Here is a 124,363-nt window from a genome sequence, read left to right as displayed (position 1 = left end):
GGCGAAGAAATGAGCAATCCGCCATGGTTAGACCTCCTAAGGTCGTGAAAAACAATGTGACTCATTCTTGATATTTTTGCTAGCAATTCTTGTTCAATTTGTCACAATAATCACTATGGTGTTGCAAGAAATTGTTTGATTGCTTGAAAAAATGTTGTCATGCTCAATTTGAATTTGTGCCCTGTTTTAGTACTACGTACTCTGTTTTTGCGAACATAGTATCATGCGGCTAGGAAAACCTTTAGATACTATAGAACCTTGATTTATGATGATTCTGCACAATGTAGCATGGCTAGACAACGAGGCTCAGGTTCACGGTCCCGAAACACTAGACGGGAGCATGAGCCCGTGGAGGACGACACCACACCGTTCACTTCGCTTGGTCAGTTCCCAGAGTGGGATGAGCAGACCTTGTTCTTTGCCCCTGTCCACCACATTTCTAAGAGGGTGATACGGGGAACCGAGCCTGGGAGGACACGACATCACGGCTCTGGCTGCGATGGCCTAGGCGATTTGTATAGGATGCATATCGCCAGAGATCGAGAGACGAGACTCCTATGGGAGTCTTGCGGATTGGTTGCCCTGTTTGAGACCTCCGAGGCTATGGTTGCCTCCAGCGGGGGTCACCACGTAGTACGTGCTCTGGTGGAGTTCTTTTGGGACACCACCAACACCTATTTTCCATGGGGTGAGATGATGGTCACTCCTACAGACTTCAGTCTCATCACAGGACTGGAGTTCTCTTTTGTGTCGCTGCCATTTGACGGCGGTATCGACGTCTTTTCTCCAGAGGTCGAGGAACTGCTGGGGCCGATTGCTGTTCGGGCCCGAGCTGAGGTCGAGACGACTCAGTTCAGTGCTAGAGGGATTCGCCGCTCGACGCTGGCAGCGGCTCTTGACGATGATGCGACCACCCGAGAGCAGCGGGTGCGCATTTTTGTGCTGATGTTGTTGTCAGGGACATTCTCCCCTGACAGGGGTAGTAGGGCGTTGCTTTAATTCCTCCTTTCTGTTCGCGATCTCCGGCGGATTGGGACTTATGACTGGGCCAGCTTGGCCTATACTGACTTCGTTCGCGCACTGAGGGACTCATGTCGCCACCGGTCTTTTAGGACGAATGTTGCTTTGTCTGCTTTCTGGAAAGTCGTAGAGGTAAACATTATTCCCTATAAAGTTTAGCCCTATATGTTTAGTTAGCATTTACTCATGCTTTAGCTTTTTTGTAGATCTGGTTTTATGAATACTTTCCTTCCATTGCGCCGGCGAGACCATCGCCGAGGGGGTATCCGGTGAGCGCCTCTTGGGGCGGCCACCATGTGGACCTGTCTACTGCACGTGTCCGGAGTCGGATCATCTCGGTACGATTTTTGGTGCTTATCTTGCTCTTCTGCGACGTTTTAGACATGTTCTTACCCGATTGGTATTTTTATAGGGACCTGAGGTAGTATACCGGCCATGGGGCGGTTGGACAGTCCTTGGATTAGCTGCACAGTACTCTGCTGAGCGTCGTTACTTTCTGGGGACCTACGGAGCGGTTGCGTACTTAGGAGAGAGAGTCGTCAGACAGCACTCTTCCGATGCCTTTGTCGTTCCTGCTCCTCCACCACGCCACATGTTCGACAAGAGAGAGTTGTCGAGCATGGCTGAGGAGCTTGGTTCTCTTTGGCGGTCCCATGTGATCCTTGGGCGGAGTTATGCTGAGGAGCTACTTCCTTTGTTGGCTCCAGCCCCCGTGCCGGCCGAGGATGTGAGGGTAAGATTCTTAACTTTTTGTTTTTCGCTGAGTAGCACCCAAATAATACCTTACTGATTTCTTTCTGTTTCATCAGGATGGTGCCACTGAGTTTGTGCCACCCCGTATGTCCATCCACTACCAGGGGATGTACGGGCCGATCGAGGAGATGATTTCTCCGGCTCCCGAGGGTGAGCGCTTCGTGGAGCGGTCGATTCCTCGTCACCAGACCAGAGTAAGTCTAGCTCTAATTCAGAATCTTGTATTAAGTTATCGTGCATTTTTACTGACTTAACTTTCCTTGACAGTTCTCACGCTAGGTGGTTTCGGTTATGGCACGATGCATAGATGCCTTCCGGAGTCAACTCGTCCGGATGAGGAACGTGGCTACCTGTCGTCGAGACGACGTTGTCCAAGAGGTAACTTTTCTTTACTTATTGTTTCTGCACTATGCTTCAGTTTTCACCTTTGTTTCTGATTTAATTCTTTTTGCAGGGTCAGCCGATTGCTTCTCACACCCGTACGAGGCCTGAGGGGCGGAGAGAGCCGGCGAGGTCTATCTTGAGACGTCGTCGCACTTCGTCAGGAGGTAGAGGTGGTCGTTCCGAGGCTGCTCGAGCCGACGTTGCTGAGGGTTCAGGGTCTTCTTCTGAGGATGCTCCTGCTGCACCGTTAGGAGAGGCTACCTCGGCTTTCAGAGGTGGTGAGATGTACGAGGTTGGCTCGTCATCGCAGCAGCCTCCGCGGTCTCAGCCTCAGGTTGACCTTGGCTGGAGCGGTCCTGTTTTGAGTTTCCCTCCTCCTACGGAGACTGGAGGTGGTGCTGAGGCCGGAGCTAGTGGAGAGGTGACTCCTCGGACGGCGCAGTTTTATGGCATGATGGGTCTACGTCCTCCGGCGCCGTAGTTCATTTCTGTATATGTATTTTATTTTGACTCTTTATAGAACTTAGCCTTTGACTCATTATTTAGACACTTTGTTCTGTAAATCTATTATTATGTTTAGTGTATGTTAGTGTGTGCAGATGTGATAACAATTTTGCGCAAAAATTCCGTCATTTTTATTATTGATGGAGGGTATTATCCGACTCTCTCCCCCAAAAAGAAAAATAAAAAGGAAAAATAAAACGGAGAGAAAGGCTTATTTTTTAATATAAAATCCAAAAAAGGAAATAAAAAAATAATTAAAAATAATTTCTAAATGTAATTAAATTAAGAAAAGGATAGAAAAATATTTAGAAGAAATTAAAACGGGGCCATAAAGTCATTAACCGACTCCAAATTAAAATCAGAACGCAAACTGAGCACGCGCGGCTGTCCTGCTGACTTGGCGCCAGCCTGTGGCGCGTGGCACCAGGCGCTATTGCTAGCGTGTGGCGCCAAAAGCTGTTGTGTGACGCCAATATCGGGGTTTTGACGCCAATCGACGCTGACTCTGTATTTTATCCATATTGAAATTTCTTGCGATTTGTGCATAAATAGCCCTCTGCTCAGCCGATTCTTCACATAATTCCAGCGAAAAAAATATTCTTCTCTTTAGAAAAAAAAATAATAATAATCATGTCTTTAGCCACTAAAACCTTCACCCAATATTCTCATGAATGATGTCGATCTCTCAATGCTAGAGAAAGAAAAGAATTGGATTTATTTCACTTAGGGGGAATATATGGCATTAAAGGGGTAGATCTAGACATAAACTTCATACATACCGCTTTAGAATATTGGAACATTGACACACATTGTTTTAGAATAGGGTATGATGAAATTAGCCCTTTGCCAGAGGAATTTGGTGCTATTTTAGGCTTCCCTGCAATAGACCTGGTAGTAATCCCTAGAGTAGATGTGTATTACTATAAGGATTTTGAGCGCTTCTTTAACTTGAAGGAAAGGGATTTATCAAAAATAGTAGATGGCAACGTGGTGAACTTAAAAGAATTCGCACGCTATTATTTTGATAAACCGCTTTCTGAATCTTTTCACATATATAGAAGAAGGGCGTTCTTATTCTGCATGCTTAATCAATATTGTCTTAGTAGTGGTAAAATTAATGAGGGTCAATCAATTATAACCACTGTGCTTGAACAAATTGAATCAGGGAGAAATCCAATGCCTTTAATAGTTGGAGAGACTATGATTAGTCTAGATGAGTTGAAAAGGGACCCAAAAGCACCTCTTCGCGGTTCTCCAATTTTATTACAGGTAGAAAAATAATATTTTTAATTACAGAAATCAAAAAATATATTTTTGTATTGTAATATTAATCTATTTGCATTGAAATTTTTTTTTTTTTTTCAGATGTGGCTAATGGAAAGGCTAGGATTAATTAGCCCTCCGGACGACATTGAAAGTTATACGCCCACTTGCTTTGTGAGAAGAAAGAAACACATCCCTAAAATTGGGCGCCATGGGTGGAAGAAAGTCTTTGAATCACGTGATTTCACTATCAAGTGGGTCATTCCATGGTGGAAAAGAAAAAGGATGGTTGGCGTTAACAAGCAACCTTTCTGCCGTCTTCCATGCTTGTCTCTCATGACATATTATAACCCCTGCAGAGTAAAGAGACAATATGGCTTGCTTCAAAATATTCCTTCCGGGGATATTCGTCCTCCCTATGAGTATCCCATATCTCAAGAAGTAGATAAATTTGACACTTACTGGAGCGCTAGACCTTTATGGGAAGTGATTACCCAAAAGGTTCCCCCTTCTTTACCTAATGATGTAAAGAAGTGGTTGATGAAGAAGTCTTCAAATGATCAGGGTAGAACCGATGTGAAGAATCGTCTAGGTGACAGGGTGACACCGGCCAAGGAACGCTTAGGTGCAAGAATTGAGTTCAAGACACCTATAATGCCTAAGAAGAAGAATACTACTAAAGACAAGGGGAAAAGGAAAGTTATAGACAAGAAGGCTTGGGCGGAAAAGAAGCATGGGGTGCTAGCTGAAGGAGAAACAATCTATTCTAAGATTGAATGTAGGTCCTCTAAAGGATGCCTACTAGCTAAAGTAATGGATGAAGAGGAGGAGGCAGAAAAGAATTGGAAAAGAGCAAAGAAGGAGAAGAAAGACTAGACTATTGCTTAGCTTTAGATTTATTAGATTCTTAATTTTTATTTAAAGTTAATTAATTTCAGCCTTATTTAAATTCCATTAACAATGTAATTTTATTTCATTAATGAAATTTCAGCCTTCAATTAAATTGTTACTTTAAATTTGTTTTATTAAAGCAATGAAAAACTGAAAAAAAATTAATTTTCGGAAACTTTTCGAGTACGGAAGTCGAAAAATTTTCCGAAAAACACCGAAATTCGCCCAGATTTTATGACTGAATTGGCGTCATTAATTGCAGATTGGCGCCAGATATTGAGGTCTGGCGCCAGGCGCCAATTCCACCGTCTGGCGCTAATGGCTTTTGGCTGGCGCTAGACTGTGTTCTGTGACGCCAGTTGCTTTTCCGACTTTTGTTGACTTTTTGTTGATTCTGGAACGCGGAGATGTCGAAAAATAAAGTGGCCGCACCCGTAATGGGTTGCCTACGTATCCTTTTTTAAGGAATCAGGCCGAACGTAGCTCTCTTGAGTGTCCTACTCAAGTAATTATGGGTAGTATTTTTTTAGTTGGTCAAGATTGGTCATGTTTGAGAATTCATTGCCATCCATGTCAGTTAATTTTGCTGCACCACCTGACAGGATTGTTTTGACAATGTAGGGGCAAGACCAATTAGGTCTAAACTTTCCCCTTGGATCTAAAACATTTTTCCTTAGCGCTTTTAATACCAAATCTCCTACTTTGATATTTCTTGTCTTGACCTTCTTATTAAAATATCTAGCCATACGAGTTTGATAGCACTGAGTGTGATGTAGGGCTTCTAGTCGTTTTTCATCGAGTAGGATCAATTCTTCATATCGCCCTAGTCCATTCGACTTCATCGAGTTTACTCTCTAGCGCAATACGTAGAGATGGTATTTCTAGTTCGACAGGTTGTACGGCATCCATTCCATATACCAAAGAAAATGGTGTATTTCCTGTTGACGTACGGATTGACGTGCGATAACCCCACAATGAAAAGTGAAGCTTGTCAGGCCAATCCTTATAATTTTCTGTCATTTTCTCGATGATAGTCTTTAAATTCTTATTAGCTGCCTCGACTGCTCTATTTGCTTGAGGTCTATAAGGGGACGAATGATGAAGTTGGATACCATATTTATGTAGCAATTCTTCATATTCGGCTTGAAAGTGAGTTCCATTGTCACTTATCATTTCATGTGGGACTCCATATCGACAAATGATATTTCTCTCGATAAAGAGTGCTACATGTTTTGCGGTGAGTTTAGCATATGATTGTGCTTCAACCCACTTCGTAAAGTAATCAATTGCTACTAGAATAAATTCATGGCCTCTTGTCCCTGGAGGAGCGATCTTGCCAATTATGTCAATTCCCCATGTAGAGAATGGCCATGGTGATGTGTAGGTGTAGAGCAAAGATGGAGGAATGTGCTGTAAATTAGCATAAATTTGACACTTAGGGCATCTATTTACATATTGATGGCAGTCCCTATTCATGGTAGTCCAATAATACCCCTCTCGCATTATTTTCTGGACTAACATTTTGCCATTTATATGAGTTCCACAGATTCCTTCGTGGACCATTCTCATTATTCTTTGTGCATCCACCTTCCCTACACATAGGAGAGCTCGACCTTTAGGTACCCTTTTATGTAGCTCGTTGTTTATGAGTACATATTGAGAAGCCAAAAGTCTCAAGGCTCTTTTAGCTCTTTTGTCAGCATGAGGAGGGTATTCTCCATTGGTGACATAGTTGAGAATGTTTGTATACCATGGTTCTTCTTCTTGTTCTTCATCTTCGTCTTGGACTGGGTCGTTATCTTCTATAGCCTGTATATATGTCGGTTTGTGCCTTTTTTCGATAGTTAAAGGCATTTGCTCGATATCCGTGGGAATCCTAACCATTGAGGCTAATCTTGCCAAGGCATCAGCAAATTGATTTTCTTCTCTAGGTAGATATGTGTATTCTACCTTCTCTAATTGATCGGTAAGAGTTTCCAGATAAGTTTGGTAAGGGGCTAGGCTTTCGCTCCTTACTTTCCATCTTTTAGATATTTGATTGATGATTAGAGAGGAATCTCCGAATATCCTTAACTTCTTTACTCCCAATGCCAGGGCTGTTTCAAGGCCTACCACACATGCTTCATATTCAGCAGCATTGTTGGTAACGTCGAAATCAAGCTTTATTGAGATTGGGACATGTTCTTCTTTAGGTGATACTAGTAGCACTCCGACACCACATCCCTTTTGGTTTGAGGCTCCGTTAAAATACAAGGTCCAAGTATCATCTTCGGTGACCATCAAATCTTCATCTGGAAATTCATTGTCCTGTATTGGTGTCGTGTCTTCTATTGGAAAATCTGCCAGAAAGTCTGACACCACGGATCCTTTAATAGCTTTTTGTGGCATAAACCGCACATCGAACTGGGCTAAGTTGACTATCCATCTTGAAATACATCCATTGAGCATTGATTTCTCGAACAAGTATTTGAGTGGATCTAATCGAGATACTACGAAAACGGTATGCACCAACATGTAATGTCTCAACTTAGTTGTGGCCCACACCAAAGCGAGGCACAATTTCTCGAGTGGTGTATAGCGTGTTTCGTATTCGAGCATATTCTTACTTAAGTAATAGATTGCATTCTCTTTGTTTTCTACCTCTTGTCCTAGCATGGCTCCCATTGTCTCTTTGGTAACCGTCAAATATAACCTAAGAGGTATTCCGGGAAGTGCTAGCGCTAATACGGGAGGATTCGCGAGATAGGCTTTGATCCGGTCAAAGGCTTTTTGACACTCGTCATCCCATATTACCGGTACATTCTTCTTGAGCTTTTTGAAGATTGGTTCGCATATCGTTGTTAGTTTTGATATGAACCTACTTATGTATTGCAACCGGCCAATGAATCCTCGAATCTGTTTCTCGGTCTTAGGCGGTGGCATTGACATGATTGCTTTAATCTTGGTTGGATCTATCTCTATTCCTCTAGAGCTTATGACGTATCCCAAGAGCTTGCCTGAGGTGACTCCAAAAGCACATTTTGAGGGATTTAACCTCATATTGTATTTTCTTAGCCTTTCGAAAAATTTCCTTAAGACTACTTGATGGCCTGGACGGTCCTTTGATTTCACAATCATGTCGTCGACATATACTTCGACTTCCTTGTGCATCATGTCATGGAGCAAGGCAGTTGTTGCACGTTGGTAAGTAGCACCTGCGTTTTTCAACCCAAATGGCATTACCGTGTAACAGTAAGTGCCCCATGGTGTGATAAAAGTTGTCTTCTCCATGTCTTCTTCCGCCATGAGAATCTTATTGTATCCTGCGTATCCGTCCATGAATGAGAGAAGCGCGTGATTTGCTGTGTTGTCTACCAGAATATCGATGTGTGGCAAAGGGAAGTCGTCCTTTGGACTTGCCTTATTTAGATCTCGATAGTCGACACACATCCTTACCCTTCCATCTTTCTTTGGAACTGGGACGACGTTGGCGACCCATTCGGGGTATTTGGATACCTTGATGAAACCTACAGTTATTTGTTTTTGAACTTCTTCTTTTATCTTAAGTGCTACGTCGGGTTTCATTCGACGTAACTTTTGTTTTACAGGTTTCATTCCTGGAATTAATGGTATAGTGTGTTGAGCTATTTCTCTGTTAATGACTGGCATATCTTCATATGACCAAGCAAATACATCGATAAATTCTTTAAGCAAGTTAATTAAATAAGTTCTTTCTTGTTTATTCAATGTTAGTCCAATTTTAACTTCTCTTTTATGATTTGAATCATTTGAGATGTCAACTGTTTCAGTCTCTTCAATTACTGGTGTTTTCTTTTCAAGTGTTTCCATTGCTTTAATAAATTCTTTATCTTTTTCATCGTTAGCTAAGCAATGTTCGTCATCTTGGGTTAGGGAAGAACACGAGAAGTAAGGAAAATGAGCGATATTATTATACTCTGAGATCATTACATCAAAGAGTGATATGTCCTCAGGGACTGGATCACTAACTATCCTAGGAGAAGAAATAGGAAGGGAAGGCGTTATAGCTAAAGACTTAGAAGATTCTAAAGGGAAAGGCTTTGACTCAGACTCTGACCCTGACTCTGATGATTCTTCAAACATCGGCTCTTGTCCTGTCGTGATTGATATCTTCCTTCCACTCGGAGTAGTCACCTTGATAGTCTTGCGCCACCCTTGCAATAATCCTTCAGCTGGAGTAATTAGCTTTGAGGGGTCGAAGTTTTCACTTTGTAGGACCGTTTAAATGAGTGAGGAGTTGTCTTCCTCATAAACTGGCTCATTCTTTTCTCTCCCAAACAGTAATCCCATGACGTTAAAGTCAAAGCATGGAGGTGCTTTCTCCTTATGGACGGGAGTTGGGATATCGTCAGTGAAATAGCAATCCAAGAAAATCTCGAATCCTGGTTTTCGTATGCCATTTACAACAAATGGTTCGGGAAATTCATGGCATGGATAGTCTTCTCCCTCCTTTATAAACTGACCATTAAGCGTAAGAGGGTACTCATCCATTGGAATTTCTTTCTTTGAATGCGAGCGTCCCTACGTGCTTTCAATTTGTCCTGGGCTCGCTTGAGATCTTTCCGAGTCGGTTTGAAACCAAGTCCGAAAGTATCTAGTTTAGGGAGGCCAGGTGATTCTATCGATTTTTCTATCCCCTTCTTCTTTCCTAAGGTCATCCCAGGGAAGTGTCCTTGTTTCTTTAGCATAGTGTTGATAATCATGTTGGAATGGGGGTCGTGGCAAAGAGATGTCCTTTCATCCTCTTGGATTAAGGAGACTTCTTCGTTAAATCCCCATAGGTCTTCATCATCTTCGTCGTGCTCCACGTTGATGATTGGATTCTCTATTGACTTGATCCTCATTGGCGAAGCATCAATAGTGATGGGGATTCCTCCAACTATAGCTTTCACTTGTTGGTGGAGAGATGAAGGGATGGCCTTTAGGTCATGGAGCCAAGGGCGTCCTAACAACAGATTGAATGAGGCTTTGATGTCTACCACTTGAAAAGTAGTAGCATGTTCTATTGCTCCTGCCGTCACATTTAGGGTTATTTTGCCAAGAGCTTGACGTCGAGTATTATCGTAAGCTCTTATTCCTTGTGTGGACGGAGTTAAATATTCATCCTTTATGACGAGCATCCTCGCAGTCCTAAGTGGACAGACATTAATAGCCGATCCATTGTCTACAAGAGTCATGGGAACATTCATTCTTTTGCAGACTACTGTGAGGTTTAACGCTTTGAAGTGCTTGTCACCTTCCGGGGGTAAATCTTTATCAGAGAAGGTGATTAGATTAATTGGACTAGGGAGATCACTCGTGAGGAAGTTAGCTAGTCCCTCAGGAGTGGTGTCAGAATCTATCCCGATTTTATCCAAGGCATTCATCACAGCCAACCTATGTTCTCGAGATGTTGCCAGAAGCTTCCATACATTCATCTCCACTTTTGTCTTCTTGAATTGTTTAACGATGTCATTGTCTTCGATGATAGGTATGGGAACTTGTTGTACGGTAGGCATGGGTTGTGTTGAAACAGGAGGTTGTATTCTCCCGGATCTTGTGAGGACGTCTATTGATGAATCTTCTTCAGCCGAAATGTCGTCCGTGGTGTATGATATGGAAGGTGAAGGTTCTAATATGTCTTTTAGATAGACATCTTCTTCATCACTGTCCCATACTCCATTAATATTTATATCCTCTTCTTGTTGAACTTGGACTAATTCTTTTCTATCAATCATTTTCTGCACCAAATCCTTGAATTTGAAGCAGTTTTCTATGGTGTGTCCTCTTGACTGATGGTATTGACAGTAATATCTATCTGTTCTTTTTAATGATTCAAATGATCTCGGTTCGAGAGGTTTGACCTTGCCACTCTCGAAGAGCATTTTAAACATTTGTGCATACGGGATCCCAATTGGAGTATAAACTTTATTGCTCTTCTTGGGTCTTTTGATGACTTGTAAGGGAAAGTATTTTGCCTCATAAGTCGTTTTTACTGGTGTGAATTCTCTCTTAGGTTCTTGATCATGTTCCTTGCGAAGTTCATTCAGAATTTTGAGAGTTTCATGTAACAGTTGCGATGTCTCCCTCAGATATAGTGTGAGTATTCGTATTTCTACCTCATTTGCTGGTTCTGGAAGATTATCTTCGACATCGAAAAAGGTCTCTTCTTCTTCTTCTTCTTCGACGTTGGTTACTTTGACAGGCTTAATGAGAGATGAGGGGTCAACTTCGCCTTCTTCATCGGAGATAGCCAATGTGTGAGCTAGAGGTGCATTGTCAATACTCGGTTTCTTACTGGCAGGAGGCAACGACAGCTTATTACTATCAATTAGGTCTTGTATAGCTTCCTTAAGCTTCCAACAGCTTTCAGTGGAATGGCCCCTACCTTGATGATATTTGCAATGTGCATTGGGGTTCCAATTAGGCGACCTCTTCTCGACTGGTGGATCTCCAAATGGTCCAATGGGAGTTATAAGACCTTTTGCATTTAGCCGATCAAACGCGGTGTCATAACTCATGCCAATAGGAGTGAAGTTTCTCCTAAACGGTTTCTTTTGTCCTTGGTTGTTCATGGCGAGGACTTCTCCCAGATTAAAGGCGCTAACATTATTTGAGTGGGCGGTTTTGGAAGAAGAAGGATTGTCGTTCTTCTTTCCTTTCCAGCCACTGTTGGAGTTATTGTTGGCAGCTTTGGATTTAGCTAAGTCATCTTCAATATTAATCCCAATATCATAAACAGCCTTAAAGGTATGGAGGTTATTTTGATATTTAAGATGTTTTGAATATTTTTCTTGGAGATTTTTAATGAACAATCTCACAGACTCTTTTTCACTTGGTACCTCAATCATTTTAGCTGAGGTTTCTCTCCACTTGTTAAAGAAAGATGTGAAGCCTTCATTCTCCTTCTCCTTGAGAATTTCAAGTTCTCTATGGTCAGTTTCGACTTGAACGTTGCATTTGTACATATCGACGAAAGCGTTTGCTATGGATTCCCAGGTAGAGGTCTTTTTTTTCAGAGAAAAGAACCATTGTTGGCAAACGGTCTCGAGAGATACCGAGAACAAAGAAGGAAAAACTTTCTTATCGATACCCTTGATACTCATTATTGTTTCAAATGCCCTTAGATGGAAGTAGGGGTTGTCGATTGCCCTAAACTTTGGGATGTCGTTGGCACTGAACTTCTGCGGAAGAAGATCTTTATCCACTGAGACCCCTTGGGATGTGAGTTCTTGAAACTTGTAGTCGCCGGACAACTTGCTTAGGCTTTCTTGCATGAGGTCCATTTGTTGTTGCTTCGCGGGATCCTCGATCTTAAGTGTGAGAAGCTTTAGTGTCTCAGTTACAGTAGCCAGTTGGTTCTTGAGATCATTAACTTCTTCCTGAGTTTCCATTATAACTCTTGCTTTCCTCTTGCGAGCTATAGGTTTGTCAAAAAGTTGGACTTGTACGAAGAGGTTATCTTTGATTAATCGTCCTTCCTTTCTTGACCACGCGTTGTAAATTAAGCCAGTTTGTGTTTTAATTACTTAACTCGAATCAGTTTGACTTTATGTCTTCTTTTTTTTTTAAAAAAAAAGTATGCATATTCTTAGGGAGCAATAATGTACATGTGTTTAGGGAACTTAAGTACTATTATTTATTGGAGGATTAATATCCGACTTACCCCCCTAAAAAAAATGACGAAAAAATAACGCGCGCACACAAGACTCCCTTAATCATGGTCAAGACATGTGTATTAGTGTGTGTATTGAGTGTAAGTGACATGCTTGGACTCTTGTGTAAGACCATGGGACTTAGTGCCTAAACTCGAATATTGATTCAATTAAGCATTATTGCCAGCAAAATTAACCGAATTAAATAGGAAACTGACTAATTAGACATTAGGTGATGACTCGACAAATAATCCGAACTGTCGGCCAATCGACAGGACTGGCGTCACAATATGGTGGTTGGCGCCAGACTTTTTAGTAAATGTCTAGCGCTACACACCATACAGTGGCGCTACAGCCCAGATTTTGGCACCAATACTAGAACCTCGGTCTGGGACTGTTTTCGATATTATTAGTCAACTGGGGTATGCCTAAAGTCGTACTAAGTCAATTCCGATTAAAAGAAGAAAAAACTTTATTGAATCGAATTAATTAATTAATTAATTAGGCAAAGTTCTTTAAGTCATTAATTATAATCTCAACACAAATCAACAAACGGTTAGGAGGAGCATAGAATATATATGCACAACAAATAATGCATAATTAGGCAAGTAAGCACAATATGATGCAATGAGTTCGCAACCTAACCATGGCTCTAGTTCTCTAAAGTTCGGGATATGGTTTAGTCAAACAGGGTCCATGGTTAATTGTTCAGATGCACCGCGTAGAAGCCTAACCGTGAAGGGTTAACGCGTGTGGATAGAACACCGCGAGTTTTTAGAAAAAACTCTCTTCCATGGTTTGGTGAATTCAACCTCTCAGATGTACCCTTTGTTGCCAGGAGCGTTCAATCGGGTAGATAGAGCATGAATTCCCAGAGGGTTATGTCCATATGTAGAACACATATGGGTTTCAGAAAAATGAGAAAAAATTCAATCAGGAAGTAGGATCGAGCAAACAATACGAAAAACCGGTCGAAATTAGAACGCATATTTCTGGCTCGGTATTGGGGGAAATTGGCGCCAGCAAACAGAGACTGGCGCCAACTTTTAACTGTAGCGCCTGGCGCCAATACTGGCGTCTGACGCTACGGCTAAAAGTTTGGCGCCAAGCTCTGGCCCCTGACGCTACTTCCCACATGCCTCAGCAGCTTTCTGTGCTCAATAAAATCATCCAGTTTCGCGTGGTGTTATTTCAGTCTTAGTTGTGAAAGACGTTTCTCAAATTTCCTACGTGTAAAATCCTATGTTTTTTGACTCATTACGGATGGTCTTTCCAATGAGAACCTTTTTATGCATATGACAATAATGTTAATCAAAATTACGCACATGAAATACTTAGAACTTTTCGAGTCTCATCCACTCATTCTAAATCATTGCCGAAACAAATTCAGGAATTAAAATAGAAATCCTCCCCAGTGGAGTCGCCAAAAAACTGTAGGGAATAATTTCAAGCCTTTAAAAATCCCACTAGCTTGAACCTCACTGTGATCATACACTAAAGTACGGTGGCGTCCAAAAGGGAAGAAGATAGAGCAAAAGAGTCGCCAACAAGTTTTTAAGGAACTTGTAAACCGTTCACGAGGTGAAGGTTACACCCCTTAACGATCCAAGAGATCGTCAACTCCATAAGGTCATGAACCAAATAAGGGTCCGGGGATGAAGATACAAATCCAACCTAAAAGAGATTGAACCTGCCCTAATAATAGGCCTCTACTTTATTCTGCTCGTATTCATGTGCGCTTTTTAATTAACATGCAATCAATAGGATTAACCCTAAACCTGTTTATCTATGTTGGTTGAATTTAATGCACAAATAAACTATTATTGGCGATCACTTGAATTATAATCACAATTAACCTAACAAGATTATTAATTATCTTATTAAGCGTGATTGCAAATACCAATTCCCTTTAACCTGTAATAAAGGTGATCAAGCAATAACAATATAAAATAATATGCATATCAAGCAACATAATAAATAATCAATAATTATAAATAATCGTGATAATCATAATCATAGATATTAGGAAGAACATAGGAAGCATCATACTTTATCATACTTAATATTAAAGATACCCTAGACATGATACTGGAATCATAAATAACAATCTAAGCATGATATCTACATCATAAATCAATTAAGCCATTAAAGTACTTACTTGGATGCTTCGTACCTCTTTCTAATTACAAAATACACACGTTAGTAACTTCAAGGAAAAATAATAATCAAAACAATTAAATTAAATAATTGAAATAGAGATTTGGGACCAAACCCTCAGAAATCAAAACATTTCACGTCTCGGGCGAAGGCAACTTCGAATATGGCTAGGTGTTTCAAGATCTTGTGAGTGCGGAATTTTGTATTAAAGAGCAAAGTTTAGAAAGAATGCTAGATTAATGATTCATAAAGTAATTGTTGACGATTGATGATTGTAGATGATGAATGAAAACGGAGTTTATTAAAACTTAAGAATAAAAAGAATTGGTGAATGATAGATGTAGATGATGATTGAAGAGAATTAATGAATGGTAATTGATAAAGTGATTGTTGATGAAAACTTAAGAATAAAGAGAATTGGTGACTCTTGATGATTGAAAACGGAGTTTTTGATACGATATTTATAGAGAAAAACATCCAAAAAAGATAATTTATCAAAACAGAGTCTGAAGATCGAAAAACTAACTTGGCGCCAGCCCTGGCTCATTGGCGCCAGGACCAGTGGCTAGCGCCAGGCGCCAATGGCTGGCGTCTGGCGCCAATCCTGATTCCAGGCGCCAAGGCCTGGGGTTGGACGCCAAACCGGATTTTAACGCGTTTTCGAAAATCTGATAATTTTACTGTACTGGAAGATAAAATAATATAATTTCAGTCGAAAATGCTATTTGATCTTGATTAAAACTCTGAAGAATCCTAATTGAATTAAGAATGATAAAACCTTCTAGAATGTTCTACAAGACCAAAACCATTCCTAATTACATTAGGAATGTTAAATCATATTAGGCCCTCCCCTAGATCATTGGGCCGTACTTAAAGCTCAAACCGGGCCCAGTTTAGTAAATTGGCCATAACTTCCTCAATATTCATCGGAATTGGGCTTATAATATATCGTTGGAAAGGTCTTTGCAAGCCCCATCCAACTACACCACTATTGGACCCATATCATGGACCAACCAAACTGGATTGGCTGTTTTCTTAGAAATAAAGTTTTCAAAAACAGAGAGAAGAGAAAAGAAAAGAAAAGAAATAAAACTTTCCGCAACACTAGACCTTTCCACACTTTCGTTTCATTCGATTATGATTCGACGTGAAAGGTACTCATCACCGGGTTTGGTTTTGAGGAGACACAAATGGGTGTCTACAACATCGATAATACTTTAATTTGATACATAGACATATAATCATCCATCGCTTTACTTTTTTATTTATTTATTGTTAATGTAAGTATATCTAGAAATCTAAATCCTACTAGACAATCAATGAAAATCACGGCTCATGTTAAGCTTAAAATGGTAGAGTATTACCTGTATCAAGAATGTAGAATTTTTTTTGTTTTGATTGTAAAAGTTGTACTCTTTTGTTCATATGTCTAATTATTAATGATTGTAAAAATTTTGATCGTCTTAATTTTTATTTTATTTTATTTTATTTGTTGAGGGCTTTGAGGCATTCAGTTTTATTAATAGTACAAGACCTCTAAAACATTTAAAATGACCCTGGTTTGAGATACAATTGTGTATATTCTCAATGAAATTGAAAATTTTCAACTTGAAAATAAGAGAATGAATAAATATGACTTAACTATATTCTAGCTAATCCAAATTAAAATGTAAGTGGAAAATGGAGGAGGAGGTCAAAGTCACAACTATTCGCTTATTTCGCTATTCTACATTTTCCACGTAGAGTGACTTATACGAAGTACTACTAGTTAACCAATACTTATGCTACAACGAACTAATCATCTTTGTTAATTCTTTATCTTGGTATTATACTGCTGATCTTTTTAATGTTTGCAGAGTATTGTAAATTTAATTGATTTATACGGAGTATAAGTATTCCGAACTATTCCAAAATGTTAAACTACTTAACTTCAGTAATTTTTTTTTTAATTAAGTTGTTTAAAATACTTGTATGAATGCATTATCATATATTCTTGTTTAGATTCTACGTATTAGTGATGCTGCTAAGTACATGGTTTAGCTCCTTCCATTTGTTGCTAGCTGATATCTTAGAGCTTAGCTTAGGACCTGTTCTGATTTACTAAATTGAGTTAAACTGATCGGAGTTGAACTGAACTGAAATGAATTGTTTATGAGAGAAGGAAATTAGAAACTGAACTGAACTGATTGAAGCTGAAATTAAGATGAAGAGAACAGCTCTTAGTCTTGCTTTTGAGTTTTGCCAAAATTGTTTGGTCTTTTATTAAGCGAGAAGGGAACAAAACATTGAAATAACCCATGAATTGGCTCATCGTCTTCAACCTTGAGAGGTTGGCCAACTTATGTGGACGAATGTAATCCCTAATCGTATTATTGTTGATGAACATACTTCGGCTGATTTAATTAATTGAGTAGCCTCTTTGTGGGTTTTTTTTTTAAAAAATAAATAATAAAAGTTAATGATTATAAGCCCAATAAATTGTTTTATTGTCAAGAAACTCAAAATAAAAGATTTTCTTTTAATGACAAACTGAAAACAGAGTACTTGACCTAGTTAGACGTAGGGACTGTTCACATTTACTTAATTTCAGCTCTAATCATTTCAGTTCAGCTCCAATCAGTTCAGTTCAGTTCAGCTCCTAATTTCCCTCTCTCATAAAATAATCATTTCAGCTCAGTTCAGTTCAGTTCAGTTCAGCTCCAATTAGTTCAATTCAGTTCAATTTAGCTTCAATCAGTTCAGTTCAGCTCAGTTCAGTAAATGTGAACAGACCCGTAATCCTGTAGAACTATAAGTAATCGAAACTTACCAATGTTGTTTGTATTTAATTATTTGTTTCTTTTTTTTAATTTGGCCATTAGTTTTTTTATTATCACATTATTATATTACTCCGTACGTACTTGTAGAGTTGTAATTTCATTCGTTCTTGTTTAATTATGTTACATACCTTACACGTACTATTTATTTTTTTGAAATAATACCTTACACTATTATTGTAGGAACAAAAATCAAAGAGGATATTATGTGTAATTAAAAGTAACTTAAAGGTATTCCGTAGGATATTGTGTTGAAAATCTAAAGTGTAACAAAAAACAAAGAGGAAGAGTATCTATTTATGCATAGAGTTTTATCTTATGAAATGAGAATTAGATTCTACCCAGAATTCTAGACATAGGGCAGTCTAAAGTCTAATTTATTGCTTTTCAATATTTCATACTGTATTACCTTTATCTAAAAACAAAAGAATCTCGAACTAATATTTTTGGGTTCTTCTTTTAGTCACTTTTATTTTATGTATAAGCACCAATTTATTTTTATATGCATCTTATTTTCATCGTGTTTGTATTGACGACTATAGTATATATTTTATGATGGCTAGTCCGAATTCCTTCACTTGAAATAAATTTACTCCGACCCATAATTGTCAATTCGTCATGGTATAAATATGGAGGTATTAAAGTGGAATTGGATTAAAGAGAAAAAAAATGGCATTGCATTTGACCATTTGTCATGCGTATTTACATAGTTGTGATTAAGTTTCATATAAATCTGGGAAAATAGTTATACTCATGGTACGTATAGAAGTATTAAGTACACCATTGTATAAAAGTTTGGCAAAAGAAATGTCTATTGTGCACTGCACTTGTAGCCAGTTTTGTAAATGACTGGCCCAAGCCCAATGTCATTACGTACATTCGTCATTCGTCCTTTCCTCAATAGCGGCCTGGCGGATTGCAAAAATGATACTTCGTAATTGACATTTAATTTTGCACATTTTGAATGATTGATGGATGTACTTGGAATTTTGGATAATATCAATTTCTTGCTTTCTGAAAATGTAAATGAAAGAAAATGTTAAACATGTGACATTATCTATATTACATTGGTATTATCCTAAATTTATTTTATAAATTATTTTAGCATTGTTAAAATTAATCATTGTTTTAAGCCGCAAAAATAATGATTTCGGTAGAAATGTAGAATTTGATCCTAAGTTTTGATATGTAATTTTCCAAAACTTCAACCAAGCAATATGACCACTTGACTTTTTTTTTTTGAACCAAACCTCTTGTCGAGGTTGCTATTGTGTCACATGACTCACATCAATTACTTCGTATATGTATGTTCTCATACGTTTATTTTCAGTTCAGTTCAGTTCACTTCCTAATTTCCTTCTCTTATAAAATATTCAGTTCAGTTTAGCTCTAATAAGTTCAGTTCAGTTCAATTTAGCTCAATCAATGAGAACAGACCCTAAATCACAATAACTTTCAATCTATTCTAGTACAAACATGCTTGATATACTCCATCCAAAAATTTGATTCACTTTCTATTTTGGAGTGGTTAAGAACGAGTAATTAACTTTGACACTATACCGCTCAGTGTATCTTACATTATTTACCCCTTTTTGTAACACTTAATTACATTTTTTTAAACTCTAATTCTCTTGCTTTGTTTTCCCTCATCATTCACTTTTCTACAAACTGCTCACAATGGCGACAAAGAGTGAGTAAATCAGTTTTTTTTTTTGAAACATACGAGTATATCATATCAAAACCAAAAAAATACAAAAGATAGAGATCTATAAATTTGTAACCAAAGTTGAAACTTGATACAAATTATTATTATCTTGCAATTCAAATTCAAGTCTTTTCAAACCCTTTAAATTATTCATTAAATTATAATTTCTTGTTAGCATTCCTTTATTTGCGCTTATAAAGACCTAATAATACAATTACACATTTACACGAAATTTCGAAACTGTACTCAACTCATTAGCGTAGAGTAACTAACCTAAACACGCGGATATTTACACATTTCTTGTTAGTGTTGTAACAATATAAAATGTACTCTGTATGACTTATCACTAATAATAAACGAATCAAATCTTGTATTTGTTGACAAAAAATTAAAGGGTTCCCAATCTTCCCATACAATCTCAAATGCGATATTTGTGACTAGTGTTATTAGTTTATTATGCAACTAGGACGTATTAATTTGGTATTTGCATTTGTTGGACTTATTAATTTGATTTGGTTTGGACTCAAATGGAGTTGAACTTTAGGATTGGATATTGGTTGTTTTTTGGGCTCAACAAAGCTTTACTTTTGGGCTTTAACAAGATTTGAAAAATAAAAAAATAAAATTGTAATTGAAGTCATACTATACTTTTTTTTTTTTTCCAAACCAAGTCTTACTACACTTATTACTGTATTACTTTTGAATTGTGAAATTCATAGGCAATTTTTTGAAGTGTAGAGAAAAGAAAAATAAAAAGGACTTGTGTGATATGAGAGAAATAGAGAGACTTTATTGATTAAAAAGAAAAATGATGGATCTAAATTGAAACTTTACTTTTGGGCTTTAACAAGATTTGAAAAAAAAAATAAAAAAAAAAAATTGTAATTGAAGTCATACTATACTTTTTTATTTTTTCCAAACCAATTCTTACTACACTTATTACTGTATTACTTTTGAATTGTGAAATTCATAGGCAATTTTTTGAAGTTTAGAGAAAAGAAAAATAAAAAGGACTTGTGTGATATGAGAGAAATAGAGAGACTTTATTGATTAAAAAGAAAAATGATACATCTAAATTGAAACTTTTAATTATAAAATTGATGTATAAAAAAAAACGGAGGAAGTAAAAAACATTAATTTTTGATTGGTTGCTTTGGTTGTTTGAGAAAGCTAAGCTAACATATATGCTAATTGACGCCTTGACGGATACAATACACTAATAAAATTAAATTATAAACGATATATACTAGGTCTGACGATATTTTTTTTAGAAGACTTGGTCTCAGTCATGGCCTTTCTCTTTTTTAACACAAAACAAAAGACTGATATTAACAGGCTAAAGCTTTAGATACGATTTAATTACATCAAGAACCCTATACTTTGTACACAATTATTACAAACCTTAGACTTATATCTCTTTTTTCATGCCCTTCCTATTTCACAATATATTGTTATCTCATGTAGCCTTTCATGTATTTTTTTTTTTTTTTTTTTTTTTTTTTTTTTTTTTGTGATTTGTTGTAGCTTTAAATTTGATTGTTGTTTGATTCTGTTGGTAGTGACTAGTGAGCAAAGAATTTGACATTTGTTATATAATTGAAAAAACTTGACTAACAATAATCCCATATGTGCTTTCCTAAAAAAAAATGACTCAAACAATTATGTTAAAAAAAAAAGAATCAATCAAGAAAAATAGTTGGAAAAACCCAATTTAATAGAAATTTTGGGTATTTAATTTCTGACTTAAAATAGCTTATAAATCAAAACCTTAAAGACAAAAAGACTTATATTATTGAATATTGTATAATTGTTGGTAATTAAAGAATATAAAGTACTACATACACGTCACATACACATATTGTTTCTTGAATTAATTTTATACTACTCTTTAAAGATGGTTGTGGGTCGTGTTGAGTTGTGTCTTGTGTCAAACACTCAACTCACATTTCTTGGGGCTGACTAGACCCATATCGCTAACTACTGTAACCAGATGTTTTGTTGATAAAAAGGGTTTTTAAGACTACTTTTAACATAATTAAGTCCACAACCATAGTGTTTACGTATGTTTGTGAAAGCCAACTTTCATTTTTCAGCTTCTATATACAGAATCAAACCAATTTTCAAAATCAAGAAAAAATTTGTACACCACATAATTTAAAAATTAAGTTTAAGTTGTAAAATCGTTCTTCAATTTTAATATTGATACCGAAAAACAAGTAAATTCGTGATAAAAAAAGATTTTTGAGATCCAAATCGAGTCTCACCAATAGTGAACATTATAAGCAAATATGATCATTGATGATGAGCATTTAGCAAAGACTTTTTGCACCATGACCCACTCATGAAACAAGAGGTAGCACACTAGCACATGCACCTTCAAGGACCTCAACTCCTCACGTTTGCATTATACATACGCGTTGTAATAGACTTTAATGAACCAGAAAATGCAGTCATTCAACCAGAGAAAAGTGTTCTATTCAACTTTATAAATAATGCTAACTAGATCAATTCATTAATAACTACTTTACGAGTAGAAACAATTAAGAAAATATGATAGTGGGGTCCTATTTCATGTGCTTGGTAGATATAGAATTAATATGGATCTTGAAAATAATCCTTTTTTTTTTTTTGCATTCAATGTTATTTAACCAAAAACCTCTAGTTGGTCCATGGATGGTAAGTATACTTGCTCTATCTTCTTAAATTGGAATTCTTTATATCATAAAGCAATAACGAATAATGCATAGGGTTCCAATTTTTATGGCAAATTAAAGTGCAAATTTTTTCTACATGTTTCATTTTAGCAAATTTAGCTATAACTTACAATTATTATTGTACGAATAAATGAATAAATTGTTGATCTAAATCTTAATCAGCCGAAAGTTGAAATTATAAATGAGTGTTGGACTTGATTTTTCCTTAAGTTATACTGTATATCTTACTAGAGTGATATAGTTTCTATTGAAGGTTATTTATTTATTTTATACTAGCTACATTGAATAGCTTTTATTTACATGTATGTGCATGTCTGTCGTGGTGGAGTGACTAAACTTTTTTGGTAGCTTAGGTTGAATTACATTTTTCCATAGTAGATTAAATATAAAGAATGGAGGGATATGTGAAGTATTTCGTGGTAAAGAATACTGAAATTTGTTACATTTCAACCAATCAAAAGCCTTAATTATATTTCGCCTATATACTTTCAAGATAAACCCCTTCTTAATTGTTGAAAGAAGATTAAGATTGCAACACTAACTTGATGCATGCAAACATTATTGTATAAAATTTCATTTGTTTTCAGCTTAAAAGAAAGTCAACTTATTAATAATCATTGACAATCTAACTCTTTGGGACCATTTTTTGACTTTTAACGCGTTATTTTATATGTTCAGCTTATAGAAATTCACCCCAATGTAAAACCTCATCATTCGTACTATTCCTAGAAGAAGTTCTTTGAGATCGAGAAGTAAGAGACTTATCCTCTTCAAAAATAGAAATGATAATAATAATGGTGTGAGCTGCCCATCCATTGCATGACTCATCTAGGGTTGGCAAATCCTCCTATCATTCTCATTAATAAATTAAAGCATACAATATTTTGCAATCCGAATTTAGGCAAACCTTATCACTCTTTTTGTGTTTACTTAATTGATGGAACGAACTACATGGAAGAATGTCATGGTGAAGGTTCTCACAGCTTGTTTGAAAAGAACTAATCAATTGAAATCCAAGAAAAAACAAACGAACTTTTAATACACCCGATTTAATAATTACGTATATAGTATGTATCATGATTTAGTATGGGTAGGAAAGTTGAGGAAGCAACTTAAAAATATACCAAAATACTTAGAATTTTCTTATTAAAGCTTCAACGACTACAGTTATTACAACATGCAATTTTTACCAAAACAAAACTTGCTTCATTCTCTTTTCTAGTGTACTTTTTGTTACACAAACTAATAACAAACACCTTGTCTCAAAGTCTCAAGCTATCATTGGTTTGTATAGCTAATTCAATTGCAATCAACAAAATAAAATGATGTACCTAGGGCTTGTTCTGACTGAACTGAACTGAACTTATGGAAGCTGAACTGAACTTATGGAATGGAAGTTGAACTGAACTGAACTAAATATTTATGAGAAAAGAAAATTAAGAACTGAACTGATTAGAGTTGAACTGAACTGAAAATAAGCTGAAGAGATTAGGCCCATAGTATTAATCAATAAGGATACTTAAGTTTCAAGAAAAATAAGTTAGTATAAATTCATATTTAATTATGTAGTATATTTCAAGTCACAAGCAATTGCTCACTCGGTATACTAGTTCAAAAAAGTTCTCAATTTATATTCTTTCATTTTTATTCCTTGATTTTTTAATTTTAATTTCTTGGAACAAGATTAACATTTTTTCTACAATACCATAAACCACACTAGCCCATTTTATAACTCATATTCAAGGGTTTAGTATATAAGCCACTTACTTCCTCCGTTCCTCCTTATTGTTTCCACGTGGGAGAATTCATCCACATATATATAACATTAATGTTGGAAATTTATTCCAACATAAAGTCACCTGATTAATTGAAAAACAAAAATCTAATTGTAGCCCTTAAATTAAGATACTAGTAGTTTTTTGTTTGGGGGATGCCATAATTTACTAATTAATAATTCACTAATAATTCACTATTAGTCATATATGAATTAAATATAATATAGATAATTTTATTAAAATATTAATATTCTTTTTAATCCATTGGTAGATGAAGTAATAAAATTTACAGAGAAGAGAAGTGAAGTTGAGCATTTCCTGATTAGCTGGATTGCACAAACACCTTTTAATAATTAAGGGACAATTAGGGTAATTAGCTTCAACATCACTGTTGTTTCCTCCTTCTCTGCAAGTAGTAATTTGATTAAGACATCCCAATTAATAACTTTTTAAAATCCATTTGTAGTCTTTCCTTTTTAACAAAACTAGCTTATGGTATTGCACGGATTTACCAAAATTTATAAATATTTTTATTTCAACAACTTTTTTATGATTTTTTTTATAATAAGTATGAAAAAATTCGATATTTTGCTAATTATATTAAAAATTATGCATATCTTTTTAAATAATATTATTTTGCTTAAATTTTCTATAAGTTGTTACAAAAATATTTTATTGAATTTGGGACGGAAAGATTGCGTTTAAGTAGGAAAGAAAATATTATAGTGTATTAAAATTGCCTAAGATAATATGACAAAAAAAGGAAAAAAAAAAAGAGGAGGGAAATTATTAAACCAAATTTTATCACGTGTCATTTTTAATCGCCTTTAGTATATAGTTATTGATATTAAAATTGCCTAAGATAATATGACAAAAAAAGGAAAAAAAAAAAAAAAAAAGTGGAGGGAAATTATTAAACCAAATTTTGCCACGTGTCATTTTTTATTCGCCTTTAGTATATAGTTATTGATTGATATTAAAATTGCCTAAGATAATATGACAAAAAAAGGGAAAAAAAAAGTGGAGGGAAATTATTAAACCAAATTTTGCCACGTGTCATTTTTTATTCACCGTTAGTATATAGATATTGATTGATATTAAAATTGCCTAAGATAATATGATAAAAAAAGGAAAAAAAAAATTGGAGGGAAATTATTAAACCAAATTTTTCCACGTGTCATTTTTTATTCGCCTTTAGTATATAGTTATTGATTGATATTAAAATTGCCTAAGATAGTATGACAAAAAAAGGGAAAAAAAGTGGAGGGAAATTATTAAACCAAATTTTGCCACGTGTCATTTTTTATTCGCCTTTAGTATATAGTTATTGATGATTTTTTATGATTTTTTTTATAATAAGTATGAAAAAATTCGATATTCTGCTAATTATATTAAAAATTATGCATATCTTTTTAAATAATATTATTTTGCTTAAATTTTCTATAAGTTGTTACAAAAATGTTTTATTGAATTTGGGACGGAAAGATTGCGTTTAAGTAGGAAAGAAATATTATAGTGTATTAAAATTGCCTAAGATAATATGACAAATAAAGGAAAAAAAAAGTGGAGGAAATTATTAAACCAAATTTTGCCACGTGTCATTTTTTATTCGCCTTTAGTATATAGTTATTGATAACGATCCGAGCATGTAATTTTTTTTTTTTTTGAAGTTTTTACATGTATTCATAATTTAATACTTCGTACATTAAAAAAAAGTACTTTTATAGAATACAAATACTATACAGATCGGAGTATTACTTATACTAATTGAATTCCCGTGCAAAGCACGGATTTTACTAAATTATCCCTACCTTATAAAAAATACGGAGTAGAAGATAACTCTTAGGAATAGTGTGCTACCAAGTATACCCTCAAAATTGTGTACAAAATGTGTATTTACTTTTTTACCCTCATTAATTAATATGTTTACTATCATTAATGTATTTAATGTTTTTTTTTTCATTAAACTTATATGATATATCATCAATTAATTCAGTTTTTTTTAAAAAAAAAAAAACAAAAAACATTTTTTTAATAAAAAATTCTAATGTTTTACACTTCATATGATATTATAATTATTTAAAAAGAAAAAAAATTGTATGTACAAAGAGACAGTTTATTATCAAGAGACTGTTTATTTTTACTCTTTTGTAGTTGCTCTTCTTATTTACTATCTTGTTGTCCTTTAATTACAACTATTGTTAAGGTTTATAAGCTTTTGAAATGTGCATATTAACAACGTTATAGAATTTGAATGAAATTTATATTAAATATACACTGATATTTTAGCAGATGTATGTTATCAAGAGCTATAAAGAACTTAAAAATCCTAAAATCAAGGGAAATCAATGGTAGAAAAAACATAGCTGGTATTAATTTTGAGAGTATTTAAGAGGAAAAATATACATTATTAATTTTTAATTTAGCTGAAACATTTAACATATTATTACTCCATAGTCCAAATGACCACAGCTCACAAAAAAAATCATTTAAAGAAAAACACGTTAGAAATATTACATATAGTATTATTGAAATATGCACATCAATTAAGAGTTCTAAACTAACACTTGGCGCTTAAAATATGAAGGGATGCAAATTAATTAAATATTACTTAATAGTAATTTTGAAATAACACTATCAAACTTTTTAGTGTTTTAAAAAATAATTGTCTTAAAAGATTTTGGTGGCTTTCTTATACTATTCTACAAATTCACCACATAGACACATGCCAAATAGTGTAAGTATTAAAATTACCAGGTCTACCCAAACTAACGGTATAAATACACGCCAATACAAATTTTCCGCAAGTTCTAGTCCCTCCGCGCGCATCGCGAGCGAAGGACACCCTAGTATAATGAAGTACAACATTAATTCCGGTGCAATAGATGCATGATAGTTTAATACGGAGTAATTATAATACAACAAAATTATAAAACGACATACAAAAATAAGGACTCGACACTAATTATTAGAAAGTATGAAGTATATTATTGGAAATAACCACATAAAATAGTTATAATAAACAATATAATATTTGCTTTCAAAAAAAATATATATAATTTTTTAGAAAGTTTAGATTAGATTTTATGTAAAACAAATCTCGTTATTTAGATACAATGATCATTCATTATAGTATGATTTTTTTTAAGTAAATACTTTTGGAGGGAAAATACTCCGTACAATGCTGTCAAGTGTCATTTTAGATTCGCCTTTAGTAATATGTAATAGATAGATTAATTCTAATCAACCTATCTTAGATAACCAAACAATTAGTCATATACTACTGTATGTATTAGCTTGAGGGTTTTGTTAAAGATACTCGTAATAATTAATTTGTTTTATGTCATTACTCATTACTTTGTCACAAACACTATTTTTGGTACTTTTTGTAAAGAGTGTAAAAATCTTTTTCTTAACTCAAGTACTGTAATTTTATTTCTTCCAATTTGAATTTATATATAACGAATTTACAGGCTCTTAATTTTCATCTAACTCTTTAATTTATTTACTTTTGGTACTTTTTGTAAGAGAATAATGTAAAACCCTATGCTTGGTAACTAACATCAACGTGGTTAGGTGTACGTAAAATTCCACTACTCAGGTCGTACATGCATGCATGCTAATTATCTTATAAGCAGGCCATTAATTACATACCCTGTCATCAACTAACAATTAATTACGTTTAAAAAACTATTTCAAGTTTTTCGATAATGGGATTATCGGAATCAAGACTAGGATCGAGATTTTATACATAAGAAAAAAATATATTGATTAATAAGAACGATCTCTACTGAATTAAATATCTTTTAAAGTTATGTATCTTCAAATATAACGATATACTAGTATTAATAAATTGTTACACGTATATACTTATTGAATATAAGCCTGTTGATAATTATATTGCATTGATCATTGATATTCACATATTCTAAAGTGACCATACAATTCAAGCCCAAAATATTCTACATCAATATTATAACATATAGTACGGTAACACCATTCATGATTCACCAATTATTAGTGTGGTGCACAGTGGCGTCACCAGGATTTTCGAAGTGTGGGTTCGAAACTTCCGAAATTTAAAATCATAATTCACAAAGGAATAAAAATACAATAATTAAATATTCAGTACATAAATAAGTTCAAACTATGGATTACAAATAGATTACACATAGAAAAATGAAAAAAAAAAAAAAAAAAGACTACAGAAGCATTCTTCGAGTCTTCATATTTTGGAAGCGTTCCAATACATCATCATCACTAACTCTTGAAAATAAATCTCTTTCAAGAAAAGTGACTAAATTATCATTCAATAGTTGATCACCCATACTATTTCGCAACTTATTTTTTACGTATGTCATTGAGGAAAACACTCGTTCCACGCTTGCAGTTGCAACCGGAAGGATCAATGCTAGTCTTATAAGCAAGTAAACTAAGTTGTAAGTAGTATGCTTATTTGTTTCAACAAGCATCATAGAAAGCTCATGAATACCCTTCAAGTCTCCAAACCTTGCATCTTGGCGCACATCATTAATATAAAATTGAAGCTCATGACGAAGTGCAGTCATCGTCATATCATTAGTTGGAAACTCTTTGGGATATAACTCAGCAAGTCTCAACAACTTTTGCATATCAAATGCCGCAAATGAATTGATCGGGTTTAAGCATGACACACAAATAAGTAACTCCATATTTTCTTCATCAAATCTACTATTGAGCTCTTGGAGTTGTAAATCAATGACACTTATAAACATTTCTACCCGAAATCGATGAATATTTGAAACTTTGGCAAAGAAGCGTCTTGACCTTCCACGAGGAACATACATATCATCCATAGTAGGAACTTCTACATCATGTTTAACACAAAAACAAACCACAAGATGTAAAAAGTCTTCCCACCATGGTCCCTCATTTGTTGTAATCCCTCCTTAGTCAATTTAACATATGTCATGGCATTAACAATATCTTGGTCCCCCTTTTGCAGATCTTGACACAATTTATCAGTAATCCCAAATATTTCGGACATCAAATGTATCATAAATACAAATTCAAATGATTCAAATGTAGACATGACAGTGATAGCCTTCACGCGATCATCCTTATAAATCTTATTTGATCCAATCTTCTCAAGAACTTTAACAATAGTAGCATACAATGCGGTAACATTTGAAACAGTTTTGTAATGTGATCCCCACTTAGTATCACCAGGCCTACCTAAGCCATGTTCTTGGTTTAAACCTTGCCCACTTTCAATTTCTCCTAGTTCTAATGCTTGTAGAATATGTTGAGATTGTATTTCTCTTATCATTTCCCTTCGCTTACAAGAAACACCAATAATATTCAACAAAATAGCAAGTTGATCAAACAACCAAATACAATCATCATTATCCTTAGCAACAGCAACAAGGGTTAATTGAAGTTGGTGAGCAAAACAATGAATATAATAGGCTTGTTCTGTTTCATTCATGATCAAAGTCTTGAGACCATTTATCTCCCCCCTCATATTACTAGCACCGTCATAACCTTGTCCACGAACTCTAGACAAACTCAATGAATATTCCATAAGCAAAGACTCAATTGCACTCTTTAGTGACAAAACAGTAGTATCCTTAACATGTACAATTCCAAGAAACCTCTCATTTATCTTCCCTTTATTATTGACATAACGCAAGCAAAGGGCCATTTGTTCCTTTTGAGATACATCACTTGATTCATCAGCCATTATTCCAAAATAGTCATCCCCAATATCATCAATAAGAAGTCTATTGGTTTCTTTGGCACAACAATTAATAAGTTCTTTTTGAATTGAAGGACTAGTCATTCGATTATTTCCCGGGGCATTACCTAGAACAACCTTTGCTACCTCACTATTATTTTCTGAAAACCATGTTAAGAGTGCAAGAAAATTACCCCTATTCCAAGATTCTTCACTTTCATTATGCCCACGACAAGCTAAACCTTGATTTAAAAGAAATCTAATACATTTCAATGAATAAGTCAAGCGAGATTTGTATTGTAGTTTAGCTTCCTTAGAATAAGTGCAAAGAGATTCAGCAACTGATGTCTTTGGGTTGATAAACATACTATATTTCTCATTAGCCTGATTATGGAAACTACCAATACCACCCACATGAACATCAAATCTACCAGTCTTATTCCATCCTCTAAATCCCCCTTTAATAAAGGAATCATTAACAGCCAAAGAATAATCAACTTTATCAGTGAACAAATAGCACACAAAACAAAAAGCCGCATCTTTCTCAACACTATATTCAAGCCACTCATATTTATCAAACCAAGTAACATTAAAACAGCGCATACCTCCAACTTTTCTTTGAGGAAAATTATGTGTGCGTGAATCACAACGTTTCTTTGTAATATAGCCTCTCCTTACGGCATCTCGATCATTAGGAGGATACTCCATAATTGGAATTCTTTTTCCAGGGTCATGTGGAAGAAGATCAACATCATAAATGCGAGTATCATCGGAGTCAACAGTAGTATTTGGAACACTTGGACCTGTGTTCTCAGGTGGTGGAATTGTTGCAGCAATAGGAACCTCATCATCATTAGGAGACACATGTTCTTCTATTGGAGGATCCCTTGAACTAGGTGAAGAACAAGTTGAAGACTTTTGTGACTTCCAGACACGTTTCCAAAATGACTCTAAACTCATGGTATAATAGGTATATACTGCTAGTCTGCTACACACACATGATAAATGCAGAATGAAATCAATGAATGAATGATAAATCTAGAAAGCTAATTAAAACTATCGTAATTAAAGATTACAGTCAATTACTCAATTAGTAAACGAAATCTAGACGGCAGAAAACGAAATAGCATATGAAATTATGAAAACTAGAAGGCAGAAAACGAAATACAGAAAATAGCATATGAAATTCAACAATGTAACAAAAAAAATCCCCAAATTGAGAACTTGAGAAGTAAATTAGATAATTATAACCAAACTTCAGCAATTTACAAAAAATTGGCAATTCGTAATGTATATTAGCAATTTAGCATATGAATTTCAAGTATTCAATGATTTAGCAAAAAAAAAATCCCCAAATTAAGAAGTAAATTACATTTGCAAAAAAAAAAAATCCCCAAATTCACTTACCTACATACACCGATACACGGCTGTGAGGCTGTCAGTGCTGTGACGGACGACGGTGGGTCTGCTGGCCTGCTGGGTGAGTGGCTGGTGCGCTGCCGCTGCCACCGTGTTCTGGCGTTTTGCTGACTGCTGCCGTGTTGCGCCGGGAAGAGAAGGAGGAAGAACGGGAAGAGAAGGACTGATGGAGGAAGAACGGGAAGAGATTAAGAGAAGGAGGAAGAAGTTAGGGTTTTGCAATTTGGGGGAATGAGGAAGAGGAAAGCTGGAAGCAGGGAAAGCTCAGGAAACAAAATTAAAAAAAAAAAAGTGTGAGTTATGGGTTTTGAACCCACAAACTCTTGTGTGATTGGAGGTAAAAATAACCACTGGGCTACAACTTTACTTGTTGTCATATAATACACAAATATTCTATTTAAACTTATTTTGATTTTTTTTTTTTTAAAAAAAAGTTTTAAATTTTTTTCAAAAAAACAGTGGGTTCAATGAACCCACTTGAACCCACCCTAGCTCCGCCACTGGTGGTGCATTATAATTTTTTATGATAAGACGTGGTCTAATAAATTAACATGTTGGTACATAATATGAATGGACGAAAAAGCAATTGCCTAAACTAAAAGGAGATAAATAGAATCTAGTTGTAGTGAATTTTCACAAATTTCATGCATCGTATGTAGTATACAACAAAAGGGATGTTAATTGGTTAGCAATCAAAATCAGTAACAATGCAACAGTACAAGTAGCTGTGATTTTCAATTCCGTGCTAAAAGTAGTAGCATAAAAAAAAGAAGTCGTTCCTTGAAAGTAATAAATGCACGATAATGAATAAAATCGGTGATAATATAATTTAGAAATAATGTAAAATTATCAAATAATATCAACCATACTACGTACAACAGTTGGTTGTTGATAGAATTTAATGCACTTGTAATGATATTAGCCAATTACAAACTCTATATAAAGTTCCTCAAAGTTTGTATGTTTTGCTCAACATAGACAAAACAAAATCCTCCTCCTTTATTATTTGTGATACAAGTTTCTTTTGATTTATCTATCTCCAATATGAAGGGAGGGACTAAGAGACTTTCTTTGTTGTTTTTAGTTTGCTTTCATGTTTTTGTATCAAGTGTGAGTGCAAGAAGTTTGGAGACAACGAAGAATGAGGACGAGAAGTTTCTTTTTAGCAAGGGAGGTGGATTTGGTGGAGGGTTTGGCGGAGGTGGCGGTGGAAGTGGAGGCGGTGGCGGTGGAGGAGGTGGTGGTGGTGGATTTGGAGGTGGCGGAGGATATGGTGGTGGAGGAGGATTTGGTGGAGGTGTCGGTGGTGGTGGTGGACTAGGTGGTGGCGGCGGCGGTGGATTAGGAGGTGGTGGTGGAGGAGGTTTAGGAGGTGGCCATGGAATCGGTGGCGGAGTTGGTGGTGGACATGGAGTTGGTGGAGGCATTGGAGGTGGCCATGGAATTGGTGGTGGAATCGGTAAAGGTGGCGGCATTGGTGGTGGAATCGGAAAGGGTGGGGGATTAGGTGGTGGAGTTGGTGGTGGCCATGGAGTTGGTGGAGGGATTGGTGGTGGATATGGAAAGGGTGGGGGACTAGGTGGTGGCCATGGAATTGGTGGTGGAGTTGGTGGTGGGTATGGAAAGGGCGGAGGACTAGGTGGTGGAGTTGGCGGTGGCCATGGAATAGGTGGCGGAGTTGGTGGTGGATATGGAAAGGGTGGAGGACTAGGTGGCGGAGTTGGTGGTGGCCATGGAATTGGTGGCGGAGTTGGTGGTGGATATGGAAAGGGTGGAGGATTAGGTGGTGGAATTGGTAAGGGTGGGGGCATTGGTGGTGGAATCGGTAAAGGAGGAGGTATTGGAGGTGGATATGGAAAGGGTGGTGGACTAGGTGGTGGAATTGGAAAGGGTGGGGGCATTGGTGGTGGAATTGGAAAAGGAGGAGGTATTGGTGGTGGATACGGAAAGGGTGGTGGATTAGGTGGAGGAATTGGGAAAGGTGGAGGGCTAGGCGGTGGAGGAGGTTTTGGTAAGGGAGGTGGAATTGGAGGTGGCATTGGAAAGGGTGGAGGAATCGGAGGTGGAGGTGGTTTTGGAAAGGGTGGTGGTTTAGGTGGTGGCATTGGAAAAGGTGGAGGACTTGGAGGCGGAGGTGGGTTTGGAAAGGGTGGCGGTATTGGTGGTGGAATTGGAAAAGGTGGAGGATTAGGGGGCGGAGTCGGAGGTGGATTTGGAAAGGGTGGTGGTATCGGAGGAGGATTCGGTAAAGGTGGTGGCATTGGAGGAGGGTTCGGCAAAGGTGGTGGCATTGGAGGAGGGTTCGGCAAAGGTGGTGGCATTGGAGGAGGATTCGGTAAAGGTGGTGGCATCGGAGGAGGATTCGGTAAAGGTGGTGGATTTGGAGGAGGAATAGGCTCTGGTGGCGGCTTTGGTGGTGGTGGTGGATTTGGAGGTGGTGGAGGTGGTGGCGGTGGGATTGGAGGACACTACTAAGGTAGAGACTTCATTTTCTAATCAAGCACATGCTACACGAGAGAGAATTTCATGCATGAGCGACCACATCCATGCATGGAGCTGAATTGGTATTGTTGCCAATTATTAAGAGCCTAAGTAAAAGATGTACTTGTATTTCTTTTTTATCATTTTCTATAAGCATGGTTTGTTGATTATTTGGTGTAACTCATTCTATAGTTTCTAGATAAACTTGCTTAATTTCTTTTTAATTATACTCCAGTAGCTACTACAATTGTACTGCTGCTCATAATGGATTCAATGTATTGTTGTATTGATTAAATAATCAGTGAACTAGTTGTCAATTTTATATTTAAGTTGTTGCACTTGTTGGCCCCAAATTTTTAAATGCTAAGTAATTAATGTGTTCTCTATCAATTATTCAAAGCTTTTCAAGTTTTAACATATTTAGATTAACTTTAATTTTACGTAATTGCTTACCAGCTAATCGCCTATTACTCATGTATGACTACATGAGAAGATACAAAATAACTTTAAAGCTTTATACTCCCTCCGTTACAAATTACTTGGCTACTCACAACAAAGGAATATTTTACGTCTCTAAAATAATACCCCTTTGTTGCGAGTAATAACGGAGGAAGTATAAAAATATTTTACGCTTATAATTAAGTTACTTGCATATTGATAGGGTAAAGTCGTATCCCCTAATCAAAAGTAATTCCTAAAACCACTAACTAATAATAGATAGGGAAGTAGGGTCGAATCCAAGGAAAACTGATCTTTCTATTCCTAATTAATTAAAGTAATCTAAATTATCAAGTAACCAATATGTAAATTTGGATATAAAACTAAACTACGGAGATTAAGGATAAGGAGAAAACAATGAATAAAAGGTTTAGGGCATAGGTTCACCAATAAATAATATTTCAGGTAAAACATAATAATCAATCATCAATGCATAAATTAATCAGATCATAAAGGGCTTTCGCTACGTATTACAATCACACAATTAATTTACCGGTATTAAATCTCATCTCTCGAATCTCGACTTAACCATTTATAAATTAACCTGCCTAATTGCCTATTGAAACTAGACCTAAACATCAATTCTCATCTCTCGAATCTCGAATCAATATTGTCAAACTCATGCATAAAAGATCTGCGCATATCTAGTCACAGAGCATTAAATCAATCAATAGGAAATTAATCTAGCATTGACAATTAACAACAATAAATTACCCCTTCATATTATTTATGGATCCTCACAAACCCTAGAAATAAAACTACTCACACATAATAAAAACTAAACTAATCAAAGCAGTAAAACAAGACATGATCAAAGGAATAAAATAAATAACTACGATTAAGAGAAGATAATTTTTTACCAAAGAAATTTGGAATTAAGAATAGAGTTAAGAACAAAGTATAAGAGAGAGAAACTAATCTAAGAACTAATTAAGTAGAGAGAGAAAATCTAAGAAAGAATTAAGAAAGAGTAAAAGAAGATGCTAAACTCGCTTAACGGAAAAGTATTTATACTTAAGCGAGAATCCTAAACTAAAACAAACTTAAACGACGAAAACTAACTCCTAATAATAACACGTGCCTGATCGGGCACGCCTTTTCTCCATCAGGTACATTTCTCGCGCCCAGTCGGGAGCGAGTTCACTAGTTCAGGCGCTAGCCTTGCTTCCCCCGCCCGGCCGGGCGCGCCTTCGGGCGCCACTCTTGGGCCACTATTTGGACTTCGATTGGGCTCCAATTCTTCGGGCCAACCTGGGTTTCCTCTTCGGGTCTTGAATACTCGGTCCAAATGCCCCGGTATCACATATACCAAGCCCTTAATCACCGGTTCGATGGCTCTAACCGGCCCTGAGCTATACAAACTGGTCGTGCTTCTTCAATGCTCGTAGTTGCTCCATAATATCTCGGGAAAATGCTCCAAAAGTGCAAATCCTTACAAAAGTCAACCAAACCTACGAAAATACTAGAAAACACCAATTAGCAATAAAAGTAGCTCGAAAGAGCCAAAAACACTACTAATTATGACCATGGGACGGGGGTAAAACACTATATAAAATAGACACATCACATATTCCCTTGTCTAATTTTTAATTTCCATGCATATTCATTTGTACTCGTAGGATGCCAAAAAAACCGTTTTAATATTTTCTTATGGTAAAATTAAGTTTGATCCTTTAAATATTCAAACTAATATTTTTTTTTACACGTAAACTAACATTATTTAACTGTATATCTCATCAAATCCACAATAATAATTCATTTCTCCCATTTTTTTTTGGAAAAACGGGTAAAAAGGCCGAGGACATACACACTCAATAACTACGAAGTGATATAATATAATAATCCCGTCTTATTGAGATACCAACATCATATCCATTTTAATATAGTTGATGTGAAATTTGTATCTCGTCTTCATGGATTATAACAATGTATAAATTAAAATTTAATGTACATAAAATACGGAGTATTTTTCTTTTAAAAACAAAGAAAACAACATTAATATTAAGTCAAACGAAAAATTAAATGATACATAGCAATTTAAGTCATTATTTTACAATTAATATGACATTGCTCATATCATAATTGCATATTTATGACTAATGATATTTCTTCTCAACCCTTAATAAAAGGAAGGAATACATTTTCACTATATTTCTCTTTTGAGTCTTGACTTTTGCATCAAATAGATAACATAATAGAGTATTACAAAATCTTTTCAATATAAAAAAGTTCATAAAAAATAGATTATTCTACTCCAATTTAAACAACTCGTTGGCTACCTCAAAGAGAAATTACGTTGTAATATATTGCTTCTGTTGTACCAATCCGTACTATTTAAAATTGTCCAATTAGGATTAGAAGGTGATGGAAAATTACAAAGCAGAAGAAACCGTGAAGATCCAAACAACTTGAAAAATGTAACATTTGTCGAGTTGTATTAGTTTGCTTGTGGTTAGAAGAGAGGGAGAAAGAGGATAAGGATTTCATGTGAAGTTGTATAAATAAACACATAACAAAACAAAAAAATATGAAGAAATGACAAAATCAGAGCAAAGAAGCATAGTATGTCAATATCCATGACTTCACATTGCAAAGAAAGATAAAAATATATAATTAATGCATGTTTGTACAATTCATGTACATATACTAATGATTTCACCAACTTCTTATTAACTTCTTTTGAGGTGAATTCTATTACTTATGACTTTTTGTGTGCAAAATTATTGCCTCATGTTTGTGCAATACTTATTACACTTCAACCACTACTCCATTTGTTTAAGTCCTTTTGTATACATGACAAGGTGAAATCAAGTTCTAACTGGTAAATACACGTTCTGAAAAAACAGTTTAAACAAAGCTCAAATATATTCTAAACTAATTATGGTATTTTATCTCCACTTTAAATAACTATGATATGATTTTATTTCGTTACAAGATTTGTCAATATGTTTACTGTCAGCTGACAACAAGCAAGAACTCAATTTATAGTTACTTTATTAATTATTAATCATATTATCGTAATTAATCTTAGACAAAGGAGAGGAACGACCTTCTAAATTATTATTTGATTAGTTATTCTATATACATTTCGTTAAGTCCGTATGTTTTATTTGCAAGGTTAAGAGTTTAATATATGACACTAACAAGTATTTGTTTTAGAAAATCACATTCCAGAGGCAATTTAAAACCATATTATAACAATCATTATGCAATTAAGGGTTTAAATTAGGGCTAATAGCACTCCTTACAAATCTATAATTTTCACGATAATTATATCATTTGCTACAAGTACAATTTATGTCTTTTTCTCAAATGCATCACAATTTTTTCAAGTGGCTCACAAGTCACAAACATAAAAAAAATGATGTTTGTACAAAAAAGACTACGCATAAGTGCCCAAGTTCCAAGCCAATTTCACATTGGATAATCATTTTCATAATTAAATTAAGAAGTATAAATAATTATGAAACTCGAAAAATTAAACAAATCATTGTCAATTAGCACGTAGTTGACCCATATATGACAATCCAAGAACTCATATTTGACTAAAGTGGACCCCCAAAAATACAGGACATTCTTCTTCTTCTTAAAATTATTGTAATAAAAAAATCTATGAAAAAAAAACTCTCACAATTGACAGTCTCATGCTTAGAAACCCAGAAAATAATTTAATTTTTATTGGTAATTTTAGAATATATTTTCATTATCCAACCTCTTATTTACTCTTATATATACCAAAGTTTGATTTGTTAGCTATTTTAGAGATTTCTTTTTGCTAAATTGTGATTTCATACCATATATTATACATGTATAATAAAGGTGTAATATGAAAAGAGGCAATTTGGTTGGTGGGTCTGTGGATTATAGGCCAATTCTAGCATTTAGGAGGCTTTATATACTGCAGAGGATTAAAATGTTTTCTGGGTCTAACAATTTTTTGCTTTTTCTCAATCAACAGCAGGTATACTTTTCTCTTTTCTTTTTTCTTTTTTATTCCTATGATTATGACTTTGATTCCTACTTTTATTCAGTTCACTGTTTGCTTTAATGTAGTGTTTTGTTGTTGTTTAGTACTGTATTCAGGGGCTTTTTCCTGCTAATTGATAACTTAATTATGTGCTTTTACTGTGATTAATGGGTGTTAATTGAGTTTTTGATGTTGAATTTTGGATTATAGGACTTTTTGTTGGTGATTGATGCTTAATTTTGCATTTCATTGTGATTAATGGGTGTTGATTGAGTTTTTCAGTTTGGTGGGTTTTTATGTTCTAATTTTATTTTTTATTTATTAATTTATTTATTTTTATTTATTAATTTATTTTTATTTAATAATTGGGGGAGAAACTGGGTTTCTGGAGTTTGGATTTTATTGATTTCTGATTAATTTGAAGCTTGTTTGAATGTGCTCAATTTTCAAGGTTTATGATATAAGATTAAGGTTTTTGGAATTAAAAATGTAATGTGAAGAATTTTTGTCCATTTCTTGGAAAATGTGGAAATTTGCAGTTTTGTAATTTTCTCCAGATTTTTAATTGTTTATGATGGTTGAAATCTTAACATCTTTGTATAAGTTTGCCTTTCTGTTATGAGGTTAGAAAAATCTCAATGTAGATGGCCAAAGTTTGCAGAAACTCTGTATGTTCTGTATATTTATAGGAGAGATATAGTATCAGCATCATTTAAGTTTTTCATCTGACGTTTTTTATTATGTGTATTCGGGGCGGTAAAGAAGTATTTGTGTGTAATATGAAAGCCAAACCTTCGAGGAAGAGTCGGAGAAACGGTGGTAAAGGCGGATTAAAGAAGATGATGAAGTGCATTTTCTTAGGGAAGCAAGTTAGGGAAGATGAAGCAGCTGAATCATCAGATTCTTCCTTAGCTACCAGGGATTATTCAGCCAGCGGTGGTTTTTCAGGTCAAGCTGGGGAGGTTGTCCCAAAGCCGAATATGAGCACCATTGAAGAAGCTGAACTATCTCTTCGTGCAAGTGGTTACTTGAACTATGAGGTAGCTTATCAATGCTCTTCTAAGTATCAAATCATTTATTCGTAATTATTTTGGGGTAATGATGAAATCTAAGAGGTTTTAATTGATAGATTATACCTAATTCAGCTTATGCATTGCTAACCTGTGTATGATACATCATCCGTTTTTGTTCTGTTAAGCTAATTATTAAGATATTCAAGTTTTCTAAAATTTGAAATGGTTTCTCCGATTGCTGATTTGCTAAAAACTCACTTTTTGAAGTTAGATTATGGTATGATTACTTAGTTATTATATCACTCTTCTTTTTTACTGGAGTCATTTGACCTGATGGTGTTGTAGCCTGTAGGGTTTCATCTAAACTTATTATGCATGCAACTGTGAATAAGAAGGTCAGAGTCTCTAATTTCTATATGAAACAAATCTTGCATATGTGGATAGTTCTAACAAGTAATGTAGCATTGTAGTTCTTAAAGATCAAGGAAGAAGGTAGAGACACTGTTTAGTTTTATCAATGAAGCTTTATAACCATGTAAAAGGTCAAATTGTCTCTTGCCGTAGAACTTTGTATATCACTTATTGTTTGATGAGTAATAATTAGGCTGGCTGTCCAAATATCTGTACTCAGCTATTATAACTACAAAAGACCGTTTTTTGGAATGCTAATTAAGTATGAAGCTTCTCAAGAATCTAAACCTGCATCTAAGCTAGAAGTGTTCATAAAGAGTAGAATAAATTGGTTGAAGAAGCAGGATGTTTCTTGAAATTAGTCCTAATTTTCTGTTTTTAATCCCTGGAATATCTTTTCTCCTGCATTACATGTTGAGGCTTACAAGTAAAAAATCTACCCACTGGTAACTTGACGCCTGCTCCTCTCCCTTGCCCCTCACTCTCGGAGTAATAGAAGTAAGAGATAACAGTAAATATTGTTAATTGTTTACAATGTGGCCATAGCCTATCTCTATAAAGGGAGTCCTTTTCTGCCCGTCCTTTCAAACTTTAGCTTACTTTAATGTAAAGGGTTTAGCTTACATTATTGTAAGTTATCTTCAAATTATAGAAAATCCCCTTGTTTCGTGGTTGGCTACTGAGCTTTCGCGTAAAATTCTCATGTCATACGAGTTCTTTCACATGTTAGAATGCAGGACTTTGCAATTTATGACAGAATTTGTGCTCTTGCCCAAAAGGCAGTGTTGAAACTACCTATGGTTAAAGTCTCAGGAACACTTTATCTAACATGCAGATGACTGTTTGGCATGCTTATATGTTGAAAATATTTAGTTTAGGTGTTTCATTTCTGGAGTATTATCTGTGATTGTGAGATTGGGTGGGAAGTTCTGTTTATGCTTGTAATATTGTTGCTACTTGAATGATATTTTTAACTTTGGTTTAAATAGAATTTAGATAAGTTATGCATAATGATACTAATGAAACGGCCTTGATAGATAGGGACTCTCGAGATAATTAGGGACTGATTCAGTTTAGTGCTATATAGTTAACTTTGGCTGCAGCAGTGATGAATCTAAAAGATTCTACATCAATCAGAGAATCTTAATTTGATGACAGTCTTGGAGATCTTTGAAAGGGTCAGTAGACGAGTTAAAAAATTATAAAATAATAAAATAAAGTAAGCCAGTTAAAGATTGTAAAGCCGCATGAACAAGATGCTTATGTGGCGATTGGAAACAAGAGATTACATTTTTGATACATTGCTTTTCCAATGTAAGCTTAGAGTGAGAAATGCCATAAAAGCCAATATTGAAAAAAGTGTAGTGGAAGTAGGAAGCTCTTGTTAATTGAAAAAGAAATTGTAAAGGCCACATAATCACCATTTATTCTTGGATATCCTAATCTTTCTGCTCCCCTACTCCTAAGCTCCTCGTGATGGCATATCTGGTTGCTTATAAGGTGCTTCTTAGTTCTTATGTACCCAACTGCAGCCAAATCCAGTTGCTAGAATATTTTTTTCACTTTTCTCCATTTCTTTTTGCAGAGGGAAAGCAGATTGATTGATAACCATATTGCTTCTTTTTTTAGAGCATAAGTCTTGGATAGTGAAAATCAAGAAACATTAAAATCAATGGTTTACTTTTTGAAGGACTAATTAATCTGAATTATTCTAATCATCGAGTCTTTATTGTTGATTAAATACTGTGAAGTAGGAACTATCAGCTGACCCACATCTGGGTGAAATTAGTGAATTGTTGCAACTTGTGACCATGGTTTTGTAGTTTTTCCATGAGAGAAGGTCTTATAAATGATGGATGGTGATACTTCATTTCTTATGCAATATGAACAATGGGGTGATTCTTAGTCGTATATAGTCGGACTTGGTAACATGGGGTGATTCTTAGCGAGTTAGTGGCATGGGTGGACTTGGGCTATCTTATTGCACACACCCATACTATGTTAAAGTTACCTGAACTGTTTTTCCTCTATGCCCCTCCTTGCCCAATGGCACAAAAGCAGCAGTCCTCCATCTGGAGGTATTACGACAATAACACTTTGTCTTCTGGTATAATCATATTTTTATGAAAAAACTTTCAAGGATTTGTGTATAACTATGTTTTATTAGGCTCTGTTGGTTTGTATAATTAAACAAGAAAGAAATCCCCCCGTTGTATCAACAGAAGAAATTTCCATATAGTGACCAACTTGAGACCTGGTTGGTGCTTATTGGTTGCAGAATTAGATCACTCTCCTTCCTTCCCACATTTTTTTTTCGAAATAGATCTATTCATTTCTATTAAACAAAGAAAGAGAGGATACTAAATCTTGGAAAGGAAGGAAAGAAAATCATCTTTATGCACACCGTCTCAAGACTTTGAGGAGCTGATTTACAGAATTGTTTTTAAAAAAAATCAGGAATTTTCTTTTATCTTTAAATACCTCATTGACATAATAATTTTCTACATTGGGCTTTTATTAGACTTGGAAAACAAAATTGCTGCAATGTCTCATGAGTGCTGCTACAATGTACAGGAAGCCAGAGCTTTGTTAGGAAGACTTGAGTACCAGAAGGGAAACATAGCAGCAGCACTTCGCGTTTTTGAAGGTATTGACATTGATGCAGTTATGCCTAATATCAAAGTTTCATTAGCCGGGAGATGTGATCTGCAAAGACGCGATTCACAGATTGATGTAGTGCTGCCCATGTCAATGCATGCTGTTAGTATCCTTATTGAAGCAATATTTCTCAAAGCAAAGTCATTGCAGGCCCTTGAAAGGTTTGAAGGTACTTATTAATTTATTTTCTTCTTATTTCTCATACTTTTATGATCTTGGACTTCAGATGCTAGTTTGTGGTGATCAACATGTTCATAACTCATTTGTAAGAAATCTGTCCTGGCACCCTGTTGGCCTTTTTCTTGCTTGGTTGTTGTAGGGAAGTCTCATGTCATGATGTTTTTGATTGATGGGTTGGGGATGGTACATTAGGTTCAAAGTGATCGTGGAAAGTTTGAATTTTTTTATGGTTGGGTATCTATTGGATTTTTTACCTTGTTGGCATCTAGATGTATCATTGCTGAGAAATGAGGGACTCAGGAGTTAGGACAGAAATGTTTAAGGGTTTAATTTAAGCAACTCAATGGTTTATTTGTATGTAAAAGCTTGAGGGTAAGGTGGAACCTTGGATACATCCTAAAATTTAGAGGTTGATTTAGATGCAATACGGACGTGAAACAAAAAGATTTATGTTCATATGATAGGCAGTACATTAGGAAAGAGGATTTGCTTGTTATGAGGTATAGTGTGTTATTTTCTCCTGAAATCCACTTATAACAGCTTATCTGAATACAATGTAGTTGTGAAATGAGCTTGGGTAGCCTTTATTGGAAGTTTGGAACTTGAGCAAACTTTTTTAAACTTGTCAGCCCTTTTTTAAAATTGTTTTTCCCTAAAATAAGTTTATTAGGGTGAACAGGTTTTTTGATGGATAATTACCTTAATTGCTCCACTGCTCTCATATAAGTATGCAGCCAATGCAGGTATGCTTCAGTAATGATTTGAATTGATCTGGATCAGGATTTAGGATGCTGGATATGACGAATAGTTCTTTGCACCTAAATTAGGATCTAAAGAATTTACATTGCATACATTTTGGGTTAAGTTGGTCCATATAAATACTCAATTGCCATATTATATGATTAAAGTATCCTAAACATCTCACTTAGAGCATGCACAACCATTAACCTAGAAAAATTGTTCATGGCTCTCTTTATACCCCTTTCTCAATCCTCCACATCATTCTTGTCGTGGCAAATTTTTTTTTCCCACATAAATTCACCTTATTTGTGACAAGATTTTTTGTCATCATTTTCCTTCCTACTCTTTCCCAATTGGACAATTACCCCCATTCCATTTTCACTCAAATTCTCAGCATATTTGTCCCAAATATACCGATATGTTTGAAGCCTAAAAAATTTATAACTATTGGTAAAAAGTTTCTTTATTTATTTGTTTTTGGACAAAAAAAAAAACCCTAAATTAATAGTGTAATGGGCTAATATCTAATGCTATGCGTCATGCTTGGGTTGGTTGATGACAAACCCACATACACATGACCCAAGGCATGAGTTATTTCACAGAAATCATATTTTTGACTCTGTCATGCCATTCAAAATATCTTCTCAGCCATAAAATTTTGTATATTTTTGAAATCTTATGTCATGAACTACTAAAAGTCCATGAATAACAATGCTCTTCAGAAACTAATGTTGTGAAGTTGAAAAACTTGAGTCTATCCATGGTCAAGTTGACCATAGTCCTAACAATGTAAAACTTGGAGCAAGAAATTAGACTTATCCTCCATCCCATCTTAAAGCTAACATCTACCTTTTACATGGAGATTAAGGAGGGTGAAAAAGTAGAGAAAAATAAGTAAAGTGGGTATGAGACCCAGCTTTAACATTGGAAAAAGAGTAGAGTAAAAGATATGTTAAAACCAGATGTTAAATTAATTTTGGGACGTTATCATATGGGAATTTCATCTTAAATCAAGATGAAGGGAGTATATGCCAATAGAACATAATTGGCTCGGGATTATCTTCAATGTATCCATTTTACAGACTTGCTGTGGCTCTTGTATTCTAACTACTTTGACTGCCTTTTACTCTGCCGATTTCCACCCCAACATGCGCATCAGAATCAGTGTGAAGCTCTTTCACGTTGCTTAGAGTTTGTTTCTCAGTATGATCATGTGGTTAAGATAACTTCACTAGGTCCTACATGCTTGATTCTAATAGATTTAAAGTAGCATTATGTGAGTGTGCTTGTTCTTTGAGTAGCATAGTATTATAAACCTGTGGGGCTTCCCCCGTGGCATAATTTAATAGTCAATTTCTCATGATTGTAGAATTAGTTTAAAGACTAATTTTGTAATCTGTATCTTTCTGCAGAAGCTGCTCAATCATGCCAGGTGATTGTGGAAACTATAGAGTCTGCAATACCAGAGGGTTTGAACGGACGGTTTTCCACCCACTGTAAAATGCAAGAGACCTTGGAAAGTACAGTAGAGTTGCAACCTGAGTTGTGGAAACTTGCTTTGTGCCCCAATAAAGCAATTTCATCATATCGTCATGCATTACTTTATAATTGGAATCTTGACATGGGAACTCAAGCAAGGCTTGAAAAAGAATTTGCAATTTTTCTATTGTATAGTGGTACTGATGCAAGCCCCCCAACACTTCGTTTTCAAGTGGAAGGGGCATATGTTCCTAGTGACAATATAGAAGAGGCAATTCTACTTCTTTTGCTCTTGCTGAAGAAATTTCTTCAGAGAAGGATTGACTGGGATCCATCAATCGTGGATCATCTTTCCTTTGCGCTATCTACATCTGGAGATTTAAGCATCCTAGCTCGTCAATTAGAAGAATTACCTGCTGGTGCCATTGACAGGAAAGAGAATTATAGCAGCCTTGCGCTATGTTATCATGGACTAGGAGAAGATAAGGTTAGCTTAAACCTACTGAGGAATCTTCTTAATGACCGCGAAATTCACAACTGCACGCATGAACTATTACTTGCTTCGAAAATCTGTGCTAAAGATTCAAATTTCGCTGAAGAAGGGATCAATTATTCTGGAAAAGCGATCAAGAAACTGGAAGGAGACTGTGAACAACTGTCCTGTAAAGCCACCTGCTTGTTAGGTATTTTGTCATCAGCACAATCCAAATCGGTTACTTCTGACTCTAAAAGAGCACGGATGCAATCTAAAGCTCTAGACCTGTTGGGAACTGCTGAAGCAATGACGAATGAAACAGACGCAAATGTCATATATCATCTTGCCTTAGAAAATGCTGAGCAGCGGAAGTTGGATATTGCACTCTCGTATGCAAAAAAATTGCTGAAACTGGAGGCTAGTTCAGGTACTGCAGGATGGGTTCTTCTGGGTCGTATACTCTCTGCTCAGAAGCGCTACATTGATGCAGAAACTATAATCAATGCTGCTTTGGAACAAACTGGGAAGTGGGAACATGCTGAATTATTGAGAACCAGAGCAAAACTCGAAATTGCCCAAGGCAAAACTAAGATTGCCATACAGACATATACTCATCTTCTTGCAGTTCTTCAAGTTCAGAAGAAAAGTAGCGGGCCTTTTGGCATCAAGAAAAAGATTATAGAGGTATATTTCTCTGTTGCTTATTTAACTCCATTTCCTAGTGACTGTTCTCCTTTCTATTCTGGATAACTTCAATAGTCCAAATTGATTTTCTGAATATTCATTGCAAACAATGTCAGATCCTTATTCTTGGTTCGTAATTTTTTTTGTAAGAAAATATTTATTTTTGTCAGTTGTAAATCATCAAATTTGATAATCACTCTGAAATAAGAAATTCATAAATCATGAGGATTGCGATTAAAGAGCTATAACTTGGCCACTATTGTGCTCTCTGCCTACATATTTTTTACAAGTATTCTAAACTGCAAAAGAATAATGATCAGCATAAGAACTTGACATTTTTGTACTGATTGTACCAAAAGAACTGCAAGTCAATGTACTTGATGTGTTCTTTGTTAAGCTTTGTTGTTTTGTTTTGACACCATATTATTTTTTGACAAGACACCATAATTGAATTTTAGCATATAAGATAAACCATTTATTTGAAAATCTTCATAGTGTCTGCTCTGGTAAGGTACGTAATGGGATGACTATACATTGAAATTATGATGACAGAGGAAGGAGGAAGATAAAATCTTGGAGATGGAGACATGGCATGACCTGGCCAACGTGTACACAAGCCTATCACAATGGCGAGATGCTGAGGTCTGCCTCTCAAAATCAGAGGCACTATGTCCTCATTCTGCTTCTAGATGTCATTCCAGAGGTAAATGATATATTCAAGTCCATCATTTCTCTTGCAGGCCCACATTGATAGTTTTGATAGAAAATGAGGAATTGATACCTACTTTTTGCAGCCATTTTTACCATTCCTTTGACGTAGCTCCTCCCCAGCCCCTCTCTTCTGTATGTTCATATTTGGTTGGACTGATTGGAGACAAGAACCTTGTCTTTTTCCATTGGATGCTTGGCAGATAATGAAAATATGACCTTCTACATGCGTACTTTAGATACCATTGCATAATCCATAATCCCTTGTTATCTGCTTGATAGACTGAGCAAGTGAGCAACTAGCATTGAGTGGCATGTGAGTAGTGTGTTCAAAAATCTTTAGCACAAGGAGCCATTAGCTGTAGATTTAGGTTTTTGTGTGTGAACTGTAAGGACCAATGTCTTACAAAGTCTAAGCATCTAATAAGTATTGCAGTTAGTTGTTGTGAGTTAGGATCCAGGCCCGAAAATTGCCCCCCTCATCTCATCCACAATTTCTTCACATGTATTGTGTAGCACTACCATTAAGCATAGCTAGAGAAGTTTATTCTCCTTCCCCCTCATATGCTAGTGCTGTCAATTGGTTGTCCATAACAGCTGGAATAGATGGGCTAGGTCCAAAGCCATTAGTAGTGATTGTGGCTGTCCAACATGTAGTTGTTCAAAAATTATTTCACTGTACTTACCTGTCATTTGACGAGCTTTGTGATTGATTTTGTCATCAGTACTGATGCTTGTGTGTATAATGTATTGTGCACAAGGTTTACTTTACCTAGCAAAGGGACTTGAAAAAGAAGCTCAGAAGTCATTTTGGGATGCGCTGGACCAGGATCCCAACCATGTTCCTAGCTTGATTTCCATGGCTCAAAGTCTCGTGCAATTCGGAGATCAAACCCTGCCAATTGCCATAACCTTTATTAGGCAAGCAATTCGTCTTGACAGGACTAATCATAAAGCCTGGCACATTCTCGGGCTGCTACATCGATCTGAACCTGAAGGTGCAGCAACAACTGAAGCTCTTGAATGTTTTGAGGCTGCTGCTCTTCTTCAAGAAACTGCTCCTGTTGAACCGTTCAGTTAGGTGTTCTGTTGTACAGGTCTTATTGTTATAGAAAATTTTCTGCAGGAAACTCACAGGCTCTCGGGCCAGGAAGGTTTTCTAACATAGGGATTCATAAACCACAGTTGAAAGTCAATCCATCATAAACCACAGTTTTGGATAGCAATTGCCCCAATTAGGTTGCAAACTTGCAAGTAATTTAGATATGCATCGTATTTTGATTCATATGCATAGCCTAGGATATCTATCGACTGGCTTTAGTGCAGTGGTCAAATATCATAAATCACTTATACCAATCATACCATTACTATTTGGTAATGAGATCTTGAATTTGAATAGAAATTTCAGAAAATTATAGGATTTTAATCTGATCCATAGTAGTGTTTAAGGTTGTCCGTAAAGCAGGTTCATCGCTTGAAAGGCTACAATATGCCTACAAATCATATTTGCTGGAGTCTTGACATAAAAGGCATGTTAATAAAGTCCCAATGCTTTGATGAAGTCCCAAGCAATTTCCTAAGGCAGACTTAGGTGTATATAGATCACTAGATGAGTTTCGTCAAAAAAAAAAAAAAAAAAAAAAAAAAGATCAATAGATGAGTAGATGACAATGAATCTCAATTTTTTTTTTTAAAAAAAAAGGTGACAATACACGCGTTATTAAAAAAAATGCTACAATTATGGAAACCTTTAGTACTATATTATTTTCTGCAACCAATTATGAATCCCACATATTCAATAGGGGTCATGAGAGGAATGCAACTTGATTTGGTATGGATTGAAGGTGCAGTAGTTCTTAACAGGATAACGAGAGGTGGAAGAATGAGTAAGATAGTTTTGGGTACCAAGTAGGCCGCTCAGGCCCCTTGGAAAATCCTGGGAACATTTACCAGGTTCAAAAATCTTCTCTCGAGCCAAAATATGAAGGCTATATACACGAGCCCTAGTATATAAAAACTCAAATTATGGCAAGGGATGCATCAAGGGTCATATAAAATTGTTTGGAATCGTATATGGTCACTAGTCAAGGGTCATATAAAATTGTTTGGAACTTTATATGGCCACTAGTCAATCACATAAAGGCATGCGGTAGTCTCGAGTTAAAAGGGAAGTGTGTACTTGTCGGTTGAATCAATATTGAAAGCCAAATTGGATGATTTTGTCCACTCAAATGACCTCTTAGGATCACGTGAGGTTTGCAAGAAGCACCCCTAATTCTTTTTTTTCGAGGCTTGAACAAGCCAAATATTGTCAAAATTTGAAGGCTATAAGTAAAGCTGTCAAAAGTTGACCCGATCCAAAATACCAACTCAAACCCGATTATTAACCGAATCATTTAAATCCGAAAAAATGGTGACCTAAACCCGATTTAACTAGACCTGAAATCAACCCTAGACCCGAGTTGACCCGAGTATGTGAGACCCAAACCCAAACATGAACTGACCTGGAGATGACCCGACTCGAATGTAACCCGTAAATTGTTGACCTAAACCGAACCCGACTTGAACCGAAATTGACCCAAACCCGTTTTAACCCGCCAAAACCCAAATTTAACCCGACTTGTTACTAAACTGACCTAAATTCAACCCGACCGTTCCTAACCCGACCTGAATTTAACCCAACTTATTACAAACCCGACCCGAAATCAACCCAACTTGTTATTGACCTGACCCAAATTCAACCCGACTTGTGATTGACCCGACCCGAATTTTACCATACCTATTACTTACCAAACCCAAAAATTCAACCCGACCCGAATGTAACCCGACCTACTGTTCACCCGACCCGAATGTAACCCAACATAAACCCGACCCCAACCCGATAAGAAGTATGGCCCGACATGACCCGACTCAACCCAAACCCGACCCGCATAGGTTATGGAATTAATCCGATTTGACCTGACCCGAGTTGACCCAACCCACTCTTACCGATCTAAACCCGACCCGTTTACCCGAATTGACAGCTTTATCCAAAACCTCCAAAATTTCTCAAAAAGCGTGGATATTAGCCATCAATTTTGGAATTTATTGACCTTTTTTTCGCCCGGAATTGCCGAAATGTTTACCATGGTCCCAAATTCCCTCCGGGAGTCCAATTGGGTGGGTGGAACCATCCAATTTGCCTTTAAACAACCAATTTGCCGGTTTACAACTTGCACTGATTTCATTAATTCAAGCCTATCAAGAACATTTATGACAATAAATAATGATCATATATGGTTCCAAACGATAATATATGACCCCGAGATGTATTCCATAGAACTTCAAAACTTTTTGACACAGTGCACGAACACTTCAAAAATTCTCAAAAAGTGTGGATATAGCCTTTATTTTTTTGAATTTTTTGACTTTTTTTTGCCCGGAAATAAAAATTGCCAAAATTTTTTACCATGGTCTCTAATACCCTCCGGGTGTCCGGTGGAACCATCCAATTTGCCTTTAAACGGCCAATTTACCGGTTTACAACTAGTACCGATTTCATTAACTCAAGCCTACCACGAACATTTACGACAACATATAATGATCATTTATGGTTTCAAACGACATTATATGACCTACAGATGTATCCCCTAAAATCTCATTTCTTTTCGACACTAGCCCCGAAACCTTCAAAATTTCTCAAAAAACATAGATATTAGCCTTTATTTTAGGAATTTTTTTTACTTTATCTCGCCCGAAAATAAAAATTGCCGAAATGTTTATAATGGTCCCTAATACCCTCTGGGAGACCAATTGGGTGGGTGGAACCATCCTATTTGTCTTTAAACGACTAATTTACCGGTTTACAACTTGCACCAATTTAATTAACTCAAACCTACTACTAACATTTATGACAACATATAAGGATCATATATAGTTCCAAACGGCATTATATGACCCCTAGATGTATCCCCTGAAATCTCAAAACTTTTCGACACTGGGCCCTGAAACCTTCAAAATTTCTCAAAAGCGTGAATATTACACTTCAATTATGGAATTTTTTGACTTTTTTAAGCCTGGAAATAAGAATTGCTAAAATGTTTACCATGATCCCTAATACCCTATGGGAGTCCAATTGGGTGGGTGGAACCATCCAATTTAACGGTCAATTGCACCGATTTCATTAATTCAAGCCTACCACGAACATTTATGACATTATGTAATGAACATATATGGTTCGAAAAGGAATTATATGACTCCGAGATGTATCCACTAAAATCTCAAGCCTTTTCGACACCGGGCCCAAAAACCTCCAAAATTTCTCAAAAGCGTGGATAAGCCTTTAATTTTTGAATTTTTTTTGACTTTTTTCGCCCGGAAATAAAAATTGCCGAAATATTTACCATAATCCCTAATACTATTCGAGATTCCAATTGGGTGGGTAGAACCATCCAATTTGCCTTTAAACGACCAATTTACCGGTTTACAACTTGAACGGATTTCATCAACTCAAACTTACTACGAACATTTATGACAACATGTAATGATCATATATGTTTCCAAACGGAATTATATGACCCCGGGATGTATCTCTTAAAATATTAATACTTTTCTACATTGGGCCCCGAAACCTCCAAAATTTCTCAAAAAACGTGGATATTAGCCTTCAATTTTGAAATTTTTTTATTTTTCTTTTCGCCCGAAAATAAAAATTGCCAAAATGTTTACCATGGTCCCTAATACCCTCCGGGAATCCAATTGGGTGGGTGAAACCATCCAATTTGCCTTTATACGACCAATTTACCGGTTTACAACTTGCACCCATTTCATTAATTCAAGCCTACCACGAACATTTATTGTAGGAGTTTATAGGTACTACGCAGCGAAAATAATATGAATCATATTCAAACAAGTACCAATCCCAAGAATCACATGCATAACACACAAGACACATAATCATACCTTTGACGCGTGAATTCCACGAATCTATTCGACAGGCAATCAGGGAGAGAATAGAGCCTCAAGCGTTGCTTGACAGGGTAAAGTCGTATCCCCTAATCAAAAGTAATTACCTAAGTCCTCTAACTAAAGTAGATAGGGAAGTAGGGTCGAACTCCACAGGGAAACAAGTCTTTCTACTCCTAATTAATTATTATAATCTAAATTATCTAAGTAACCAATATTTATAATTGAATAATAAACTAAAGGAAAAATTAGAAATAATAATCCCAACTTTGTCGGATTTTGTTTCAATAATCCCAACTTTGGATTATTCTGAAATAATCCGAACTTTGGGGGTTGTTAATTTTCTTCAATCCCAACAACCGGTGACCAGTTGAATGGTTTACTTTTTTTTTTAAGTGACACGTGTCATAAATTAGAAAACTCTTGCCATCGGCCACCACCAAGGAATCCGTCCAGCCTCCCAATGACACTGATCGGCCGCCCAAATGCGTCGGGTTTCCCCTGGAAAACAACTCCCACTGTCGCCAATCCATTCTCCTCCTTCTGCCGGATAATTGCCCCCAGCCACGAAACCCCTTTTGCATTTTCTCACTCCTCTCAATTGCCCCCAACCACAAATCCGACCACCTGTACGCCGACCGGTCGCGAATCTTCCCTAAAACCTCTCCCCTACTCCCCAAAACACCTAAACCACTCGTGAAACCTCCGTTTTCGTGGTGGGTGGCTGCGATTTTGGGGTTTTGTCACTTTCGTGGCTGCGACATTGGGGTTTCGTGGCTAACATTTTGGGGTTTCGGTGGCTGCGTGGAGGAACAGGAGGGGGTTTCGGGGAAGGAGAAACCGGCGACGCAAGAGGTGTGGGAAACGCGACGGTCCGGCGAGGGGAGGGGCGGTGGGCTTGGTTGTGATGGTGGACATTTGGGTTGATCGGTGGGGGAAGCTAGCTGATTTTTTTTTTAAAATTTGGACCAATCAGGACTTGACACGTGTCAAGTGACCTGATATAATAGGTCATTGACTTTTGTTGACCGGTTAGGGATTGAAGAAAATCAACAACTCCCAAAGTTCGGATTATTTCAGAATAATCCAAAGTTGGGATTATTGAAACGAAATTCGGCAAAGTTGGGATTATTATTTCTTATTTTTCCTAAACTAAACTACGGAAATCAAGAATAAGGAGAAAATAATATATAAAAGGATCTAGGGCATAGGTTCACCAATAAATAATATTCCATGGTAGAATATAATAATCATTCATCAATGCATATATTAATCAGATTATAAAGGGCTTTCGCTACGTATTATAATCACACAATTAATTTACCGGTATTAAATGTCATCTTTCGAATTTCGACCTAACCATTTATAAATTAACCTGTCTATTGAAACTAGACCTAAACATCAATTCTCATCTGTCGAATCTCGAATCAATATTGTCAAACTCATGCATAAAAGATCAGGCCTAATCTAGCCACAGAGCATTAAATCAATCAATAGGAAATTAATCTAGCATTAATAATTAACAATAATAAGTTACCCCTTCATATTATTTATGGATCCCTATAAACCCTAGAAAGAAAACTACTCACACATAATAGAAACTAAACTAATCAAAGTAATAAAGTAAGACATGATTAAAGGAATAAAATAAACAACTAAGATTAAGAGAAGAGAAATCGTTACCAAACAAATCTGGAATTAAGAGTAGATTAAGAACAAAGGTTTAAGAGAGAAAGAATCCAAGAAAACAATTAAGAGAGTAAAGAAAGAGTAAGAGAGAGGGCCTGAGGGAGATCCTAAAATCGTATTACGGAGGAGTATTTATACTCCGTACAAATCCTCAACTAAAACAAACTTAAACGACAAAATTAACTCCTAATATTTACACGCGCCCGATCGGGCGAGGCACCGCCCGATCGGGCGCGCGTTTTTGCTCTTCAGGTAAACTCACGCGCCCGGCCGGGCGAGCCTCCGGGCGCCAGCCTCTTTGGTCGGGCGGCTCTGTTAGGCCACTAATTGGACTACGATTGGGCTCCAATTCTTCGGGCCAATCTGGGTTTCCTCTTCCGGTCTTTAATACTCGGTCCAAATGCCCCGGTATCACCTATACCTAGCCCTTAATCACCGGTTCGATGGCTCTAACCGGCCCTAGGCTATAAAATCCAGTCGTACCTCTCCAATGCTCGTGATTGCTCCAAAATACCTCGGGAAAATACTCCAAAAGTGTAAATCCCTGCAAAAGTCAACCAAATCTACGAAAACACTAGAAAACACCAATTAGTAATAAAAGTGGCTCTAAAGAGCCAAAAACACTACTAATTATGACCAAGGGACGGGGGTAAGATACAATATAAAATAGACACATCATTGCTCCTCTACTTAGTCCACGAGATTCGAACGAGTCATCCACCAATACTAGATTGGTTGAATGATTTAGGAAAACCGCGATCACCACCTTTATGGACAACCGACCACCGCACGAACCAGCACCACCACGAGACACCACCGTGCGCCGAGGAGGAGGAGAGAGCCGTGTAAGAGAGGACTTTGAGAGGGGTTGGGTTTCGTGTTTGCTAATTAGGGTTTGATCACACTGATCAGTTAATTGCATAATTCTCTTGCAAACCTAGGCACCTAGTCTATTTATAATCTCATTATAATTAGACTAGGGCACGAAGCCCAAAACTCTCTTATAATCCCCATATGGCCGGCCACCTAGAGTGATGAGGCCCATGATGGGCCTCGTCCTCTAATGCTCGATCTAGCCCCTTTGTGTGACCTTATAAAATCCGTCCAATTGGGCTATTTTACTAGTCCAAAGTTCGTTAATACCTCTAGCTATGGCAAAACGACGACCCAAAAGTACAAACTTAATTATCTCCATAATTTGATCCAATTATATATCTAGTAATTGCACACGACGAAGACATAACTCCTTCATTTATGACAACAAATAATGATCATATAGGTTCCAAACGGCATTATATGACCCCGAGATGTATCCCTTAGAATTTTGAGACTTTTCGACACCAGGCCCCGAAACCTCAAAAATTTCTCAAAAAAGTGGATATTAGCCTTCAAATTTGGAATTTTTAAACTTTTTTCGCCCGAAAATAAAAATTTCCGAAATGTTTACCATTATCCCTAATACCTTCCGGGAGTCCAATTGGGTGTGTGGAACCATTTAATTTTCCTTTAAACGGCCAATTTAATTAGCGGTTTACAACTTGAACGGATTTCATTAACTCAAGCCTACTACGAACTTTATGACAACATGTAATGATCATATATGTTTCCAAACACCATTATATGACCCCGAGATGTATCTCCTAAAATATTAATACTTTTCTACACTATGCCCCGAAACCTCCAAAATTTCTCAAAAAGCGTGGATATTAGCCTTCAATTTTGAAATTTTTTGATTTTTTTTCGCCCGAAATAAAAATTGCCAAAATATTTACCATGGTCCCTAATACCCTCCAGGAATCCAATTGGGTGGGTGAAACCATCCAATTTGCCTTTATACGATCAATTTACCGGTTTACAACTTGCACCCATTTCATTATTTCAAGCCTACCACAAACATTTATGACAACAAATAATGATCATATAGGTTCAAAACGGCATTATATGACCCCGAGATGTATCCCATAGAATTTCGAGACTTTTCGGCACCGGGCCTCGAAACCTCTAAAATTTCTCAAAAAACGTGGATATTAGCCTTCAATTTTGGAATTTTTTGACTTTTTTTGCCCAGAAATAAAAATTGCCGAAATGTTTACCATTATCCCTAATACCCTCCAGGAGTCCAATTGGGTGTGTGGAACCATTTAATTTGCTTTTAAACGGCCAATTTATCGGTTTACATTTTGCACCAATTTACCGATTTACAACAGCCAATTTAATTAACCTGCACCGAACTCGACTTGAACAGAAATTGACCCAAACCCATTTTAAACTGTCAAAACCCAAATTTAACCCGACTTGTTACTAACCTGACCTGAATTCAACCCGACCCATTCCTAACCCGACCTGAATTTAACCCAACTTGTTACTAACCTAACCCGAAATGAACCCAACTTGTTATTAACCTGACCCAAATTTAACCCGACTTGTTATTGACCCGGCTCGAATTTTACCAAACCTATTACTAACATAACCCAAAAATTCAACTCAATCTGTTACTAACCCGACTTGAAATTAACACGACTTGTTATTGACCCGACCTAAATTCAACCCAAATTGTTCCTGACCCGATTTTAAATCACCTTAAATGCAATTTAGACCACCTTATTATTGTTGATCAAAGCATTTTGTCTTGGGAGACCAAGTCGGTCCAGGCTAGCAAAAGAAAGGAGCATCATCCTCAAATTTAAGAGTTAAATATAGTACTTCGTATATACTTGTTGTATAGTCAAAGGAGAAAATTATCTTCCTAAATTATAGATTATAGTTCCCTAGTATATTTCCATATATATTATATTCAAAGGAAATAATTAGCTTGATAAAAATGATGATTATCTATTTATAGTTAGTTGAACCCGAATATGATCTGACTTAGAAATGACCCGACCTGATTGTAACCTGCAAATTGTTGAATTGAACATAACCCGAATTGAATCCGTGAATGAACCGACTTGGAAATGACCCAATAAGATTATAACCCTCAAATTATTGACTTGAACCGAACCCGATTTGAACCCGAGAATGACCCGACCTGATTATAATCCGCAAACTATTGACTTGAACCGAACCCGACTCAAACCCGAGAATGACCCGACCTTATTCTAACCCGCAAATTATTGACTTGAACTAAACCCGACTCGAACCCAAGAATTACCCTAACCCGTGAAAATCCGAATTAAACCCGACCTATTGTTTACCCGACCCGAATGTAACCCGACTTATTATTAACCCGGCCTAAATCCGACCCAAACCCGATAAGAAGTATGACCCGACTCAAGCATGACCCAACCCAAACCCGACCCGCATAGGTTATGAAATTAATCAGAATTGATCCAACCCGAGTTGACCCGACACACTCTTACCCGACCCAAACCCTACCCGGTTACCCGAATTGACAGCTCTAGCTGTAATATATGCTTTTGGACTGATTTCATGAATAAGCTCGAAAAAGTTGTGTATTGTCAAAAATTAAAGGCTATAATCTACGCTTTTGGACCGATTTTGTGATTATTATTTTCCAAAATTGAAGTGAGTATGGGGGATGGTGTTTTGTGATGTCATAAAAATTGGTTTGGAACCATATTAAGGTTATTATTGAGTCTATGAAGTATAATGTCTCAAGAAAGAGTTTGGTCATTGAGAGTAGTGTCATAGCTTATCTTAGGGCCAAGGTAAAGCAACACAAAAGGCCAAGACAAGACAAAATAACAAAAGGCAAGAAATCTTAAAACATGATAACGAGGAGTGGGCCAATGCATAATAAGATGGTTCCAGACACATGCAGGCCTCCTGAGAGCCTTTTTGTCCCATTCTCAACCATACTTGAGCTCTATTTGTGCACTTGAGGATCCATACATACGAGTCTTCTAAACCATTGCTGTTCAGACATTTTTTAACCTCCTAGATCGCAGTAAATGGTTTTAAGTAACTCCCATTTAGACTTAAGGAGTCATAACAAAACACACACTCATCACTATGTCTTAACATGCGGCAGAGAAACAAGGATGAAGTTCTGCAACTGTACATCCCTGTTAACTTAAGTCAACCTTGCATATGTAGCATAGATCAGTCCCCCCATTAACCCATTCTTCACCAGAATTAGGGACAAGTAGGGAAAATTTGACTTAGTTTTCTGGTCTAACATAAATTAGTTCCCATGGAGAAGAACCGCCAATGCGCCATAACAGAACTTAGTTAGGAGTCCGTTTTACGAAAAGCACCTGGCTTTACATGGTTATATGATTACAATGGAAACATGTTTATGAGAAATGCAATATGTTATGCAGAACAATTTTCACAGACCAATAACTCATTATTGAGTTCTATCAAATATTAGCACTACATGAATAGTTTCCAAGATAAACAGATATTGTAACACCATGAACCTCCTTTTTTTTGGATTTTGCTTTTTCATTAATTTGCTCAATATGCCACAAATAATTTCAAAAACCTAGGGCAAAAGTTGTAATCAATATAAGACAACCATAAAACTTTGGATACAAAACAAGAAAATTAGCGTTCTCATTGCTTTACAAACATTTCTGTTCTATCATGCCTTGCTAAGGTCAATCCCTGCCTTCTTAGCAACAGCGTCCAATCCATTTTTCTCGATAGTCTTCAAAGCCTTGGTAGATAACCTAAGTTTGAGAAACCTTTTACCAGCTTCCCACCAGACTCTTTTGTATTGCAGGTTCACAAACTGCAATCTCTTTGTTTTGTGGTTGGAGTGAGAAACCCTGTTTGCCTTGTTTGATTTCTTCCCGGTGAATGGACATACTCGGCCTGACAAGCAATCAACTCATAAACTAAATAACCTCAATTTAGGTACAAAGAGTCACAAATATTAGATACTTCAAAATTCAACAGCCAATGTAAAGATAAAACGATATTGAAACCGGGAATGAATAAGCAATTGATCTTTGATCAACAATTGTTCAGCTTCATATACCATACAGTTTCATGGACTCATATACTACTACCTCTGCCACAGCCATTTACGGACAGTTTTGTTGCCGACAATGAATGATTGCAATAACAGTAATTATACTTTGTATATGTAACTTTGTTAAGATAAGTTCCATCTCAATGCCCATAGTAATGCATTTCATGAGTGAAAATCCATGAAGAGAAAGGGATACATTGGGGTGGACAAGTAATACTATAGACATTGGCATAACATTTAAATAACTTAGTTACAAAAATATATGCTCTGTACAATTTTATTATCATTTCCACCAGCTATTGCCTCGTACCTAGCTGGACATTGATGCTTTAGCTTTCCACAGTAACTGATTTCAGACATAGCTGAACAATAACATTTTGTAATTTATGACCAATTTTACAAGAGATAAGGAAAAACGAACAGAGTAGTTTCATAGGCTAGACAAATCAAGTTCTGAGAGAAAAAGTTCCCATTATTAAATTAGACATTAGTCTCCATTTCTCTCCAATATCAAAATTCTGCAATGTTAATGCCTCGGCAAAGATTACAATAACAAGTAGAGACTCGAGCAACAGAAGGGGGGCATAGGAAGATATAGAACAAAAGAATCTTTACTTCTATCAGGTCTTTATGGGGCGAATCTACAAAGGTTTAAAGTTAAAACTCACTCCTTCCTAGTTTTCTGGGGCAGCTAAATTTCAATTGACATCATCCATTACATATTCCTACTAGCAAAGATGTAACAGGTTCCATACTGTTCATCCAACAACACTGCTGAAACTCGAAAGATATCAAAATCTTTCCTCTTGTTCTCCAATACAACAATACTCAAACAGATAACGGCGATACAACAATACTGGAGCAAATATCTATACAACAATATGAAGTTATCCAAACATAATTTATGTGCAAAACGTTTATCACAATCTGATGGTAAAGCTAATGTTATGGTAGAGCAATAGCATCAGACCATGATCAAAAACATGTTCAACCCACAATAATTGGCGAAAACCAAGAACACCCCACCTTTACTTGAGCTACTTAAAGCCTTACCCAAAAATCTTCAACTTACAAAAATAATATCCTTAAACTCCATTCTTTACAGCAAAATTGAAGATAATGCTCTTAATTTCAGCTCTTTTTTGCAGCAAATTAACAAATGCTAAATATTCCACAGCTATAAAATCAAGCAGACACTATGATAAAGAAAATGCAACAGATTGACACACAAATTAACCAGAAACCCAAAAGAATCCTAAGAAAAAAAAAAAAAAGCAACAAAACTCAGAAAAATTGAAAACCCACAAAGCTAAAGCCATAATTAATTCAAAAAACAGAGAATTTATCACAAATTGAGAAAAGGGTTCTTACGAGCAACAGGTTGAAGCGAGGGTTTGAAAGGAGCAGAAATGGGTTTGTTAATGGTGGTGAGAAATGGAGATTGAGAAATTTGAATGCCATTCAATTGGGAAGTGAGAAACCCTAGCTCAGAAACAGTTGATTTGGGTTTCAATGAGCATGAGAATTGGGGTTTGCGGAAGTACACGTTGGTTGGGTTGCTTATCAACATTCCTGAAGCTGCTGCCATCTTTCTCTCTCCTGTAAAACTTTCAGTGTCTCGTTATCTGTTTTTAGAAGGTTGGAAATTGAGATAGGTGGATGATGTTCAAGTGTAAAACTGCTCTGTTTCGGTCGTTTCCATCTAGTTAAGGGAGGGTAGCACCGTAACTCCCCTCGTTTTTTAAATACTTGCAACAGTTGTGTCTTTCGGCCTCTAAACACTTTATAATGTACTTGTCTTAATGTCACTTGCACTAATTTATACTAACCCCATTGGAAAAGAAATTCACATTACATATAATATAGTCATTTTATAGATATTACTCGCTAGTCTTTTAGAAACTACACACAAACACAAGTGTTTCATGTATTTAGGGACAGAGATTGTAGATAAACACGTGGATTTACCAAATTGGTGTATAGAATTTCTGTTTTATAATTCTCTCATAGTATTTATATACGTAGTACATTAAGAGTGAGTTTGTTCGTTTCAAAAAAAAAAAAAAAAAAAAAAAAAAAAAAAAACACTTTAGTTTTGTACCCTAAAGAACATTGTAATATGTCTACCTCCTCTTCCGTCTTTTTTAACATAGATCACAATCCTCCTTGTTCTTCAAATTACCTCCATTTTCTCCTTTCCCTTCTAATGAACTACTTTCGCTTTCTTCAGATTGCATCTACACCCATATCCCCACCTTGCAATCGATGCAAAACTACCACGATTAGGTTGGGTAAATACTTCCTTTTAAAAGAGATGAAGAGAGTTCACAAGAGATATCAAGGAAGAAAAAAAATACTCCATTAAAGAAGAGAAAGCGAGAAAAACCTTTTGACTACACTTGCAAATTTCCCTTCAAAATTTGATCCATACAGGCCGTGAACAATACTTGTCCAGGAATTCAGTTTCAGCAAAGAACAAGCTCACCTGTTAGCCACTTTTACTTTTATCATAAAATTGCTCCTACAGAAACTGAGTAGCATTCACTCATTCGACAAATCAATATAAATTGGAGGGCGAAAACAGAGAAAGGGAAAGGAACAAAGGACTGCTAAAGAGGACAGTAAAATAGAAGTTACCAATACACTAAACTCATCATAACTAGTACTTGTATATTAGAGCGCCAGGAATCCATTGTTGGTATACAGGTTAATGGGTAAGCAGATTCTGTTAACAGCATTGGCAAAAAATATATGAGCACATTGCTGAAACATGAATGCTCATAACAATGGCCATACATCCTTGACGCCTTCTGTTGTAAAAGAAAATTTTCTTCATAAGTTCTTTCTGGAGGGTTGGAGAACTAATCAACTAAGATAAATACAGGGGATTTCAAAACGATCCCTGAATCATACTGCATGCTGAGACAGAACAGGTGTCAGAAACCTCACAGTTTCAAATACAGAATTCTCCTGCTGATGGCCAACTTAAGACTACAATTCTACCATTCCGTATATTGAACCATATTTTCACTTTGGAAACCTTTCTCGGTAGGCCTTCAGTGATACATATTCCACTGTCACGATACGGTTATCAAAGGCACGTCCATGCAAACAATGTGCTGCCACACATGAAGCTTCTGTCCTCTTAAACTCCACCAATACACAACCATCCTCAAACAAGTTATTACCCCTATCACAAGGATATTCATTTGTGAGACCTTCAGTAGCTCCTGGAATGGTAAGCAAAGGTACAGCTTCTAGCATGTCATTATTTTTGTCCAACTCTGGTACAGCTTCTAGTGTGTCATTAGTTTTGTCCAACTCTGGTACATCTTCAGCGCACAGAGTTTCACCATTCCCTGATTTCTCAATAACCATACTCCCATCTGAATTTAACTCGGCAGATACACCACTCTCCTGGATGGACTCCTGGCGGTTCCCCTTAGAATCATTGACACTTTCCATGTCATCAATAGTAGAAGCACCAACCACAACAGCTTCTAGTCGGTCAAAATCAGGTTTGTCATCAGCATTTTGAGGCAAGTCTTCATCGGCTTCTATTGATTCTTCAACAGTTCTTACTTCAGCAGCTCCTTCAAAAACTGGGTTAGTAGTTGCAGAGACTAGTTCATGCTTATCAACTAAAACACCATCCATTGCATGATTTTCATTGAATTTGGTTGGAGCTTCTTCATTACTACCATCCCTGTCATCATGGTCAGTAGAAACTTCTATTGGATCCTCAATCAAATGGTGATTTCTTTCTTCTGGAGGCTGAATAGTATTCACATTAATTGCAACCTCTTGTGCTTCTGAAATGGCAGTATTTGTGTAGCCACCTTTGACGACATTAATGGACACAACACAGCCAAACCTGTAAAGATGATACGATTAGATATGTAGAAGTATTGCACAACATAAGAAATTAAGGATCAACGTAGCATGGACTTTCATTCCAATCCAACTACCAAGATTCAATCCTTGGAGGCTTGGACAACAAAACATGATCACACAAAAGTAGGATACTTCAATAATACCAAAATCAGGCAGAACACAGGAAAGCGGTATCTTAATGCATGACTGTACTAGTGTGTATCCTCGAGGTCAAACAGCACAGACAAACAAGAATCAAATTAAATGAGTGTGAACTCAGATCAGTACCTGGAACATTCTAATCGTACATCCTCTACAATTTCTTCCAAGTCTGTTTCAGATAGCAAATCCATGATCTTATGATCAAGCTATGGAAATAATGAGAGAAAAAAATGATTGTCAGAAGATTGAACACTTACCAATCAAAAGGTTATCGAATAAATAGTCAAGTTGAAAGACAGAGCTCACCACATTGCTTAGCTTGAGGACCTGTGTTGGCATCTCAAGAAGGGGTTTCACATGCTCGGGTATTCCATAAAATGGGGACATTCCTGAGCTTTCCTGGAAAAACATCAACATATCTTCATCAACCAACAAGGCATATGCCCTAAAGAGTATATATATGAATGCAGATAAAAAATTAGCTCAATGTCAAGATAGTTTTAAGCAATCTAAAGTAGTATAGTGTACACATTATATACCACTGATTCTGTGTTAGGAACAGCTTGGGCTACAGTCAGAACTCTCCCGCCTAACCTCATGCCATTCAGGCCAGCACAAGCTTTCAACGTGACAGACTGGTCTGTATACTGCAATAAACAAAAAGTGAAAAGACCATAAGTGAATATATTCACATTCAACTAGAGAGGGCATTTGAGCATTAATGGTGTAGCTTTGTTGGTATCAATCACAGGAAACGGATATAGATGAACCTGACTTCTAATCAAAAGACACTCAGAAAAAGAAGTTTCGTACAAAGCCATTTTGCTCATGCTAAACCATTTACAACAAAATTGCAGATTCAAAAAGGAAAAAAAAAAAAAAAAAAAAAAAAAAAAAAAAAAAGGATACCCCTAACACAAGACCTGTGTCAAAGCAAAAGGTGACAGGGCAGAGTTTGCAACGAATTATATAATTGATTTCTTTAACGTAATTTCAGGCAAAGTGATGGGCAACACTGAACTCCAATTTCCCACCACAGAAATTCAAAAACCCATCGAAAAAAAAAGTTCCCCCTTCTCCATCCACTCTCCAAACATATAATGGACCCCAAAAATGCAAGGAAATTGAAAATTCAAGTTAGAGAATGCCAATTTTGGCAATCAACAAGTGTCAAAGAAAACATATAATCTAACTTCTTATAAGGTCATATACAAGGAATTTACATAGAAAAACAAAAGCAGACAGTCAATTACCAAAAAGTGAGCAGCAACTTTCAATAAAAACAAGGAATACCTCTAAGAAAGCACATGGTTTTTTGAGATCTGCATTGACTTCAAAACGGTATGCCTTTAATGTTCCAAAGGCACTAACAATCTCTGCAATCTGAGAAGAAATTATTAAGCTTATAAGTCCGGATCCAGGAGACAATTGGCTTCTGAAAACACGCATAAAGATACAGCACCAGACCAATGCTGGAGCTCATTACCATTTCAGAAGAAAAATCTTCAGCAATTCCACCAACAAAGATCTGCATTACCATAACCAAAGATAAGTATACTGAGTAAACAGATTGAAAATAAAAATCACAACCCAAAATTTATCCTACTGCAACAAAAAAATAAGTTTTTTTTTTTTTTTTACTCAGTGTTACGACTAACTATTTAATGACTAATAGAGAGGATTTCAATACAAAGAGCACACAGAAAAAGGAAAAGGGAAACTACAACAGATGTCAAAGAATAATCAAAGTATGCATCTATTAACTTTGATAGAGTTGGAGCATAAGATTCAGTAGTAATAGAAACATTTTACTAATGTCGGGCTATTCATATTACTAAAACGTTTATATCACTTAAAAGAAATAATGGCAAAAGAGTACTAATGCAACTTCTACTACACTATTATTAATATTTAAAACCTGAACAAACATCATATACACTAAAAGAGCAATTAAATATAGCATAAAAGAATCACAAGCAAACTCTGCAATGAAAATTCAGATGGATGATTGTGATCTCCCATATATATCACAAATTAGAAAAGGCATCTTAGTTTATAGTCAAAGTACAAATGAAAAACATGGATCACTTATACTGTCCAGCAAGAAAGGCATTTACAATATACCAAGCTGAAACCTTTGCCTGTGGAAGGACAATTAGCTTTTTAATTCCATATAAGCTTATGTCATCATCAAATTATGAGAATAAGGAAGCAGCATGTTAACAACCTAATGAAAAGATTTTTATTTATCGATATCTTCTCTAGAAAGAAGCATTTATCTTCATCTGCAACTGTCCTTCCCTTCACAATCATGCAAAAAGATGAAAGGATGTACTACCTCCGTTTCTAAATCAGCAAGTTATTGATTTTTATTTATCCACAAAGTAGCAGATAAACCAGCAACTTACCTCCAAATCTCCAATATCATTCAAATAAACAATTGTCAATTGTATATACTACCTCCGTTTCTAAAAGTTCGACTCACTTACTATTCCATGTGGTCAAAATAAAATAATTTTGACCATATTTTATGATTTATACAATCAAAATAAATTAACAAGTTTGATCTTATTAGATTCCTCTTATGATAAATTTTTCAAATACCAAATTCTTAAATTTTTTACTTATACATAGCCGAAGTTATTCATGGTCAAAAATGTTCATTGGAGACCATGCAAATGCAAAATGAGTCGGACTTTGAGGGAGTACATAAGAATACACATCTAATGACCAATTGTGAGTTTGACAAAAGAGAAGGCTCTATCAAGCTTCATACATTTCAAAGGAAATAAAAGCTTGAATTTTATTTTTTTTTTCAAGATTTGATTTTCAAACCTAACTTTAAGAGATATTTCCACAAGGCCAAATCATTCAAATTCCATCTCAGATGTGTTATCATCCAGGAGTAATCAAACACCATTATTAAAATGGCTTCTCAGAAATCAAAAAAAAAAAAAAAAATGCAAATTACTATCGGTCTTGCACCTCCAAAGCAACAAGCAGTGGCTAATAGAAACCCACTGATCCATAGAAGATAAGAAAAAACAAAGAATGAAAATAGATTACACTGCCTAAATGCCGTCACTTGCATACCTTGTGTGGAGAATCTTGCACAAAATCACTTATGGCCTGAATACCAACTTCACTGATTGAATTGCCTCTGATTGAATTGCCTCGGATTGAATCAACTCTTATCAAATCGGCTCCAGCTTTAGAAGTCTCTGAAGATCCACTCTGCATGAAAATAGCAACTGTCTGAAAACCTGCTTCATGAATGATAACCAAAATATACCTCAGAAATTGCAAAAGTAGTAGAACCACTTCATCTTAAAATACATAATTTCACCAAGAAGCCCCAAAATCTGTTCAGAAATATAACATGGTGCTGGAACCCTCTTTTTCTTCTATTGGATCTGTTACCCAGAATACAATGACAAGGTACGTTCAAAAACATTTTGAGCAAGACAAAGAAGAGTAACAGAACCAAAAGTTACATGGAAAAATAACAGCACTCCCCTCCCATCATGGACCTAACTGCAGACAAGACTTAAGAGCTGAAAGAGCATATTGCTGCTGTGTCATATGCTCATTTCACAGTTCAAGTAGATTGGCCAAATACGTATATACATCATTACTTCTCATTATATATATATATATATATATATATATATTATATATATATATATATATAATATATATATATATATATATATATATATATTAAGAGATGCCAACGTATTCCAGTATTCCACAAATATATAATGGATGAATCTAAGATTATCACCGAGCTAAAGAGTTCTTTTTTTATCGACTCATAATCACCATCTTGCCATGAACTAGTGATAGAAGGATAACTAACTGTAGATGGTGGGAATTGACTTCAACTAAGCTATCAATATTATTAAAGTGCTTGGAAGCAGGCTCCAATTCAGGCATGTTTTTCACTTTGTCTAAAACAGAACAGCATCAACTTAAGAAAATAATGGAAGTAATGTGACACACCATGGAAGAAGGGGCAGGATATAGGACCACAAAACAAGAGTTTTCTTGCTCAAAGTTGTGCAAAGGAGCTATTAGAAACCATAAAAGAAACATATGACACCAAGGCAATAAGTAACTTATACTTCGTATGAAATAAATCATAACAGGTCAGAGCAATTGGAACAATCAATTCACTGTCAAGTCACACAGCTAAAACATTCTTCACGGTAGCTAAAACATGAAATAAACCCACCAAACAAGAGCTTAAGATAAATATGCACCCCAAGCTAATACAAAAAGCCTTTTACCATCTTACCCCCCTTACCAGCACTTCATTTACTTTTTTTTTTCTTACACACCCACTTTTCTACTCCCTCTATCTATTTTTATCCACCTTTCTCTTATTGAATCAAATGATCTTTTTATATCAAAATATTTTCCTGAGCAAATTAGACTAAACATTTGAGAAACCAAATTTAAAACAAAGTTCTATATAGTCGGTGAAGGTCTAAACAACTTCTGAAAACCAGTCAAAAAAAGAAAGAGAGAGATAGAGGCTTTGAGGCCTAAGACTCTTTTTGTCAATATAAACACAAAGTTAATAGAGTGGATATAAACACAAAGTTTATAGAGTGGATATAAACACAAAGTTCTATATAAACTGTATGGATTTTAATTAATAAGTTCATCATTTTAGTAGTCAGAAAAAATAATTGGTAACCACTTCTACATAAATCAGCTTTCAATGCTGTGGTTTTTTTTTTAATCATCATTAAGTTTCGCAATTGGAGTTCTTAATAGGAACAGAAGACACTTGCAGGAATTGTTACTATCAGATGCAAGCTAAGCTTGCGTCAGCCATGAAATAGTAATTCTTGTGTCGGCCACGACCACCAAATGATATGACTCACAATATTGCAAGCCTTGAGCATCAAATAAGAATATTAATATTAGTATACGTAATAAAATGGAATAATATTTCTAAAAGTCCAGTAAGGGGCCCCACAATTTGCTGAACAAAGCTGCAAACATGTCAGACTTGTCAATTGTCACTACATCTGGAGTCTTCTTAATTATGAATCAGCTTCCTCACCATCCTTTAGATGAAATGGTGAATAACGACACACCCAAGATACAAACCCTATGTGAAAGATTCCAACAAGTAAGTCAGAACACAGGAACGTAAAATAAGCAATTCTTTGAAGTTACCACAAAGAAAGCATCAACCATTTATGAAAACATTAACAGCACAATCAGTAGAAACACCAATTTAAAAGCACAATACATTCTTAAAAAACATGTCGTAATTGTGTTCATATCTACATTCACAAAAACACTACAGAACATCAGGCACATCATGCAAATCCATAAATGGAGTTTATTTTCAAATTTTTGTGATACTCACAAGATTGTCAGCATGCCAACAAGTAAAGTTGGACAGTCAGATTAACGACCATCAATCCTTATTTTTAAATAAGCAGCTCTATCTATATTAACCATTAATATTTTTGGTTGTGGGAGAGGGCTGTTTTATCTCATACTTGACAACAAAAAGTAAAGACAGCATAAGACAACAAAAGAATCCAGAGGAAAAAAAAAAAAATCCCAAGAAACCTAGTCTTCCCATAGTACTTTTCACAGTTTTAGTCTTTACACTAGTTCCAGCAAGATTGAGAGTCAGAGGCGACTGACCCACCTAATCAAGAGTGAGCAACAGAGATTCTTAACAAGCAAAGAACTGAAAATCCACAAGTAGAAGCACAAACAAAAAAATATCCTTTTTAAAAATTGCATAGACTAAAACACTAAACTGAAGAGGATTAGAAAGAATAGGGATGAAATCCAAAAGAAGTTAGTCTCAAAGATTCTTCATTGCCATTCTGGCCATCCAAAACATGCCCTTTTTAAGAAATTTAATTAGGGTCACACTTAATTGATCCTTTTGAATTCCTTATTGGCCTTCTCTCCTTTTTAAAAGCATAGTTCCCAACTGTTCACCTCTCCTAGCTTGTCCATTTGCAGTCAGTTCACAAGCCAAAAGTTTATCCTTTGCCATAATCAGCTTCAATTCCAATACCTTCCATCTCATACCCCATACATCCCCTCAGGCCTCAGCATTTGCAAAAGCATTCAAAGCAATTAAGAGTGTACACTAGTACATAATGCTTCAATTAATACTCCCTCCGTCCCCGATTGATAGTCACTTATATCATTTTTGGGCACCCAAAATGTTAGTCACATTTGCCTTTTTCAAGTACCACTAATATTATTTTTTTACTAAAATTCTCTAACATTTGCAAAAATATTTGTGCAAATTTAACTTTCCAATGTAAATTTTACTTTTCCATGTAATTTAATTACTTTCTCTCTCTACTTTTTTGCATACCCAATGTAAATTTACTTTTTCAATGTACTTTCTTTAATTCTCCTTAATTCCCGTGATTTTTCTTCAAAAGTGACTATCAATCGGGGACGGAGTGAGTATAATGGAATATAATAATGTCACAAGAATCCATATATCAACAACATAACCGACTTGATTTCAGTATGTAGTTAGCATCTATATCTATGCCCCAAAATAAAGATCCAATAGCTCCCTATATGGTAACAGGAGTAACTTATTTTTCAATTAGAATTTCTCATGATTTATGCAATTGTGCTTTCCCAGACTTATACTTCTTCAAACCCATAAATATAGTAAGGTTTTTTAAATCAAGAAATCCAAGAAGGCATAGAGATTATGGATATGCAAGACATATATGATTGGTAAAATTACAATACTAGTATATGCAAGACAAAACACTTTGTTTCCATTTCATTTTCTTCTATAAATTAAAAATTCCGTTTCTATGTTTTACTAAAAACTTCCAGTATTAAAGTTTAAAATGATTTACCTCTAATTTATAATTTTGTCTGACAGACTTCGCATTGACATCTAACAATGATTGTACAAAAAAAGAATTAAGAGAGTTCATAATTTACGACGCAAAAGAGCCCAAAGTAACTTATTATACAGAGCCTTAATGCAACCACTTCTTTCATTAAAACATAACCTTGATACATAGTGGACGATAATGCCCGCCAACACAAACCTTGATAGATTAAAAACACACTAAAGGTAAGCCTTTCATAAGCAGAAATAAGATTACTCCCTTCCTTTAAGATTAATAAAAAATTATGTGCCTCATAAATATCTCTCAATTAGCCTTCTTGCTAATATGTCTCTTGCGAGATAGAATCATAGAAATCCATACTATTTCCCATAGATAACATTCATAACAATATGCCACTCTAGTCTTTACCCCATATCTGTGGCTCATCACTCTACTTCCATCATAATAGGCTCAACCCTATTTACCATCCCCAATTAGTGTTCATATCCTCCACCAAACAAACAAAAATCCAAATCTTAAATATCTTATAGAAAAGTCAAAATAGCCAGATAAAACCACTTTATCCTGGGCAGTGTGAGCACTAGTACATCCTGCCTCATCTTTGTTTCCATCCAATCACAAATTCACAATGGTATAGTTTCAGATTTCTTCTGTATCTCATCAGTCAACACTCTCAGAAAAACATGTACAAGCCCATTCTAACTAACAGAATAATGAAAATAGCTTCACCAATGATCAATCCCCCCATTTCTCACAAGCCCATTCTTTTAACTTGCAGTATGTCTTTAGTCTTGATAGGATATAAAAAAAAAAAAAAATTTGGAATTCAGATATTTATATAATTTATGATTAAGTCCAGAACTACTTTACTTTGCTCCTTTTCTTGGTTTGTTTAAAATACTCAAGATGCTTCCATTTCATATATTCCCACATACTTTACTTTTCACAATCACTATCATCCATAAAATTTTATGGACCTCGATATATTACCAATCCTGTTACCTGATCCCAAAAATCTTCTAAAGTCCTCTTTTTACCGATTTACAAGCCACTTCTCATGGTGAATAAATATAATGAAACAGTGAAAGCGGTGTATGTCAATACCATATCTACATGAGATTCTTGATATACGAAGCCAAAGATGCCAAAACCCCAATAAAGGCACTAAATAAAGAATGACATGAATCACTATTACAGCAATGTATTGAAAAATCCAAAATGCACTGAGGTGATGAGGGGCCTGCTGTGCCAAGGCACAACCTGGGTGTGCCTCATCAAATTAAAGGCACCTTGCGTGTGCCTTTTTAAAGTGAGGCTGTGAGGCGCAATTTAATAAAGTCAGAAATTTTTGGAGTACAATAAACATTTTGGGCTTCAAGGTTTGCTTCTTAAATGTGCCTAGCAAAAAAGTGGTGTACCCCATTTGTCTAGCACTGTGCTTTCTCATACAATGTGCAACAGGATAACTGTCGTGAGCAATAGTGAGATTTTGAAACTTAAAAGCTTAATGAGACCAAAAAGCGGGTTCCCTTGAATTTCTCTCGATATTGTGATAGTTTCTTGGTCAATATAAACTAAACATACAAAGAAAACGAAGTTATCTTTACAATGAAAACTACAGAATACAAATTCCCTAGTTCTGCTAAAATTTAATTTAAAAAAAAAAACCCCGTACCACACTGAAAGTACAGAAGAAATATGGACCAGGATGTAATAAATGAACAACCCTATCCGCAGAGTTCTTTCAATTAGGCCCCACTAAAGCATGATCTCTCTATCTAACAGAAAATGATGCCAGTTTAATCTTGCTCAAGTCTAGTATTCAGATAACACTAATCTTACAGGAAAGAAAGAAAGGCACTAAAGGGTCAGAGGACCAAGTGGGAAGTAGTAGTGACAAATTGACATGTGGTCAGAATGCTGCCTCAAACAAAAGAACAATAATATTAATAACCAATTAAAATTTACGTCATTACCAAGACTCACAAAAGGGGTAAACTTAATATGGACAGAAAAAGGACAGCAATTGTTGGCAGGCTACAAAGGAGATAATACTCAAACAACTAGTATAGAGAAGCAACAATAGAACACTCGCAGCAACATAATTCCATATAACAGATATATACCTCACAGCAACAAAGGCAACTACCAAACCTTATTCAGTTATTTCAGAAACTAAGAATCCTAAACCTTGCTGATTCTTAAATTGAAAATTTATCAAATCTAGAAATAGGGTCAAAATATTAAAAAACAAATTTATGACATTCAGAAGATAAAACTAAGATACAAGAGGTGCCGTATAATCAGCACTGCAGTAAGCAAGCATTTAAAACTTCACCATTTCAATCACAGCTTCGTATCTCACTATATTAGAAAGACAAGCAAACAATACGAATGGAATGCTGCAAGTTAGCATAATCTGGCCACATAGTAGAAGTTCATATCATCAACAATCAACAGAAAATATGTAAAAATGATCTAGGTTCAACGATAAACCTCAATACTAATTTGACTTCTGCTCTGAGGAGAGAAAAGGGTTGCATAAGAAGGCAATGAATAACAGTTAATAACATATGTAACTTGACACATTCAGTAGAAGGATCCATGACAGAAAAAGCGACAACTCATTTAACGGGAGGAGTAGAAAAGTAGCATTTTCAAACGAGAAATGCAAAAGTGAGATTGTAGTCAATTCTTACTGGCACTTCAACGAAATCTTTAGGACGTCTGATTTTGAGTATGCTCCCAGAGAGAGATCTGCCATCAAAAGACAGCGCTGCAGAGGCGTCTTCAGGAGTAAGGAATTCCACTAATGCTTGCCCCTTTTCCTTGTGAATCTGCAATAAATCAAGCAACACTATTAAGTGTGATTCTATCGCATAAATCCCATGTATTAAAGAGCAAGAAAGTGCTGCAGACAATATGAAATAAATATATAAGCCACCTACCATGCAGCTAATACATGGACTTGTGCCTCGGATATAATTGGAGCCAGAAGAGAGCAGAAAAGAATTGAAACATTCCATAATATCTTTCTCAGTGGCAGAGCCTGGTATATTATCAATGTAGAGCCTCCTCATAGGTCTGGTGGCTTGTGTTAGTTGAACCGAGTCTATTGAGGCCTGCTTAAATGCAGATAGACTGTTGGACAAAATTGAAGATATGGGCTTTCCCATGCCAGGAGCAACGGAAAAACCAGCTGATAACTCAATCATATTTGAAGGCTTGGTTTGAGAAATTAGGTGTGCCCCAGATGAAACAGTACTGAGATTTTTATCTGCCCCAGAAGGTGGAAGATCCCACCCAGCACTTTTTCTTTCAGGTGACTGAATAGGTGAAGGAGTCTTAACAGCAGCTTCGCTTTTTCTTTTCCTAGGTGAATAGCCCCCAAGCCCACTAGAAGAGCCACCATGTCGTCGATGATGGCTGCTGGAACCATCAATAGGAATCTTGCTCCGGTCAACATCAGAATGGCGTCTAGACCTGTCTCTTTCAGAACGTAACAAAAGCTCACCATGGTCATGCACAGGATCTAACACATTTTTCCGTGCCTTAGGTGAGGATGATCTGGACCTCCTAGCTTTGTCCTTTGTACGCTCTTGACTTCTAGACCGCCTTCTTTTGGATCTAGTTTCTTCATGCTGCGAGCGTGGGAGCTCCGTCTTCTCCTTTCTCTCTGAAATCTCAGAGATGCGCCTACTTCCACTGTCAAGTTTTTTGACAGGATCCCTCATTCTATGTTTTTCATCATCTCCACTTCTATCTCTCCTTTTGTTTTCTCTTTCATATGCTCCTCCATGTCTTTCAATGTTTCTATCCTGTGCAACAGAATCACTATTATGCTTAATTTCTAGATTAGACCTACCATCACCCCTAGAATGTTCCTCTATTTTGCTTTTTATGCGACCTTGCCTGTCATTTTTAGATTCAGCATCATTCCTCACATCATTTTCATGTCTATGCTTTGATCTACTCTCCACATCATGCCTCTCCTTGTTCTCACGTTTACTATGCATATGTTCCGTCCTTGAATTCTTTTCCACAATCTTTTTGGGGCTGGATTCCCATTGAGGATCTCTTAAATCACTTCTAATATGAGTACGTTCCATCCTAGAACTTTTTTCAACATTTTTTCTGGGGCTAGATTCCCGTCGAGAATCTCGTAAATCACTTCTACTGTGAGTATGTTCCGCCCTAGAACTCTTTTCAGCATTCTTTATGGGGCTGGCTCCCCGTTGAGACTCTCGCAAATCACTTTTAATATGAATATGTTCTGTCCTGAAACTCTTTTCCACACTCTTTCTAGGGCTAGATTCCCGTCGAGAATCTCGTAAATCACTTCTGCTATGAGTATGTTCTGTCCTACTCTTTTCCACATTCTTTATGGGGCTAGCTCCCCGTTGAGAATCTCGCAAATCACTTTTACTATGGATATGTTCTGTCCTGAAACTCTTTTCCACACTCTTTTTGGGGCTGGATTCACGTCGAGAATCCCGTAAATCACTTCTGCTATGAGTATGTTCTGCCCTAGAACTCTTTTCCCCATTCTTTATAGGGCTAGCTCCCTTTTGAGAATCTCGCAAATCACTTGTAAATATATGTTCTGTCCTGGACCTCTTTTCCACATTCTTTCTGGGGCTCAATTCCTGTCTTTTGCTATGAGTATGTTCTGTCCTAGAACTTTTTTCCACATTCTTTATGGGGCTAGCTCCCCTTTGAGAATCTAGCAAATCACTTGTACTATATATATGTTCTGTCCTGGACCTCTTTTCAACATTCTTTCTGGGGCTGAATTCCCGTTGAGAATCTTGTAAGTCACTTTTACTATGAGTATGTTCTGCCCTTGAACTCTTTTGCACCTTCTTTTGGGGGCTGACTTCACGTTGAGAATCACGCGAATTTTTCATGGCAGCACCATTTGTATCCCTGCTCCGACGATCAGGGTTCCTGACAGTTTCTTCATGTCTAGTAGTTTCTGCTTCATGTGCTTCCTCAACAGAACCTTCAACTTCCTTCTTACTTTTTCTTTTAAGCATTATTTCATCATAGCTTAAAGGTCTTGTACGAGCAGATGATTCCTCGCTCGTATCATCAACTATATGTTCACAAATGATTGCAGATTTTAACCTTCGCCGAGTAGAGCCACTCATCTTGCTCAAATCAACATCATACACAGTGAAGTTCTTTTACAACAACCGTCAACCTGAAGTATGTAAAAATCCTTATCATTAGATAAATTATAAGATGATAAAAAGTGACAGCCAATTGAATGCCAGAGAATCAAGTATGACACTGCTCATCTCTAAATAATCATACTATCAGCCAATTCAGCTCTAGTCAATCAAGCAAAACCCACCATTCTAGGAACACTAACAATAATAAAATTCAAAAGCCTACAAAGGAGGACAACATAAGATATTGGGTCAAATATAATGCCTTCAAACCTTTACAATGCCAGTATGCAACAACCTACATCGGTCTCATCAGAAGCTCTCTTTCTGATAGTCTGATATTCACCACACGCACCCATACAACACAATTCCTCATTGCAAAAAAAGCAAACTCCAAATAACCACCATTATTCAAACTTCAAACATATGCCAACTACCCTGGTTTATATACCTATAAAATGATGTGTTACTCTCCCTGTCCCATCTTTATTGCAACACTTCCCATTTTCACACGTCCCATGTAAATTGCAACACTTCCCAGTTTTACACGTCCCATGTAAATTTCAACACTTCGGAAAATGGCACGGACCAGTTTTTTCTTTTAATGCTTCTCTTTCTTCTTATAACTCTCTATGGCCTCTAACATGTAGGGAACTCTCCATTGAACAAAACGTTACGATTCGTATCAGACAAAGGGATAATTTGCTAGGAAAAATAATTCAGAAACTACCCTATCCTAATTCCTAAGTAAAATTGATGGGTAGTAATCATCATTCGCTCACCCAAAATCAGTAAAGTAAAATAAATAGATCGCATGCTCCAATTCATTTGCCAAATAACCTATATTGCAGCTAATTCAACAAAAGAACATGCCAAAAACTGAATTCAAAGTAATCGAAAAACCTATCAGTCAGCTATAATCATACAATCAACAGAAACCCATTCAAGAATTTGCATTTCAGCGTCAAAAATTGAAAACCCTAACCCATGAAATGAACCCACAACTTAAAAATCAACCCAACATTCTGCAATTGAAATGTAACATTAATCACACAAATAAATTCAACAAAATAATGCACAAATTAGAGGTTGGAGTTAAATGATTATAAAAAGCAAATTAGAATTTAGAAAAAAACTGAAGAACTGACCTTGCGGAAAGCTGGAAAGAGGTGCGAATTGGACGAACGCCGGCGAAGAGAGAGAAAAAGAGGGCGTGGGTTTGGGCAGTGTAGGAAATGGGGTGTTGTGTTTGCGGTGAGATGGATGTTGAAAGGTGGGGCTTTAAAAATGGGGCATCCTATTAACACCAACTTTGTGATCGGATCATCGGAGGTTTCGGGTTTTGTGTTAAGAATTTAAGAGGGCGGACAATACGGTAACTCGTGTGATATAGGGATTTTATTATTGTCTCGCGTATTCGAGTTAGAGGCAATCGTTTAATCGACATCTTTATTAATCATAACTCTAATTTTTACTTCGTACTAATCTTTGTTTTCGTGTTTCAAATTTATTTAAGGTTAAAAATACCTACCGTAATATTTAAACTTTTTATCTGAAGTTATTTAACCTTATCTGAACTTATTAGGCTTTATTAAAACTTTTTTGAAATCAACTTATTAGATCCGAACTAAGGTGAACTAAAAAAAGCCTTATTTGATTTAAAATATGAAAGTTGAAGTAAATCTTCAATCGAATTTTTGATGAATAATTATAACATTATTATTCTCGTTTCAGTTCAAAGTTAGTAAATTGTTCAAAAATATAAGTGCAGGCGGGTTTAAAAGGTACACAATACAACATCATAAAAGATTTTATGGCTTATCCATCAACGTTCGGTTAATTATTGGGTTCTCAACACCCAACTATCTCCTATTGGCTTGATTTTGGAATCATTGTGCAACTTAGCATTGTGCCAACAATATTAATAAATTTATACAACTACATAGGGTGAGCCCTTATATTAAATAACTTAATAGCCTATTTTCGATCTACCCTATTCAACATGGTGTGTTATGCATGCAATAGGTGGTTCATGCACCTGGGTGCATGGTACACCCGGATTGAGCGGAAATAACATGGCTTATAATTGTAACGAACATTATGAATTTATAAAAAACCACAACGTTAAAATTTAAAGAACACAACTTATCTCTATGTAAAAGTTTGTGAAAAAAGGTAGAAAATAATTAATAATTGATTTTTACCACGCATTTAATGTCAAATCATTTCAAAAATATTCAGTTTTCATAATTTCATTATGTATAATTATGTTCAACTATATATAATTCAAGGTTTCCTTTTGAAATTTCAAATTTTCTTTTTCCAAATTATTTTATTTTAATCATTTTCTTTTAAAAAATTGATCCTATTCTTTCACTATATGTTTTTTTTTTAATTACTCTGTATTATTTAGTTATAATATTCTTCTTAATAATAAAGGAACTTGTTGATTCCAATAGTAAAAGATGGTGAAAAGGAAAAACTTGATTGAAGATCTCAATACCATAGCCTCGTTGCGGAATAAAGTTAAATGCCTAGAAGTGAAATACGTCACCACTAGTACAAGTTTCCTAGTAATGCACCCTTCCAAAGTTTAACGCCAATCCTCTCTTAATACGTGTACTCAGAAGTCGAAGGATGGAACCTTTACAAGAACTATTCAAATCTCAAACAGGTTGGTTTGTGTTTAGTGTGTTTAAGGCTTCAATGTTTTTCGCATCATGCATATGGAGATTGGAGACTTAAGAGAGTTAATGTAGGAAACAAATAAAAAACTTATCCTCCAACTCGCTCACTTGTGGGTTATATCTTGGCCTGCCGCAAGCAATTATGCTTTAGAGCTATCGCTCGCTCACTTGCGAGCCATAGCTCAACCTTACAACAACAATGCTAGCACTCAATCTATCGCTTGTGAACTATAGCTCGATCTTGTCACAACAATGCGAGCATCCAGGTTATCAAGTAAGCTATGCTCACAAGAAAAGGTTCTGATTTGCATTACAACCAATACAAGTTATACAACTCCTACAATCATGGCCTCCATTGCTTGGTAATTTTGCTATATCTTCCAATAGAAATTAAGTGAAGTATTGGTTTTCATCACATTATTCACATATCAATTTCTCATCACATATTAAGAAAATGTGGTTGTTTAGGTCTCTTTAACAATCTTGTTAGTTTATTTTTTTTGTATTCATTTCGCTCTTTATTGTGCTTGTCCATCAATGCCAATCCACTGTACTAGTATGTCATAACTCATAAGTTAAGTTAATTTCGTTCTCCTTATCATGTAAGTAAAATTGTCCATGATACAAAATCTCTAAATCACATTATTTTTTTTTATTTTTTTAAGGATGTCCACCCGATTCACCGGATAGTTGAATCGGAATACATTAGACTTGATTTCTTATAATTTATCATAATTTTATGAAAGTATCAATACATTCATCCAAATTTTGAAATGCATATTTCTTAATCAAACTGGGTAAAAATAAATAAATTTTAAAACACCCATTTATAAATTAGCATTAATAATTCAACAATTAAAAAGAAAAAAAATGTATCAACTCTACTGACCAACAGATTCACAGAAAAAAAGAAAAAGAGGACAGTTATAGAGTGAACATGGTAATATTAGTCCATTTTAATCCAAAGCTATTCATCTTTAATTTTCCTGCTTTGCTGAGAATGGACTTTTTCATTTTCATTTTTGTAAAAATAAACAAAATTAGAAAGAAAAAAAGGGATCAGACTGACGTGCAAATAATACGAATCAACAAAGCTAATGCTTCAGATTAAATATGATAGTTTATCATCATTTCCCAAATATAATTTAAATAAAAAATGTATCATCTCCAATGATCGGAAACCTCGTTTGATAATTAGAAGATCAGAACAGGGAGGAGATGTAAAAATCTGAGATTAATGTAAGTCCATTAGCATTCAAAACTAGTCATCGCCAAAGGCCGACTAACTTTGCCAAGATGGACTAAATCTATCTTTTTAATCAAACCAAAAATTATTTTTGAAGAAATTGAAAAGATTAAGCTAAGATTTTAAAGAAGAAAAAATGGGTTTTGGATTTAGTTTAAGCAAGAGAGAGATGAGTGAGCTAAGAAGATGAAGATAGCTAAGACGACTGATTGAGAAAGGGTTTAAGGGGAGAAGTTATATAGCTGCGCTTTTTTTAGGGTTTCAGGGATCAATGAGAAACAAACATTTCCGTACTGTATTGGATTCGGGTCGACCCGATTTTATTTTATTATTATTTTTTTTAAAGCTTTTGGAGGTAAAGTTATCAACAAGAGTATGAGTAGCCCAATTTCATCCAAAACTTGCAAAACCATATTCAAATATGGTACCAAACATAGCTTCGTGTTTCCTTAAAAAAAAAAAAAAAAAAAAAATAGCTTCGTGTAGTGTTAAGATTTGCATATCACAATATTAAGGTTGTGGGATCAAATTTTACTAAAGGCACTTTGGGTGGAGATTCCCTTACCCTTTAGCTTGGGTCGGGAGAACCTATGAGAAGTTCTGACTTAATAGGGCCCTACTCTTTATTAAGAAAAATAAAAATAAAACTCAAATATTGCCATTTTTATTTTAATCATGGTCTAGTCCAACTCGACTTTTGATCATTTACCGTGTCTAGGGTTAGTCTCATAACCTATAATGGTGTACATTTTTAAGCAAAATGTAATTAAAATTTTTGAGTTTGATCCTGTTTAGTAATTAGCTGGTAACTGATTTATATAACTGGTTGTATTAGCCCGGTTAGACGGTTATATTAGTTGGTTTTACTAGCTAGCTATAAGCTGATTGTGTAAAAGTGTCCGGTAAATAACTGTTAATTGTTAGTTATTTTAGTGTATTTAAGAGCTAAAAAACTAATTGTTTAAAAAGCTAATTTTAAAAAGCTCTTATAATGAGCTTTTTCTAAAAGAGTTTTTTAAGCCTTAAAAGCTCTTGTAATAAGCTATACCAAACACCTAAATAGGCCAAGGGTCTGTTCATTGACTGAACTCAGCTGAGCTGAACTAAACTGAATATTTTATAAGAGAAGGAAATTAGAAGCTGAACTTAACTAAGCTGAGCTGAATTTCAACGTAAGAGAACAGACCCTAAATTAGCTTTTTAAATTGAGCAAAATAAGCTAAAAACTCTTTAAAAAAACTCTTTACCAAACAAGGCCTTTGTTTCAAAAGGGAGCATGACATGGGCAAAACCACTGCCACACTATTTTTATTTCAATTTTCAAGACCAGAAGGAACAAGTACGAACAAGAGTTCTTTTTATTGCATGAGTGTTTTCCCAATAGGCAATAGCATTATTGACACAATGATATTACACAAAATAACTTAAGTAGATACTACACAACAATGTTTTTGGTACAGCAATTAAGTACTCTCAGAACTTGCAACGTTCTTGATGAATATGACTTCATTTACATCAAATGACAGAGCAGAACAATTTTGTACAAGGATTCTTCATCATCCTCAATTCCTTGGTCTTGATAGCATGTGCTCAGACTTCTGGCAGCGAGAGAAATGCAAACATGTTAACTTCGAGTAGATATCAAACAACATTTAAACAAAACTAATTCAAGCAAACTGGAATAGAGATAGTATGTTTGGAGTAAGGTAATAATATGCGCTGTACAGTGGCGGAGCCAGGATTTTTCACCTAGGGGGACGGACTAAAGGTGGCGTACATTCTATAAATGGACAAACCTTTTAAACATACAAGAAATTGTAGGGACTATGCTTAATATTTATAAGTTTTACAACCTGTAAATCCAAATTTCTTAGTTATACAGTCCAAAAATTGAAAAAAAAAGCATATTTACAATAACAACTTCACCTTCAAATATTCATTTTTGTTTTGAAAGTAATATACAATCAAAATTATCAAATAATTCATAAAATGTGATTTCTAATTCACGATAATCCTAACAAATAAACAATTTCTTATTCAAATTTGGTCAATAGCGGATCCATAGGTTCAAAGTTTTTAAACCCGTGACAATTTAATTTATATTGAGATATATAATAAAACCAAACACCTTTACCCGAAATTCCTACTATAACCAATAATTTAGGGTTGTAATGTATGTATTTATATAAATAAAAAAAATAAAAAATTATGTAAATTACTATGGTAATTTAAAAGTTAGAACATGATACCATTAAGTAGTACTATGTATTACTTCTAATTGAATATGTGAAGTAAAGAAACATGCAAGAAAAGAGAAAAACTTTAAAATAAAAATAAGAAATTGTAGGGACTATGCTTAATATTTATAAGTTTTACAACCTGTAAATCCAAATTTCTTAGTTATACAGTCCAAAAATTGAAAAAAAAGCATATTTACAATAACAACTTCACCTTCAAATATTCATTTTTGTTTTGAAAGTAATATACAATCAAAATTATCAAATAATTCATAAAATGTGATTTCTAATTCACGATAATCCTAACAAATAAACAATTTCTTATTCAAATTTGGTCAATAGCGGATCCATAGGTTCAAAGTTTTTAAACCCGTGACAATTTAATTTATATTGAGATATATAATAAAACCAAACACCTTTACCCGAAATTCCTACTATAACCAATAATTTAGGGTTGTAATGTATGTATTTATATAAATAAAAAAAATAAAAAATTATGTAAATTACTATGGTAATTTAAAAGTTAGAACATGATACCATTAAGTAGTACTATGTATTACTTCTAATTGAATATGTGAAGTAAAGAAACATGCAAGAAAAGAGGAAAACTTTAAAATAAAAATAAGAAGAAAAAAATGTTGGTCAAAGGGATTGAACCCATGACCATGGAGACTACTAGTAAGCCCTGAAACCATTGAACCAAACCCTTTTTCTTATGGTTTTTGCTGCACATAATTAGTTTTAACTAATTTTTTTTTATTGAAGTGGGGGGACAGCTGTCCCCCCTTGTACCCCCCTCCCTCCGCCACTGGCTCTGTATCAGGGAATAGCGACAAAAAAAATAACGTAATACGACCTAATCCCAGCATGAAGGTCTAAGAAGAGGTATCACCACTATGAAGGAAGCATTTCCTTCATTAATTACATTATAACTCATTACCAGGTAAATATATGGGAGTTAATGGTGATGATCGCTGAAGAATATCGACAAATCCAAAGTGACGTTGCTAGTAAAGCACCATCTTAGACATCCTAAGATAGCGAGGTAGTGACATCCATATGAAAGATCCCACACCAAATTACAACCAAAAAATCCATTACCTTTTTCCCAACTAGCTAAATCTCTTATATGAATCTAATGACAATGGCCAAATTTGCAACTTTTTAACCATTTAAACCACTTTTTGTACATAATTAGTGCTTGGGTGTTCCCATCTAAAAATTTAGTATCAAGCTACAACAAGAAAGGTACTAGAATGTTCAAACTTACAATGGAACTTTTTTTTATCCAGAAAAAGAGTGAATATGATAAATCCAACTGACCTGCTCAGTGTATGGCAAATACTTCCCATCAAAAGTAACCACAACCCTGTCCTTTCCATCAACGCCTTTAACCTTATCGACCGAGCAATAGAAATCTATGGCTGACATGCTAAACAAGAGTCAAATGAACAACCAATACAAAATGTCAGTAAACAAAAAACAAGCATGGCATATAAGTAAATCAATGACAAGCCAACAACAAATGACCAACTTATATCCTGAGCCATATTAAGAGCAAGAGTAACACTTTGTACATTGCAGATATAACATAAGGTTTGATAGATTAGCATGCCTAGTGGATGGAGAATATATTAAGAGTTCAATTGATTGTATAATGATTAGTGAACATGAATTGCTGAATGAGCCTGTGTTAATCTAAAATAGAGACTAAAAAAAAGGTCTGCAAGATGGCCCAAAAGTAATAATGGTTATACCATTGGCTAGTTGCAAAACAATGTATATGATAATTAAAATTACAATAAGGGATGAATTATCTCGTATCCTAACCCTCTTATTTTGGAGGAGCTTAAATTAGTCAGCAATTGGGATTAAACATCTGATAGTTTTACAATCGCATAAGTCCAAAGGAAACAGAAAAAGTAGATAGTCAACTATACGCGAACATCTCAAATTTCCTCAATAAGATAAGCTGAACAGAGTGAATATAGCAATCAAGAGAAGAGAGATAGAGCACAAATTTAGTACATGAACTAAGAGCAAGAGTTAGATCCTTACATGCCATCACCAAACTCCTCGTTGATTATTTCTTTTATGCTCTCACCAAAATGCATGGTTGCTTCATGCAACCTGTAGACATGGCATTATTAGAAAGGAAAGAATTTACTGAAACTAATGCATTATTATAGTGGAAACAAACTAAAAGGAAGATTGAAACAAAGTTTTGCACCAATATTTTTATATTTTATCAAGAATTTGGATCATATTAGTCTTAAAATAAACAAGTAGGAATTTTTTTATATATTTGGAGGAAAAGGGGGTGGTAGAGAAAAAGTCCATAGGGTAATTGGGTAATGGCGTAATGCATTATTACAGCAAGACCCAGGCACCCAGCAAACAATTATCAAAGATAATCAAAGGAATTTCATCGTCCCATTCCAAACCACAGGCATATTAATGATATCAAGATCACCAGAGAAAGGAGATTCTAGCTAGTACATGCTTAGCATGGTTAAGCTCGCTTTTCTATGGCGGCAACATCCACAACGGCAACAGAAAATAATGAATATACCAACAAGTAACCAACTGAATAAAACAACACAAAAACATTCCATTCAATAAAACCAAAACACCACCAAAGCCATGCTTAATAGTAGCACAAACTATAACATTCAATGAAACTTCCAGCCAAACTTTTCATCAGCCAAACTCGGGTGCATAGTAATACTACAAATGTTCTTCAGGAGCTCAAACAAATAGAACTTTATAGAGCAATTCAAACTTCTTCAATCCATCATGAATACTTCAAATTTACCACATGACCACATTATATTGGAGCACATACTAAAATGTCATCCAAATAACTTTCCATCTCTCTCAAAAATTTCTTCATTGTACAAAAATTAAGCATATATACCTCCATATAACTACTACTTGGGCAAATCAATTGATTAATCCTTCAAAACCAATCAAAATTACCCCAAACAAAATAAACCCCAAATTGGATATCAGTAGTGGTACAACATACAATCAACACAATAACCCAGAAAAATTAATTAGAAAATCAAATAATTTAATGCAATTGGATTACATAGGGCTATTAATTAATCAATCCACAACATACATAATCACTTCACAATCAACAAATATAACCATAACCCAGATGATATTACTAATAACCCAGAAAAACCAAAACCAAAACCAATATTCAATATCAACAACATAATCACTTAATAATCAACAAATTAAACCATAACCCAGATGTACTAATAACCCAGAAAAACCATACCCAAATTTCAATAACCACCAACTTAATCAGTAATCCCTTAATAATCAACAAATTAAAACTAACCCAGATGATAAAACTAAAATCCCAGAAAAATCAAAACCAAATTTCAAAATCTCATGACAATAGGAGAGAGAAAAAGACCTATAAATGGCGGGTTCTTGGGTCAAATCAGGATCATAAGATCTGAAAGGAGGTCTCATCATAAGCTCAATATGATCATCAGTCAATTCGGGTAACGCAGCCCGGAGTTTAGGGGCAGTATCGGGCTTCAATTGGGCTTGGCGTCGAAGAAGCTGGGCTACATAAACGTTGGTAAGACCAGTTTCAGAAGCAATTTGGTTGAAGGATTTTCCAGATTTTTTCTTGGCTTCTTGAAGTTTCTCTACTACTGATAAGGTGTATGCTGAAGACGCCATTGTTGGGTTTAGTGAGGTTATTGGATGAGGTTGAGGTATGCCAATTTATGGGGAAGATGGATGGATGAATGAATGAATGAATGTATGAATGATGATAACGAGGATATATGTAGTGTGATTGTGTGTGTAATAAATTTTGCTACTCTTGCTTCTAAGATGTCAAGGAATAGTAATCAAAATTACTACGAAAGTTAAGTTTGACCGATGTTTGGTTTGTACACTTGTGTTGCGACCGTTTAAAAACGACATTCCGGTAACTTTAGACAGGAAAGGGTTGAATTCAAATTAACAAGATATATTCATTAGATAAAAGATCGAGCAATGTAAACTTAACTCACTTTGCCGTTTCATAAAAGAATGTACTTTATAGGTCATAACTCGTAATGAAACGATGATATAAATCACATTCAAGTAAATTATATGCTCATATATATACAACATATTTACCGCTAGTATGCTAATAACATTTATGGCATGTTCTGAGTAAGTAGGAAGCAAGAAGAGAAGAAGATGAGCAGCCATAATTGAGGAGCTTTGAGAGAAAAGATAGAAAAAAAAAAAACTGCATTTATTAATTGTATTATTGAGGAGCTACTTGTATTATGATAATAACAAACATCCCAAAATCGAGGAAACAAACATAAACTAACTAAACCAATTTGACTATACCATGAACTCCAAAACAATAAGTGGCAATGAATAGAAATGATGGTGTTCAAAGCCATGAACTATGTCATAAAATCTATGTCATGAAAGGCCATTCGAACCATAATTCATGTCAATTAGTTTAATTTTACAACAGTATTATTATATTTTATTTCTTCTGCTTATCTTTATTTCTTGTTCTTTTACTAAACGTGTCATAAGCTTATAAACCGTGAGTAGGTGCTTTAAATGAGGTGACTCCGTGGCATAATAATTGATAAATAAATGCACACATATTGAGAGTATCAAAACAAAAATCCTAACAATGATAATATAGTATATAACCTCTAAGTCTAACAAACCAAGGAGCTACATACGTTCAAAAACATTAATAGTAGATTAGTAGTATTAGGAATCCCATGATACTCGCTATCTCGTAAGCATCTTATAAAAAAAAAAAAAAAACTAAGTATCCCCACATTAATTAGCTGCTACGGTGCTACCTAGTTTGTTTTAATATGCTAATTACTAATTAGACAGCCAATAATTCAATTAATTGAAAGTCATCTATTATCAATGGCTATTGAAGAAGCAGGAATTGATGATTACACAAAAGATGGAACAGTTGATCTCAAAGGCAACCCTGTTCGTAGATCCAAGCGTGGTGGTTGGAGAGCTTGCTACTTTTTTGTCGGTATGTTTTTGTATTCAATTTCTCTCTTATCTTATTCTTATTGCGAATCATCCATTTATAAGGAGTAGTCAAGCTAGCTAGCAATGAGAAAAGAGTCTCTCAAAACGAGATGTCTATTACTCGGTTAGTTTCATATTGTTCTTCCTATTTGAAATCATTTTTGTGAAAACATAATTAGTCAAATTAGTAAGATTAATATGAAACGGAGAAAGTAGTTCTTTTGAAATTTTCTCTCTTTCTCATGGTGTTTGTTGGCATTGCATACTTGAAAATAAATTATATGGACTATACGCTAATAAATATGCAATTAAAAGCTTACAAGTGTGTTCTATTCACCTGATTTTTAATTATGTGAACCGAATTTATTAAGCCTGAAATAAGTGAAAATTTGGTCATTTGGTGTCACAGTTCATTAATTTATTAACGAGTTTATGACTAAAGCAACGATTACAGCTATATTGATTGATATCTTTACCTAAGGGATAGGAATGAAGGATAGAATGAACAAATTACTAAAATTAAAGATAATTACCAAAGCAAATGATTAATGATATACATACAATGTATACAACTAGCATATCAAGTGACATCCTTAGCTTTTACTACGTATCTTGTTGTGATTGATACTTTGATAGTCAAGTTGTAAGACCACAGGTTCAAATCTGCTAGGGAATTGTTTAATAGACTTCTGTTTATATGAAGATTTCTTTTGAAAAATTACTTACAATTGATAATTTATGGGTGATGATTATGCACTGTATACAGTGTACGAGGTGTTTGAGAGGATGGCATATTATGGAATATCATCAAATTTGGTGTTGTACATGACAAGAAAACTTCACCAAGGAACAGTGGAGTCAGCCAACCATGTAACTAATTGGGTAGGCACCATTTGGATGACTCCTATTATCGGTGCTTATATCGCTGATGCCTACCTTGGACGTTATCGAACTTTTCTCATTTCTTGTGCCATTTATCTTTCGGTAATATAACTCTCTAATCTCTAAAGTCTTAACCCACTTGATAACATCTTTATTATAACATAACCGTACAAATATAGTCAAAGTTCAATCAAATTATCAGATTAGACCAACTTTACATACCAAACATTCGAAAAATTCCCAATTAATTTATCTTATTTCAGTTGAAGAGATCATAAAATAATAATTTTTGTATCATCATTTTTTTTTATTAGGGAATGTCACTTCTAACACTAGCAGTTTCACTTCCTGGGCTGAAATCACCTCCTTGCAATGAAGCCCAATTATCCAATTGTAAGAAGGCCTCACCACTTCAACTAGCTGTTTTTTATGGAGCACTCTATATCTTAGCAGTTGGGACAGGTGGGACCAAGCCCAACATCTCAACAATTGGGGCAGACCAATTTGATGATTTTGAGCCCAAAGAGAAGGCACAAAAACTCTCATTCTTCAATTGGTGGGAGTTTAGTATTTTCTTTGGAACCTTGTTTGCTAACACAATCTTAGTCTATGTTCAAGACAATGTGGGCTGGACTCTAGGTTACGCGCTACCGACTATTGGGCTTGCCATATCCATTTTAATATTTTTATCTGGAAGTCCCTTTTATAGGCATAGATTGCCTAATGGAAGTCCCTTCACAAAGATGGCTAAGGTTATTATGGCTGCCATTAGGAACCGGAACGCGTCGTTCCCTAGTGACCTTAAGCAGTTGTACGAGCTCGACTTGGTTGAGTACACCAAGGGTGGGATGTATAGAGTGGAATCAACTTCATCATTAAGGTTAGTGATTATAAATAATGACTTGAAATTCAATCTCAATTTTAAGTAAGCATGTAATTATAAAGTTGTGTTCTTGTAGCATTAAGTTGTTATATACTATGACAATTATATTCAACGTACCATATTGTGTGATGGACTGTTATGTAGATAAAATATTGGCTATGATTGCAAATAACTAGACAATATGATGATAAAATCATCTAATTATAATACATGGCTGTTTGTAGGTTCCTAGACAAAGCCGCGATAGTCACAGGTTCAAAGGATCCTTGGAAGTTATGCACGGTTACACAAGTGGAAGAGACGAAGCAAATGATAAGAATGCTTCCAATCTTGATTACGACCTTCATCCCAAGCACGATGTTAGCACAAGGACAAACCCTTTTCGTCAAGCAAGGTACCACATTGGATAGGAGCATAGGCAAGTTCCACATCCCACCAGCATGCCTAACCGGGTTTACAACATTCTCAATGCTCGTTTGTGTCGTTCTATATGACAAAATCTTCGTAAAATTCATGAGAAAACTAACTAAAAATCCAAGAGGGATTACATTGCTTCAAAGAATGGGACTTGGCCTAGTAATTCACACAATCATTATGATAGTTTCATCATTAGTTGAGAGGAGAAGACTTAGTTTTGCTAGGGAACATGGTATGGTTGAAAGTGGTGCACAACTTCCTGTAACAATTTTCATTTTACTCCCTCAATTCGTTCTCTTAGGGGTTGCTGATGCAGTCCTAGAAGTGGCAAAACTCGAGTTCTTCTATGATCAAGCTCCTGAGGGAATGAAGAGTCTTGGAACATCTTATTCAACTACGACTATAGGTATTGGGAATTACATTAGTAGTTTCCTCCTATCAACAGTTGCGCACCTTACAGCCGAGCATGGACACCAAGGGTGGATTTTGAACAACCTTAACGCCTCTCATCTTGATTATTACTATGGGTTCTTTGTGATACTTAATGTGGTAAATTTCATCATTTTCTTGCTTATAGTTAGGTCTTATGTTTATAGGGCTGAAATTTTCGATTCATTGGACGTGCTTAGAGATGAATTGCATCAATGACGACTATTTTGCGACAATTATTGAACAGGATTATTTGGAAATGTATATTCCCCCACATATGAAATTGACATCATATAATTTGTTTTCTTACAAAAGTTTTTTTTTTTTTTTTTTTATATTTTTTAATATTTTTTTAATATTTTGTGACAAGATTTGATTTCATATCTTGAATACTACGGAGTACATTACTACCTGATAACACTTAAACAAACTAAGTTGTACCCAACTCCACTCTGTTGGTAAAAATACCTGTCGATTCCAATACAAAAAATAGAGAAGATGAAAGGGAAAATACTTGATTGAAGATCTCAAACTCACAGTCGCGCCGTGGAACAATAATCCACTGCCTTAGAAGCGAAATACGCCACCACCGGTACAGGTTTCTAGATGACGCACGCCCCCCAAGTTTAATGAAACTCTCCCCGTAATTCGTGCACCCGAACTCGAAGAGTGGAATTGCTCAAGAACTGTTCAGATCTCAAAGGTAGGTTTGTTGGGCTAGAAAAGTGAATGAATCTCATGAAAAGGCAAGACTCGTATTTATATGAGTCCCAGAAAAAGAAACACGCAAAGCAACCCGACCTAGGAAAAAAGGCGGGCCCGATCGGGCGAGCTGCGGCCCGATCGGGCGCGAGATTAAGTTTCTCCAGACCTGGTGTCGTGCCCGATCGGGCGCCCGGTCGGGCAATCTAGAAACCCCATCCCGGGCGAGCCATCGGGTGAAGCCGCCCGATCGGGCTCGTCAAAAACTCGAGTCCGCCGCCCGTTCGGGCGAGGGCCGCCCGATCGAGCGCGAGAGTTCTCCTATTTTCCTTGGACACCTCCGCCCGATCGGGCGCGAGCATCCGTTTGCATTACTTATTTCCAACAATCCCCCACTAATGCGAGCGGATCTTCAACATGAAATCTGAACAATAAATGAAAGTCTTAGTACTTAAATGCTAGTATCCAAAGGTTTGAACTAACACATTAGTGCACAAGGTTTTCAACACTTCCCTAGTGAGTATCCTAAGATTTGAACTCCTAGGAGCGAGGAAGGGACCTTGAATACACATACCTTGACTTTAGAGCTTAAGCAACTCCGCCAATCTTGGCCTACACCTTGGGCTCTCATGAGTACTTCAAGAAAACTACACCACAATTTTCCCTTTGAAGGAGGCCACCCCTCGTACTCACGTAGGTGTTCCGTCTGTGTATAAAATACACATTCCCAGCACATCTAAGGTCTTTCCTTGCAGGCTTAAACACATTCAAGCACCTTGCAAACCCAAGAGTTTCTGTGCAATAGAATAAGAACATTAAGAACGAAAAGTTCAACCCTATCAACTCGACGGTGCATCTATCAATCCACTGCTCAATGAGCTCTTAGGCTAGATGCATTAAGGGATACTCCCAACCTCAGTCATTCGGTACCACTATCATTCCCTACTCGAGCAGTAACTGGGCTAGTGATTCTAATTCGTTTAAGGATCACTATCGTTCCCTACTCTCAAGCAACTGGGCTAGTAGTATTAAGAGCAAGCAATGATCAACCTTCCACCTTCGCTGTCATTATCAATCCTACTCTAAGAGCCACTGGGCTAATGGTCTTAAATCTACTTAAGAACCATTATCAATCCCTGCTCAAAGAATAACTGGACAAATGACATTAAGAGCCACGCTTAACCTTACTGAATCCACCTGATCAACAAACCACTGAAAAAAGTTATAGATTCAATAAACATAAATGGTGTAAATCCAACAATGAGTCAACCAAAACAAGGCTCTAGACCCATTCAGAACAAAAGTTCAACAAATTAAAACACTTCGGTGTGTCCATGTAAGCTGTCTCAATTGACCACCCAATCTGGGTTATGGACATATTAAGAGCACTTAAAGCTCAACCTGCAAGCATCAAGCAACAAGTCTACCAAAGCATCTCATAACCATATAAATTAGAGGGTTATCAAGCCAGATCACTTCAGGACATAGACTCAATTTTTAAACTTCGTCACTAGAATAATTTAAAATACCCCACAGAATCTTAAATATATTCTCTTAGACAATCAAGCACTTACCTGTGCTTCATCCTAGTATAAGGACCTGCTTGATTCTTCTTTGCTTTCACGTACTCTAACATGAGTATCAGCTCCACAAGATCTGTCTAACTTTGTCACTACATCTGTACTTCCTGACAACATACATAGACACTTGTGAAAAATAATGTAGAGAACATGAGGATCAACTTACCCCCACAATGGACAAACTTCCAGAGATTAATTTTTGCAACAATCATCTTCTTGACCATGTCATCCAATCTAATGAACCTTTTCTTCATAATGGATAGTGTACAACAATTTGTTTTGCAGCTCACTCGAAACAGAGCACCACCCTTCATCATGTAAAACCCATACACTGAAGAGGTTCAACTAATCATCGTTGTTCATTCAATCATTGTCTCTTAGGATTTACTGGATAGGTACTTGAGAAACTTTCTCACTTTAACCTTCATCCCTGTACTATCTGAAGCTCAGAAAATAATTGAGTAATTCTCTCTTGACAAACAGAATAAACAATATAGCTCACAACAAAAACACTACACGTCAAGAAAAGTTTGTTCATCATTTAGATTGCAAAACATTAGCGCATTTGAATCAAACATCAAGGCCAAATCATGAAAAATAACTCTGGCTTAGACGTGATAAATATAATTTACCAAACCACTTTTTCTACATCACAATAATGAGATTATTGATGCGTACCTTTATTAGTTCATTTGCATACTGCCTAGAACCATTCTGCTTATCACATTATCTTGTACTTGTTTCTTGGCTTAGAGACACATATACATCTTTATCTCAATTAACAACATGCATGTGAAGTTAACAACTTATGATCATTCTAGCAAATGAACTCCATCAATGCGAACCATAGTAACATCACACATGCATCAAGAAGTTCAACTCACATGCCTAGAAAAACTTAACATAACAAGTTAGAGTACTCAAATCTAACCCCCACTCACCATACATATCACAAAGTATATAACATCATGAGCAAAAAATACCTCATCTTCTAAGTTGTCACCTGTGCATGCGTTTTGAAATACACACCCTTGATTTACAATCAATCATGCTAGGAATCTTAAGCAACCTTACTGCAAATCAGACAAGCTTAGAACAAACCAGGTGAGTCATAAGAGATGGTCAGCACCAAACTTAAAGAATAAATCCTAACAACATAGTATCTTACCTTTAGCCCATTTCCAATCAACCACCTTTCAACTCACCTTGAAAGATACTTACAACAGATGTAATTCTAATAGCAAGGCAAGATATACTCTTCTCAAACATATCAGACTCAAAGAGAGTGCACAACTCGCGTTAACATGCTTCTTTCCACAACTAGTCAATCAGGTTTATCCATATGGTTCAGGATTTTTCCATTCACCACTACATGAATATATACCACACAACAAACATCTACATACAACTTTCGATTAAGAAAGTAAAACGAAGATGATATAACACTAGTTTAACCTTAATCTAATACACCTTAGATGATAAACTCATCAACTTTACTGGCAAGATAAAGCTTAGGAAGCAAGAACAAATCCTATGAACGAGCAAAACTAACATGTCATGTCATAGGAAAACATATACTTGAGACAATTCAAGGATTTAACATATCAAGCTCGTACATGATAAACGTAGCAGATATTCAACATACATATCACCCACATTCCCACAAGCCCTCATGCTTTATGTGAAACATATCTAGAAGTCAATTCTTTATTATTGGAAACCCCCACATCACATATACCACATGAAAATAATCATGAATAAGGTAACAAATTAGGGAGTATAAACCAAATTCTTGGGTAAAATACTTACTAAACAAATAAACAACTGATACATATCTGCAACCCCCACAATAATAATATTCACAGAATATTAATAGTGTTTAAAGACATATAGAATGTTAATTCTCATCCTTACCTCATGTGGGGCACTTACACTTCAAACTTGCACGACCATTCTAGCTTTGTTAAGTCAAGCCTTTTTATTCTGCTAATAAGCACGGAAATCAACCCAGTCTCATCTAGACCATCAACAAGAAAAATAATTGCTACACCTCTAGCCAATTAAATACATTTCAAGTTCGTGAACAAAGCTGATTAAGATCACAAGAATTAAAAGAAACAATAACTCTAAATCCCTTTTTAATCTCAAAAACGAGACACTTACAAGCTTATCACATACTCCATGCTCAATAAAATATTGTCCATGATTAGGAAAAATAACAATAAAAACACTATCATAAGATAGAACATATGTCATCCCTAATCTACTAGGAAAAAACACATCAAAGTCCATGAACATAAATAAATTACCATTGGACGAAACATACATTAGCAGAAATAAATTACTTGCAAACAACAAGTCAAAAGCTATAGATAAACGTCACTTTCGGAGACCTTCCTCCTCAATACCACTCATCAACAAGAGTACAAACTAACTTACTAGTTAGTCGCAAAAATCTAACTCAAAACACCCCCACATTGCTAAACAATAGCTCATAATAATTAAATTATGCATATATAACAGGAGCACATAATAATAGACACAAATATTATGTAGAGTTAGAAATTACTTAAATAAATTGAGAAGGATAACTTATCTGATTACGAGCAATGGTCTGACCAACTATTGTTGCATATCTCGGCTCACTCGCTAGACAGATTTTATTGAGTTATAACTCGACAGTCGACACCGTTGCTGCCCATCGATCCTCGCATAACCGATTGCATTACTTGCAAATCCTGTTGGAGTCTTCACTAGAGAAGGAGCAACCTTTTGATAATCTACCACTTTAATTAATATTCCAAATTAAAGACTTCTGAATTGCACTGCTTCCACCGACATTCTTCAATTGAAATTTCAGGTTTTCTTTTCTCTAAATTCTTTAAATAACATGGTTCAATATGAAACCATATTTGACAAACAAAAAGGTTAGGAATTAACTTTCCTTAACCTTGCTGACATGATGTCCACTAGGAGCCACAAATTAACTAAAGAAGGCTGCAGTTAAGCAATGATCAAACACACTTTACCGAGTTCATCCTTCCAACAATGTACACAGATATTGCACGCTGACGGATAAAAAATTTCCCCAAAAATTAGGGTTTTTGAACTGCAAATAATACGGATGAATTTCATACGATGATCCGAACCAAATTTTAATTTCCATCCCGATCAAACGATTTATATAATTGAATAATCCAGGAATCAACAGTATAATAAATTAATTAATACTATTTCGCTTCTAAATTGTTGGTAAAAATACCTGTCGATTCCAATAACAAAAAATAGAGAAGATGAAAGGGAAAATACTTGATTGAAGATCTCAAACTCACAGTCGCGCCGTGGAACAATAATCCACTGCCTTAGAAGCGAAATACGCCACCACCGGTACATGTTTCTTGATGACGCACGCCCCCCAAGTTTAACGCAACTCTCCCCGTAATTCGTGCACCCGAACCCGAAGAGCGGAATTGCTCAAGAACTGTTCAGATCTCAAAGGTAGGTTTGTGTTTTCGGCTAGAAAAGTGAATGAATCTCATGAAAAGGCAAGACTCATATTTATATGAGTCCCGGAAAAAGAAACACGCAAAGCAAACCGACCTAGGAAAAAAGGCGGGCCCGATCGGGCGCGAGATTAAGTTTCTCCAGACCTGGTGTCGCGCCCGATCGGGCGAGCACCGTCCGATCGGGCGAACACTGCCCGGTCGGGCGATCTAGGAACCCCATCCCGGGCGAGCCATCGGGCGAAGCCGCCCGATCGGGCTCGTCAAAAACTCGAGTCCGCCGCCCGGTCGGGCGAGGACCGCCCGTTCGGGCGCGAGAGTTCTCCTATTTTCCCTGGCCATCTCCGCCCGATCGGGCGAACACCGCCCGATCGAGCGCGAGCATCCGTTTGCATTACTTATTTCCAACACACTCGAAATTGTGTCCTTGTGAACTAAATTGTTGACTAAAAGAAGAAAAGCATGCTTTAGGCAATTTGATTTAAGCGTAATTGATTCCCTATATCAGGCTATCGGCCAAATTAACGTGAAATATCTAATACACATTACACAGTAAACAGTAATATTTTGTCTTCGGAAGTTCGGAAAGCTTTAGAAATAAGGAAAATGTGAAAATAATCAAGTCTTTAATAGTTTCAAAAAAAAAAAAAAAAACACAATAGTCTTTTTTAACTATGTACTACTATAATACGGAGTATAAGTAATTAAATAGTATAAATACACATTATTGTACCAAGTCTAATATATTCTTTGATACAAAATACGGAGTAATATTTTATCGTACATAAATACAAATACTCGCTCTTCATTAGTTAAAAATAGGTTTAAGCATGATAAAGTATATGTTGCAATAGTTTTCAAAAAAAGTATATGTTGCAATAAATTTGAGATGGACAAAATGCTTATAGCTTGATACTAGCTCCCATATGTTATATGTAGTATTAAGAGTCTGTTCACATTTACTTAATTTCAGTTCAGTTCAGTTCAGCTCCAGTCAGTTCAGTTCATTTCAGCTCCTAATTTCCCTCTCTCATAAAATATTTATTTCGTTTCAGTTCAGTTCAGCTCCAATCAGTTCACTTCACTTTATTTCAACTCAGTTAAATAAATGTGAACAGACATTAAGTACGGAGTATTATTTTGTATAGATAGTCGTGTATGTAAAGTTTATGTTTTGCAAGTGTGTTAGCTATAAATAGGTGGGTCAGGGGTGTTAATTTCATGTACAGTGAGGATATACTCGTATTTAGGCAGACGTACGTAGTACATATAACCTCCTTCAACCATGGAATGAACGAGCTTCCTAGAAAAAAAAAAACGACTTTGAAATTACTTACAATATACATCTGATACACAAAAAACTTATATAATAAGCTCTAGCTATTAAGCTACTTAAGAGTGTCAATAATGGCGGCGGCGGCAGCGATGGCAGTGGAAGAAGGCGGTGGTGATGATTACACAAAGGATGGAACAGTTGATCTTAGAGGAAACCCTGTTCGTAGATCCAAACGTGGGGGTTGGAAAGCTTGTTATTTTGTTGTTGGTACGTTTTTTTATTTTTATTGTTTGTTTAGTTTTTTTTAACAATAAATAAATCTTGAAATGTGTAGGATTGTTTCTTGGTAAATACAGTACGAAGTAACCAAGTGTATAAATTTCTAGTGTTTATCTAATTCTCATGATTTTGTCTTCAACCTTGCATTGGGTTCATAGAAAACTTGGTGTATTTTAATTTTTTTTTTGGCTATTGATAGGAAATTGTAGTCGTCTTGACAAATCGTACTACCTTATTCAATATTAAAAAAAAATGCAAGTTAAATTGTACCACATATTATTTTTTGATTATTTCTGAAAAAATATTGAATCTATGTATATGATATGAGAAATGATTTGGTTCAAAAGTCACACTAATCAAGCAATTAGTGATATATATGTTTTTATGTTGTATATTCCGAGACTCTATTAGCTCAATTACTCAAATCATACGAAGAACTCCCTCCGTCCCATAATTGGCCCATAATTACAGGTAAATATACTATTTTAGATGTCCCAAAATGTTCCTCCTACTAAAAATAATACCTAATCATTACTTACCTTTTAGCTTTTCCATACAAATTACACACATACCTAAAAAATCATTAGTTACTTTTTTTTCTTTTTCATACAAAATACACACATACCCAAAAAATCATTACTTACTTTTTAACTTTTTCATACAATATTCTCTACTTTTTATTATCCCCATATAACATTCTTCACTTTTTATTTTTTTCATACAATATTCCTCTATTTTTTCCATCTTCCTTAAAAACCGTATTTTTTAGAGTTATTTTCCTGTAATTATGGGACGGAGGGAGTATATAATTTGAAACAATGGTTGCTAACATTGTCTAATGGGTTAAACTTACGGTTTAATTAATCAAACAAGACTATTTCTGCCTTTTTTTTTCAGCCAATAATATAATTTTGTAGAAGTACATATAAACGTGAAAATCAATATTATTGCATTTGAAAATTTCACATGAATAATCCAACATTTGCCACATTCTCACTAAATAATCCAACCTTTTGATTAACCCTGAATAATCCTAAGTTTATTACTTAATTTCTCATACTGAGCCTATTTGACCGGTTACCTGAACTTCAGGTAACTTTTTTTTTTTCCATAAATTTTCCCCTCCTTCCTTCTTCCCTCGTCCCTCTTCCTTAATTTACTAAAGTGAGGTGAACTGAACTGAGTTAAACTGAACAGAGCTAAAATGAATACTTATTATTTTATGAGAAAAGGAAATTAAGAGTTAAATTGAACTAAATTGAGCTGAATTGAATTAAATTGAGCTGAAATTAAACTGAAGTGAACAAGTCCTAAGTAGCTTTAAGTCCATTGATCAGGTTATTGCTACAAGTATTATTCAAGACTCAACTTGTATGTATGTATGTTAGTGTGTATCATGTATTCATGTGCATGTGGGACTTGACCTTAATGATGGTTGACCTCAACGAACTTAGAATGCATGTATGTATCTGTGTATGTAGGTCAGTCTCTGTTAATTTAGTCCCTACACAATACACTAGTGAATAATTTTGGCATAGTTGGTATTGGTGACAATATTACTTGTATAAAATTTTATATGATATACGTAGTACAATATATGTTGTATATGTATTATAAAAATCTTTAAAAAGATTACTAAAGTTGCTCTCGTTGATCAAAATATCACCCTACTAAATAGTCACCCTCTTAAGGTTGGCCTGATCAATTAATATATTCGGAATTCAAATGATAGGAAGATATTATTATATTCGGTGCATGATAATATCCTGAATATTATGATGCTAAAATATACCATATATATGGTCGAATATGTTCTTGTTGAATATATAAGAGAATCATAAGGTATTCTATATTAAAAATGAGTATATATTTACATAATTATTCTTGTCTGATTGAGTGATTGATGCCATTTAAGTTCTCTAACGCTTTGTTTGGATAGCAAAGAAGGAAGGAAAAGAAGGGGAGGGAAAATGGAGGAAGGAAAGGGAAAAGAAAGGGAGGGGGAGGTGAGCTCCATTTTCCCTCCAAATCTCTCCAATTTTGGAGAGATTATGGTTATTATAGAGAGAGGGAAAATGGATCCCTCTCTCTCCTTTCCCTTCCTTCCCCCAAACTTTTACCCAAACAAGAGATTTTGTCCACCTCCATTTCTCTTCTCTTCTTTTCCTTCCATTTCTTCCTATCCAAACAAAGTGTAAAACTTGTTGATCAAGTTGATATAATCTTCCACACCGTCCACCAACTTTTTTTTTTTTTTTTTTTTATTTTTTTTTTTTATTGGACCTTATGCTTTTATCTTCATGTGCATTTACCTAGCTGCAATAAGTCAATTTTTAAGTCGTCGGTCCACACTCCACTACCACAAATTCCACAATAAATTTGGAATGTAGTTAGAACTTAGAAGCACGCACTTATAACCGTTGACCAATTGACAAATTATATAGTGGTGGATGTCGTAATAGGAGCTATGTTGACTGATAAATACGTAAAAATAAGAAAAATGATATTACGGTTCTTAATTAGAATAATTTATTAGGAGCAGTGGCGGACCCAGGAATTTCCGACTGATGAGTCACAATCGATAACCAAATATGTAAAAAAAAAAAATTGACAACATGACAAGCTTAGCTCTCTAATAATTGACAAGATTAAAATCTGTACAAGCATTAGGGTGTATTCACAATTTGACAGACATAATTGACTATATCATTAGGGTGGGTCGACTATATCATAAGCAATCGTCCGAATCGCCAATCAAATCAGCACATATGCAAAACCCCATATAAATCTACCAAAATCAATGGTGTATTGACAATTTGACAGACATAATTAACATCAATAAACACCCTAAATAAACACTGATTACAATTCACATGGTCAAAAAGGTTCAAATTTCATCAAAAACCCAACAATATTAACAAAAGGTTCAAAGTTTACCAAACAAACAACAACAAAATCAACCAAAGAAAATAATATATTTTTTTTTTTTTTAAAAAAAAAAACTTAGAAATTTTTTTTGGGCCCTGGTGAGTCATTTGACTCACCATGCACAAGGGCAGGTCCGCCAATGATTAGGAGTTAAATGTGAAAATATTAAATAAAATTAAAGACAAAACTGTATAGATCAAATCATCAAAGCGTGATTTTGTCATGTACTCCTAGATCCATTATATTGTACACCTCTTATTTTGATATAGAATTCACAATTGAGATAAGATAGTAACGTAAGTAATAATGATTGAGTAGCTAGGTAGAAGAAATCGCTAACAATTGTTGACTTTTGACTTTGTTTAATGGTGATTGGGCAGCGTACGAGGTGTTTGAAAGAATGGCATACTATGGTATATCGTCAAATTTAGTGTTGTACATGACTAGAAAACTCCATCAAGGAACCGTGCAATCAGCCAACAATGTTACCAACTGGGTTGGTACCATTTGGATGACTCCCATTTTAGGTGCTTATGTCGCGGACACTCACCTTGGACGTTATTGGACTTTTCTTATTTCTTGTGCCATTTATCTCTCGGTACATTAATCTCACCATTTTTAACCACTAGATTTTAATGTTAATTTTTTTATAATTGTTACGTGACTAACAAATATAATATTAGTCGTTTTTATCCTATGTTTAGGGTATGTCGGTACTAACATTAGCGGTTTCACTTCCTGGACTAAAACCACCCCCTTGCAACGAAGCCCAAATGTCCGACTGTAAGAAGGCGTTGCCACTCCAACTAGGTGTGTTCTATGGTGCACTCTACACTCTAGCAATTGGGACTGGTGGTACAAAGCCCAACATCTCCACCATCGGGGCGGACCAATTTGATGATTTTGAGCCCAAGGAGAAAGCCCATAAAATTTCATTCTTCAATTGGTGGATGTTTAGCATTTTCTTTGGAACCTTGTTTGCTAACACAATTCTAGTCTACATCCAAGATAATGTGGGCTGGGCTTTGGGATATGGACTACCTACTATTGGGCTTGCAATATCAATCTCAATCTTTTTAGCTGGAACTCCATTTTATAGGCATAAATTGCCTACTGGTAGTCCTGTTACAAGGATGGCTAAGGTTATTGTGGCTGCCATAAGAAATCGAAAAGCGCCTTTTACTAAGCAATTGTATGAGCTTGACTTGGATGAGTATGCAAAGCATGGAAAGTTCAAAATCGAGTTAACTCCTTCCTTGAGGTTAGTGAACAATCTAATCCGCCTTTACTTAACTTGTTTTCATAGCAATGATACATAATCTTAGTTGACATAACGAATACATGTAACAATCTAAGTCCTATATCGATGGATAATGAGAAGAATGTTTGATTCCTTAACTTTGTGTAGGTTCCTTAACAAAGCCGCGATGGTCACTAGTTCAAAAGACCCTTGGAAGCTATGCACGGTTACACAAGTGGAGGAGACGAAGCAAATGCTAAGAATGATTCCAATCTTGATCATTACCTTTGTCCCAAGTACAATGGTAGCTCAAGTACACACCCTTTTCATCAAGCAAGGGACTACCCTAGATAGGAGCATAGGCAAGTTTCACATCCCCCCTGCAAGCCTAACAGGGTTTATGACGATCTCAATGCTCATCTTTATTGTCTTTTATGACAAAATCTTTGTGAAATTGATGAGAAAAGTGACCAAAAATCCAAGAGGGATCTCATTGCTTCAAAGAATGGGACTAGGACTAATCGTTCACATAATAATCATGACAATATCATCTTTGGTAGAGAGGAAAAGGCTAAGTATTGCAAGGGAACATGGGTTGGTTGAGAGTGGTTCTCAACTTCCTTTGTCAATTTTTATTTTGCTTCCTCAATTCATGCTCATGGGGGTCGCCGATGCAATCCTTGAGGTGGCCAAACTCGAGTTCTTCTATGATCAAGCTCCTGAAGGAATGAAGAGCCTTGGAACCGCCTATTCAACTACAACTCTTGGTATAGGAAATTATCTAAGCAGCTTTCTCTTATCAACAGTTTCGCGCCTCACAGCACAACATGGACATCAAGGATGGATTTTGAACAACCTTAATGCCTCTCATCTTGATTATTACTATGGATTATTCATAATACTTAATGTGGTAAATTTCTTCCTTTTCTTGGTTATAGCTAGATGCTATGTTTATAAGGCTGAAATTTCCAATTCCATGGAAGTACTTAAAGATTAATACTTCAATATATAATTAGCTTAAAATTGTAAATTAAGGTATTTGTTTGGTTTTAGGATCGTATTATGTTTACTACAAGTACCCTTAAATTATATATGATACTCTGCATCAAACGAGTATATATAGTACGCAAACTTTTTTGATATATTGTTGAGTATAATGCATAAGTTCAATTAATGAAATATTAATGAAATATAGTTATTAATTGCAAGGAAAAGGGAAAAAGTAGAGATAATTCAACATATATTTACAAGGTTTTATCAATCCTAGCTTATTGCTTAAGACTATTGAATATGCTTAATGTTCAATGATAATATTGAGCTTCTCATCCTTGACATAAGAGAATCACGAAAAATATAAAATTAACTATATAGGAGGGTTAATGCTCTGAAATTTGATCAACAATAATTGATATAATAAACTTTTGTACAATTGAATTTCCTTCACAATAATCTGGTGCAAACTGAAACTATATCTTTTTTTTTTTCAGCAAAATTGTTTAAAAGAACAACAATTTTTATTCTATCAATGTTCATGTAAACACCACCTGACTTTACAAGCTGTCCATCTCATCAAGCTACAAACATTATTATTGTTGTTGTTATCATCTTCTTTTAGGCAATTGGAATGTTCTTTTCAAAAAATGATTTGCTGATCTATCATTTCTATGACATAATACTCTCAGTATTGTATTGGGATCTGATCTATTCCACCTTCCTGTTGTTGGTGGCATTGGTAGTTTCTTCCCTGTCGCGTTCATTCCCATACCGCTCCTCTCACAAGCCACGGTGCTGAAATCTTCCACTAGTTGCTCTGTGGACTGTCCCATAAGATCAACCACTCCTTGCACCACCTCGGCTTCTTTGTCCACTTCATTCTCGGCTATTAGTCCTACACCACTAGTGCAAAAAACCCTTTTCAAGCTCTCGAAATCCTCTCCAATCATCTCAAAGTCCGACCTACAAAATGTTCTTGTACACCCTCCTGCAAGCAACACCATTAAGTATGCTTCAAATGATGCCTTCATCACCTCTTTTACTGCTAGTGGTTGAGCATGATCAATCAAAATCGCGCCTAATAGAGTTAGGTTCTGCTTCAGGATCCTCAAAGCAGGCCTAATCCTTGAATTCGACACACTAAAAACATAAAGGCTTTCATAGAAAATGGAGTTTGAGTCTAAGAAGATTAGTCTGTAGGCTGAAACCTCAGCAACATGTTGTATCGCGCCTTTCATTGAGGTACGAGCAAGATCAAAGTATGTAGCAGAGTTTCCCAAGTTTCTCCGACTATTAGGATAACGCTTTTGTGTATTAGGATTGACTCGTGGGGAGAGGGCAAGTGTCTTATCAAGGGAGTTAAGGTGAGACATAAGGTAATGTAAGGTGTTGAGGCGGATATAGAGGCGTTGGGTGCCTCGACCAGTCGATGGGCGTGCATGATGACCTTCGATAGCAGCCATGTAATGGTGGAGATCTGGCATACCAACACTACAACCTGCTCTTTTCCAAAGTTTGACAAATTTTGAATCTCGATTGCATCTAGTTAGAGGAGGGAGTGTTGGGATATAACTTTGTTTTGTTCCTATATTGAGATTGTCATAATAAAACAAAAGAAAAAACATGTCAAGTGTTAACAAAATGTTGTTACAACAAAGAATGAATTTCATGTTTGTTGAATGAAACTAAAAAAAAAGGCTCTTACCACAACTAGCAACACAGCTTGAATAATCTCGGATTACACGTTCGAGACCTTCAGCAAGATCTTGGACTAGATCATCAGAAAGACCAACTGGAATCTCAAAGAAATCATCAATAGTTTCTTTTGCTATTTTCATAAGCTCAATAGCTGATTGTGCAAATGGCTCTGCTTTAGACTTTGGATTCCATGTCTAATTTTATTTTTATTTTTTAAAAAGAAGAAAAAGAAAATTTGATTTAGTAACTCTAATGATAGGTTACATAAGGTTTTAATGTTAAATTTTTTTATTAAGGAATTAAGTTTACTAATTTTTGAATTGAATATGAACTTAAGGGTATAATTTTGGCCTAAAAAACTACTCCCTTCGTTACTGAAAGTTCGACTCACTTTGCATTTGCATGATCTCCAATGAACCTCTTTAACTAACCATTAATAACTTTGACTATGTATAAGTAAACTTTTTAAATAGTTGATATTTGAAAATTTTATCATTAAGGGAGTCTAATAAGATCAAACTTGTTAATTTATTTTGATTGTAAAAATCATAAAATGTGGTTAAAGTTATTTTATTTTGACCACATAAATCGTAAGTGAGGTCGAAATTTCAGAAATGGAGGTAGTAGTATATATCTTTGAATGTGTATTTGAACTTACTTCAGTTTCCTTGGCTCTTTGAATACTATCTCTCCCTTTTTGTAGTCTCTCCTCGATCCACTTTCGCAAAAGCCTTATAATGACAGAGTCGACTTCATAAGGGACCATCTCTCTAACAATGGACTTTCCTCCATCTTCGCAATCAACAGTGTCTTCAACCACCATTTGCACTAAAACTTTCTCAAGCCTTCCAGCTTTATTAAGCACATTTATTGCCTCCGTTGTGAGCATCGATACCCCTGATAAATATTGTTGCAATATAGTGCCGTAACAGTTTTGTAATGTCACTGCTGCTATTGATGCTGATACTGAGTGCCACCTTTTTAAAGTGTTGCTGTAAGTTTCCTTCTCCTTTGCAGCCAATTCCTCTGTTTTTTGTGCCAAGGCTACTAGCGCTTCGCTCACCTCCTTTTCTCCCTCTAGTTGCATGTTTGCTATATCCATGCCTTCTGCTATCTGAAGCATGTCATAATATGTTAAGCTTGCATATAAGTTTTTACTAAGTTATGACTGAAATAAGACCCTGTTCTCTTCATCTTATTTACTGAACTGAAATTAATTTTTTACTAAACTGAAACTGTTTTTACTGAACTGAAATTATTTTTACTGAAATGAAATCTATGTACCTTTGAGAATGAATTTCGTAGTGAGGAACGAATATAGTAATCAACTCGATTACCAGACAACTCATGTGTATCCTTCGTCCCCTCTCCTTGTTCTTGCCTAGCAGCAATGGTAGCGGATACATCTTCATCCAATATCTTCCTCGCCTGCAAGACCAAAGGGAGTAGATTCTCCATGATTACATGAGCATTACTCTTACAGACTCCCTCATGATAATTAAGTAGTTTCTTTTCTGACCATCCAATAATCGAGTTCATTACAGAGGCCAATGTTTTCACATAAGCCTCCTCTCTATCTCCCGGCTTCTTAGCATCATTAGCCACCTCAACCAACATAGTTAATGTCGCGCATAAAAGATCAGGTTCAGTCTGCCCTTTTACGACGTATTGTTGGAAAAGTACCCAAGTGAAGCACAAATTGTGGACAGGCCTAGTAATCCCAAAGGTAGTCCATGTCTTTTTCATCAACTCCATCAACTCGTCGACTTCATCTAAAACACCAGTCTCGTCTTTAATGTCAAAAATCGAATGTAGTAATGCAATGTAAAGGTGTAGATTGAGTGGGTGTCCATCAGCCCAATGACATACATCAGTAGGATTGCCGTTCGCCCCACGCCAAGCCAAGGACAACACACAGTTGCATAATTGTTTCATTGTTTCTGAATTTTTACTTGTGTCAATTGGTTTGTCTTCATTGAGTCGTATGATCTCTCTTAATTTCGTAGCACAAGAGTTACGTTGCTCAAGTGGGATAGATGGATTGAGAATTAGTCCTGTTTCGAGAATCTTTAACTGTCTTTTTTGCCAAAAATGGTACTCTGCATGATCTCGAAATTCTGATGGTTTTAAGTGTCGAAGTAGCTCAAGTGGAAGGATTATTGTCTCTGCTCGTCTGCCCATCTGTTACAAATTAAATTCAACCAAAGTTTTTAACATATATAGCTCACACTAAATGTTAAACAACTAATGTAATACAATTTGATCATAATATATTTTCATGCTCTGAATTTTCTAGATTGTAATTTAATAGCCTATAGTCCCGATTTGTTTCTCATCCATGTCAAAACAAGCATTAAAATGCACTTTCATATTAGACAAATAAATATATTACCTCTGCTACATATTATAAGTTGCACATAATATGTTAGTTTCTTTAGTTTACTGTATACTCCTTTGTATATTAGGAATATTGTCAAAAACATTTAGCTTAATTTGTTGACAAAATTATTAGATGTTATGTAATGGGTCAAAAAAGGTGTACATACGTGTCCTTAGCAATACATATAGTCGAGATTTGAACCTTTACAATATAAACGCGTCTATATAATTAATGAAAGTTTTTAGCTCCGCCACTGATGAACATCATCTACTTATTATAAACGAGGGAGAATTGAAAAAATGAAAGAAAAAAAGGGGTAGCAATGCATTATGTTGGTGAATAAGGGTGAATAATGTAAAGAACATAGATAAATATAGTACATACTTGGCCAACAAGAGTTCTCATAAGCGTCTTACGAAGCCTATTATCACCTTGTTCAGTGACCCTCATTTGTAGCCTCATGATCTCCGCGGATGTTAGAGGTTTTCGAGACGTTCTACTAGGCACGGTGAATGAAATCCCGGGGATACTAGCACTATGTGAATGCACAACATGTCCATAAGCATGAGGTGAAGATGGACCGGCACCCGAGTTAGACCCCGTGGCACCCACGGCTCCGCCAAGGGATGATCTCCTAGAAGGCATTCGCTTAAGAGTCCGCAATCCCAACGCCCTCTTTATCTTACTATTTGTCACCATCCCCACCCCATTGCCGCGCGTTGACCCTGGTGAACTTGGAGACCCTGGACCATTGTTATTATTAACATGACCATTATTATTATTATTATCATAATGGTCGTTGTTGTTGCTGTTGTTGTTGTTGTTGTTGTTGTTATGTGAATAGAATGCCAAGGCAGTTCTTCCCCCAAACCCGGGGGAAGACCTGCACGAGGTGAAAAACACCTCGTAGGCAGTCTCACGAATGTCATCCTTATCGACCCCATTGAGCTTTCCAAACGGCCATGTAAGGTCAACGTTTAGGTCTTGGGTGGAGCATGATGATCCTTGGCGTTGGTGAGAGGGTAGATTTGGTTGGGAGTCGCGGCGGCTTTGGTAACCCATCAATGGGGGGTCTAGTAGGGGTGGGGTGGGACAAGACCAACTCGAGGGGTGGTAGTCGGACTCGAACGACACGAATCGACGTCAATTATCCGGCGTGACAAAAGGGGAGGAAGAGATAGAGCATTTCCCTTAAAAAAAGTGTGTATGAAAAAATATGGGTGGGCTAGCTGTATTGTGGGATATGACAACAATTTTGAGCATGGACAAAGAAAGACATTATTATGGGAAGAGAGATTAGCATACAAGTGTTTGATGGTTAATTTTGACATGATAAAACAACGTTGAATTTTTTGAGGAAAATGAGGAAAGTAAAGGTGTTAATTATGATGTTGACATACATAGCAAATTCATTAAGAAATCCAAGTGTTTGTTCTCCTTAAATGTAGGATAGTAACAAGATTTATGCATGCTTTTCATTATAATATGAATATTATATTGCAACATTGTAACTGTCATTTTTTTTTGCAAAAGTGGAAAAAGTATAGATATATTTTTAGGACTTTCATGTTAACTCAAAAAGAGTTCACGCAAACACATACAATGCAAGGTCAAGTAGCAAAAGAAGAAATAGATAGAACAAGGGAACATTTTTTTTTCTTTCTTTTTTGAGGTAACAATTAGTTAGCAATCTATAAACATGATGGAAACGTATATACTACCTCCGTTTTATATTATTTGCAACGATTTGACATAAAATAAAGAGAAAAATATCTAATCGTTGCAAATAATATGAAACGGATGTGGTAAATGATGGAGTAATACTGATACGAAGTACAACAATATTTTAAACATGTGTATTCAATTTTTCTAGGTATTAAAAGAATAGTTACATATAGTGTGTACAAAAATTATACTCTTACTAAATAATGTCCAAGACATGCCGGTTTTAAAAATTGATATGGAGTAGTAATTGAAATATAGATTTCATTATATTATAGTATAAAAGTAAGTAATCCAAAAAAAGACTCCGATATAAAAGTTTAATTATAACACCAATTTTTTAATTTAATATATATGTTAGCTCTAAAATAATAAGTAAACTTCTAAATCTTACTATTTTCACATTTAATTTAACTATAAGTGAAATTTACCCACATACATGTAAGAGATTTTCCCATATTCGAGGAAACTCCAGTTTATCGTGATAATCATAAAGGAAGTTGATATACACTCTTAGTTTAAGGGCCTCTTCTCATACGTTGAAATTCAGTTCAGCTCAGTTCAATTCAGTTCAACTCCTAATTTCTTTCTCTTATAAAATATTCATTTCAGCTCAGTTTAGTTCAGCTCAATTCATTTCAGTTCAATATAGTTCAATTCAATTCAGTCAATGAGAACATGCCCTAAAATCATAAAGGAAGTTGATATACACTCTTAGTTTAAAAAATGTCTTTTTTGATCGTACTATTGATCAAGGGAAAAGTCTAGAGGTAAATAAGGGCCCAAGAAGGGGAGGACTCATCAAGCCCAATCCTATCATCAACTCAATCAATCATCACCCTATCACACCACCCTCTCTAAATTGTTGTCAATAGAATCGCATCAACCTATTTTTCTTGTCACATACTTGAAAGAGTTATCAAAGTGAACGTTGGAATAAGGGGCGAATTTAAGGGATTGAGTGAGTACATTGTATTGTAACTACTTGTATATTAATTACTTACGGGAGTACAAGAGTACCTTGTATGAGTTGTATCGGACTAGTTCACTAGTAGCCAAGAAATGTGATTATGATGTTTCACTCGACTCAAACTTGAAACCCGAATCTTCATAGCTTTGGGCTTCGTTTAACAGTTTTGAGCTTTAGGGTATACCTTAACAACTACTCAATCGAATACTTGGTAATCTTTAAATGTCTACATTTTTTTATTCCATAAATCACAAATTATAAGTTTAAGAAGAGAATGTGATAAATTGAAAATGTAAAACTCTAAAATATACAAGTACTAAAATAAGGAGGAAATAATATAGTCGTGGATGGGTCACGTAAGGGGTTACTCGTGAACCACGTTGAATTGCTATGTATGTGTTCACAATTATTAGAACTTGAACCCAAAAAAAAAATTAAAAAAAATAAAATAAAATAATAATAATAATAATAACGTTGTGATTTATTGGGAAGTTCTATAATCAACCATTTCTACCAACTTGGATCTTGGAATAGTTTGTACTTTGTAGGCAATAATAGGATCGGATAAGAGAAGCCCTACGTGGTGCTTTATTTGTCACTGATTTTTGAGACTTCGTTTCATGCCACGAGTTGGTTCAATTTTGATGTTTGTTTAGTAAAGTAAATAGTAATCATACATAATACAATTATTTATCAAATATTTTCATCAATAATATTGTACGGACAATACAATGTATTTGTTTTATAAATATTACTTCCTTCAGTTTTTTTTTTTTAATTATTTTGCACTAATTTTATTTAAAAAAAAAAAAAAAAAAAAAAAACTAAGGAAAACAAAAAGAATCAAAGAGGTGAATGACGTCAAAAAATTTCAATGTGTTAGCTAGAAGTAAACTTTTTTTTTTTTAATAACGAGAAGCAACTTTGTTTTTTTTGTTAACATTTAAAAATACATAATAACCCTAAATAATAGGAGTATCAATATTTTATGGTACTTTTATTTGTATTTGATTTGAAGTAAATTATGAAGAAATATTTTTTTTTTTCCTTTTTATAATACGTATGCTACCTTACTAGTCTAGTGTATATAAGTATATATAGTGCATAATCAATTACTCCGTAACTTATTCTTACTAAAATGAAATTAATTATTCAAATTAAATTTAAGTAATTTTAATGTATTGATTGCAAAATATGGAGTACTCCGTATTATTTATTAGCATTGATTATAATTGATTGCAATTGATTATTTGCACAATTAATTTTATTGATTAAAGACAAAATTATACAAATTACATTTTTTGCACTGGTATAAATTAAACCAAACAACCGTTGAAAAAAATAAAAAATAAAATAAAACCGAACAAGATAAATGCTATTTTATACTGTATTCACTATAACGAGTAAACACAAACATACTCTGTACATATATAAATCACTTCAATTCAAATCTGAAAATTTACATTGGTCGAACTGAACCCAACCTGATCGACCATACTTGCACCTTTAAATTTGGGCATGAGCGCGTGAGAAGTATAAATGAGCACATTAAAAAAGTTACTATCTCTTCATATCGCAATATTGTAGACCCATCCCAATGCAATGAATAATGTCCTTATTGGCTTATCTTTTCCCACTATATGTCGTATATATTTCTTTCATTCTTGTGATTTCTAAAGTTTTTTGCAGGCCACAAAGATTTTTCTTATCCTTCAAAATTATTAATCAATAATAACACTCCATTTTCATTCCAAACTACAGAATTGGTGTATGTTGTTTGCGCTTAAACTTTGAAGTTATTACAACTTTTTAAGGTAATGTACATTGGTTTTATTTTTTGGGAAATATTATATTTTTCATTTTATATATAAATGCAAATGTATAGTTGAATTCATATAAATTCTCATTTTTGTAATGAAAGTATTGATCCAAAGATGTCTCAAGTTTATATCTTCTCTTTCTTGTATACATTAATCACAATTTACAACTTTTTAATTTTCTAAGCAGTCATAAGACTCGTAACTGCCTATATCTATATGTACTTTTAGTTTCGACAAATTCACTTTTATTATAATATAAAATTTACTCATTAGTGGTGGAAGTTTTAAGAGATATCCGTTGCCTAACCCTTACACATTTTTTTACCATCATAATATAACCATTGGTGAAATTGTATAACTAGCTAGTTTTAATTTGCTCCAGCTAATAGGTCAAGAGTTCAAATCTTGGTATCGCCCCTTGAATTTATTTCAAACCCCCCCCCCTCCCCAGTTTTCCATTGTTAATTGTGCTTAAATACCAAATTAAGGTGCATTAGCTATGTGTAACAATCTTAATTTGCCAATGTGTTATTATACTAATGGTGATTTAATTTGTGGATTTGATTTTTTTTTTTTTTAATTAGAAAAATCAGAAAATAAAGAAGAAAAAGAGATGAGAGTTGCAGTGGTAGGTGGAGGAATAAGTGGACTAGGAGCAGCATATGAAGTTGCAAAAACAGGAATAAATGTGGTGTTGTATGAGAAAGAAGATTATTTAGGTGGACATGCCAAAACGGTTCGTTTTGATGGCATTGACTTGGACCTAGGTTTTATGGTCTTTAATCGGGTAAGTCCTTTTCTTTTTTATGTGTCCCCTTAATCAACTTCTCTATTGGACTAAAGAAAGAGATATTGAAAGTGACTTAACGTAAATTAAATATTTTTGACAATAAGCTAAAAATAACTTCACTGGATGGGGTCCTTTGGACGATCGTGTAACATGTTTATAATTTTTTTAAAAAAAAGTTAATAAGAATGTAAGATGAATAGATGATCCAATTGATTTTGACCCGATCTTTTACAGTTTTATTTTATAGGTATCTTTAGTTAAGTACGGACACTCTTGTAGTCAATCATATTCATTGAGAATGGTAGCTCACCCTAGATTAAGTCATATACGATATATAATTCATACAAAGTACAAACCTTATCATTAGATGGACTACTTAAAGCTTACAATAAGTTGTTCTTATTAATAAAAATCAATTAGGGTCAAGTCTCTAAAAGTGGCATGACCAATTGGGCCAAATTTGAACTCAAATTCAAATAAATTGGGCCCATCTAGCTCTAACTTAATACTTCCTTCTTAAGAAATAAGAATTGCTGGGAAAATGAACTAAATATCTAATGTAAGGTTACAATCACAAAGTTTAAGTTCAACATGCTAAGATTCTTAGGAAAAATTGATATGATAATTTAATTTGACAAGTAAATTATGGTTTAATCAACTATGATAATGTGATTTGAATTCTCTAATATTGGAAATTATGATATCATTGAACAGGTTACATATCCAAATATGATGGAGCTCTTTGAAAGCCTTGGCATTGAAATGGAGGACTCTGATATGTCATTTTCTGTTAGTTTAGATAAAGGCCGCGGATGTGAATGGGGAAGTCGAAATGGTATAAGTGGTTTGTTTGCTCAGAAAACTAATGCAGTAAATCCATACTTTTGGAAAATGATCCAGGAAATCATCAAGTTCAAGAATGAAGTGATCATGTAAGCCATTGTGTTTTTTTTTTTTAACATGACTCTTTTAAGTAAGCCGAATTTTATGAAGAATATGAATGTCAATTGATTAATAATCGATAAAAATCAGTTGTGATCATTAAAAAAAATATCAGTATTACTCTGCATCAGTTCAGTTCAGTTCTGCAGGTGAAACGAACATGGCCTTATGTGTAGCTAGCCATAACAGGCGGCGTGCACTTCATTGTAGAGTAAATGAGTTATAGTATTGCTTTCACTTATGGCATTGACAAATTTCTCTTAAGGTACCTTGAAGAGCTTGAAAATAACCCAGAGATGGATCGGACTCAAACTCTTGGCCATTTTATCAAGTCTAGAGGTTACTCTGAGTTGTTTCAGAAGGCTTATCTTGTAAGATTCACAAAAGTTTTCATCGCGATTTCTGTTTGTGTATGTCAGTGTTCTGTATGCATTATTCATCAAGACCTGTTACTTAACATTTGTAGGTTCCGATGTGTGCTTCAATCTGGTCTTGCCCTTCAGAGACAGTGATGAACTTTTCGGCTTTCTCCATACTTTCCTTCTGTCGTAACCACCACTTGCTTCAGGTTCATTTCACCAACCTATTATACTATTGCACATTTGTGCCTTTCTCATTGATAAGCTGAACAATTGTTTCTGACAGCTATTTGGCCGTCCACAATGGCTTACTGTGAAAGGGCGCTCACATTGTTATGTAAATAAGGTCTCATTCTAGCTTTTAATCTATAAACCAAAGGTGTAACCCTTCTCTTGTAATGCTTGTAATCATTGGTATGCTATCTACGATGTCTCTTACAGATTAGGGAGGAGCTAGAGAATCAAGGAGTTCAAGTAAAAACCAGTAGTGAGGTGATTTCTGTTTCAACGAGTGATGAGGGTGAGTAGACAAATCATTATTAAGTCCACGACCACACAAAAACAGAGAAATTCATGGTGATCCTGTGTTTTAACAGTTTATAATTGCAGTTTTCGTTTCAAGGACTTAAATAAATCACTCATTACCGTGATCTGCATATTAAGATTATGTCTGTCTAGTTGGTGTCTTGATTTGCATCCGCGAGTTCTAAAGTTGTCACATGAACAAAACTATATCTAGCTTAATACAACTCTTTGTTATTAAAGACTGCAACTCATACTAACAGCAGCAGATTGAGCTCATACTTGAGACTAATTATCGGAGCCTCAATTTTAAATTCATGGATTAATTCTTTTGCAGGTTGTACCTTGTTATGTAGTGATGGTTCAGAAGACGTATATGACAGATGCATCATAGCTGTTCATGCACCAGATGCCATACAAATGCTAGGAAACCAAGCTACATATGATGAAAGAAGTATATTGGGTGCATTCCAATATGTTTACAGGTTCAATTTCCTTTTCTTTTCGACTTACACAGATGAATGACATTGTGTTATTAAGATAAATCCACTTGTGATCGCGTTATTTTCTCTGATGAAGTGTGGATCATGTATAAGATGTTGAAGCTGAACTTTTTTTTTTTTTTTTCATATTAACTAATTGAAATCAATGGTTTTGGACTTCATATTCACAGTGATATATATCTCCATCGTGATATAAATTTCATGCCCAAAAATCCAGCAGCGTGGAGCGCATGGAATTTTCTTGGGACCATTGACAACAAATTGTGTTTAACATACTGGCTAAATGTACTACAGGTACATATAATTCTGTTTTATTTCCTGTACCAGTTTTGATATTTGAGTGAGTAAGTTTTGTAATGATCATCCTAGGATTCATTCCTTGGTTTTTTAACTATGCAGAATATCGAGTCCAGCCTTCCTTTTCTTGTGACTCTTAATCCACCTCATCAACCAGAAAATATGTTGCTTAAATGGACAACTGGTCATCCTGTACCCTCTGTCGCGGCAACAAAGGCTTCCCTTGACCTTGGTAATATTCAAGGAACAAGAGGAATATGGTTTTGTGGAGCATATCAAGGTTGGTGAGGCCTCGAAAAATTCTTACAGTAGTCTAGACCAGAAAAGGTTGTATAAATTTCAAATCAATTGTTCTTATTACTCCTTTTTCTTTATTTCAGGCTATGGCTTCCATGAGGATGGATTGAAGGTATATTTCTGCTTTTCTTTTGACATAATTAGTACTGCTCGAGAACAATTTGCGTAATAAATTTGATACAGGGTTAAGGCAGTGAGCACCTTACCTTACCCTCTCCTAGACGAGGCAGATCACATTAGAGTGGATAAGACAATGTTGTTCTTGCTATACATAGGTGAACTAGTTGAGTTTCTGAAGATATGTAAGGTGTTATTTTTTAGGCTGGCATGGTTGCTGCACAAGGTGTGCTTGGAAAAAGCTTCAACATTCTAACAAACCCGAAACAGATGGTGCCTTCTTTGACAGAAACAGCTGCTAGACTTTTGGTAACTAGATTCCTCAACGGCTTTATTTCAGCTGGCTGTTTGATGTAAGTTCATTAATCTACATTTCACATCCATTTCTCTATCTGTTATCGTTTTGTGCTTGTGCTTGTGCTTGTGCTTGTGCTTGTGCTTGTGCTTGTAGTATAGTACTTGCTCTTGTTAGGCTTACAAATGATCGTCTGATTGAGGTTGAACAAAATAAGTGTGACAATAAATGGAGTTCTGAAATGCTATCTTCTTGTTTCTGCTCTTAATAACCTTAGCTTGTCTTATGACAGTTTATTGGAGGAGGGTGGCACTATTTTGAAATTTGAAGGCTCGAGCAAAAGATGTCCTTTGAAAGTTGCTATAAGAGTTCACAGCCCTCAGTTTTACTGGAAGGTATGCTTCTTGAGTTTCATGTCTAGTCCCTCCGAACCATTGCTGTACTACACAGAGTAGGGAGAAAAACATAAACTAGTATGTTAATTTACCATTCGGACATTCTAAAATAGTATTGCGTATATGTTAACTTTTAATCGAGCAGACAGTAGCTATATACAGAACTGATGAACTCAGATATCTTCTTGCAGGTAGCTACACAGGCAGATTTAGGCCTTGCAGATGCATTTATTAATGGAGACTTCTCCTTTGTTGACAAAAATGATGGTCTTCTTAACCTTTTCATGGTAATATAGCCATTTCTGTTTTCGTGTCAAGATAGTACTCTATAGTCCATACTGCATTATTGCGGTTTTTTCCGAATTCCTTGTGCAGATCTTTATTGCCAACAGAGATTCAAATTCTTCTGCTTCACAAATCAGCAAAAAGAGGTAAGTCTGCTTAAATGGAAGCATGATCAATTCCTTGCCTACATCTTTAGGTATCATTGAACAGGTTATATACTTCAACTTTGGTTTAAAATTTTCAATGATGAAACGGTTTCAGGGGCTGGTGGACACCAATGCTTTTCACTGCTGGTATTGCATCTGCAAAGTATTTCTACTATCATGTTTCTAGGCAAAATACACTAACACAAGCTCGTCGAAATATTTCTCGCCACTATGACTTGGTATGAGAAGCTGGCCAATCTATTGAGGCTTGTACTTGACATGATCATGCTTAGCTTGCAACATATATCGGCTTCTAACGTTTCCTCATCTATTTTTTTATATCAGAGCAACGAAATGTTTTCCCTCTTTTTGGACGAGACAATGACTTACTCTTGTGCTGTCTTTGAGGTCAGAACTAAAGTCTCCAACACAATCAGTGTTTAGTATCAAAACATAAACTCTGTTGTTACTAAGTGTCTCCAATTTATAACTGTTCTTCCCATGATTCTCAATATTTAATAGTCTGCAAATGAAGACTTAAAAGTTGCACAAATGAGGAAAATCTCTCTTTTACTCGAAAAGGTAATAAGCCTCGTCTCCTGCAGTTTCATAATTACTCCATGAACTTTTATCCATCAGCTAAATTTTATCAGTACATCGATGTAGGCCAGGGTAGAGAAACATCATGAGGTGCTTGAGATCGGTTGTGGTTGGGGTAGCCTAGCTATCGAAGTGGTGAAGAGAACTGGATGCAGATATACTGGCATTACTCTTTCAGAAGAACAACTCATATATGCAGAACAAAGGGTACAAGAGGCTGGTTTACAGGTAATACAGTCTGTTATTAGCACCAGGATATTACCTCAGTGATGCAGTGGCGAATGTTTCAATTGCATCTTTAACATGTTACATTGTATAGTGTATACTATGCTTTCTTTCTCTTGCTTCAATCTAACATGAGCTTGCACAGGATCGTATAAGATTTCTTCTCTGTGATTATCGTCAATTGCCAGGCACCCATAAATTTGACAGAATTATCTCCTGGTAAGACCTTAAGCCCTTCCTGGCTTAGCTCTTTGTTGGTTAGTATCATCTTTATTTTTTTTGAAAAAAATTTATATGCTGCTACATATTGCACAGTGAGATGCTTGAAGCCGTAGGCCATGAATTCATGGAGGAATTTTTCCATTGTTCCGAATCCATCTTGGCAGTTAACGGTCTTCTTGTCCTTCAGGTAATAGCACACATGAGCTCAATAGAGAAGATTCATGTTATCTGTTAGCCTCTTAGAACTTCCTGCTTGTTTCATTTATCTTGCTAAGAGATGCAGTTGCTATTCTTCAGTTCATATCTATACCGGATGACCGGTATGATGAATACAGGAGAAGCTCAGATTTCATTAAAGAATACATATTCCCAGGCGGATGTCTACCTTGCTTGAGCAGAGTAACATCAGCAATGGCTGCTGCCTCTCGACTTTGGTATGTGCAAACTAGCGAAAACTTAAGATATATGTGATAAAACAAAGAAAGAAACCAATTGTGTATACTCAAAACTGCTTACTGTGTAGTGTGGAGCACATAGAAAACATTGGGATACACTACTATCAAACACTAAGATGCTGGCGAAAAAATTTTCTAGAGCATCAGAGGTTAGTCAGTCACCTCTACTCACTCCGGCCTTTCTTCTACTAGCTATTACTGCTAAACTACTTTTACTTCTGGATCTCCAGCAAAATTCGTTCACTTGGCTTCGACGAGAAATTCATAAGAACATGGGAGTACTATTTTGACTATTGTGCAGCAGGATTCAAGACACGGACATTAGGGAATTACCAGGTAAAAGAAAGAACATACCATGTCCTTTATTTTGCTGATATGCTAACAAAGAGCCGTTTTGAAATGTATCATTAACTTGAGGTCTGGTGTACTGCAGATTGTATTTTCGCGACCTGGAAATCTCGCTGCATTTGGTGATCCATTTGCAGGCACACCCTTACCTCATTGAACTCGGTACAAGCGTTCATCAGATCATTTCACGCTTCATGGTGCAGAACACCCTTAGCGTCGACCATTTTTCGTTTCACATTTGAGATTGCATTACCATTTGCTAGAATTCCTGGCACTCTATTAGTTCCATTGATTGATTCAATTTTTAAGAGAGCTTCACAGCTTCCTCAAATGAGGTTGTACATTGAAAATATCAGTGTGATCATTCAAACATCAATTAAGATAGAAACTGCATACATTGATTATGCAGATGTTACTCAAGGGTAAACACAAGGAACAATTAAAGGTCCTAAGCTGAACCAAATCGAGCCAAAAAAAAAAAAAAAAAAAACCCAGAAATTTTAGGCTGCTCGCTTTTGTTATTCAAATACATGAACAAGCTCAAATTACTTACCTAAAATTTTATTCCTTTTTAGTTCATCATTTCTCTCTATCTCTCTCTTCATCACATGCATTTCTATTTTTCTCTCTAACTTACAAACAAACTTTGCCTAGAAGTCCGTGCACCCTTCAAATTTGCAACAACTGTGAAACAGAGGTAGTAAACAAAATCCAATAAATAATTTAACCAAAGTAAAAGTACCATAAAAAAATAAGAGTATGAATATTTAGAATGGCCATTGTTATGATATGATCAATGTGTCACCTAACCACAAAATGTAGGTCACGATGACAATTCTAAATATACTATTGAGATGGGATTCATCAATTGTACTGAAATTGATAGTGTTAGTTACAATTACGTCATCTGAATTGATTGCATCTTATATAATCACACAGAAAACCGTAATTTGAGTTATTAGGCGACAAAAGAACTTTGGAAGTGTGTAAATTACATTATCTCTTAAGCTTAGTCCTTACGTAGTACTGTACACTAGATTATCAATATAAACTACGTAAGCTATAACACACTACACTGCTATCCAACGTCATTTTGTTGTGTTTAATGGGAGAAATCAGACACAAGTCTCTATCAGTTTTCATTTAGTCACCTTAATTATACAAAAATGACGTTTATCACCTTAATTATAAGGCCTATAACCAAGTCCTAATGTCATCAATCTGCATCACTTCATAGGTAGTACTCCTTCCGTCTCTGTTGATTTGCCTCTATTTTCTTTTTGGGTTGTCCACGTGAGTTTTGCCCAATACAGTAACCGTAAGGACTGCCACTTTACACTCACAACTAGGGTGAGCGTAGCAAGATACCCTTTAAAAATCTCCGGAACTAGAACCTGTTGCAACAAGTTCCTAAAAATAAAAACCGGAATCGAAACCTGTTCAACAGGTTCCTAAAAATTGGGAACCGCAAGTTTCGATTCCGATCCTGTATTTCAAAGTATGTTTAATAGTTACTTGATAAATTGTTACCAAAAAAAATGTTCACAATAAAAGCTTACAGCTTAAATACAGTACTACAAATATAACGTAATTGTCTAGGAATATTGAATACAAAATTAACCTTTGAGAATAAGATGAAAAAAGAATAAGAGGGAGAGAGGTAAGTAGCGACTTTTATACAAATTTGGTATAGGGCTTTTATATTTGGACTTCAATGATAGGTTCCGGTTTCATGTACCCTAGAGGGAACCTAAAGGTTCCGGGTCCAAAATTTTATTACCCAAAAACCAAAACCTGTTGCACCAGATTCTCAATTTTATTACCCGGAACATGAGGTTCCTAGCAAGTTCCAGCTCTAGGTCAAGGTAACCTGAATTTTTGCACACCCCTACTCACAACCACTACATTTTGGTATGTCAACTTTGTCTCTCATCAACTCTACCCAATCAAACAGAAGATGACAGGACTTCAGAAGACGTATTGCAATACCCTAAATTCAAGGTATTTACCCTTACAACCCCGACATATTGAAAGTTCTAAATATAACATGTACAATCTCAAAGTAAGTACATTAGGTTACCAGTCTTCATATCACCTACGATTCCAGACATCATTCCACATACAGATATCATATTGGGATTCTCAAGTCCGGATACTAAGCCTAAGTAACTGCTTAAACAATACGTGTCCAAAATCATTCATTAATCTACCCAGATCATGATCACACATTCATATTACCCACAAGGCCACAATCACACCAATAAACGTCAGCTTTAGCTACTAAGATCTATGAAGGATACCTCATATAACTTCCAATCAACCAAAATAAAAGGAACTTTAATTATGAGGCATGGTTTAATCTATGAACTAATTGATTACATAAATTTGAAAAAATGAATGTAATGTGAAACATCAATATATTATATATGATGATCCGAAACACCATGAAGATCCAATGGATTCAACAATTAACAATCTGCAGAAAACTAAAAGAAAACGCTAAGACAAAGCAGTTTCTTATGAAACTAATTAATATTAATCAACTATTTTGAGAGACTTCCTCAGATGAAAAGGGTTGTATCCTACTTCAACTGCCACAAGCAGCTATATACTTGGATTATAAACCATGTAAAACACTCCTTTTTCTATTTTATATGACAAAAAAAAAAAGCTTTGATTATCTAATTTTCCTAATAGGATAAACCAAGGAAGAATATATCCTCAATTTAACTCAACATACCAGATGGAGATCAGCTTAGAAATTTCCATCAGCTCACCACAATTTGATAGAAGATTAGAACCACAAAGCACGCGCTTGGGTTGATCAGTCTCACAAAATGCAATCTCTCATCAGAATAAAACTGACAGCAAGTTTTAAAGCTCTGGCAGAAACTGATTTTAAGCTGCATGTAGCCACCTTGCTTCAGAAATCGAGCAGCTCTCCTGTACAACACAAGGGCAAATACAGGGAGAAAGTGATTATGCCAGTGTTAAAGCTTCAACTACCACTACGTTATCACTATCCATTACGAACTGATCAACCCAACTTGTCTACAGCTCCAATCTCTACCAGTACGAGAAGCTTCACTAAATCTTTGTGATATCTACTTCACAGGATAAACACAAGGTAACTACAAAGGATTAATTCTTGTTTGAAATGCATGCACATATATTTTCCTGGTGACCTGATTCATTCAGGCAAGTAAAAGACACTAGCAACTCAGTTAACTGCATAGAAGATATCGACCAAATAACATAGACATAATATAAGCTTATACAACTCAAAAACTAGAGAAATAATAGAGCAGTAGTAACACCGAATAAACATCAAACAGCACACTAGATACCAAACTACACTCAAATGGACGTAGTTAAAAGAAGTAACTAGTACTCCGAAAAACTAATTATTACTTAAAAAAAAAAAAAGGGATAGCAAGATAATCTACAGCAAACTACTGGGATAAAAGCAAGCCAACCAGTCCAACAGTATGCTTGAGATCCGAACAGGCTATCCCCTTGCGGGCCTTGCCACTGGGAAGGGCAAGCTTCAATGATTCAGCTTGGAGCAAATCCACTGCAGCTGCACTTATCGAGCCCCACCATATCCACCACCATAACCCATCTGAGCACCAAGAGGTCCATTTACTTGAGCTCCATAACCTCCAGCCCCATATCCTCCATGACCATTGGCATCACCATAGCCCCCTTGCATCTCTCCACCAGCAGAGGCATTACTACCAGGGGCACCTCCAGCACGATTTCCTACACTTCCATATCCATCACTGCCACCATAATTACCATATCCATACCCAGACGCTCCACTAGGAGATTGACCAGTTAGTCCACTTCCTGCACCAGAAGCAGCCCAAGGACCTGCACTTCCATACCCAGCTGCACCATAAGCAGAGGCAGCCTGTGCATTCCATGAACTCCTTTGGGCATTTGAAAGATTAGGGTTTCCATAAGCTGCACTTGCAGGACCACCATACCCAGGATTTGCTCCCCCATACCCGGCATACCCACCATAACCCATGCCACTAGCAGGCCCATATCCATAACCAGCTGCACCATAACCAGAAGAACCATAAGGTGGAAATGCACCTCCAGCATTCTGAGGTTGCATATATCTATTAGAATCCATTCTACCTTCAAAAGCATTCAGACCGCCACTACCACGACTACCCATACCAGGGTTAGCATCTTTTGGTAAAGCACGCTTCACCTCAACTTGCTTACCATTCAAATCATGAAAGGTATTTTGTAAAACCCTATCTACTGCATCCTCACTGTCAAAAGAAATGAATCCAAAACCTCGAGGTCTACGTGTGTTCTGATCATACATTATAACTACATCAGTTACTTGGCCATAATTCTCAAAATATTCCCTAAATACTTCATCAGTTACAGTAGGAGGCAATCCCCCAACAAAAATCTTCTTAGTCCTGAAGTTTCCCCCTCCACCTCCACTTCTACCACCATTGTTGCTTCCAGCTCTTCCGGAATTCTGCTGCTCTTCTCTCGACATAGCTCGTTTCGCCTCGACCTGAATTCAACAAAGGCATTCCCCCAAATACTTATACAATGAACCATCTCAAGCAAACATCATGTGCATCATAATATACTAAAACAACAAAATTTCATGCAAACTTGAGATCATAACTTAATCCAATTACCCAAGACTATAAAACGCCAAAATTTCAAGCTAAGTTTAAGTATAGCAACTTCAAAAATATTCCAAAAACAAAATGACAAAAAACAAATCAAAATCATAAAACCCTTAATAACCCATCAAATTCAGCACAAGAAATAACATCCCAAATCAACTAATCTTAAGAACACCAACAAAATCAATCAAAAAGAGTCAAATGATCTTACAGGTCTGCCATCAATGGTGTGTTTATCCTGAAGAACACGATCAATAACAGAAGGATCTGAAAAAAGAACAAAGCCAAAACCTCTAGGTCTACCTGTAGCTTTATCTCTCATAATATTAGCTTGAAAAACATCACCATATTGCCCAAAATACTCTTTGAGCTTCTCCTCTGTTGTTTCCCATGAAATCCCACCTACAAACAACTTCCCTTGATCTGAATCCATCTTTTTTTATGAAAATTTTGCCCCCCTCTCCCTCTTTCTCTCTCCTACCTTCAAATTAATTAATGGGTCCTGATCAAAATTGGATTTTGGGTGAAAATGGAGGAGAATTTCTAGAGAGAGAAAGTAGAGAGAGAGGATTGGGGGGTTTGGGAGGAGAGATAAGAGTTCAAGGCGGAGGGTTTGGAGGAAAGGGGATTGGGGAAGGAGTATTGTTTTTGCTATTCACTGAGATTCTTTTTTTTTTTTTCATTTTTCTTTTTTTTAACGGTCAAGATTTTTTACTGTTATTTTTTTAAAAATAAATTAATGTGTTAGTTTTGTTTAAGGGGTTAAATTATTGCAATATAAAAATCATTTGTACCGAAGAAGTTGATGCTTATGAGTTAAGACAGCTGGAGGTCGAAGTCCGTTGCTGACTGGTGTCCCCCACGTGATTTTCACGAGATTACACTTTTGAAATACTCTGTCTATTTTTAAATACTTGTTTCATTTCTCCATACGTGAACTTTTAGGAGAAATTAGAGAAAGTGATAAAATATGGAGGTAGTAGGGTAGGTGAAAGAATAAAAAAACAAAAGTAGTGGAGAGAATTAACGGTGTGTTTGGATTGAAGGAAATGGAGGAAAAGAAAAGGGAAGAGAAATGGAGAGATGGAGTATCTTTCATTTGGATAGCAAATGAGGAATGGAGGGAATTGGAGGGGAGAGAAATGGAAGGATTAAAATGTAGGAAATTGATCCCTCCAACAATGGAGAGATTTGGAAGGAAAACTCATCATTCTTCCCTCCCCTTCCTTTCCCTCTCCTCCTCTTCTCTTTCACCCCTTTCTTTTCCTTCCCCTTTCTTTATCCAAACAAACTGTAAAGGATAGAGATTATGAAATAATAAAATATGATTTATGTTGGGTTCACTAGGTGGAAGAAATAGATTAAATATTGTAAAACCTTTTCAAATAAAGAAATGGAGAGAGTATTTAAAAACAGTCGAAAAAAAAAAAAGAAGTTGAGCAAATATTTGAAAACGGAGGGAGTACATTTATTTATTGTCTGCACAAGTAATGAGGGTGAAATTGTGGTCTTGGTCAAGTACTCAAGTTGGTTTGGTTTCGACCAAAAATATTGGCTTGATTGGGGTTTGGAGTCTAGGCAAGCATGAGATACAAGTTTTGAGCTTGTTTGCAATCAATTGTCAATTAGTGCTTCGTTGTTTCTTTGTAACTCACTAACTCATGTGTTTATTTATCTCAAATATTAGAGCAAGTTTAGCCCCAAGTCTTAAGACTTGGGGTGACATCATCATTTTGAGTCTTAAGATTTATACTTAAGACTTTTCCCATTTTTCTTCAAAAATCTCAAGCAAGTCTCAAGTTGAGACTTGAAATTTCAAGACTCAACTTAAAACTTGAGATTGGGACCCACTTCACTTTTATTTCTATTATTCCTTTTTTTCACTTGTCTATATATAATATGTCAAATATTTAAGTCTTAGGGCTAAAGTGATAAATTTGTGTAAGTCTTAGTGAGTCTTAACAAGAATTTGATGACATCATCTTCAATGGGGACCACCAAAAATGATGCCACATCCAAGTCTTAAGACTTGGGGCTAAACTTGCTCTTAGCGCTTTATGTTTTACTCCCTTTGTTTTTTTTTTTTAATGTATCACTTTGATTTTTGCACTATTTACATATTATGGTTGACTTGATTTTTTCACCTCTATAAAATAAATAAATGCCATTATATAATATATCATTAAATTTGTCATAATGTCTAGTTTCTTAATATAATTTTGTTATAATTTTTACTAATTAACAATTAAAGATATTAATAGTCAAAGTTGCATCTCGGCAAATATGTCGGTTAAACTGATGAAAATAAAAGAAAACAAAGGGAGTATTGATTGTGTTTGAACAATTGATACATTGACTATTTATTGATGTTATTATAAAAATTGCATCATCCCACCTTTTTGGTAAATTTGTTGATTGATTTGTGATATAAGGTCGGTTTTCTTCAGCTTAATTTAAGTTCAGTTCAATTCAGTTCCTAATTTTCTTTTCTCATAAAATATTCATTTCAACTCAGTTCAGTTCAATACAGTTTAGTTCAGTTAAGCTCGCTCCAATCAATTTAGTTTAGTTCAGATTAATTCAGTAAATCAGAACAGGCCCATAGTATATGACAGAGTAATAAATAAACAAAGTTGAGAAGCAATAAATTCCACGTCGTCGATAACAATGTAGTTAACTTTGCTTTTGGTTATATGCTGTATATATATACATGAGTATTAAAAATATAATGACTTGTTTTTAATAAAATTAATCGGTGTTGTACGTATTCAAAATTAAATCGGTTTCAGCTTTATGGTGTGTTAGGCAAAATGAAGCTGTAGAGTTAACTGTTAGCTGTGATGGTGGTTGTTAGCTGTGATGTGTAGTTGTTAGCTGTCAACTAGCTTTTAGCTGTGAAAATAAATAATTCAGTATCAGTGTTTGGTAAACTAGGTGTTACCTGTAAAATTCTAAAAAAATAGAAGAAAATTCAACAGGTACCTAACTTTTTATAAAAGTTAATAATGTTAACTTTTCACAAAAGCTACTTCAACCACTAAATTGTACCCCCACCACTACATTCCCAAACACTCATAATTTTTTCTATGTAGTGGTTTGAATAAGTCAAACCACTAAAAGCTACCTAAAAGCTAATCAAAAGCTAGTGCCGAACACGCCCTTTAGTCATGGGTATTTGGAACTAAAGACTAGAGCAATAAGACGGAAAACAACACCAAATCACGAGTAAAGTTGTTCTTTATCCCCTAAATAGGTTTGAGTTTTAGGAGGTGTTTGGTTCATCAAGTTGGAATTGATTGGTTTGAAATCTCATATTAGAGAGGTGTGGATCTAAAACTCATACTAGTCCAAAGTTGTTTGGTTTTATTGTTAGAATGGATTATTGTGAATCTTATGAGGAGGGAAAGTTGTTTGGTTTTATTGTTAGAATGGATTATTGTGAATCTTAGGAGGAGGAGGGATAGGGAGGAGGAAATTAGAACCCCTCAGGTATGAGATTCCATTACTAAAAACCTCAACCAAACAAAAAAAATATGGATGGAATGGATTATAACTTCATTCCAACCAATGCCAAATGATCTTACCAAACGACCCCTTAATGAGTTTCGCTAATACTAGCTAGGTAAGAAGGGAAATTTTATCTACTAGTATATCTTACTATCTCAAAATGAGTATAGAAAAGCAATTAAAAGTGATGTCTTAAAGTTCTGTTATATTATTAAATTTCATCTTTGATACATGCTATATTACAAACACTCTTATCACCCCTTATAGTTTAGTTAACACAATCTATCTATACAAGTCAATGCTTGAGAGAAAGACCTTACTCCACGACATTCTAAAAAGCGTACAGGGGAAATTTACTCCACGACATAACAACTACTCTTACTTGTCGAAAAAGGTAGGTATCCACCAACCCCTATTCTCCTCCTATACACATTGCATAACCCCTAATTTTCATATAAATTTCATCTACACCAAACCATTACGAGTAGATAATTTTTCTAGTTCAATTCATAGTTAGGCATCATGGTGATTCCAGCCCAATTTTAAATGTGTGCACAACCCTAGTCATATAGGATGCACTTAATAAATAATCTACGATCAACCAACATGGTCGACTCCAATGCTACATAATACACAATCAACTATTATGGTCGATTCCAATGCTAAAACTCAACCATCATTGTCAATTCCAATTCGATTTTAAACATGTGCTCAACCCCAATTGTCCACTATACACCTACTTATAAACCATAGCTAACCAAC

At 35.5% G+C, this 124,363-nt stretch overlaps 12 protein-coding genes across 16 annotated transcripts; 5 read left to right on the top strand and 7 right to left on the bottom strand.

Annotated features, from left to right (window-relative positions):
- Positions 1-27,836: 27,836 nt before the first annotated feature.
- LOC110689523 (zinc finger MYM-type protein 1-like) lies at positions 27,837-28,469 on the bottom strand. Its single transcript, XM_021866304.1, has one exon. It carries the CDS (start codon positions 28,467-28,469, stop codon positions 27,837-27,839), a length of 633 nt encoding a protein of 210 aa, XP_021721996.1.
- An 11-nt stretch (positions 28,470-28,480) lies between these two features.
- On the bottom strand, positions 28,481-30,310 carry LOC110689522 (zinc finger MYM-type protein 1-like). Its single transcript, XM_021866303.1, has one exon. The coding sequence runs from the start codon at positions 30,308-30,310 to the stop codon at positions 28,481-28,483; it is 1,830 nt and encodes a 609-aa protein (XP_021721995.1).
- Positions 30,311-31,717: 1,407 nt separating this feature from the next.
- On the top strand, positions 31,718-33,588 carry LOC110689395 (glycine-rich cell wall structural protein-like). Its single transcript, XM_021866180.1, has one exon. It carries the CDS (start codon positions 31,814-31,816, stop codon positions 33,242-33,244), a length of 1,431 nt encoding a protein of 476 aa, XP_021721872.1. The 5' UTR covers positions 31,718-31,813; the 3' UTR covers positions 33,245-33,588.
- A 3,536-nt stretch (positions 33,589-37,124) lies between these two features.
- Positions 37,125-47,711, top strand: LOC110689394 (protein NPGR2-like). 3 transcript variants are annotated; one of them, XM_021866178.1, is made up of 6 exons: positions 37,125-37,709; positions 38,481-38,755; positions 41,714-41,966; positions 44,131-45,356; positions 45,909-46,059; positions 46,826-47,711. In XM_021866178.1, the coding sequence occupies exons 2-6, from the start codon at positions 38,495-38,497 to the stop codon at positions 47,143-47,145; spliced, it is 2,211 nt and encodes a 736-aa protein (XP_021721870.1). In that variant the 5' UTR covers positions 37,125-37,709; positions 38,481-38,494; the 3' UTR covers positions 47,146-47,711. The 3 variants fall into 3 exon arrangements, with proteins under 3 accessions (XP_021721870.1, XP_021721868.1, XP_021721869.1); XM_021866177.1 differs by having other exon boundaries at positions 37,126-37,709; positions 38,478-38,755; XM_021866176.1 differs by having other exon boundaries at positions 37,125-38,755.
- A 9,352-nt stretch (positions 47,712-57,063) lies between these two features.
- On the bottom strand, positions 57,064-59,323 carry LOC110689393 (50S ribosomal protein L28, chloroplastic-like). The gene is made up of 2 exons (XM_021866175.1): positions 59,008-59,323; positions 57,064-57,476 (listed from the first exon to the last, which is right to left on the bottom strand). Exons 1-2 carry the CDS (start codon positions 59,222-59,224, stop codon positions 57,244-57,246), a joined length of 450 nt encoding a protein of 149 aa, XP_021721867.1. The 5' UTR covers positions 59,225-59,323; the 3' UTR covers positions 57,064-57,243.
- Positions 59,324-59,688: 365 nt separating this feature from the next.
- Positions 59,689-75,081, bottom strand: LOC110689392. The gene is made up of 10 exons (XM_021866173.1): positions 74,866-75,081; positions 71,495-73,749; positions 71,246-71,383; positions 64,765-64,905; positions 63,158-63,199; positions 62,965-63,054; positions 62,211-62,318; positions 61,978-62,070; positions 61,798-61,877; positions 59,689-61,510 (listed from the first exon to the last, which is right to left on the bottom strand). Exons 2-10 carry the CDS (start codon positions 73,694-73,696, stop codon positions 60,664-60,666), a joined length of 3,741 nt encoding a protein of 1,246 aa, XP_021721865.1. The 5' UTR covers positions 73,697-73,749; positions 74,866-75,081; the 3' UTR covers positions 59,689-60,663.
- A 3,827-nt stretch (positions 75,082-78,908) lies between these two features.
- On the bottom strand, positions 78,909-83,737 carry LOC110689390 (cyanate hydratase-like). The gene is made up of 4 exons (XM_021866171.1): positions 83,318-83,737; positions 81,946-82,017; positions 81,211-81,319; positions 78,909-79,248 (listed from the first exon to the last, which is right to left on the bottom strand). Exons 1-4 carry the CDS (start codon positions 83,590-83,592, stop codon positions 79,213-79,215), a joined length of 492 nt encoding a protein of 163 aa, XP_021721863.1. The 5' UTR covers positions 83,593-83,737; the 3' UTR covers positions 78,909-79,212.
- Positions 83,738-83,882: 145 nt separating this feature from the next.
- LOC110689391 (protein NRT1/ PTR FAMILY 5.2-like) lies at positions 83,883-88,188 on the top strand. Its single transcript, XM_021866172.1, has 4 exons — positions 83,883-84,931; positions 85,697-85,914; positions 86,127-86,692; positions 86,920-88,188. Exons 1-4 carry the CDS (start codon positions 84,814-84,816, stop codon positions 87,758-87,760), a joined length of 1,743 nt encoding a protein of 580 aa, XP_021721864.1. The 5' UTR covers positions 83,883-84,813; the 3' UTR covers positions 87,761-88,188.
- Positions 88,189-94,475: 6,287 nt separating this feature from the next.
- LOC110689388 (protein NRT1/ PTR FAMILY 5.2-like) lies at positions 94,476-100,083 on the top strand. The gene is made up of 4 exons (XM_021866170.1): positions 94,476-94,869; positions 98,190-98,407; positions 98,514-99,070; positions 99,218-100,083. The coding sequence occupies exons 1-4, from the start codon at positions 94,734-94,736 to the stop codon at positions 100,044-100,046; spliced, it is 1,740 nt and encodes a 579-aa protein (XP_021721862.1). The 5' UTR covers positions 94,476-94,733; the 3' UTR covers positions 100,047-100,083.
- Positions 100,084-100,428: 345 nt separating this feature from the next.
- LOC110689387 lies at positions 100,429-105,460 on the bottom strand. Its single transcript, XM_021866169.1, has 5 exons — positions 104,505-105,460; positions 103,025-103,921; positions 102,399-102,854; positions 101,748-101,934; positions 100,429-101,627 (listed from the first exon to the last, which is right to left on the bottom strand). Exons 1-5 carry the CDS (start codon positions 105,180-105,182, stop codon positions 100,651-100,653), a joined length of 3,195 nt encoding a protein of 1,064 aa, XP_021721861.1. The 5' UTR covers positions 105,183-105,460; the 3' UTR covers positions 100,429-100,650.
- A 2,569-nt stretch (positions 105,461-108,029) lies between these two features.
- LOC110689385 lies at positions 108,030-116,009 on the top strand. 2 transcript variants are annotated; one of them, XM_021866166.1, is made up of 25 exons: positions 108,030-108,626; positions 109,217-109,419; positions 110,137-110,354; positions 110,630-110,735; positions 110,831-110,932; positions 111,010-111,069; positions 111,165-111,243; positions 111,583-111,730; positions 111,919-112,042; positions 112,148-112,325; positions 112,426-112,454; positions 112,664-112,812; positions 113,047-113,149; positions 113,341-113,436; positions 113,525-113,580; positions 113,696-113,819; positions 113,926-113,988; positions 114,103-114,162; positions 114,247-114,408; positions 114,551-114,624; positions 114,721-114,814; positions 114,925-115,061; positions 115,151-115,231; positions 115,313-115,418; positions 115,516-116,009. In XM_021866166.1, exons 2-25 carry the CDS (start codon positions 109,246-109,248, stop codon positions 115,585-115,587), a joined length of 2,595 nt encoding a protein of 864 aa, XP_021721858.1. In that variant the 5' UTR covers positions 108,030-108,626; positions 109,217-109,245; the 3' UTR covers positions 115,588-116,009. The 2 variants fall into 2 exon arrangements, with proteins under 2 accessions (XP_021721858.1, XP_021721859.1); XM_021866167.1 differs by lacking the exons at positions 108,030-108,626; positions 109,217-109,419 and having other exon boundaries at positions 110,226-110,354; positions 110,641-110,735.
- A 1,821-nt stretch (positions 116,010-117,830) lies between these two features.
- On the bottom strand, positions 117,831-120,941 carry LOC110689386 (heterogeneous nuclear ribonucleoprotein 1-like). 2 transcript variants are annotated; one of them, XR_002504903.1, is made up of 3 exons: positions 120,306-120,941; positions 118,907-119,973; positions 117,831-118,373 (listed from the first exon to the last, which is right to left on the bottom strand). XR_002504903.1 is itself a non-coding variant. In XM_021866168.1 (2 exons), exons 1-2 carry the CDS (start codon positions 120,525-120,527, stop codon positions 119,017-119,019), a joined length of 1,179 nt encoding a protein of 392 aa, XP_021721860.1. In that variant the 5' UTR covers positions 120,528-120,941; the 3' UTR covers positions 118,638-119,016. The 2 variants fall into 2 exon arrangements, 1 of the variants encoding a protein (XP_021721860.1); XM_021866168.1 differs by lacking the exon at positions 117,831-118,373 and having other exon boundaries at positions 118,638-119,973.
- Positions 120,942-124,363: the final 3,422 nt, after the last annotated feature.

Source organism: Chenopodium quinoa, unplaced genomic scaffold (assembly GCF_001683475.1).
Source record: "Chenopodium quinoa cultivar QQ74 unplaced genomic scaffold, ASM168347v1, whole genome shotgun sequence".
Classification (NCBI taxonomy): domain Eukaryota; kingdom Viridiplantae; phylum Streptophyta; class Magnoliopsida; order Caryophyllales; family Amaranthaceae; genus Chenopodium; species Chenopodium quinoa.
The sequence above is the reverse complement of the archived record's forward strand: the minus strand, read 5'-3'. Positions and strand labels throughout refer to the sequence as shown.

Bases quoted from the DNA above. Each gene is read 5' to 3' on its own strand.
- LOC110689523 (XM_021866304.1), bottom strand. From the start codon at position 28,469: ATGGATGATATGTATGTTCCTCGTGGAAGGTCAAGACGCTTCTTTGCC.
- LOC110689522 (XM_021866303.1), bottom strand. From the start codon at position 30,310: ATGAGTTTAGAGTCATTTTGGAAACGTGTCTGGAAGTCACAAAAGTCT.
- LOC110689395 (XM_021866180.1), top strand. From the start codon at position 31,814: ATGAAGGGAGGGACTAAGAGACTTTCTTTGTTGTTTTTAGTTTGCTTT.
- LOC110689394 (XM_021866176.1), top strand. From the start codon at position 38,456: ATGTGTATTCGGGGCGGTAAAGAAGTATTTGTGTGTAATATGAAAGCC. The intron at 41,967-44,130 runs GTACTTATTAAT...ATCTTTCTGCAG, and splicing joins GGCCCTTGAAAGGTTTGAAG to AAGCTGCTCAATCATGCCAG. The intron at 46,060-46,825 runs GTAAATGATATA...ATTGTGCACAAG, and splicing joins TTCTAGATGTCATTCCAGAG to GTTTACTTTACCTAGCAAAG.
- LOC110689393 (XM_021866175.1), bottom strand. From the start codon at position 59,224: ATGGCAGCAGCTTCAGGAATGTTGATAAGCAACCCAACCAACGTGTAC. The intron at 57,477-59,007 runs GTAAGAACCCTT...ATTGCTTGTCAG, and splicing joins CTCGCTTCAACCTGTTGCTC to GCCGAGTATGTCCATTCACC.
- LOC110689392 (XM_021866173.1), bottom strand. From the start codon at position 73,696: ATGAGTGGCTCTACTCGGCGAAGGTTAAAATCTGCAATCATTTGTGAA. The intron at 64,906-71,245 runs GTAAGAATTGAC...ATTTTCATGCAG, and splicing joins AAGATTTCGTTGAAGTGCCA to AGTGGATCTTCAGAGACTTC. The intron at 63,055-63,157 runs GTAATGAGCTCC...ATTTCTTCTCAG, and splicing joins AAGATTTTTCTTCTGAAATG to ATTGCAGAGATTGTTAGTGC.
- LOC110689390 (XM_021866171.1), bottom strand. From the start codon at position 83,592: ATGGCGTCTTCAGCATACACCTTATCAGTAGTAGAGAAACTTCAAGAA. The intron at 82,018-83,317 runs GTCTTTTTCTCT...CCATGTCTACAG, and splicing joins CAAGAACCCGCCATTTATAG to GTTGCATGAAGCAACCATGC. The intron at 81,320-81,945 runs GTAAGGATCTAA...ACTCTTGTTTAG, and splicing joins GAGGAGTTTGGTGATGGCAT to CATGTCAGCCATAGATTTCT.
- LOC110689391 (XM_021866172.1), top strand. From the start codon at position 84,814: ATGGCTATTGAAGAAGCAGGAATTGATGATTACACAAAAGATGGAACA. The intron at 84,932-85,696 runs GTATGTTTTTGT...CACTGTATACAG, and splicing joins AGCTTGCTACTTTTTTGTCG to TGTACGAGGTGTTTGAGAGG. The intron at 86,693-86,919 runs GTTAGTGATTAT...GGCTGTTTGTAG, and splicing joins GAATCAACTTCATCATTAAG to GTTCCTAGACAAAGCCGCGA.
- LOC110689388 (XM_021866170.1), top strand. From the start codon at position 94,734: ATGGCGGCGGCGGCAGCGATGGCAGTGGAAGAAGGCGGTGGTGATGAT. The intron at 94,870-98,189 runs GTACGTTTTTTT...GTGATTGGGCAG, and splicing joins AGCTTGTTATTTTGTTGTTG to CGTACGAGGTGTTTGAAAGA. The intron at 98,408-98,513 runs GTACATTAATCT...TCCTATGTTTAG, and splicing joins CTTGTGCCATTTATCTCTCG to GGTATGTCGGTACTAACATT.
- LOC110689387 (XM_021866169.1), bottom strand. From the start codon at position 105,182: ATGGGTTACCAAAGCCGCCGCGACTCCCAACCAAATCTACCCTCTCAC. The intron at 102,855-103,024 runs GTACATAGATTT...GACATGCTTCAG, and splicing joins TACGAAATTCATTCTCAAAG to ATAGCAGAAGGCATGGATAT. The intron at 101,628-101,747 runs GTAAGAGCCTTT...ATCTCAATATAG, and splicing joins AAGCTGTGTTGCTAGTTGTG to GAACAAAACAAAGTTATATC.
- LOC110689385 (XM_021866166.1), top strand. From the start codon at position 109,246: ATGAGAGTTGCAGTGGTAGGTGGAGGAATAAGTGGACTAGGAGCAGCA. The intron at 110,355-110,629 runs GTAAGCCATTGT...ATTTCTCTTAAG, and splicing joins TTCAAGAATGAAGTGATCAT to GTACCTTGAAGAGCTTGAAA. The intron at 113,989-114,102 runs GTCAGAACTAAA...AATATTTAATAG, and splicing joins ACTCTTGTGCTGTCTTTGAG to TCTGCAAATGAAGACTTAAA.
- LOC110689386 (XM_021866168.1), bottom strand. From the start codon at position 120,527: ATGGATTCAGATCAAGGGAAGTTGTTTGTAGGTGGGATTTCATGGGAA. The intron at 119,974-120,305 runs GTAAGATCATTT...TGTTGAATTCAG, and splicing joins ACACCATTGATGGCAGACCT to GTCGAGGCGAAACGAGCTAT.